The sequence below is a fragment of the Nuphar pumila genome, chromosome 3 (genome assembly GCF_984573655.1).
Source record: "Nuphar pumila chromosome 3, dmNupPumi1.hap1.1, whole genome shotgun sequence".
In the NCBI taxonomy this organism is placed as follows: Eukaryota; Viridiplantae; Streptophyta; class Magnoliopsida; order Nymphaeales; family Nymphaeaceae; genus Nuphar; species Nuphar pumila.
Window position 1 is genome coordinate 21,415,173 of NC_143251.1, and position 144,179 is coordinate 21,559,351.

The 144,179-nt window shown below is 37.9% G+C and overlaps 2 protein-coding genes and 1 long non-coding RNA gene across 4 annotated transcripts; 2 read left to right on the top strand and 1 right to left on the bottom strand.

Moving 5' to 3' along the window:
* Window positions 1-8,667: 8,667 nt before the first annotated feature.
* On the bottom strand, window positions 8,668-51,231 carry LOC149842245 (adenylyl-sulfate kinase 3-like). The gene is made up of 7 exons (XM_089999026.1): window positions 50,676-51,231; window positions 28,305-28,445; window positions 11,638-11,787; window positions 11,318-11,436; window positions 11,168-11,252; window positions 10,129-10,175; window positions 8,668-9,017 (listed from the first exon to the last, which is right to left on the bottom strand). Exons 1-7 carry the CDS (start codon window positions 51,010-51,012, stop codon window positions 8,919-8,921), a joined length of 978 nt encoding a protein of 325 aa, XP_089855152.1. The 5' UTR covers window positions 51,013-51,231; the 3' UTR covers window positions 8,668-8,918.
* Window positions 51,232-85,970: 34,739 nt separating this feature from the next.
* On the top strand, window positions 85,971-90,936 carry LOC149842246 (uncharacterized). The gene is made up of 3 exons (XR_016431044.1): window positions 85,971-86,155; window positions 87,752-88,102; window positions 90,490-90,936. It is a non-coding gene; the product is annotated as an uncharacterized LOC149842246 (long non-coding RNA).
* A 48,090-nt stretch (window positions 90,937-139,026) lies between these two features.
* On the top strand, window positions 139,027-142,300 carry LOC149842247 (CBL-interacting serine/threonine-protein kinase 21-like). 2 transcript variants are annotated; one of them, XM_089999028.1, is made up of 15 exons: window positions 139,027-139,326; window positions 139,410-139,472; window positions 139,660-139,731; window positions 139,819-139,926; window positions 140,021-140,092; window positions 140,160-140,225; window positions 140,405-140,530; window positions 140,606-140,695; window positions 140,805-140,930; window positions 141,019-141,123; window positions 141,207-141,323; window positions 141,408-141,470; window positions 141,559-141,633; window positions 141,859-141,968; window positions 142,045-142,300. In XM_089999028.1, the coding sequence occupies exons 1-15, from the start codon at window positions 139,057-139,059 to the stop codon at window positions 142,106-142,108; spliced, it is 1,527 nt and encodes a 508-aa protein (XP_089855154.1). In that variant the 5' UTR covers window positions 139,027-139,056; the 3' UTR covers window positions 142,109-142,300. The 2 variants fall into 2 exon arrangements, with proteins under 2 accessions (XP_089855154.1, XP_089855155.1); XM_089999029.1 differs by having other exon boundaries at window positions 140,172-140,225.
* Window positions 142,301-144,179: the final 1,879 nt, after the last annotated feature.

The following is a 144,179-nucleotide window of genomic DNA, read 5'->3' on the forward strand; positions in this document are numbered from 1 at the left end:
AGCGATGTACAAAAAAAATATCACAAAATCTGAGGTACAGAGAAATATATTTGCAGAACCACAGTGAAAGGCCAACATATTTTCCTACTTACAAGTGGAGGGCAAATAGGCCTGCAGAACTTACCAGTGCAGAAAAAGTATATTCGCAGACTACAGGTGCAGAAAAAAAAAGAAAAACTATATGTACAGCGCCTACACTGTATTAAACATTGAATTCTCTTGGTTCTTTCCAAACTTGCAGATGAAGTGTCACATAATCTTCTTTATGTGTGCTTTCGAGCTCCTTGTGTAATTATATCGCCCACTTATATAAGATGATTATCCTGCATACCTGTACCCATGAAAATGCAGTAGCTTTGTATGCATTCATGAAAAGAGTTACCTTAATTTCCGGGGTAAAAATGTCATGCTTGTTTTAGCCTTCTACCCATTTTTAACTTGCGTGTACTTAGTATAGGATCTTTTGATGCATCCTTTTGGTTAGGTGATGTATACTTCTTAGTAAGAGGTAATAGATTCTTAATGTTCAATTGATGGAAAGGATAACCATACTATATGGGAGTTAGATGTTCCAACCACCCTTGATCTTTTACAAAGTAAATTGATATATTTTAATGTAGTCAATCTATTAATGAGAAAATGATTGATAAATATACCACGTGTACCCCCACAAATGTGTGTGCATGTATATGCTAATACACTCGATCTGTTAATGGGAAAATAACTGTAAATTATTTCATGAGCTGATAAATTCACATGTTCACGCAAACATGTATGTGTGTGTGGATATTTTATTCCATAGTTTATGTACCTCATTTTTCCTTTGTCCTTTGATTTGTTGTTTAAATGGTAACATTTTCAGAAAATGTTTCTTTTGCAGCAAATACATTCACTTGTAATGTCTAAAATTTACGAAGTACTTGGCTTGCTAGGATTGACACTCCTCAATGGCCAGTCCTGCATATTCAGATTCTATGAGAGAGGACATCATACAGGTTGTAACAAGTTGTTTGATCTGTAAAATTCATGTTCAGGGCAAGAGGACTGAAATTCTTGTCTTGCTAGGTTTGGAAGAAAACATAGCATATCCAGCATAGGGAAACACAACATGACATACAATAAGTTAAAAAAGATTCATTTGTTGTCCTATAGCATCAACCACCTAAATCTATTAACCAACTGGGAGAAAATCGAAATGCATTCCTAGATTGTAGTACTGTGCTATGGTTTATGAGGTTGTGGGAAGTGAGGTGTTTGGGCTTTGGATAACTTAATTTGGTAGGTTAAGACTCTCTCTCTCTCTCTCTCTCTCTCTCTCTCTCTCTGTGGTCTTTGCTGTGGGTTCAGGTAGATATAATTTGTAAATGGTTCATCATCCTACAGCCATTTCTCTGGTTTTGGGAGGAGATTTTCTGTTTGTCAACCCATTTGCGGTGCATTAGTCCTATATGTAAGTAGAATGTATGTTGGTTTCCAATTATGCTAACACATAGTTTCCTACTTAGGAAGTGATTCTAAAGTTATTTGAGCTTCATGAGGCAACGCGGTGCTTTTGCCAAAACTCTTATCTAGTGATCTTGAGAAATTAAACATAATGCCTTCAAGGTTGTTGAACTAACCTGCCTATTGTACGTATGTGTCAATGGGAATTATTTTCAGTGTTGCCATGATGCTTTGAGAGAAGTCATAAAAACTGAAATTTTGTACAATTTGGAGTTGCTTGACTTGGTTTACTGTGGAACTTATTCCAACAGTGGTCTTGTCTGAAACTGCAGGTTGGCAGGCAGTGATGGAATAGTTATGAGTTCATGATGGAACCCTCATTATGACTTGGAGTGCATGAATATTTTATGTAGGTGTTGAGGCTCAATTCTACTAGACAGGCCCATATTTATAAGAACCCTCATTAATGAGAATACACTTTTACCATCAATTTCCCTCTTACTTAAATGCACCTTACATAAAATTCAAAAACAAACTGATATAAAGTTTCCAAAAAAATGCCAGCAATGGAAGATAAAATGATACACTGTTACCACTAAAAAAGAAATCTTCCACAACATTATCCAGATTGCTCCCTCTTAAGCAAAAGAACCAGGTCATCCAGATTGAAAATGGGGTTTAGATGCAAAACATATATATATATATATATATATATATATATATATATATATATATATATATATATATATATATATATACATGTGAGGCGGTTCGCCTAAGGACCGCCGGAGAAAGAGGTTCGCCAGAGAGAGCTAAGAGGGAGGTTCCCAGGAGGGACCGGACAGAGTCAAGGGTGAGAGAGGGAGGTTCCTAGGAGAAACCACTGGAGTTGAGGGTGAGAGAGGTTCGGGGTCGAGGGTGAGAGAGGCGAGATGGGAGTTGAGGTCGGGGGTGAGAGGAGAGAAAGACGGAGGGTGCCCCGTCGAGGTTTTTTTTTCTAAGGGTATACGTTCCCCCTATGTCTGTTCATTTTGTAACAGGGGTGGGGTGGGGTGAAACGTTAATTACATCAAAAGAGGATCAAACATGCTCTTAAGGACTCAAAAAACCATGATTTTCTGAGAAAAGTTAGTTTTTCTTTCTTGCTTGCAAATTTTTGAAAAAAAAATCCTCTTCCAAACGTGCCCTATGCTTCAAAACATTAGTCTCGTAAAAAAAAAGGATATTGGTAGAGTTAGATTGAGTGAGAGAGATGTTTTCTTCTGAGGTTGCACACATTACCCGGTGCAATCACCTACCAACTTCTTTGTATTTTATTAATTTACTTATTCAGCTGATAATTTATCGATAAAACTACAAGAAAACAATTTTTTTAAATTTCTCACAAGCTATTAGCTGCCGCTTTTTTGGTAGTTGGAAACTTTTTCTATCATGCCACCAGCGTTGTCATTTTAAGCTAATATCTCCAATAAAAAACAAAAAAAGCGTAAAAAAAGAAGATAAGAACGTATAAGAAACACAAAGAATTATTTAAACTATCAAAAAGGTATTAGTATCACGTTAATATCATCATATTTTTAAAATAAAGATGTATAAAAATAAGCTGACCTTTTGTGGATTATATATCTTTCTTTTCCCTGAGGGTCGATTATATATTATTGGCAGTTGAAATTATCACGGTATCTTTTTTGTGGGAAGTTGGGGCATTCCTTTCATGCCCTAGTGGAAAGATCCTCCTTTCAAAAAGAGTGCGCCTTTCTTTTTAAATTTTTTTTTTTTTGGGGGGGGGGGGGGGGTTAGGCAGACCCCACCAATTATTAGTCAACATACCACTGGGGTTTGAACCTGCAACGTCCCACCACAAAGAGACGTGCACTGACAGTAGGGCGCCTTTCATATAAAAGAGCTAAACAAACACCCCTGAAAGATCACATGAGATGGCAAGGACATGTCAAATTTGAATAAAGTTCCCACGCAAAAGAGACCAATTTTTCTTCCATCTGTGCAGATCCATCAATCAAAGTAATTGGGCCACACAAAACATGAAAAAGCGCTTCACGTAGCAATTTTCTGTGTTTTGTGTTTTACACGAAAAACCGCTGCATGCTTGTGATTTTTGTGTGTTTTACACAGAAAAGCACTGCACGTGCTAGAGATTATGTGTTTTGTGTGGCCCCAGTTCCAATTGCTTACTAATCTTCTCAGCTTGTCCAACTCAATTTTAACGGTACACAGATCAAAGGCCATCCAAAGAGAAGGGCAATTGTTAAAAAAAAAAGATTGGAATGGTTGAATTGAACACTCTAAAGGCTCCTGTGCTTATGCATTTTGAACCAGATGTGGATATGCTTAGCATATTCAATTGATTTAATAGCTTAAGGATGTAAATTAGTTAGATTCAGTTTGGATCTATGCATTACTTGGGCTATGTTTGGGAGCTTAATCGGAGGTTGTGTTGTGGTGCCATTGGTTAAACAATGTATTGGGTCTGGTATTGGCAGGCCCAATACCACATTTCAACACTTTTCACGAGAGGATGTTTTTTGGCAACTCTATCAGTCAACATCACATAGTAAAATGATATTTTGGCAGTGTTTCCATCCCATTGCAAGGCTCCCAAACATAGCCTTAATTCATAAATGCCCAACTTTCTTAAGACCATTTTTGTGATGCCTCAAAATTTAAAACCCAAAATTTTTATCAATTTTTTTTTTGAATATTGATAGCAAAAACGATTTTAACATTGAGTCTGATTTTGATAATTTTGAGCTAGCCACAGTGGTGAAGTAATACAAAGCTTTTATAAGAATACAACTAAAATATTATTTACATAATTCTTGACAAAATGTACAGAAAGTTCAAAACTTGAGAACACAAAATATTATGAACGAAAAAGTCTCAAGCTGGGCCCTAGATCCTCCAAAGAGTGCCAGTCATCGATGCCACTCCTGCTCCGTTACATTCATTGTCATGTACTTGAACAAAACCCATTAAAGGGTTAGACTTCTAACACTCTAGTAAGTCTATACAAATTATGGTAATTTTTATTATTAAACATATTCAGACATTTTAGATAGAGCATTTTCACTGAAAAAGTATGACAGAATACAAAATAAAACTATTTGCATAATTAGGATATATTTTTAATTCAAACTGTGATTCAAAAGGTTTTTATTTCGATAATTAACCATCTACCCTAGTACATGAGGGAAAACAATCGCTGACAGTCGCTGACAGTCGAAGCATTCTAGAGGTGTATTATTCTCATGAGATCGATTGCGGGCTTCATACCTTTGTTAGAGGCAATGCACTACTTGCACACCTATTTGTTGTGCCTTAAATCGATCTTAATATAACATAGTGATCCCCAATTAGCATTCATAAGATATTCAAATAAGCAGGAAGCATTTTGAAGGATTGTTCGAATGAACCATATAATGCATCATTAGTGTGTTCTCGTCCATGCCATGCTTGTTTATAAGTAACCTCCACATATTCCTCGCAACTAATGTCATTCATGATTTCTCTTAGAATTATCTTCGAGTTATCGTGCATGTGTTTGTGAATAACACATGAAATTCACTTGGAAGACATTTTTTCACTTCAAGGTTGCTCAGTGATCTACTACATGTATGCTCGCTATCACACATCTTCACTTGAAAGAAACACGCTTTGTGTACCTTTGTGCAATGAATCTTTCAGGAGTAATCAATTGTCATATAAGGGTTTTTTCTTGTGCATATGATAGTGACTTTGTTATTGTAGCTCTTTAAGCATTTTGTTTTATAGTTATTCCTAATCAAATGATTTTTAAAAAACTCACTGACAAAATCACAACTATTAAGGAAAATCACATATAATAAAAAATTTGCAAATGTGTAAGTAGCATATTTGTGATTTTGTTGGTTTCCTTTAAGTGGAGTTTCACACATAAATTTATGTGATTTCAAGATATATGAGAGAATATGTTATTTGTGAGAGATGTTTCATAAATATTTTTATATAAAAATATTTATTATATGCGAAAGAGTATGATATTTATGATTTTGGTGGTTTCAATTTCACCGAGATTTTGCAAATAAATTTATATGAGATCATGAGGTCTAAATTCATATAAAAAAACTTACAATTTTGGATTTAAGTGGGTGTTGGACATATTCGATCAGCGGTACAATTTTATCATAAAAATGCATAAATTCTCAGTTGTGAAGGGTAAAAGTGTCCTAACAATGTCAAACATTTGCGATTTTGGACTTTGAGAGAATATAAAAAATTGTAAGGTTTTTAAGAAATCACGTCAAATTAGCCATAAAATATAGTCATTTTTCATTTTTTTTCCAACAGAGAAAGCTGGGGATAGGCAGACCCCTACCAATTATACAACCATACCATGGGGTTCGAACTTGCAACATCCCAACACAAGGTGACGTGTACTAACTACCCCTGCCAGACAAGCAGAACCCCTCGTTGGTTAGGGCTTCAATGTTTTGCCATTATATTTTGCACATATTTGCTAGTAGATTTTCACTGCTCTTTTGGCCGTGGATGTAGGCTTGAGTGTCGAATCATGTAAATCAAGTGTTTTTTCTTGTTTTCTTCTTTTTGTCTTGTTTTTTTTTTTGGGTAATTGTTTACGAGTTTGCATAACAGTTAACACAAATATGATCTTCAAAAGTCAAAACTAATTTGTAGTCCATATTTGACATGTTCTAATGCTATTTTCATGTGTTGAAGACTCTGAAACGAGGGTATGTCTTCTGTGGTACAGAACTGCCAAACACTTAATTTCTAAGCATGAAAATACCTAATTTAGTGCATATTTTCTACTGCACTAACTATGACAAAAGAAACACCTGCAACTATGATTTTCGCCAAGTCTTAATGACAACGAGTCATAATAAATGTTTGTGTATTTGTTGTGATGCTGAACAACTAGAGTTTGGTCTTGCAATTTTTTGTTTTCACAATTAGCTTGTATAGCAAATCAATGTTCTCTGGCCCTGCTCCGCTTGCAAAAAGGCAAAGCTCGTTTGCTGGCTTAGAAGCAAGCGATTGAAAGCTTAGCTCCAAGGGGTTTGGTGTAGTGGGATGGTGCCTAGGCCGCTAGGTGGGTGGTGGTTTAGGTTCAAATCCCATGAGCATCACCCCCTTGGTGCGAGGGGCAAACCCTCGGAGTTTTAAGTTGCCAGGACAGCAACCATAAGTACGGCAGGTAGAGACAGCACGACTAGGTCCATGATCCTGTTTCTTCGTAAAAAAAAAGGCAGCTACTGAAAGCTTCTAGCGACTTGCTTCGATGCCCAGCCTGCCTCCTATCGTTGGAAGTCTCCCTATCCCCTATCTTACCTGAAACTTGAAAGTGAAGGGTTAGCCTTCACTTTTGGATCGTCTTCTGCCCAATGCGGTACCCTCCCATTTGTTTTTTGGTTCCCATCCCCAAAGGTAAAAATTGACCTTCAAATCATGCTTTGCATTTCTTATCCACTTTTCTCATATGTTGAAAGATCATGAATCCAACATGACATGGTAGGATGTTTTCTAAAGCACCCTATGAATTTGTGAGCTATTGATTTTTCTTCAGCATACTGAATTATATATATATATATATATATATATATATATATATATATATATATATATATATTAGCAACTATTAGCCTCTTAATATAATAAATAAGGAAAAAATTTCAAAAAGGCATTTAAAGTTTGGGCATTAATAAAAATGCACCTAAGTTTTGACTTTTTTTTAATGCACAAACTTTTTCACCGTTGATCAAAAACAAACTTCCGTGTATTTACCAACGGGGGCTCGGCTTGTCTGTTACGAGCAGCTAGTGCACGTCACCTTGTGTTGGGACGTTGCAAAGTTCAAATCCCAATGGTATCATTGTATAACTGCACCTGAAAAAGAGCATTGGCCGAATCATGGACTAGGCAATATTTTCTTGTTTCTTTGATGGGGGCTTTTTATTTATTTATTTTTACTCAGCCAAACCACCCCAGGATCATAGACCTAGTCGCACTGGCACTTTGATGTGTTTTTATAAATAATATTGCAATAATTGCCCTATTTTCTTGTTTCTTTAGGGTGCTCTTGCACATAAGATTGCAATAAATGTCCTTTTTACAACAAATTTTTTTGCTTCACAAGTCTAGTTGGAGGCCATTTGATTGCACTCAAAAACTGTCAAAAGAGAAAAAGTTTGTCTGAAAGTTGGTGGGGATACTCTTACTCGAGCACCAACAAACAGCGGACTAGTTTTCCTTGGGCTCTGATTGGGAGCTGGCACCTGAGACGAGAGTTGAGAATTTGGGTTGAAAGAATGATGATGAGAAGGTAGATTGTGAAATTGAGAAACATGAGACAGCTTCTCATTATTATTTGCACTTGAAACCGGAAGTAGTACCAACCACCTCATGAAAATTCATGGATTCCATTTTTCCAAATCTTATTTATCCAAAATTGATGTACCAGATTTAGAATTGATATCTGACCAAACTCAACTAGTTTGCACGCTTCACTTAAGTTGCTTAAACAACCTCAAAGGGGTTCGGCGTAGTGGGATGGGGCCTAAGCCACTAGGCAGGCGGTTTAGGATCAAATCCCATGGGCATCATCCCTTGCACAAGTCGAAGCATGACGACTCCCTGGGGGCAAAGGATAAGCCCATAGAGTTTTACACTGCCATGACAGTGATCGTACGGCAGGTAGAGCCGGCGCAGCTAGGTCTTTGATACTGAGGGCCGTTTCTCTGTGTAAATATAAAAAAAAAGTTGCTTAAACAAGCAACCTGAGTCTGAGTTGCTTTGCGTTTTTGTGCTGCACTTCTTTTGGGTGAGTTTGTTATATTGGACTTACCAACAGACGTTAAGCTGTATAACACGTAGCATGCACAAGGATATGCATCTGAAGAACGTTAGGATTTTGTTGAAAGGTGCTCCAAATCCAGTGAGTGCATAACCTTTAGTTCACATGCCAGTTTCAAAAGAGGCCACGGATACCTAGCTGTCACAAAGATGCGTTCGAGCAGACAGGTAATATAAAAGAAGACACGACCCACCAATGAAGTAGAGTATCCTTGTGAACATAGGTCACTGAGTATGTTTACAGGAAATAGCAAGTTACGAGAAAGTTACATGGGGAACCAGTCCAACATGAAATCTTGAGCTACAGAAAAGATGAGTGCTAAAAAGTAGCATGATCAACCTTGGGGCTACAAATATGACTTTAACTTCAATGAGAAAACTGCATTCAACGCATTATTTGATTAGCATTTGAATATAGACAACTATCCATAGATAAGACCATATATAATATATCAAAGAACTTTGAAACTAAAGAAAAAATAAATGAGGGGAACAATCAAAACATGCAGGCAAGGACATGGTTGACCCCCTGCTTATTCTACTTATTGGTGACAGAGATCAGCTTCAATGGTCATCACTGCAGATGGCACAAGCTGAGTCGTCAGTTGCTATGCATATAGGAATCCCTTTTCGTTCAGGTACACTACCACTTGTTTGGCCATGGTACTAGGAGAAGGACAAACCCCATCTTTCTGCTTTATCTCAATCTGGGAATACAATTTAAAAAGGATATATTGAGATTTTGAATCACTAAAGCATGTATTGCTGGCTGATACATTTATTTTACATGCATGCACAAGCATATGACAGGATGCACCACAATATATCATGCAGATTTCACCTTTGAATGACAAGTACAAAAGATATAGTTAACTGGAAACTAAGTGCACAACATTATATAATTTGCCCCACCATTTTCTTTAGGCTGTGTTTTGAAAACCAAGGTCTTCCTTCACACTCACGACCTTAGATCCTATCCTGTATCTCTGGCCTGACCCTGGGTTGGGCCAGAAAACTGGGATTTGCTATGGTACATGAGGATCTCAGATTGGGGGATCTGAGATCCCCGTTTGAGGGAATGTCAGACATGGCATGGGGCCCATAACAGCTTCGATATTGAACCCTGTGCTTGGGGTTTTCAAACACGCCCCTAGTGTAAAATTGTAAACCTGCAAGAAATTCATCCTGATTGCAAGCAAATAAAAAAATTAATGCAAAGAGGATATTTCTGTACAGTGATAATGATAATAGTCGGAGGAGCATCCACAAAACAACGAAAATAACCATGACAGCAAAATAAAACAAAAGTGCCTATTCTTTCAGGAAAAATCAAAGAATAAGACTGAGCAAAACTTAAGAGGCCTGAGAAGAAGAGGCAGATCCATAGGCTAAAGAATACAGTAAGGCTGCTCAAATGATTTGAGACCACAAGATATCAAGCAACAGTACTGAACGACAGATTTATTGGGAAGTATTTTGACACAATCGAGTTTTGGAGAAGACAATTTGTAGCCAGAAATCACTGAAGTTGCATCTCATTCTAATTACTGCAAGATAGCTAAGCAACTGAAATCATCAAGTGCCCAGAAAACAGGATGTGACCACTTTGCAATTAGTGAAGGTGATGGAGTTTCCTTATTGTTCAAAAGGCAGCTTCAAGCAACAAAGGAATAGAATGCAAAATAGGAAGCACGCAAAGTATTTGTCCAAGGGAGCGCACACCACCAGATGCCAAATTAATCTGACCAAATTCATATCCACCGCCATACTCATACATGCATGCACTCAAGGTAAGGTTTATTTCTATGTGAAACATACCTCACAATTCAAGGGTGGCTCATATGGATCATCTATACCAGTAAAGCCTGCATAAAGAATATAAAGCATATCTTTAGCAACCAATCAAGAGTCTCAGTGAACAATATTGTAATGAATCCTCAAGGATTCAAAGATACAATGCCTACAAAGGGCAATAGCACAAACACAAACCCACAAAGGGGCAAGAGCACAAACTCAATAAAAAAAAAATATTATTTTTAATTCATAAAATGCACAAAAGATGAATAATACAAATGGGGACCATAAGTCCCATATATATATATATATATATATATATATATATATATATATATATATACAAAGTAGAGGGAAGAGAGAGAGACCCGACCCCTAGCTGGCCAAAATGACCACAATACCCTTGGACATAAATAAAAATAGAAACATTTAAAAAACCTAAATACAACCTAATAATAAAAAATATACATATATACATATATATACATGTACATTAACATACATATCTTACAAATATTACATCTTCCAAAAAAGAAAGTTATAGTTCAAGGCCTGAAAATCCTCCAAAACTCTCTGGAAGGCGAAACTTTGAGCTAATCTAAAGATGACAATGAATTGGACATTAGCACTATAGTGAAAATTTGACAACAGTTTTACTACAAGGTGGAAAGAACTATCATGTTTTACTTTTTTCAGTTGATTGATATAGTGGGATACCTTTCTGATCATTTTCTGAAATCATTATGCCATCAGAAGAAAAAAAAAAACTAAATATTTTGTTTTGAAAAAAAAATATTTGTTTTTTTGAAAGAAAACTGACTAGATACAATAGCAGCATTAAGCTACTAGAATACACAAAAAAACTGACCGGATTCTAATAGTAGCATTAGGTGGGGCTGTTTAATGGTTACAGGTTCTAATGATAATAACTCTTTGTTTAAGCAAGCAGTTGAACTATACCTTCTGCAGTTCTTACAAGTTACTATCAACACCATCCTACATTTTGATGTGAATGTCCAATCATGGAGTTTTGTCTGCACATCATGCATATTCCATGACATACCTTTAATTTTTCCATCACGTGCAAGCTTGTAAAGGCCTTTTGAATCTCTTGCTTCACATACTTCCAAAGGGAAATTCATGTGCACCTGCAAAGAACTAAAGATCAATACCAGTTTTAGATTTCAATGTAAAATTAAGGTCAAGAATCAACCTCAATGAAATTTGCATCTGGTAGCAGTGCACGACATGCATCTCGGTCTCTTCTATATGGGGATATCAAACTTGCAATACAGATAATACCAGCATCAGCGAAGAGCTTAGCCACTTCCCCTGAAATAAGATAAATAGGAATCTAGAAACCATAAAAGCAAAAGAGAAGGTAAATATGGTGCAAGTACAAAATCCAGTGCAGTGTGTTTGGCTTGCACTTGAGCTCATACAAGAAACCACACTAACGTGTTGCTGAGTGCAGCCATTTCAAACATCAAAACCATCATATCAAATATAAGATGAATCTTCTAGAAACGTTACCAATTCTGCGTATGTTTTCAGCACGGTCTTCAGCATTAAAGCTAAGATCCTTGTTCAGGCCATGTCGAACATTGTCACCATCAAGTATATAAGTAAGCTTTCCTCTACCATGCAGTTCTCGGCTTAAAGAACACGCCAGGGTGCTCTTACCTGAAATTTTGTGACAGAAGCATTAAAAAAGAAAATTTGAAATGCTTGGTATGGTAATAAGGAGGCAAGGAGCAAAATAATAAAAGAACAAAATACAACCATCAAAACTTGGATGGTACAGGTGCAAATGATCCACAAGTGACATTCATTCAACAGCTCCCGGCGAGTGGAGCATAGTTGGAAAACTCGGCGAGTCAACTCATGACTTGGCCAAGTTGACTTGTATTGGCGGCAACAAACCGAGTCAAAAAATTAGGTGAACTCGATTTAAACCAAATTCAGCCGAGTCCTTTGACTCAGCTGAGTTGGCCAAAACTTGAACGAGTCAACAAGTTTTAGCATTGACTTGGCCGAGTCAGCCGAGTCATAGCCATAAAAAAAAATCAAAAGTATAAAGCAAAGCACCATTTACTTTTGAATGGGGAAAATGGTAAATTGAAGGCATAGCCTTCAAGGATACATTTAGGGCCCTTACCAAAAGTAGGATATGTAGAGTTGGGTGGATGGAAGGCCTATTTATAATACATGTTGGATGGGCATTCCACCCCTTCCCATCGACACGGGACTATTTTTTTGCACGCAGATGACAATAGTACTAATGTACTATCACCAAGGTACGGTGCACTAGACACCAACGATAGCTTCTTCTAACTAGGAAAAAATATTGAACTTATAAAATATAATGTAGCCATAAAAAGTTCTATTAACTAGAAAAAAATATAGAACCCATCAATCAAAATATATTATGATATTCGGATGATTAAATTGTTTGTTTATATTTAATAAAAAATAAAAATATCTAAAAATTGTATAAGATATTAAAAAAAATTAAAGTTTTTTTAATATATATATATATATATATATATATCTGTGTGTGTGTGAGAAATTCATATTTCAAATGAATATACTCTTTAAAAAACGTTTTTGTATTTATGAAACATGTTTGTTATTATTTTTGATAAAATTAAATAAAAACCATGACTCTGTTAAAATGTAATTTATATATATATATATATATATATAAAATTCTTGTAATACCCACTAGGGGTAAAACAGTCTTTTCCTTATTTCATGCATATTCTTTTTTAATATGCTTTATAATTTTTTTGTATTTCCTAATTTCTCTTTTATTTGTTTTTATTTTTTACTTTTTTGACTTTTAGTCCTTGAGGAGCCCACACCATATAAATCGTCTTCCCTCAAAAAATTTAAATAAAATCTCACCCTTTGAATTATAAATCAAAAAGAACCTGACTACAATAGGTTAAGATTTTTTTTATGCGAAGGTTTTGTTCTAAACGATAAAAATGATAAACTTTCACCAAAAGCTATTCCTTGTGCATTTCTTGGATATTTCGAAACACAAAAATGTTTTAGATGTTATGATGTTAAAAATGATAAATTATATGTTTCTATAAATGTAACCTTTTTAGAAAGTGATACTATTTTTAAAGAATATGAACCTCATAGAAATAATATGGATTATACTTTTTTGTTTGAATTGTTATCAAGAAATGATGATGTTTCTGTTAAATTGTATCAAATCATGTATATATATATATATATATATATATATATATATATATATATATATATATATATATATATATATATATATATTCTTTATGTAGCCCCAAGGGCATTTCTATCATTTCTCCTTTTACGCATATTCACTTGTGAATGTGCATGTAACTTTTCTTCTTTTTTCCTTTTCTTTCTTCCTTTTTCCTTTTCTTTTTTCTTTTTACCTTTTTGACTAAAAGTCAAAGGAGGGGGAGACGTTGGACCCCCTCCAACAGTTAGATTTCTAACCGTTGGAGGAGCTCCAATGTCTAGTAGGAGCCCCTCCTTTTGGTCTCCTCATGTATTATAAATAGGGGTGTATCCCCACTATTGTAACTCATTCTTTTGGGAGCCTTTGTGATCACCTTGTAAAAGTATCTCCAACAAGATACTAAGATCAAGACCTTAATATTCTTGATAATAAACTCGACACACATGCACAATAAGAACACTTTAGAACACTTGTGCACAAAAGCACAACTCACAAAATCTCACAAATCCACAACGGCATAAAAAATATTAGAATCACTTTATTGAGCACTTGGGCTTTGACTCAAAGCCATGAGAAAATACAAAGGGGAGAGCCCCTTATTTATAACAACCAAAAGGGGCCTGGGAGGGGCTCCACTCATAGACGTTGGAGCCCCTCCAACAGTCACATTCTCATAGACATTGGAGCCCCTCCAACGGTCACAAATGTGACCATTGGAGGGGCCCAACATCTATTTAAGTGGGCCCCTCAAGATACCTTTTGGTACTTGAAAGAAAAGAAAGAAAAAATAAAAAGAAAGAAAAAATAAAAAATAAAATTAAGTTACAATCACATTCATAAGAGTGAATGTGTGTAAAACAGTGGAAAAGACTAAACTACCCCTACAACTAAACAAATAGAAATATATATTATAAGTAGATACATATACATATATATTAATATATGTATATGTATTACCTTATATATATAAAATATATATATTACATTACATGATTAATTACAGAATTTAACACCCCCCACAAACTTAGGGCAGGATGACCGAGAGTTTGCTACGAAGGAAGTTGAAGCACAGAGCGCACAAAGCTTTAGTGAAGAAATCCGCCAACTGATATTCTGAGGTGACATATGAAAGGTCAATGACTCCTTTGAGGTACGCCTCCCGAACATAGTGACAATCCATCGCTATGTGTTTGGTCCGCTCATGAAAAGTGTGATTCTTAGCAATATAAATCGCACTTTTGTTGTCACAACATAGCTTGGTAGGCCCTTCAATTGTGATCCCCATATCTTTCAGCAACTGATGAATCCATACAATTTCCATGGTAGTAGTTGTCATGACACGATATTCGGCTTCAGTTGATGATAGGGACACTTTTTGCTGCTTCTTGCATCTCCATGAAATCAATGAGTCTCCTAAAAACACACAAAAACCAATGGTGGAATAACGATTATTTGGGTCACCTCACTAATCAGAGTCAGTATAAACAATTAATTTTAAAACAGACGAAGAGGATAGAAAAACTCCCTTATTTAGAGTTCCCTTAATGTATCTTACAACTCGTAACATAGCACTCATGTGGACGGATGTTGGTGCATGCTAGAACTGGCTTGCAGTATGCACTGCATGAGAGATATCTGGTCTGGTAATACTCAGACGCATCAACGATCCTACAAGTTGTCTGTAAGGAGTAGGATCGGAGAGAAGAACACCATCATCAATCTTCATTTTAGCTCCTACTATAGCAGGAGTTTCACAAACCTTATCATCTGTAATACCTGACCTGTCAATAATCTCAAATGCAAGCTTAGTTTGAGACAAAAAATACCTTCTATGAGAGTATGACACTTCAATACCAAAAAATTAAGTTAGAAATCCTAAGTCAGACATTTCAAACCTATCCTTTAAAATTGTTTTTATGCTTTTAATCCCTTTATAATCGCTTTCGGTTATAAGCATGTCATCCACATATAAAAGTAAAATAACAATCCCTGCATTGGATTTTCTAACAAACAAAGCAGTATCAGTAAAACAGGATGAAAAACCATTTTCTAACATTACGGAGTTAAACCTATGATACCAAGCCTTGGGGGCTTGTTTTAAACCATAAAGTGTTTTTCGAAGGCGAAGAACTTTTCCTTTAGGAGACTCTATTCCAGGAGGAGCATCCATATACACTTCTTCATTTAGATCTCCGTTTAGAAATGCATTCTTAATATCCATTTGATAGATGTTCTACTTGTTGATCGAGGCAACGGTTATAAGACATCTGACGGTGACCATTCGAGCTACCAGGGCAAAGGTTTCTTCATAATCAATCACATATTCTTGACTATATCATTTTGCAACTAAACGACCCTTGAATCTCTCAAGGGACCCATCACTCTTAGTCTTAACCTTAAACACCCATCTACACCCTATTGCTTTCTTACCTTTAGGAAGGTCTTGAAATTCTCATGTTTTGGCTCTTCTTAGAGCTTCGAGTTCATTATCCATTGCGACTATCCATTCAGGACATTTTCGTGCTTCCTCGAAGTTTCTAAGTTCTATGTAAGAATGAATGACGCTTAGACAGGCTCTATGTTTAGGTGAAAAAGACTCATATGAGATGAACATAAAAGGGAGTTTTCTATGTCTTTCGATCCTACGAAGGTTTTCCTCACTTTAAGGAGCAGTCCCATTAGCATCATCATATCTTTCGAGGGCACTTCTGAAAGTATTTCTATCTCTATGAGTGTAGGTTATGGGATCTCTATGAGGTTCCTCATTGACATGTTGATGAAATAAAGAGGACACAAGACTAGTTTCATTATCACTTTGAGTCATTCTGATTCGACTCATCATCACTAGTTTCATCACCTTCAGTTAATAGATCAAACAGAAAAGAATAGTCTACATTCTCGTCATTAGATTCAAATTTTTCGAAACCACTGAGATTTTCCAAAAAGCTTACATTTCTAGAAACATATAGTTTATCATTTTTAATATCATAACACCGAAAACCCTTTAGAGTTTCGGAATAACCAAGAAAGGCACAAGGAATGGCCTTGGGGGAGAGTTAATCATTTTTATCAGTAAGGACAAAACATTTGCATCCAAAAACCCTTAACCTGCTATAATCAAGTTCTTTTTCGTACAATCTTTCAAATGGGGAAACCTTGTTCAAAATTTTTGATGGGAGTCTATTTATGAGATAGACCGGTGTAAGGGCTGCCTCAGCCCAAAGTCTTTTCGGAATATTCTATGAAATAAGCAAGGTTCTAGTTGTTTCAATGATATGTCTATGTTTTCGTTCTGCCAACCCATTTTGTTGTGGGGTTTTTGGACAAGATTTTTTATGGAGAATGCAATGACTTTCAAGATAACTTTTGAATTCATTGGAAAGATATTCACCACCGGAGTCGGTTCTAAGAATTTTTTAACTTCTATTGAATTGAATTAAAATCATCATATGAAATGTTTTAAAAATCGAAAAAACTTCATGTTTATGTTCTATGTCACAGGGATTCGGCTAGCAGGGTGTCGCACCCACGTCGACGCGACTCGACGCGGGTGCGGGTGCGGCACCGGGTGAGGTCAACCCGATCCTGGGTGCGTTGACCGCACCCAGGATCATTTAGGTCCTTTTTTTATTTTTATTTTTTTAAAATTTGCCCTATGAAATGGGCTGCGATTTTTTAAAAAAAAAAAATTCTGCTGACAGCAGCTGTCTGTCAGGGCTGACATCTGCTCTCTGTCAAGGCTGACAGTTGCTGTCTGTCAGGGCTGACAGCTGCTGTCAGTTTGTTTTAAAAAAAATTCAGCTGTCAGCAGAGGGAAACAACGATTTTTTTTTTTTAAAAAAAGTCTGCTGACAGCAGCTGGCTGTCAGCAGCTATCAACTGGTGACATAGCTGCTGTCAGCAGAAAAACCTGGGGGGGGGGGGGGGGGGGGGACAGCGACCCCTTTATATATATATATATATATATATATATATATATATATATATATATATATATATATATATATATATATTTTTTTTTTTACATTTTTGCCCTTGCCGCACCCCCGCACCCGGGTTTTTTGGAAGTGCCGAATCCCTGCACCCGCACCCGCGCCCGCACCCGCACCCATGTGACATAGTTTATGTTTAAGAAAATATATCCAGCTAAATCTAGTGTAATCGTCCATAAAAATAACATAGTATGAGAAACCTCCTTTAGATATCACCGGAGCCGAACCCCATACATCGGAGTGAACAATTTCAAAAGATTTTGTTGAAAACATGGATCTTTAAGTAAAAGGTAGGCTTTTCATTTTCCCAAAAGTACATTCATTAGATACAAAATTTTCATTACAAAGATGCTTAATAAAAGGCAAATAAGAGATTTTAACAATGTTGGGATGCCCCAATCTCTTATGTCATACATGAATATCTTTGTTTTGAGTAACATTACAAAATTGGTTCTTGGGAATTTGGAGAAAATCAACATAGTAGAGGTCTCCTCTCCTAGAGCCTTCCCCAATCAACTTCCCGGACTGGCGATCCTGTATCCAACATTTATTAGAAGAGAATTTTATATCGCAACCATAGTCCGAGAGTTGAGAAACCGAAAGTAAATTTAAGTTTAGTTTTGGTATAAGACGAATTTTTGGAATAAAGAACTCTTGTTTTTCAAAATTGCTCATTCCTTTAATTTCAGGAGGTGTTCCATCCGCCATTGAGACAAAAGATGGAAGAGAATTTTTAGAAAAATCGGAAAGAGAACAAGCACTTGGAGTCATGTGAAATGATGCACCGGAATCTAGGAGCCAAGATGTCTTACCGAGAGATGAGGAGGATGACATAGCGGCTCCAGAAATGCCTCTTTTGAGAAGAGGTTGTAGAGCATCCACAATTTGTTGAAGGGAAAGAGGCTCATTTGATGAAGAAGGTCGTTCCTCTGGTTGGGATGCCATAGCCGCGGCAAGTATTTTCTTCCATTTGGGGCAAATGGGTTTGATATGCCCGGGTTCTTTACAAAAGTGGCAAGTTAATTTGCTATAATCTCTTTTGCCATATCAATCATTTTCTCCTTGACCTTGATTTTTGAAATGAGGAGGTTTGTAGGACTTCACATTATTTTCGGGTCTTGACACAACATTAACCCCTTCATAATCATTTTGAGAAGAAGGTATAGCAAGGATGCTAGGATTATTCTTACTAATCCCCATACGGGTTTCCTCACCACTTAGCTTAGTGATTACATCTTCGATAGAGAGAGATGTGAAGGCGGATAGAAGAGAGGACCGAATTTGCTCAAATTCGGGTCTAAGACCATTTAGAAAATTGAAGAATCGATCTTCCTCTAGTTGTTTGTGTCTTAACTCAATTGCTTCTCCGCTCCAGAGCATAGCAAGCTCGTCTCAAATAGATGATAGTTCGGCAAAATAATCTCGAATAGACAAATTGTTTTGTTGAAGGGTCAATGCCTTCTTTTGGAGGTAATACTTGTGTGATAAATCCCTTGAAGTATACATTTTTTCAAGGTACAACCAAGCTTCGGAGGCCTTTTTGAACTTAATGATGTTGGCGTTGATCTTGGTTTCTACGGGCGAAAAAATCCAAGACAAGATCTTGAAGTTCTTCATTTCCCACTCATCATGCTTTTTTGAATAATCTTCTAGGGCTTTTTGTCTATCTTCCCCCTCAAGAATCTTAATATCCCCTTTTTCAATGATTGTAAGTTTGGGTTCGGGTTCCGGTATTGAACCTTAAACGTACCCCCAAAGACCCTTTCCTTTGATATGGGCTTCCATATTGCCGGCCTAAACATGATAGTTTGAACCACTAAGTTTAAAACCAAGGGAGAAGTGAGAGTCTTTTTCACCCATTAGAGAGGATAGAAGATAAAAAATAACGCGTACCTCAAAAGATTTTCAAGTCTTTCTTGATAAAAGAGGCTTCTAAAATATTGCCCAAAGAAGATGATCCACTTCAAACTCCAATAGCTTGAAGGCACGTTTTTTGAGGCACTTCAAAAATGAAGAGATGCACGATTCCCTTTCTTCAACGAGGTTCTGATACCATGTAAAAGTATCTCCAACAAGATACTAAGATCAAGACCTTAATATTCTTGATAATAAACTCAGCACACGCACAATAAGAACACTTCAGAACACTTGTGCACAAAAGCACAACTCACAAATGCACAACGCAATGAAAACACTGGAATCACTTTATTGAGCACTTGGGCTTCGACTCAAAGCCATGAGAAAATACAAAGGGGAGAGCCCCTATTTATAACAACCAAAAGGGGCCTTGGAGGGGCTCCACTCATAGACGTTGGAGCCCCTCCAACGGTCACAAATGTGACCGTTGGAGGGGGCCAACGTCTATTTGAGTGGGCCCCCCAAGGTACCTTTTGGTACTTGAAAGAAAAGAAAGAAAAAATAAAATTAAGTTACAATCACATTCATAAAAGTGAATGTGCGTAAAACAGTGGAAAAGACTAAACTACCCCTACGGCTAAACAAACAGAAATATATTATATTATATTTTATATATATATATAATAAGTAGATACATATACATATATATTAATATACGTATATGTATTACCTTATATATATAAAATATATAATATTACATTACATGATTAATTACATAATTTAACACACCCTTGCTCAATAGATTCAATCTTTTGCATTTCAAGTGTTCTCTTTGTACCTTTGTGTACTTTATTCAAGTGTTCTTGGTGTGTCTTTGTACACGTATCCCTTTGTAGAGCTTGTGCTTGTAGTGCACATCTTTGAAGATATTTTTACATGGTATCAGACCAAGGTTGGGGAGAAAAGAAGATCGTGTATTTTGTTCTCTCTATTAGGTGCCTCGAAAAGTGCGCCATCATGTTTTGGTGACCAGGGTAAAGACTAGTTTCTTCATTCAATATTTTGGAAGCATCCTACATCGAGTAGGACCTTATATCTCCTTGTGGTACGCATCTCTTCTTTTTCTTCTTCCCTCTAATGGGCGAAAAGGACTCGCACTTTTCTCTTGACTTCAAATTAAATGGATTTAATTATCATATATGGGCCGAAAATATGGAGGCCCATATCAAAGGTAAGGGTCTTTGAGAAAGGGAGGATTAAGGTTCTTGACGGAGAAGAAAGAGAAAAAGCTTTTAAGGAATACAATAAAAGGCACGAAGAGTGGGAGATGAAAAACTACAAAATCCTTTTGTGGTTTTTCTCTTCGGCGGAAACAAAGATTAATGCCAATATATTAAAATTCAAAAAACCATATCAAGTATGGGAGTATCTTGAACGAATGTATACGTCAAGAGACTTGTCCCATAAATATTACCTTCAAAAGAAGGCTTTGACTCTTCATCAAAAAGAGATGTCGGTTAGAGAATATTTTGTCGAATTATCGGTTGTTTGGGATAAACTTGCTCTCCTTGAACCTAAATGGAGTGGAGAGGCAATCGAATTGAGGCAAAAACAACTTGAAGAAGATCACTTTTTTAATTTCTTAAATGGGCTTAGACCCGAGTTCGAACAATCTAGATCTTCTCTTTTATCTTCTTTTTCTTCTCCACCTTAAGAAGATGTTCTTACCAAATTAAGCGGAGAAGAAACTAGATTGGGAATGAATATAACCAATCAAAATGTGTAGGTCGTCCCCTCTAAAAACGAGGATGAGGGAGCTTACGTTGTATCTAGACCGAGCAATGTCAAAACTTATAAACCTCCCCATTTCAACAAGAATCAAGGAGGAAGAGAAAATAACAGACAATATAGAAGAAGAGACTATAGTAAAATCGTGTCATTTTTGTAAAGAACCCGGGCACATAAAATCCGTATCCCAAATGGAAAAAGATGATGGCCATGTTGACAACCTTCCAAGAGGAGATGTCGTCTACCTCCAACAATGCCAATCTATCTCTAAATCAAATTATTGAAGCTCTTCAACCACTCCTCAAAGGATCAATCTCTGGAGCCGTTGCGTCCTCCTTCTCTCCTCCAGGTAAAATTCTTTGGCTATTAGATTCGGGCGCATCCTTTCATATTGACTCCAAATGCATTTACACTAACCAATTATTCTAAAAACCTCTCGCCATCCTTTGTTTCTACTACGGATGGGGCTTCTCTTGAAATTAAAGGAATTGGAGACCTTGAAAAACAAGATTTTTTTGTTCCTAAAGTTAGATTTATTTCAAAATTAAATTTGAACTTGCTTTCTGTCTCACAACTTTCGGATCATAGATGTGATATAAAATTCTCATCAAATAAATGTTGGATACAGGATCGCTGATCTAGGAAGTTGATTGAGGAAGGCTCTAGGAAGGGTGACCCCTATTTCATGGAGTTTCTTCAAATTCCAAAAACCTCCTTTTGTAAGATTGCCCAACATAAAAATATAAATGTTTGGCATAAACGCCTTGGGCATCCAAATATTGACAAGCTTTCTCATATTCATTTTGCTAAAATATTATGTAAAGAAAATTTTAATTGTAATGATTGTATTCTGGGAAAAATGAAAAGCTTACATTTTGGTTCAAGATCTATGTTTTCAACTAAGCCTTTTGAAATTGTGCATTCGATTGTATGGGGACCCACACCTGTAGTATCTAAGGGAGGTTTTTCATATTATATTATTTATGTTGATGACTATTCGAGATACAGTTGGATATACTTTCTAAAGCATAAGCATGAAGTCTTTTCCACTTTTGAGAATTTTCATGTAATGATAGAAACCCTATTCAATACGAAGTTACAAATCTTTAGAAAAAATTCAGGGGGTGAATTTCTCTCAAATGATTTTAAAAGCTATATAGAGAGTAATGGAATCATTCATCAAAGGTCTTGCCCCCAAAACTCCTCAACAAAACGGCTTAGTTGAACGAAAACACAGACATATTATTGAAACTACAAGAACTCTACTTATTTCTCAAAAGATTCCAAAAAGATTTTGGGACGAAGTTGCCTTAGCCTCTGTCTATCTAATAAATTGTCTTTCATCTAAAAAATTAATCCAAATATCTCCTTTTGAAGTTTTATATAAAAAAGAACCCAATTATAATAGATTACATATTTTTTGTTGCAAATGTTTTGTTCTCACTGATAAAAATGATAAGTTATCCCCTAAAGTCATTCCCTGTGCTTTCCTTGGTTATTCAGAAACACAAAAAGGTTTTAGGTGTTATGACCTTCAAAATGATAAATTGTACGTCTCAAGAAATGTCACCTTTTTGGAAAATAAAAGTGGCTTTGAGAATGACACAACCCTCCCCGATAATGATGATTATTCCTTTTTATTTGAATTACTAAATATGAATGAAGATTTCTTTAGTGATGATTGAAACAAATAATGAGAACATTGATAATGAAGCTCCCTTATCTGTTCAACTGGTAGAAGAAGCAGTAAATGAACCAATTACATATTCACATAGAGATAGAAATACGTTTAGAAGTGCGATGAAAAGATATAGTGATTTTAGTGAGCCATCTGAAGATAGCAACTTACGAAGAACTGAAAGACCTAGGAGAAACCCTTCAAGATTTATATCCTATGAATCTTTTTCCCCAAAACATAGGGCCTGTCTTAGTGCCATTCACTCGTACGAAGAACCCAAAAAACTTCGAAGAAGCTAAAGAAAGATTAGAATAGAGAGATGCAATGGATAACGAACTTAGTTCCCTTTACAGAGCCAAAACTTGGGAATTTCAAAGTCTTCCAGAAGAGAAAAAGACAATAAGATGTAGATGGGTCTTTAAGGTTAAGACCAAGAGTAATGGGACTCTTGAGAAGCAAAAGGTTATAGCCAGGAATATGGTATTGATTACGAAGAAACCTTTGTTCCTGTGGCAAGAATGGTCACTGTGAGATGTTTAATCACTACTACATCAATTAAAAAATGAAACATATATCAAATGGACGTTAAAAATGCATTTTTGAATGGGGACCTAAACGAAGAAGTCTATATGGAGCCCCCCTGGCATGAATATACCAAAGGGTAAAGTTCTTCGGCTTAAAAAAGCCTTGTATGGTTTAAAACACGCCCCAAAGGCTTGGTACGATCGATTTAATGAAGTAATGGTTGAAACTGGATTCAATTCTTGTTATTCTGACACTGCTCTCTTTGTCAAAAAGTCTAATGCAGGAATTGTAATTTTGTTATTATATGTTGATGATATGCTAATAACAGGCAGTGATATTAAGGGAATCAGAAATATCAAATCTGCTCTAAAAGAAAGGTCTAAAATGTCAGAGTTGGAGTATCTGACATATTTTTTGGGTATTGAGGTTGCCTACTCTCAGAGGTTATTTTTTGTCTCAAACTAAACTGGCTTGCGAGATTCTTGATAGGTCCGACATTACAGATGAAAAAATTTGCGAGACCCCTGAAGTTGTGGGCTAAAAAATGAAAGGTGATTATGGGATTTCTTTGGAAAATCCTACTCCCTATCGGCAGCTTGTGGGATCACTTATGTATCTTAGTATCACACGGCCAGACATATCTCATGACGTACATACTGTAAGTCAATTTCAGCATGCCCCCACTTCAGTTCATATGAGTGTTGTACTTCGTATTGTAGGATATATAAAGGGCACAATAAACAAGGGAGTATTTTTTTCCTCGTCTTCTAATTTAGAATTGATTGCATATACTGAGTCTGATTAGGGAGGTGACCCAAATAATCGTCACTCCACCACTGGTTTTTGTATTTTTCTAGGTGAATAATTGATCTCATGAAGATACAAAAAACAACATAAGGTGTCACTTTCCTCAACAGAAGCAAAATATCGAGCCATGGCCTCCACGACTATGGAGATTGTGTGGATTCATTAATTGTTGCAGGATATGGGAGTACTGATACAAGGACCTACACGATTGTGTTGTGATAATAAAAGTGCAATCTATATTGCTAAAAATCACACTTTTCATGAGCGTACCTAGCACATTGAGATGGACTGTCACTATGTCAGAGAAGCCTACTTACAGAAAATCATAGACCTTCCTTATGTGACTTCAGAATACCAGTTGGCAGACTTTTTCACAAAGGCACTATGTTCCCCCAGATTTAACTTTCTTCTTGGCAAACTTTCGATCATCACGCCCTAAGTTTGACGGGGGGTGTTAAATTGTATCAAATCATGTATACATATATTTATATATAGAGAGAGGGATACATATGCACATGTATCTACTATTATATATATATTTCATTATGTAGCCCCAGGGCATTTCTGTCATTTCCCATTTTATGCATATTCACAGTTGTGAATGTGCATGTAACTTTTCTTCTTTTTCCTTTTCTTTCTTCCTTTTACCTTTTCTTTTTTCTTTTTACCTTTTTGACTAAAAGTCAAAGGAGGGGGAGACATTGGACCCCCCTCCAACGGTTAGATTTCTAACCGTTAGAGGGGCTCCAACGTCTAGTAGGAGCCCCTCCTTTTGGTCTACTCTGTATCCCCACTATTGTAACTCATTCTTTTGGGAGCCTTTGTGCTCACCCTTGCCCAATAGATTCAATCTTTTGCATTTCAAGTGTTCTCTTTGTACCTTTGTGTACTTTTATTCAAGTGTTCTTGGTGTGTCTTTGTACATGTATCCCCTTGTGGAACTTGTGCTTGTAGTGCACATATTTGAAGATACTTTTACAGTTTCTAGTGATGATGAAATGATATATGATGCTCAGAGTAATGATGAAAATATACAAGAGAGTAATGATCCTCATTTTCAAATTCTTGAACCTACCGAAATGGAAACATCCAATGAACCTATTACCAATACTCGTAGAGACAGAAACACTTATAAAAGTGCAATTGAGAAGTATAGTAAATCTAGTGAACCTACTTCCATAAATAATCTAAATTATCGTAAGACCGAAAGAGCTAGAAGAATTTTTTCTAAATTTATATCCTTCGAATCTTTTTCACCTAAACATAGAGCATGCCTTAGAGATATTTATTCATATATGGAACCTAAAAACTTTGAAGCTAAGAAATTTGTAGAATGGAGGGATGCAATGGATAGTGAACTTAGAGCTCTTAGAAAAGTTAAAACTTGAGAATTTCAAGAACTAGCTAAAAATAAGAAGACAATAGGATGTAGATGAATTTTTAAGGTCAAGACTAAGAGTGACAAGTCTCTTGAAAGATATAAAGCTCGATTCATTGCCAAAGGGTATAGTCAAGAATATGGAATAGATTACGATGAAACTTTTGCTCTCATTGCGCATATGGTCAATGTTAGGTGTCTTATTACTATTGCCTTCATTAAAAAATGAAACACATATCAAATGGACATTAAAAACGCATTTTTAAATGGAGACCTAAATAAAGAAGTCTATATGGATGTTCCTCCAGGTATGGATGTTCCTAAAGGTAAAGTTCTCCGCCTACGAAAAGCTCTCTATGGTTTGAAATAAGCAGCCAAGGCTTGGTATTATCGGTTTAATAATTTAATGATAGAAAATGGTTTTACTTCATGTTATACTGACACTGCCTTGTTTGTTAGAAAAATCTAATGTAGGAATTGCAATTTTATTATTATATGTTGATGATATGCTAATCACATGTGATGATACTAAAGAGATTAAGAGTATCAAGTCTACATTGACAGAAAGATTTGAAATGTCAAACTTAGGTTTTCTGACATATTTTTTAAACATAGAAGTTGTCTACCCTCACAGGGGTTATTTTTTGTCTCAAACTAAACTTGCTCTTGAGATTATTGATAGGTCAGGAATTACAGATGATAAAATTTGTGAAACTCCCGAAGTGGTAGGAACAAAGATAAAAATTGATGATGGGGTTCCTCTAGAAGATCCCACTCTTTACAGGCAACTTGTTGAATCTTTGATGTATCTTAGCATCACTAGACCTGATCTCTCATGTTGTGCATGTTGCAAGTCAATTTCAGCATGCTTCTATATCAGTTCATATGAGTGTCATTGTTCGAATTATCAAATATATGAAGGGGTCCATAAACAAGGGAGTATTTTTATCATCATCTTCTGAATTAAATTTAATTGCTTATACTGACTCTGATTGGGGAGGTGATCCAAATAATTGTCACTCCACCACTGATTTTTGTGTGTTCTTAGGTGAATCATTAATTTCTTAGAGATGTAAGAAGCAACAAAAAATATTGTTGTCATCTACTGAGGCCGAATACTGAGACATAGCAACTACAACCATGGAGATCGTTTGGATTCGGCGGCTGCTAAAAGATATGGGGGTTCATGTTCAAGGACCCACGAAATTGTGTTGCGATAATAAGAGTGCAATATATATTGTCAAGAATCACACTTTTCATGAGCGACAAAGCATATCGAGATGGACTGGCACTATGTTAGAGAAAAATATTTGAAGAAAGTCATAGATCTACCTTATGTGACATAAGCATATCAACTGGCAAATTTTTTTACAAAGGCGCTCTGCTCCCCTAGATTCAATTTTCTTCTTGGCAAACTTTCGGTTATTACACTGTAAGTTTGAGGGGGGATGTTAAATTGTAATTTATATATATCTATATATATAATTCTTATAATACCCACTAGGGGTAAAACAGTCTTTTCCTTATTTCACGCATATTCTTTTTTTAATATGATTTATTCTTTTTTGTATTCCTAATTTCTTTTTTTTTTAGACTTTTAGTCATTGAGGGGCCTACACCATATAGGCGTTGGGCCCCTCCAACGGTTAGGCCATAGTCTATATGAGGGAGCCCCTCCTTGGGTTCTCATATGTATATAAATAGAGGGTTACCCCCTTTGTAAATTCAAGCTTTTGTAAAGCTCTTTCATCAATCTAGTGCCTTTGTGCACATAGCCCCTTTGAAGACTTTTTCACAAACTCACTTGAGTCACCGAGTCAGGTTTGGCTAATCTGATACTGAGTTTCGAGAATGCCAACCAATGTTGTGAAAAGCGTTGAGGCGTAGCGAGGCACTCCACCAAAAACTGAGGCGAGGCATAAAGCGTAAGCCTAAAAAAAAAATTAAAACTTAAAAAAAAACTATAAACAAATATCTAAAAATACAAATAAATAAAAAAAATGTTTTATTGATAAAACAACCAATAAGAAATAGATAATCTAAAATAAATACTAAAAATATGAGACTAACATGTTTAAAAGTAACATGTAAGATAGAAAATCTTCTTCTTCTTCGCTCACGCCTTATGCTTGGGCACAGAAGGCCTTGCCTTAAGGCAAGGCGCGCTTTTAACAACACTGATGCCAACCATGCCAGAATGTGTCAAAAGGCAAGTTATCAATATCTTGTAAAGTTAAAAGAAAATTGAGATAAATAAATCATCAGCATCCAAAAGCAAGTTGATGATCTATGTTCTATAATAATCTTGTGGAAAGATCTTTTGCTGTAATTTGTATATGCATTTCCCACAGTTTACAAGACAGCAATCACAAGAATCTCTTTTCCAAATATAAAATAAGGCCAGGACAACCCACACGCTACACATATGGTGAAAGAAATGGATGTAGTTTGTATGTAAACAGACCTGACTAGGTCTGACGACCACCAGGTGTGAACCTGATCAGATCCACAAGCACCAAAATAGATACGTTGAGTCCTTGTGGTACCCATTTCATCACCAGCCTCACATGAACACTACTCTACCAGCTTAAGAAAATTAGAGTCATCATGTTTGATAAGAAACCAAAAGAAAGCAAGTCTAACTGAGTTATCCAGGAAAACCTGTCAAGCAAACTATCAGCCCTGTTCTATTCGCTACTTGTGCACAATCACAAACGATCCTCCACTTCAGAATTTAAGTCATCTAGATGGAGAATGAGTATCATCTTGCAAATTTGGACAAAAAATTATAAACACTACAAGCATCAAATACTAGGATATGAAGATTCACAGTGCAAATTATTTAATAGACAGATGACCTCCTGCAAACTTAATTATGGAGTACCTATGCCTATTTCAATGTTTCCCTGCACTTATACGAAAATCCAGCCAACCAACCTGAGCCACTGAGACCCGTAATCCATATCACACACCCTTTTTGGTTAAGTAATTGCTGCCTTTCAGTTTTGCCAACTGAACATTCTTGCCAGACAATGTTTGTTGACTTTCCAATTGTAGACACCAAAGGTCGACCATTCCCTGTTAAAGCAGAAAACAAATATGGTCAGAAATTAAGAGAGACAAATGCAGGGAACAAAGTACTAAATAGCTAAATAATGGCAGTAATTATGGTGACTGCAGCATCTACCTTACCAAATGAAACAAAATCAATCACTAGATGTAATGGACCACAACCACTTATAAATCCAGAAATTGCTGATCATACTTCAGTAGCTTAAGGTTTTTAAGACCCAGGCTTTCCCAAAAAAACAGGAGGCAAAGACTAAACTGATCCAACTAAGCATTGGCAAATTCTCTAATATCAGTGATACATGCATTTCACTACAGGAGAGTTTGTAGAATCCTGACTGAAACAAAGAACAAATTCTCAAGGCCTATGAGGCGCACGCCTCAGGGCTTTTATGCCTTATCCTTGCGCCTCAAGGCATAAAGCCCCTCGCCTTGAGGCGAGGCATGCTTTTTACGCCTTGAGGAGCGTTTTTAATAACACTGAGTACAGCCTTCCATCCCAAAACCGTTAGACAATCAGAACGTACAATACAGACTCTGGAGGACAAGCTTCGGGCATGGACGATGGACTGGAAGGGAGATTAGGATTCTCATACAAGTCTGGCAGAATTCACGTACAATAACAGTTACCACGCTTCGGGATGGCTCCATACGAAGCATTGTATAGAAGACCATGTCGATCGTCTGTTTATTGGAACGAGGTTAGCAAGCGGACGATGGATTCACCCATCATCTTATAGCACTATACTCAACAAGTCCGGTTGATTCGAGAAAGGCTTCGGATTGCTCAAAGTCGGCAAAAGAGTTACGCTAATCAGCGGCATCGAGAACTCAATTTTTTGACAGGAGAAAAGGTTTTTGTCAAGGTATCCCCGACCAAAACTGTATTTCGATTTGGAAAAAAGGGTAAGTTAAGTTCTAGATATGTCGGACATTTCAAGATCTTTGATCAAATCGGTGATGCAGCATATCATGTGGCGCTAGCTCCTCAATACGTGCAAATCCACAATGTCTTTCACGTATCTATGCTGAGGAGCTACGTCCACGACCTATCACACATCATTTAATATGATGACGTGGACATTCGTGAAGACTTGACCTTTGAAGAAAGACCTATGTAAATCATGGACAGACGTAACCAAGTACTAAGATTGAAAATTATCTCTCTAGTCAAGGTTCGTTGGCAGCATCATGGAATCGAGGAATGCACCTGAAAATCTGAAACTGACATTAAGGAGAAATACCCTGACTTGTACTTTAAGTTATAACTTTTGTAAAATTTCGTGAACGAAATTAATTTAAGAGGGGTAGGATGTAAGACCCGATATATATATATATATATATATATATATATATATATATATATATATATATATATATATATATATATATATATATATATATCGAATCCAGGTTGAATCCAAGCGGATCTGAATTCAATTCACAGCCCACGCGGTACGTGGGCTATTTAAACCCCTACAGGGGGGTTTCTCTTTACAAAAAAAAAAAGAGAAACCCCTGCACGCTCCCCCTGCGCCCTCGCTCTCCCTCCTTGACAACCTCACTCACTTCTCTTCTTCCCCCTCTCGCTCGCCAGAGGCGCCACCGCCCAGGTACGCACCTCCTACCTTCTTGTTAGCCCAGCAGAGGAGGGGGCCCGCCCCTCTCTACACCCTCTTCCCCTGTTAACTCAGCAGAGGAGGGGCGCCACCCCTCCTTGCTCCTTCTTTCCCCTTTTTCAACAGTGGAGGGGTGTCGCCCCTCCCTCTCTCTCTTTCCCTGTTAGCTCAGCAGAGGATGGACGTCGCCCCTCCCTACTCTCTCCCTTCTCCCTATTAACCCAACAGAGGAGGGGCACCACCCCTCCTTGCTCTCTCTCTTTTTGACAGGCGCAGGAGGGCAGATTTACGCAATTTTACGTACTCCTGCCTACCTTGCATTACGCTTGCTTTTAAATATGCAAATTTGCACATGCTCGTCAAGTCTTTAAAGAAAAATAAAATTTCATGCGAGATTCCAATGCTTGTAATATTCATCGCGTGAAAAAGCAAAAACAAGTATCTTGCGATTGATTATTCGCAACCAAGTCTTTCCCTCAACCCTGCATAGCCTTAAGAGGTACATACGGTCTTTTATTTTGATATCCAAAAATGACTTGGATATCCCGACCTAAAGCACGACACGTTGAGATTTTCTAAACAAAGTTGAGGTTTCTTTATGAGAAACCGATACTCCTTTCATCGTAGTGATACTATCAGACATGTGTGGCATATTAGTACTACGATAATTGAATGAGAGATTTATGGTAACCTCGTAGCGTGCAAATGTACAATGATAACATAGAAATCACATAAATAGTGATAATCGTCTTCACAGGCAAGATACTCGAGTTGGTTTGAAAGACCAGAGCATGTAGAATTGATCATCAATTAAAATAGAACCTGACATATTCATTCGCTTCTTTGATTCCGTCAAGGGAGAAGATAGGATGGTACAAAAACTCTGATGAAAAGGTTGTTAACAACTATTCTCCTCGAGTAGCAATTGACTCGATGTCCTCATTCATCGAAGTTAGGAGACGGAGCTATCAAATATTATCCTAGATGATAGACCCCATGAACTTCCACAGAAGTTGGATGCATTTCTTACCACGAATGTCTCTAAAGAATTCTCTCTTGGTCACTGGTCGTCCCCTTTGGAACAGACTCAGATAGCTATCTGGGGTATCAAAATACAAAAAATAACAAACCCTCGGGTAGTCTCAGTTGTTTCTACGTTTCTCCTGTGCATAGTCTCAAGATAGTTAATATCGAAACAAAGTTGTCATGTTCATTTTACTTATGTTAAATTGCATATCACAAATGGAACAAAGCATGTGTTAGTCTTGTTCTAAATTGTTATACATATGCACCAACCAGATTTTCATCAACCTGACCCTTTTCATGGGTACAGGTGATGATTAGGTCAGAACCACAAGCGATGGCATGATGACAAGATGATATCAAGATCCCACCGTTTCTTTGGCATTTTGTTCCTGAACACGTCCTTTTTATAAATTTTGTATAAGGGTTTCCTCAGAAAATTCTGTTTTTGTATAAACTCTAAATTATCAAAAACCTTATTTTTTTATCTATATGGTTTCAATGTTTGTACGGAAATTGTGAATTCATTGCGTAAAGGAAGGTTCGCCATATTTTTTATCTATCGGCTTGTTATTTTAAATACCATTTTCCACTGAACTGCTATTTTAAAACTCTGAAAAAGGAAGGATTACAAGGCTTTTCAAATTTTTCCTCAAAGTTACAAGTCCGGGATTTTGGGGCATTACACAATGAGTCCATTTTTTACCCTGATCAGCTAAGATAAGAAAGAAAAGCATAGCTGGTCCTAATAATTTAACTGCAGTTTAAATCTCGATACCAAGAGACAAAGTGTTCATGTTCATGACGCTCCAACTAGTAGCCTAGTACACATATGTCAATCGTTATAACCAGCACATATAGGTCCACAGGAAGGGAAATGCAGTTGATAGTCTCCAATTATGGCAAAAGTAGAGCACTGTATTGAGTGAAACAAGAAGGGAAGAAAGTAGACGAAAGACATACTAGGAAGGTTGACCAGAAGAACGGAAGGGGGAAGTAGAACCAAATATCTCTCTCACACAGGTATGAAGGCAGGTATGCAGAACAACATGGATATCACTGTTATGATACAAATTTTTTACAAAAGATGGACACATGGGTACGAGTGTTCAACATATGGTGCAATTAGTGGGAATTAACCCTTGGATCATGTTTTTTGACGAAAAAACATGTTTTTTTCTTAGTCGGAAAAAATCAGTACTTTTATAACTGTCAATTTTCGCATCACCAGAAAAAACTAGGTATATGCCCGATTCTGGTGATTCAACACCCAGCTCCTGCTAAAAAGAGTACGTAGATCACATCCATGGGTCAAATTTGCTAAAAATTGTCACATTACATGTATCAGTGCTACCCTCATAGCTGTGTATATATGTTTATTATTGAGGGGCATTTTTGTAACATAGCATTAGGGGCCATAGTCAAATATTTTTGTCCTCTTGTGTAGCAAAGGGGGGGTTGACCCCTTTATGTTGTATACTCTCATTCTTTTGAAGTAATGAAACCCTAACACTTTTGAGTGTTCTCTTCCTTCTTCTTCCTCCTCTCTAGTGGTTTGGGATCTCTTTAATCAATATGGTATCAGAGCCATATTGGGAAGAGAGAGGGGATACTGAGGGAGCATTTAGAAGGTAGCGGAGCAAAGCATTGAGGCGTAGCGTAGTGCTCCACCAAAAACTGAGAAAAGGCATAAGCCTCAAAGAGTAAAGCGTAAGCCTCAATTTTTTTGTTTGAAAACTTAAAAAAAACTTTAAAAAATATCTAAAAATACAAATAAATAAAAGAAATGCCAAAAATCCATTTATCTTCACTAAACACTATATCAAAAGGGTCAGGCAACACATTTTTGCATGTATATACGCAATAGGATGCCAAAAAATTAACAAACATGCAAAAGAATGCAAGAATATTAACAAACACACAAAAGCCCCTAATTTAAAGCCCTAAAAATCATTTATTTTCACCAAATACAATATCAAAATGGTCAGCCAACACATTTTTGCATGTATATATGCAATGAAATGCCAAAAACTTAACAAATACCCAAAAGAATGCAAAAATATTAACAAACACACAAAAGCCCCTAATTTAAAGCCCTAAAATCTATTACAATATCAAAAGAGTCAGCCAAACACTATAGAAAAATGAAGAAGAGGAAAAAGAAGAGAGAGGAAGAAGGGACGAGAGAGTGTGCAGCAAGAGAGGGAAAGAAGTACCTTATTATTATTCTCTTTCTTCTGCTTCTTCCTTCTTCTCTTCTGTTGTGTAAACGAGAGATGAGAAAGTGAGAGACGAGTCAGCAAGAGACAAGAGAGGGAGGATGGAGCAGCGAAAGAGGAAGGAGAGATGAGAAACGAGAGATAAGAGAGAGGGAGGATGGAGCAGCGAGAGATGAGGGAGAGACGAGAGAGAGGGAGGATAGAGCAGCGAGAGAGGAGGGAGAGATGAGAAAGAGGGAGGATGGAGCAACGAATGAGGGTCGGGCTCGCCCCAAATTTGGGTCAAATAGGAACTTTGACCCCCATTTGACCTAAATCAAATGAGGCGCACGCCTCAGGGTAAAACATGCCTTACCTTGAGTCGTACGCCTCATAGCGCATGAAGCGTGTGCTATGGGTAAGTTGCGCTATTTAAGTGTGCCTCAAGGCACAGAGGGCCGCACCTCAAGACGAGGTGCACCTTTAGGCACATGTTTAACAATACTACAGCGGAGGCTTTATTCTCGCCCCATCTGAGTATGACACGAAACCCAAGTGTTGACATCAGCACACCCAGGTGATGTTTTCAGTTTGGGCTGTTTGATGTAGTGATTTGGTAGTTGATCTTAGAAGCATTATGACTAAAAAATCACAGAGATTGGAGCAATATTGGATTTTCTGCTATGTCACATAGGTGTAGGTGTGGATACAGATGCGGCAATGCAGCACTTTAAAAAACTTCGGTGGGGGGGTGCAGGGATATATATGTATAATTTTTAGCAGTTTTAAGTTAACACTAAATGTATGTGAGTGCATTTATGTATTTATATATATAATGTAGATAAAACTGGACTTGGTTAGGGTTAACTGAATCTACTTTTGAACAGAAATGAGCCTCAGTGTCATGGACTTCACCATACACAAAGGAAGCCGTGTCCAAGTGTCGCACCCGCATGGGAGCGGGTGCGACGCAGGTGTGGTGCCCTGTTAGAAGAGTCTGTGTTACATAGATTTTCTGTGATTTTTTTTTATATTTTCTGATTTTGGGTACATAGTTGGTTTATAATTGCTTGTTCTGTTTATTGTGAGCTTATTGGCAGTTTTTAGGCTTGCATATGAGATGGTTGCTGGTCAGTTTTGTGTTGGATTCAGTTGGGTGTAGTTTTCAGCCCTAAAAATCAGATTTAACTGAGTTTTAAGGTGTTCTTGGGCACTCTATTGCTGGCGGTAAACTAGTTTTGGGATATTTGTTGTGTACCCACTGCTGTAACTGCTTTGTGTGGGCCTAATATTGTAGTGTGTGAACTCAGATATCTATTCGGTGCTGTTTGTGGGTTTGGGACACATTCATACACTAAGTTCGATGCTAATAGACTGGTCTTATAAGTGTTTTGGTGGAATAATTCTCATTGCAGTGCAGTCTTGATTTGTGCTTGCTGTAGTGAAAATTTATTCAGCTTGTTTTGCATTGCATTTGGCTGTGTTAGTGTATTTGTGTGCAGCTTTGTGAATCTGTAGTTTGGGGTTGAGGTAGCATGGAGAAGGGAGACCCTATTCAACTTACCCATGTGAAGTTAGATGGGGCAAACTATGGATTTTGGTATGACTTTAGGACAACAGTCATTGATGGAAAGAGTTTGCGAGGGTACTTGTGTAAGGCCTGAGGGAAATCATAATCATGATACATTATCAAAAGAGTGGAAAATGAATAATGCAAAACTAAAATCGTGGATTTTTGGGTCAAGCAGAAGATAGCAGAACATTTCAAAGTTTCAAAAATCCAAAGATGCATGGGCCTATTAAAACAAGTATACATGCAAGAAAACTGGGCAAGATAGTATCAACATATATAGGACCTGCGAGCTTTAAGGCAAGGAAAAAAGTTAGTTCAAGACTTTTACTCTGAAATGCAGCAATTGTGGGACTCTCTTGCCTTGATTAAAAGTGGTAAGAAGTGTGAAAAATGCAAAGACTGCAAGGCGTGTATGAAGGTAGGATTCAGAGAAAGATAAGGATAAAGGGTGGGTTACAGCAAGAGACCATTAGGTGTTCCTTCTTAGTCATTCCTCGAGCAGCATGACCAAGAAGGTGAATCTTCGCTAGAGCCAAGTTCAAATGCTGCCCAGGCCGATCTTGACAAGCAAGCACTTGAACCTTCCTCCATTCCTCAAGTGCGCAAAAATTCTCAACATTCCATTCCACCAACTTGTTTTGTTTCATATGATTCTTTTGATGTTACTCACCAAGATTTTTTAACCATGATTCAGTCTTATCATGAACCAAAATCTTATGCTAAAGTTATGTTAGAGCCTGAGTGGCAGAGGGATATATCTAAGGAATTGGAGGCATTGGAGAAAATGAAAGCTTGGGAGCCAGTCAGGTTGCCAAAAGGGAAGAATGTGGTCGGGCGCAAATCAGTGTATAAGATCAAAACCAAGTTTGATGGATCGATTGAAAGATATAAGGCACGACTTGTAGTGAATGGGGTATAGTTAACAGTATGGAATAGATTTGCTAAGACCTTTGCTCCAGTTGCACATATGACTACCATCTGGACTTTGTTAGCAGTGGCAGCTGGCAGGAGGTGGGATTTGTGGCAATTATAGATGCTAAAAAGTAAAAATGCCTTTTTGAATGGTGACTTAGAGGAGGTGTATACATGTAGTTGCCTCAAGGAATGGCAGATAAAGAGGATAAAATGTGTAAGCTGAAGAGAGTTTTGTACGGTTTAAAACAAGTTCCAAGGGCTTGGTTTGACAAATTTAGTACTGCATTTGTGAAGTTGGGGTTTAGGCAAAGTTTTTATGATCTTGCATTATTTGTTGCATCCTCCAAGCAAGGCGGTGTATACTTTTGTTGTATGTGGATGATATGATAATTGTAGGAGATTACGAGGTTATGATAAAAAAACGTGAAATCTAAACTGGCAGAAAACTTTGAAATAAAAGATTTGAGCAAGCCAAAGTATTTCTTGGGACTAAAAGTTACAAACTCTTAGAGAAGCTACTTGTTGACTCAACACAAGTATGTAGCTAATTTAATTAGCAAAGCAAGGCTAGTCGAAGATAAGAAACATGTGGATACTCCCATGGAAGCCAATTGCAAGCTAAGACATTCAGATGGGGAGCTTCTTGATGACCCTACTGTGTATAGGCAGTTGGTAGGGAGTTTGATTTACTTGACCATCTTGAGGCTGAATATTGCTTTTATTATGAATGTTGAGTCAAGTGCTCCCTGATCTTCGTACTTGGCAACTGTGTTGAGAATTATTAGACACATCAAAAGCACCATGCAGTATGCACTAGTCTTTTATGTGTCCTCTGTATTGGAGTTGAAAGCATATTGTGATGCAAACTTTGGAGGAGTGTCCCAGGACCGTCATTCTATAACTATTCAGATAGCTAAAAATCTAAAGTTCCATGAGAGCCAATCACATTGAGATAGATTGTCACTTTACTCATAAGGCGTACTTGGAAGAGATTATATCTATAACACCCCAAAATCGTGGACTTGAAACCTTTTATGAGAAAGGTTGAAAGCTTTAAAATCAATCATTTATCAGAGTTCGAAACAGAAGTTCAGCGGAAAATCATGTTTAAAATAGCAAGTCCTTAGACTTTGGGCGCATTACAATACAAATGCAATCTTCCCCTTATAAACCGATTTGCAACTCAAATATATATATTTTATTGAAATACAAAGAACCATATTTTGGTAATACAGTTTTAGTAATCCAGAGATCTAATCAGAATAAATACTTTCAAAGAAACTTTATACCACATTTACCAAAAGTGTCCTCAGGAGCGTAACGTCAGGAAAGAGGTCTCGCCTTAAACGCATCACGTCATCGTGCCAACGCAAGTTATATAACTTGTTCACCATCTGCCCATGGAATGGGTCAGTCTCACAACAGACTAGTAGGGGGTGCAAAAGACAAGAAAGGACAAAGGCTGCAATAAACAAGATAATCGCTAGGTCAAGCAGAAAAAACAAGACTAACAGATCTAACAAAAGTATTGTGAAGTAAGCAAAACTCTAGTAAAACAACCAGCTAAATAAAAGAGCAATAAAAACCACAGTGCTATACAAACAACAATCCAACTGATACTATAGGTGAAGAGTAACTAACTCTATCCACCAATCAAACAAAGCAACCGAATAAGACAAGCATTCATAACAATGCTCGCAATACATACAAGTACCATTGGATGACTCAGTCTATCGGCAAATAACTACATTAGTCGTAAGGCACAAGTTATTCATCACAAGCAATTCATAAGCTACGCATGATAAGCAATCATACGGTAGTGGTTATATTACAACATGTAATAACTAGCATAATGCTAGTATTATAAGCAATTGACTAGTATGAGAAGCCAGTTATTACCTAACAGCTATGTCACATGGGTGTGGGTGCGGGTGCGGGGATTCGGCACTTCCAAAAAATCCGGGTGCGGGGGTGCGGCAGGGGCAAAATTGTAAATATATATATATATATATATATATAAAGGGGAGAGAGAAAATCCTTTACGAAAAAAAGGATTTGAAAAGGCAGGAGCTGTCAGCAGCTGACAGGAGCAGTTAGCAGAGAAAATCCTTTACAAAAAAAGGATTTCAAAAGGCAGAAGCTGTCAGCAGATTTTTTTTTTAAATTTCGCAGCCCATCTGCAGCTGACAGCAGTTGTCTGCAAAATTTTTTGGAAAAAAAATTCGCAGCCCATTTCATAGGGCAAATTTTAAAAAAAAAATCCAAAAAAATGGACCTAAATGATCCTGGTTGCGGTCAACGCACCCAGGATCGGGTTGACCGCACCCGGTGCCGCACCCGCGTCGAGTCGCGTCGACGCGGGTGCGGCACCCTGCTAGCCGAATCCCTGTGACATAGCCTAACAGAGAACTGCGGAAGCAATTTAACCAACTAGAGTAACGCCTCGACAGGCGTGCATAGCTCAACGAGTAGCGTACCGAACTACCGAGCTAACAAGCAAGCAATCAATTCACGTCACAACACACATATCTCATAATCATGTGTGTGAGTTATATCTTATCTCATTATGAGCAGGCCATTGTGGGTACGCACAAGGCAAAAACGTAGAAACAGCCTAGATCGATTCGGGGGTCCATTATGCTATTATTTTATTATACCCTAAATGACTGCCTGAGTTCGCTCCTAAGGGGACGGCCAGTGACCAAGAGAGTAAATCTCCAAAGGCAAACAAAGGCCCATGGACGCGCATCCGAACTTCTGCATAAGTGGCCTGAAGTATTTCCCCTAACCTCCGATGACTGGAGAAGACGGATCTTTGCCCGTGATTGCCATTAATGATTGTCCATCGGAGTTTTGTACCATCCATCCTCTCTTTTGATGAACCGTCCTGAATGAGCACGACGGGGGTTTCTTAACCGCCGTCCTATTCTACATGTTCTTGTCTTTCGACCCACTCGAGCATCTTGCCTGTGAAGGCACATGATTATGATTTATGTGAATTACACGCGTCATTGCGCGTTCGAGGCAACCACACACCTCTCATCATACTCACCGCAGTATGCAACGTACCTGTTTAAAAATACAACCATGATGAGAGGGGTCAACTCATAGTGAAGATAGAAACATCTCTTGTGATCTTAAATACATGCCATTGCATGTTCGAGGTAGACATAGACCTTTCATCCTACTCATCGTAGTACGCAACATACATTTTCAAAAGTACAACCATGATGAGAGGGGGGGAGAGATCTCTCGCAGGAAATCTCTCAACACTTCTGCTTTACAGAAGTCCACAGTGAACTCATTCAATATCCAACTTATCATGCTCGGGTCCTTTAGACAATCGCAAGCATTCTGCCTATTAGGTGAATATCAACATAACAGGATTTAACTTAAAGTGTCAATAAACGTTTAGAGGTTACTATAGACCTCTCATCCTGCTCTTCGTAGTCCAAACATATCGTGCGTGACTAAAAGTACAACTGCAAGAGGAGGAGCATGGATTCCTCATAAGAAATCCAACAACAACACCTTCAAAAAGAAATGAAGGCACCAACTATCTAGGTTTGACTAAAAAGCCTAGAGACTAGGTCTGGCATCAGAAGTGATGTAACGCAGATCTATCGATGGCGTAAGTACCTCAATAGGATTTTCGCCTTACTCGTGCACATGCTCCTAAACAAGGTTATCTGAGTCGTATCGGATAGGCGAACTGAGGTTGTAACACACATTTCCCAAATACATCGATTTGGGAGATCCAGCTGCTATCTCTACTTTACAAAGCTACACATCTTTAAAAATAGGTTTGCACCTAAGACCATCATCTTTGGAGAACCAAAGTGCATAAGTGTGTGTTGTGACTCTTAAGACAAGTAAAACGATATACACTATACACTCGAAGCTGCACTCAAGGAGTGCAAGTTGACAAAGGGCAAACTCGTGCACAAACTAATACAATGACAAATCAAGGGGCAAGACTCGATGTGCGAAGCTGCATCGCGAAGGTAGAACGCTAGAGCTACACACGGGGTATGAAATTATACCTCGATCATCGAAACACACAAGCAGGCAACTACGTAAGCAACTCACGAGGTATGAGATCATATACTGACTAAGAAAGTGTAAATGACGACTCACGAGGCATGGGGTTGCACCTCGATTAAACGATAAGCGTAAGCAATGAGCATATAACAGAGATAAGAATACATGCATGAGCAAAGCATATACACGAAATGCGGCAGCAAGGTAAAGACGAACACATACAAAAGTAGGTGCAACAGCCAGCATCACAGCAATAGAAAAGTAAAGTACGAAGAATAAAGCAAGTAATAAGGCCATGGCGCATAAAGCGCGGGGCAACAAAGGCAAATGAAAGAAGTAAAGTGCGATAACGTAAATGAGGACTAGGATTGCATCCTAGAGTAAGAAGACGTATGAGTAAATGCCATGGCGCAAAGCGCGGGGCAGCAGAAAAGTAAAGTACGAAAAAGTAGAGAGGACAAGGATCGCGAAACCGCATCCTTGAGTTAAAAGACATAAAATGTAAGGACATGAATTAAAAGCCTAGGCACATATAGTGCAACGACAACAGAAAGGAAGGTGCGAGAAAGTAAAGAGGACAAGGATCGCGAAACTGCGTCCTTGAAGGTAAAGACATACGTATATATATTATATGTATACATATATCATCATCTTTTAGTTATCTTTCCTTATTTTAACATTTATCCGTTCATTGTCCTTTCACGCAAGAATCCCCTACCTTAAGGGGTTGCGAGTCCACGTACGCCAGCGGCGTAGGTAAGCGCAAGTTCGAGCCACAAAGGCGAGCCGGATCCACCGTTCAACCTAGAAAGCTTAGAACGTTAGTATATGCCGTAATATAAACGAGAAGCGGGTCCGATAAGACTTGCAGTGGTACCGGACCCTAAACACGAGAGTAGGCAGGGAGCTCAGCTCCCTGCAGAAGAGGGACAGAGGCAGCAAGGCCTCCTGCCTGCAGCAGGCAGAGGCAGGAACTCTGCATCCTGCAGACAAGGGTACCAGAGGCAGGGGCCTCAACCCTGCTTGGCAACAGCAGAAGAGGCAGGGAGTTGGAGCTCCCTGTCTGCCAGAACAGAGAAAGGCAAGGGAGGGAGCAAAGGCTCCCTACCACACCTGCCATAACAAGACAGGGGGGAACACCCCCTGTCAGAACATGATCTAGGACAGGGGCGCAGACCCCCTGCTGGGAAGGCGACAGGGCCCCTGCCGGCAGCAAGAACAAGGCAAGGGGGCAAAGCCCCTTGCCAGAGAACAACCGAGGTGCAGGGGGCTTTGCCCCCTGCCGGCAAAACGCAGGAAACAGGGGGCAGAACCCCCTGCCGAGGAACAACAGGAGAGCGGGGGGCTTCAGCCCCTGCTGAGGAAAAATAGAAGGTAGGGCGGTGCTTCTCCCCCTACCAAGTAACGACAAGAGAGCAAGGGGACTCGCCCCTTGCCAGGAAACGAATACAGGGGGAGTGTCGCCCCCTGCAGGCCAACATAAGAAAGCAGGATGGGGGCAAGGGGGCAGAGCCCCCTGACAGACGACCACAGGAGGCAGGGGGAGCAGAACCCCCTGCCAAAAACAACAAAAGGCAGAGGGCTTTGTCCCCTGCCGAAAAACCTACTAGAGGCAGGGGAGCGGAGCCCCCTGCCAGAAAGCCGAGCCGACACAGGGAGCGAAGCTCCCTGTCAACGATAGGAAAGAAAAAGGAGAAGAGGAGAAGGGGTTTTTACCTCGAAAGACCGCAGCAACAGGGCAGTCGTCGGTGGCTGGAAGGTCGTCAACGGAGATCACAAGGGAGAGGGAGAAGGGGGGACGGCGACGTCATCGCCGATCACGAGGTCGCAGGTGGCCACCGAGAAAACGAGGTCACAGGTGGCGACGATCGTCGGGTTGCTCGCATGGGGTTGTCAGACTGCGATGGTTGCTGACGAAGGAGAGGAGGCGAAGAGGTGGTGGCGTTGTCGTTTGGCGGCAGTGCTCGCCAACGACGGCGAGCCGAAAAAAGCGACAAGGAGACTCTGGCGCAGCCGACGGTCGGACGGGAAGAGGCAGTGGGTTGCTGAAGCTCGAAGGTCGCCGACGGCTGTCGTCGATGTCTGCAGCAGCCGGGACAAAGGCGGTGGCCGACGACGAGTCGCCGACGTCGGCAAGGAAGGGACTGAGACAGAAGAGTCGTCGACGCTCAGAGGTCGTTGTCGGCTTCGATCGTCAGCGTCCTGCGACGCAGGGGACGAAGAGGGGGTGCCAGACTCAAAGAGGAGGAGCAGTGGTGGCGGCGAAGGATGGGGGTCATCGGAGCTCGAAGGTTGCCGTCAGCGTCGGTCGCCGGTTGTTGAAGGTCGCTGACGGCTGCCATCGATGTCTGCAGCAGCCAGGACAAAGGCGGTGGTCGGCAACGAGTCGTCGACGTCGGTGGCCGCAGGGAGGGACAGAGACGGGAGAAAACGAGAGAGGCCACGATCGGGGGCTCACCGAAGTTGCAGAAAAATAAGGGGAAGATGGTGGCCGATGGCGGGTTGCCGACGCCAGCTTGAAGGGGGGAAATAGCCGACAGATACGATCGCCGACGACGGGGAGGTCGTCGATGCATGGAAGTCGTCGGTGGCTCCGATCGCCGGCGTCTACCAGGAGGCTGCCGAAGACGGGAGAGGAGAGAGAAGGGGTGAGGGTTTCTAACCCTCGCCCGAGACTTTTTAAAGTCACGGCTTCTCGATCGTTTGAGAAGCCGGGTCCGGGTTCGGGCTCGGATCCAGGTCCGACACAACAGACCAACCTTGACATGTGTCTGACGCGTGCAGGGCACGTGTCTGTAAAGAAACGGCTTTAAATACATTAGGTTCAATAATGAACCAATACACATGCACATGGAGTGCGAATATACCCACTAAAGGGAAAAACACAAGCACGTAATGTGCTAACACATAAACCCATAAAAGGGGCAAAAATGCCTATAAGGCATAAGTTAATATTATTGAAGAGAAGGGTGTAACACCCATTACAATGGAGCAAAAGCTCCTCCAAGAAGTAACAAATACAAGGGGGAAAGCCCCTATTTATAAGCCTTTGAGGAGCCACATAGAGGGCTCCCAAAGGAGTCGTTGGGAGCCCCCAACGGTCACATTTGTGACCGTTGGGGGCTCCCCAACGACTCTTTGGGGAGTCCTCCAATGTAGCGCAAACCACAAAAAATAAATTTAGAAAAAATAAAAAGAAAAATAAAAATAAAAATAAAAAAGAAAATACAATCATATTCCAAAATGGAATATGCGTAAAATGACTAAACTACCCCTACGGCTAATATAGGAAAATATATATTTTATATATATAATTAGGAAGATATATATAAATATATATCATATATGTATATGTATATGTATCATCTTTTATATATATAAAACATATCTAATTACAATAATTGATGAGTACATTTTAACACCCCCTCAAACTTTGCGTGGGGAAACGAAAAGATTGAAAAAAGACGCAAGACTCCAAGAGGCTTCGGTAAGGATGCCATTGAAATTTGCAAATGCCTTCCTCCAATTGTCTTCTAATGGTGAACACATTTTCCGATCTATCCAGGGTACTTCTTTTTATCCCATCTCCAAGATCCTGTGGAATAACAACCAAGAACAAGTAAAAAATATCTTTGCACTTTACTCAAATGGAACATTCCTAACAATATTAATCAAAACCATATCGGATGACTCACCCACAAAACAATGGTGCAAAAATATAACTTATGCATAGAAATTTGAAGCACATGATAGGATAATTACTTAAGTATGAAAAGAAAATTTAGAAAACCAAAATTTCAAAATCATATATCATGTCAAAGAGGAAACGAATTACAAAATGCATAATGATTTCACAAGCTCTAAAATTGGACAAAACACAACCCCACAATGGGGAATAAAGCAATGGTCCGCCATGGGACCCCATAAGAGGCTTATATTGAAGTGTCGAACAAGAGAAACGAAGTCTTCAAGAGCAAACAAGAGAGCACGCGCATACCCAAATAGCCACTAATGAGCAAGAGAACAACAAAACCACAAAAAGTGGCAAAACACCCAAAAGAAGAAGAAAATATATATTTCACTCAAGAAGGCTTCAAAGAAGCATATAAAGAGGTATGAATTAATGGGTGTTATTCATTTTACAATGCATAATCTACACATTTCTTTATTTTAGTAGGGAACCTTACATATTTAGGAACATTTCACTCAAATGATTGCAATTATAAAAATTCATTTTGCATATTAAATACAAAGGTAGCCAAAACCATAAGCACTTAATATGTAGATTAGATGCCAAAAAATTTTGCTCTTAAAATATGCATATTAATGATATGATTCTCTTGTATCTTTAAAGGGCAAAATATGAATGAAATTTCACAAATTTCAACAATAGTTCATCTACTACAAGCAATTACCTCATTAGCCCTCCAAAACCCACAAATCAAGTGTATAAGCTACTAGAACAAGAACATAACCATAATGCCATTAAAGGCCAAAAGACACACACAAAGGTGTGTAAAAATACCTCTTGTCTACATATAATAATACTTGAAATGAGTGTATCAACGACAAGAACAAGAGAATACACGCCAACATGGACCAAAAGCATCTCTTGTCTACGTAAAAAGACACTAAAAAACAAGTATGTTCAGCTACTAGTGCAAGAGTATCAAGACAACCATGGGCTAAAACACAATACATCTCTTGTCTACATAAAATGACACTTGAAATGAGTGAAAGAAGCCAACCATGGGCATACATTTCAGCGACTAGAACAAGGACACAACTGCCAACATGGATTAAAATCGCACACCATGGTGTGAATCAACGTGCCTTATCTACATATAAAAACACTCAAGACAAGTGTGTTCAGCTACTAGACCAAGAGAACAAAGCCACCAAAGGGCTACCAATACACAAAGGTGTAATAAAAAATCTTGTCTACATATGATGACACTTAGATAAGAGGTATAAAAGGAGAGGACTTTTGAGGCAATAAAACTTGTAATGACAAACATATAAATAAAACCTTGAATATAACTAATAGAACAATATTCGTGAAAGTATCTTTAACAAGATACTACAACCAATAGAACAATATTTTTGAAAAATAAATATGTGCACATACGCACAACAAGAACACTTGTGCACAAAAAGCACAAAACACGAACTCACAAATGTGCAAATGCACTCATAAGATTCATAAACAACAAAAGGTTGGGCAATAGTCCCAAAACCCTTGATTTTAATATACCTTAAAACATTTAAGGTTTCAAACACCATATATCCATCACATTTATAAATAAGAGCATCCATAAGATCAATGGCCAAAAAGAAAAAAACGAGTGACACTCATAATTAGAGATCATATAACAAATCATCTTTAGAGTCCCAAGGTGCCCATAACTCACCTCAACATTCATCTTTAATATGGCAAGTGGACAATCTAAAATGACATAACACAAGGTGCCCATAACTCACATCAACACTCATCTCTAATATAACAATAAAGTCATAAAAAAAAGATTGATGCATCATATAATTTGTGATGGATAAAAATAAATGCTATAAAAAGGCAATGAACACTTAGGAAAATCATTTTTCAAATATGTGATTTTACAAAGAGGGCGGATTCAAAAGGTCCAACATAATTAATCACAACAATATGCCTTATAACAATAATTTTGCATAAACACGAAATTATGTTCAATCATGATCATTATCAAAAAAGACTTAATAAACACAACATGAAATATTTAAGCAATGTTATGTGTGAGAACGGATTTGAAATAATCCAAGAATCAAATCAAGCCTTTATAAATTGCAATTATATGCATACCAAGATGTAGAATAGCAATAATCTTAAATGAGCAAATTTAGGACAACATGTAACAAAATATTGAGGAAGCACTTATAACGATAAAAGAAACAATCTCACAAGTCCCCTAAGGGACAAAACAAGCCCTAAAGAAGGCAATATAAACATCTCTTTATTGAAAAGAGAGTACCATGTGAAAATGTCTACGAAGAGACAATATGCATACAAGCACAAATATTTTATAAAAGATGTGCACGAAGGCATTCTCACAACACTTGAACAAAATACGCAAAAAGCATAAAAGTAGCAAACATGCAATAATGCATGAATTTCATAAAAGGAGCAAATGCTTGAGACTCTCAAGCTTTCATAAAGATGGTAATATTTAAAAAAGTCTCATAAAAACCAATATTGTTATTTAAAAAGAAGCTTATAGCAATCATAAAATCTTCTCAAAGAGTATATACTCATAAGAAGATTCACAAGGATCAAAAGGCCTCGCAAAGAGAGATCCAACACAAAAAAAAATCCCCAAATGAGGGTACATACGAAAGGAAGAGGGAAAACTTTATTAAAGTGGAGAAAATCCCAAAAAGAATAATAGGATTGCGTTATGACATAAATCTATAAACAAAAATTCATAATATTATATGACTTAATAGATTATAACCAACTCCTAATGTAATAAGTATGCAACATTAATGAAGACCATAAATTTTATAATAAAACATATTCTTGAAATTGAATTGAAGAATTAAGAGAATAACCATATTTCATGAGATCATTTTTAAAACTTAATTCAACCGGTATTATCAAATGCATTCTTAATCAAATATTGCTCATATGAAAAAGAACTCATTAGGTAGGAAAATAAAAATCATTTTTCAAAGACACATGATATTATGAAAAACCTCATATAGGACATTTTAGAGGGTAAACACATACCTTTAATATGAACCAACAATTATGATGAGAGTATGTGAGCAATGCTACATATCTCACAAACACTTTACTTCTAACATAACTTTCTTAAAAGACTTATTTTTCAAGAAAAGACATACGAAAGAGAATAATATACGAAAAAAAGTTCAATGGAATGTTAAGAATCCAAACTCATAATGACAAGGAGAACACATATGCAAAAACATATCTAATTCTTCATAATGCACAATACTTAAAGAAATATAATGCATACCAAATAATTTTTAAGAAACAAAAAAGAGAAATGAGAACTTCACCATTTTTCTTTGAAATTTCTTAAATAGCACGCTTCCCAATGCAACAAAGAGCAACTCGATCCCAACCTTGCTCTGATACCATGTAAAGAAACGGCTTTGAATACATTAGGTTCAATAATGAACCAATACACATGCACATGGAGTGCAAATATACCCACTAAAGGGGAAAACACAAGCACGTAATGTGCTAACACATAAACCCATAAAAGGGGCAAAAATGCCTATAAGGCATAAGTTAATATTATTGAAGAGAAGAAGGGTGTAACACCCATTACAATGGAGCAAAAGCTCCTCCAAGAAGTAACAAATACAAGGGGGAAAGCCCCTATTTATAAGCCTTTGAGGAGCCACATAGGGAGCTCCCAAAGTTGTCGTTGGGAGCCCCCAACGGTCACATTTGTGACCGTTGGGGGCTCCCCAACGACTCTTTGGGGAGTCCTCCAATGTGGCGCAAACCACAAAAAATAAAAAGAAAAATAAAAATAAAAGAGAAAATACAATCATATTCCAAAATGGAATATGCGTAAAATGACTAAACTATCCCTACGACTAATATAGGAAAATATATATTTTATATATATAATTAGGAAGATATATATACATATATACCATATATGTATATGTATTATCTTTTATATATATAAAATATATCTAATTACAATAATTGATGAGTACATTTTAACAGTGTCCGACACGGATTTTTTTTTTTTAACGGGCTTTACAATATCATTGCGATACATTGGACTGCTAGTCAAATAGAAGATTGTTTTATCAAGAGCTTACCCTTGAAGGCATTTTAACTATTTCTTTACAAACTTGGAATGATTGTGTTTTCATTATCCCAAGTTTGAGGGAGAGTATAAAAGAATGTCATATTACATGTACTTGTGCTACCCTCATAATTGTGTATATATGTTTATTATTGAGGGGCATTTTTGTAACATAGCATTAGGGGCCTTAGTCAAATATTTTTGTCCTCTTGTGTAACAAACAGGGGGTCGACCCCTTTATGTTATATACTCTCATTCTTTTGAAGTAATGAAACCCTAACACTTTTGAGTGTTCTCTTCCTGCTTCTTCCTCTTGTCTAGTGGCTTGGGATCTCTTTGCTCAATACGTTTGAGCAAAAAAAATTTAAAAATACAATTGATTGTAGCAAACTTTAATCTATATATATCATGGTGTGAGAAACTTTTTCTTTACTTCTATGTCAATGGATACTCCATTTTGGCCTGAGTATCATGTCCCTTTATATACTAGTCATTAAAAACTTAACATAAAAATGACCTTGTTACCATATCCGCAGTTTTATCCATGTGACATAGTTTTACTTTTTTATTTTTTCACATTTGACCTTCCAGATATGATCAATATGTTGTTTAGTAGAAACTGACCCTTGGATCATGTTTTCTTGACATGTAGATTAGATTTTCTAGGCTTTGAAAAATCAAAGACCTACAATGTGCCCAACTTTCACACCTCAAAAAATCATATTTTTATGTTGAAAAAGTGTTACCAATAAATGATTCCTACTATTTTGACCATGACGAACTATTCCATGGGGTTAGATTTGGTGAACATGACCTGCTCCCATGAGTTCCAACTAAGGGGATTGGAACCCATGAGTGCAGCGAATATTTTCCCATATACATGTCTCCATGTGTACAAAAACAAGAAAATATGCACAATTATGCTACATTTTACAAAATGCTTTAGAAATGAAGTTATAACTGTCAACTACAAATTAAAAAACTAAAGCATGCCAATCGTATATAGTTAACTAACAAATAACGGCAACAAATATATAATTAACAGTAGACACTTTTGAAGTTGAGCATAGGCTACAGATTGATTGGATGATAACATGGATAAAAAAGGCCAATTTAAGTCAAAAACTTAGTTGACATGTACCCAACACCAGTACAGATACTGCACCACTATAGAGGCCTAGCAAAAGTACCCACATCACATAGGAACCAATAGATTACAAAAGAAAAGGACTATAGGATTAAAAATGAAGACAAATAGGGTTGATGGAAGGGTTCCAATCATTAAACAAATGCTAATAGTTGTCAAAGATCGTGACCTAGAGAAAAACAAGTATCAGAAGTTAACTTTTTTTGTTGTCACCATGGCTAGCATCTCCAACATCCAAAAGGCTGCATTAAAACAACATGACAAAACAATGCACTTCACCATAAAAAACATGAGGATCAGCATATTTGCTAACAACCATTGCTCCACAAAATATATTCTGTTCATGCTCTATGACATCGTCTCTGGATCTTCCAACAACAATGATGTCTCTCTAGATCAATTAATGAATGTATTAGAAATGGGTTCTTGTTTGGAATGGTGATGTTTTCTAGATGCAATGATGTCCTCCTTTAATGAAAACTTGATTTCTTTAAAGGCAAAAAAAAAACTTGCATCAAGTGTAAGCTTGTTTTCTCACAGCTGTTACCATTGACATTTGCTATATTGAATTGTTATAGCCATTCTAGACCTCCACCTCTTAGATGACCAATTGAATAGAAATTGATGAACAAACTAGCATTATTTCTTGCTCTTTTAGCACCAACAAGTCTTTTTCCCCCTTCATAGAACAGTCAACAACCTAACGCCATTAAACTTATCACAAAACCATGGCAATTTCTTGATGACAATCAGGTCTGGTTCAATCCAAGTATATAAAGGCACAGCTTATGCAATGGACATGATTTCACAATTCAAGAATCCTGCTAGATGAAGAATAAACAGTGACCATGATCAAAATGCTTTAGGATTCTTTAATACTTCTTTGACCAAATCCATCACCCACCCGTCGCTGCCAACACTTGGAAGGATAAATGGCTTTCACATTTTATAAATCACACGAAGCTTCCAAGAGAGACAGTGTAAGCTCAACAACAAAGACAAGAGAGAAAAAACGTTCAATGAAGATTGGGAGAAATAGCTTAGAGGGGAGAAGAAAAAATCAAAAAAGAAGGTTAGTTTGCAAATGGACGAGGAGAGACGTAGAGAGAGATGATGGCAAAGTAAAAAGAAGAAAATGGGAATTAGGGGTGCCGGGATCTATAATCCAAAAGAGGATGGGTGAATGCAACTAACGCAAATGTTGGATTCTTCGATCAATGATCAACATAACGAAATTATCTTGCAGTACAAATAAAGATATTTAGATGTTTTACATGTGTTCTTAAATTATTGGTCTCAAAATTTCAGCTAGCTAACCACATGTAGCCATGAATTTGCGAAGAAGTAAAGAAGGAAGCATAGAGAAAGATGCATCAAAAGAACATGGATAAAACGTGTGCTGCATCGTGTGCTTATGATCCGATTCATATGCTTTACAAGTTGCACATCCAAAAAATACATCAAAACAACATAAAGAACTGCAGAGTTTCCTTCCCCAAATGATAAGTAGCGTGAAACCATGAGTTGAGGACCTGCAGTTACCGTTTCGCTCAATGGTTAGCTAAAAAAAATGAAAAGAAAGAAACTATCTTCAGTAGGACAAAGAATCCTATAGGCGCCAATATCTGTAGAAATAAAAAGGGAGTAATCATCATTCAGAAACAAGACTGAAAAACACAATTCAGAAAAGATCTAGAATTACCCCGCAAAAGAGTACATAAAATTTGCATTCAGTATCCCGCATTTCCATCCATCACAAAGAAAAGCAACAGCATTAATCAACAGAACAACGAAATGCATAAGAAGACTTATATACAATCTTCAGCAATGCAAAATCATATCGGAAAAACAAAAATCGACAAGAAACCCAAAAAAAATTTAAACAAGGACCCATCACCATCTTCATACGCATCTGAATTCGACCCAGCGATCCCCGAGCTCCCGATCCTATTCATTAGATCCTGACCCCCACAACACGCCTCGTCACCTTCCCCATTCACATTCATCATCTTTGACGCCGACCACGGGCGCCGCGTCCCGCCGACGCAGAAGTACCCGATCTGAATCTCCGCCGAAGCCCCCAATCTGAACCTCAAAGGAATCCCCTTCCCCAGGAAACCCCTTACAGCAGACACCAACGCAACAGAAGAAAGCTTAATCCCGGAGCAACAACTCTTCCCAGATGCGCATTCGCAGCCCGAAACACTAACACATCCTCCCGAAAACGCAATCATCTCCGCTCATGAAACCACATGAGAACCGCTCTCAGAGACTCCGACCACCATGATGGAAACGCATCCCTGCTGAATCCCTCGCTATTTAAAGACAGAAAGGACGAAGAAGATGGTAGAGAAGGGGACGGGCTCTCTTTTGAGAAGAAGGAAGAGAGAACATATTTGTTTTAAAGAGAGAAAAAAACGAAAAAAAAAGGAAGAAGAGGTTGAATGGAATGATCCAAAAGTAGATTCCCACAAGATCAAGCATTTAGATCACATATGTATGGTTAAATTTTAAAGAAATAGAAACATTCATTTCAAAGCTCGATACACAGGATAAGCACAAAAAAGAGTCAGGCACCTACCAATCACTCATACATATATATATTTATTACTATTACGTAGTTTAAAATTTCTAAATTAATATAAAAAATAAGGGTTTACGGAATTTTTTAAATTAAAAGTACCAGTAACTAAACTTTTTTTAAATAGTTAATGTTCTAAAAAAAATGTCATGATTTTTCACAATCTAGATTACAACCCAACTTCATGTAGCTGAAGTGAACACGTCGTCTTAAGTCATATAAATATGTAATATACTGTGATAAAATTAAGATGCTTTTAAAATATGGCACTTGTTTGTCGCGATATATAAATCACATATCACACATATCTCTTGTCTTTGAGTTTTGTTTTTTTTATTTTACTAAATAAACCAGAAGAGGTAAGATTCTCGTGAGGTATGTCACAGGGACACGTCAGTTTGCCTGTGTATCCTTGGTGACACAAGCGAATACCCTGACATGGACACTTGCACTTACATCATTATTTTAATATTTTTAAATATTATTTTGTTATATTTTAATATTTCAATAAAAAAGTTATTTTTGATGCTAAATTATTTAAAAAACAGTTTTTGATTGATTACAATTTAAAAAAAAATGTCCTTGTACCCATTTTTAAAGAATTTTTGAACTTTCAGTCGAATCTGAATCCCGCTTCCTCGAGACCACAAATCGTTGCCACACAAAAAGTATAGACAGCCATCAATTCTAAACATGGAGGGGTCCATGTTTAGTACGTTTGGATAATCATACATGAGCTGTCCAAGCATGCTCCGACTGTGTGTTCAAAGATAGCTTTTATATACCAAGGATGGCAGTGAACCGGGGGACAACGGGGCTCCCCCGCCTTGGACCGGGGATGAAGGGCATGAAACGGGGATGAAGGTTAAAATCTATCCCCGTGTGGGGATGGAGGTGGGAATGGACTTAAACTTTTCCCCACCCCATCACCATCCCAATCTCTGCCTAGCCCCGCCCCGTCCCCAATCCTTTAAGGGATAACTATAGACTAAGGGAAAATAGGTCCCCGCCTCACCCCCGTTTGGACCGGGGATGGAGGCGGGGGTGGAAATTGAAATCCATCCCGATGCAGGGATGAAGGTTTGGATTTTGAAAAGGGGCGGAGGTGGAGACCTTGTACCCCACCCCCAGCACCCGTCCACTGCCATCCCTATATACCAATGGTTGGTAGGAGCTGTCAGTGCACGTCTCCTTGTGGTGGGACGATGCAGGTTCAAAACCCAGTGGTGTGGTGTGGTATGTTGAATAATAAAACCCCAGCTTGGCTTTAGAAAAAAAGAGTTACATAACTAGAATCTCAAATCGTTGTGTGTTAAAAAATAGTTTTCATATCACTGGAATCTCAAAATCATGCACGTTCTTAAAAGTAGTAATCACATGGCATGTTGTCTGGCTAGTTTATCATCAACTTTTGGTGATCGTGACGTGAGTGGGTAGACCAACCTTCAGTTTTGGCATCCACTTAGTGTTCCTTTGTAATTTCCCTCCCTTTTGTACATTATTTTTGTTTAATATTACCTGTTGGGGTCTGCCTAACCTCAGCTTGACTGTTAAAAAAAGCTAGAATCTCAAAGATTCAGCTATCTTTTGGCTGGTGTAATTAGAAAAGAAAAGATGGACAAAGACGATTTAGTAGGCTTTCATGAAGGGCATAGGGGCCAATTCAAGCAGTGTGTTTTGCTGCTTGGAGGGACATCTCATTGCCTATTTGTCAAGATGGATTGGAAGCAAACAACTTGGTATAATAAGATATGCTCTCATTTGCAAAGTTGTGATGGGACCTACTTTGTCAAGATGGCGTAGGGGTCACTTTCTAGAGAGGTAGATAGACATGGACAAAGAGAGATGAAGAATATGAGAGAGGTTCCTTTACATTGGATGTGAGAGAGAAGGATACACGATTTATTTATTTATTTATTTACCACCAAAAGAGCACAGAGGAGAGTTCTTGTACTCAACTTGACGTTGAAGACATCCCTGCTTCGGGTCATCAGCTTGCCCCCCCCCAGCTCATCAATTTCAGGCAGGGAGGATGTTACCTCTGACCACCCACTTTCTAGCTTTCCAGTGTTGGGAAGGGGAGGCCAGTAGGAGCCCTTACCTCTTGGTGGGAACCACCAACAATGAGCCATGGCTCATTGCCCCGTTCTTTCCTTTCCAACCCTACCAGGTGGAGGGAGGGCACCCCACTGGGTGGCAATGGTCCAACAGTCATCCATTGGGCAGTAGGATCCCTATACGTCGTCAATGAGGGAAGCCTCGCCTCCTACCCAAGCGGGTGGGGTGCTCCTCTCATGGGCTCCCAACATGGGTAGAGACCCACCCGATCAAAGGCGTAGCTAGGGGAGGCAGGACTGGGCTCCCGAAACAGTTAAATATATATATATATATATATATATATATATATATATATATATATATATATATATATATATATATATATATATATATATATATATATATATTTTAAAAGCCCAGACCTGATTCCATGTGAAATAGATTTTTATCCATTTTTGTAGCCCAGCCCAAGCCCTGACTGCAGCAAATAGTTTGATTTGTCCATATAAAATAGATTTTTATTAATAATTGTAGCCATTTTTTATTTTATCTCAAAAAAAAAAATTGGGGGGCGCTGCCCCCAAACCCCACTATCACACAAATATCTTTTTTGCTGCACCCCTGTTTGCCCCCACACCCCCTGTTTGTCACTGCACCCGATGGCTCAAGGGGCATAACTAGTTCAACCCCCAAACTGGGTTTGAGGTTGGTTCTCAAGCCCATAACCTAGTTTCAGAAGTTCTAGACCCAAATCTGGCCCACAACTCAAGCCGTGTGGATTCAGTGTAATACCCAGATCTACTAGTTTGGGCTCCACCACCTGTTTTAGGTCTAAATATGAGTACCCAAACCCAAAATATACCTAATCAAACCTAGAAGGAGCTCCAATTCCAATTTGGATTGGGTCAAAACCAAATCCAACACAAATTTGGTTATGGATTGGGTCTTAGCCCAACGTTTTATCCTCAAAGCTTGATCCAGTATTCATCCTATACCAATATGGGTTTGATGACTCAATATCCTCTTGATCCAGTCGCAATCCAACTAAATCCTTACCAAGCCCAATATTCTGGCCACCCAAACTTGAATTCGATCCATGAACCGAATCTCACCCAAACCCAAAATCAGCTTTATCCAACCCCAAACCTACCCACAACCACTCATGTGTCCTAGACATCCCATTCTGAGGCCTACCGAATACAACAACAAACCCCATTATTGGACCTTATCAGAACTCGAGTCCACTTCAATGCCCAAATCTGCAACCAGTTTCATTGGACACTCAGTTTGGGCAGCATGCACAACCAGTGTTGTGAGAGGCGTACGCCTCAGTACCTGAAGCGTACACCTCAGAGGCGAAGCGCACACTCAAGGTACTAAGGTGTTGTATCAAGGCATTTGAGTCTTGAAGTGCACGCCTCTCATCGAGGTGCGCTTCGCCTCTAAGGCGTACGCATCATGTAAAGCAAAAAAAAAACCGACTCCCATCTTCTCCCCTTTCTCTGCAGCCGATGACCTTCACCCGCAGCATCCTTATGGTAGAAATACGACCAGAAGGCTGTGAAGCATAGCCCCTTCTCGAGGTATACTCTCTCTCTCATAGGAACATATAACCTGTTTGCCAGACCACAGGGTGTTGCGTGTTCGGGGGGGTTGCAACTTGCACATATAACCTGCCCCAAGATTTAAGTCGTTAAAAGAGAAAGAACAAGAAGAGCGACGTCTCTGGAAGCTCTCGCGGTGCGCATCATCATCTTCCCCTTTTTTCTATCGAGAACCAGAGACGATCTCTGACTCTTGGGCCATTTGAAACCCTAATCTCGTCATCCATGGCCTCCTTCATCGCCTGCAGACTCTCACCGTCGTTCTCGTGTGGCTTCTGCTTCCCTTTCGGTCCGCCTCTCCACGGTCGGAGTTGTATGATGATTGTCTACTCGAGGCGATTCTTCTCGAGATATCCTTCGTTGTACGCGAGTTCTAGGCTGTAGAGTGAAGTCTTATGCTTCTTCTTTCGAAAGGAACCCGACCGGACGAAGGATTCCCGTGAATGTGCGGAGAGGGAGGAGGATCGCGTCCTGTTTGATCTCAACATCACTGTCCTGCTCGCTGGGTTTGCCTTCAGAATGTAAACAAGGTCGCCTGTGAGTTTTGTAGCGTCCCTCCCTTCCTTCTTTTGTTCCGTGTAAACTGTAGAGCCCCCTTTTATTACTGGTTGTATTTTCATCGGCGATCAAAATATTTTATTTTATTATTTTGATCATGAAGCTTACGCTTCAACGCCTCGAGGCGTACGCCTCGCTTCATAACAGGCTTAACGCCTCGCTTCGCCTTATCGCATTTAACAACCCTGTGCACAACTACCAGGGGCAACACAATATGATTAGAGGCCACTTGATGCACCTCTTGTCCGTTCACCGTGGAGGACTCCACCTAGACACGTAGTTGAAGGCAATCTAGTGGATTTTTTTTAATCCAAATTACATTGCATGTTTTGATGTCATTATCCATCAAGGTCAGTTGTTCCTCTTCAAGAGTGACAGACAAAGCATGCAAAGACCTATGGTGTGAAAGCTGGACTTTCTAGAATTTGAAGGACAACTGGACGTTGATGTCTTCTTGGATTGGAGGTTGGTGATGGACACGTACTTCACTTTTCCACAGGTTGCACTTGCCATGACCCACCTAAGAGGATTAGCATTATTATTGTGGATTGATTTGAGGCAGGTTTATGAGGGCCAGGGACTCAAACCCATAGAGACATGGGTCGAGAAGCAGCGAGTTATGGAAGCCAAGTTCGTACCTCTCAGATTGGTTCAATAGGCCTATCATCAGTGCCTTTTGCTTTAGCAGAGTTCGAAGTCCTTGTTGATTTTTTTTTTTGCACCATTGTGTCCTGCATATGCTTCATTAATTGGGTCAACAAGTTCCATGAAAATTCATGTCCTCCTAATCACTAAAAGTGGTAGCATCTTCTTCTGTATTACCATCCTCATATAGACACACTCGTTTGATATATGTCATGCTACCTTAATCACGTATCTCGAGATGAAGACTTTCACTTGTATCGTTTATATTTGGTGTTATAGCCTATGAAAACACATGGGGGCATATGCATGCAAATATGGAAAACACTGACAACCAAAAACTTGAATAATCTAGAAATTTTTTAAAAATTTTGTAATAAGGCAATCTGTTTATCAAAAATATCGTTGAAGTAAAAGCACCAACCAAAAAACATATGGGAAGGTCAGCATGGAACATCATTGTGAGGCCAAGTTTTGTAATGTTTCTTGGATTAACCACCATGATTGACGTAGTGGTTATCCACGATGTGGATACATCCCCACATCAGGGATGATTCATCCGATAAATGAGCATACGATAAGGGGGAACAGTTACACAAACTGTTCCCACCATATGCTTTATAAAGACTGGGTATCATATGCGACCCAAGCCAAGTGTGCGAAAGGGAAATACGGGTCTACTCAGCGACTGCATCCGGAAGCCTGGGCTCGTGGAGGGCAGCAGTCCGGCTGAGCAGAGAATTTTACGGCGACCTCCCTTTTTTCCGGTAACCACCGCAGCTCAACAATGGCCGCCTCAGGTATGTTGTGTGTTTTTTTTTCTGCAAGGGTTGTATGCCATGAGATGGCAGAGTCGTCGGCGCACCGGACCGACGGTAGAAACCCCCGGACGACCCAACATTGGGTTATGGGCCCACCACGCTTCCGCTGCGAGGTATGCTCTAGGTCATCCAGCAAAGCAGATCACCATGGGGTGTCGCTGCTGCTGGTCACCGGCGCGTGTCGCCGACACTGACGACTGTTGTCGTTGGACGACAGACAGACAGATTAAAAAAAAACTATCTTACCTCTATTTTGGGGGGTTTTCTGTCGGCGAGGACACCGCCAACGTTTCCCTTCTTCATCCGCCATTAAAAAATTGCAAGAATCGTCGCCGACGACTATTAAGTCGTCAGATTTTTTGAAAAGGTTTATGCGTTTTTGGCCGGCGAATGGCTGCTTTCGCCGGTGAAAAGGTGCCATCCGCGCCGGGGTTGATCGCCGGCTGACAGGCGGCGACGTTGGTCTCGGGCAGGCGACGACGGCCATCGCCCTCTGCAATGCTGTGAGTGAAACTACGAAATAAGGTTTTTGAAAAACCTATTTCGTGTTTCACAGTTTAATATCGGGATCCGTTTTCGGATCTAGGATATGTCGGGTTAGACCCGGATCCGGTATATACCGGGTCAGACCCGGATTCGGTAGCAACCGGGTCTGACCCGGATCTGGATATTACTCGGGTCCGACCCAGATAAGGTAAACCTCGGGTCAGACCCAGATCAGGTATGTATCGGGTCCGACCCGGATCTAGTAGCAACTAGGTCAGACCCAGATCTGGTATGTACTGGGTCCGACCCGGATCCAGTCCATACCGGATCCGACCTGGATCCAGATTATACCGGGTCTGACCCAGATTCGGATATAGCTGGGTCCGATCTGGATACAGTTGGGTCCGACCCAGATCCAGATCATACCGAGTTTGACCCGGATCCAGTTTAAGTCGGGTCTGACCCGGATCCAAAAGGGTCCAGGCACTATTTGGCCTGAAGTGGATCAGGGTCTGATTCGGCCCCCTTCCGGAACCGGTTTGGAGCCGTTTTTGACTGGTTCCTTCCAGTTTCTTACCGGTTTCGAGATGCTAAGACCCGTTTTCTTAAATATAAAAAAATACTGAGATTTTGGCATACGGTTATAGGTTTTTATGACTTTTGTCCATACTTGACCCGGTTCATTAGGTTCAGAACCGGTTCAGACCCTTAGATGATCAGTTCAGCGTCGTTTCATACCGATTCAGAGTGTTTTAAGACCGGTTCATGATACATATGACTGGTTCATTTAGTTTTAGAACTATTTCGAGAGTCATATGTCTGGTTCATTCGGTTTACGGACTACTTTAAGATATTATTTTGTATATCATATTGACATTAAGGATAGTTAGATAACTTAGTGTATTCATGTCACCAAAGTGACTGAATACACATATGTTGTCAAAATGTTGTACTATCATATGGTTTTAGTCAATATTATTGTTGTACTTATATTCATGAAACGATAAACGACCCAAAGATAGCTTTATCGTGTTTGGAATTTAAGTAGGGTAGAATAAGGTAAATGTGTCGAGATACATCACACATGAGTATCCAAAGATACCTTATGTTGATGGTCTATCTTTATAAGAACCTTAGTTTTACAAAATATGGTCAGTAGGCAAAGTGGTTTCGCGTGTTAGAGCTCTTACCAAAGTAGGACTTCGATGACCCCCTACACTCGCATGGAAAAAAGCATATGAAGGGCCTTTTATTATTTTTTGTTTTTTCCATTAAAGTTTAAGTCTCGTACGAATGCTTTCTGATACGTGTCTTTTGTCATGCAGTTTCTAGTTCTGTGATTTTAGATGGCTCTAGCTCTATACTTTTTCTAGATGGATCTAATTTTAGTTATTGGAAAGAAATTATTCTTTTTGCATTAAGGTATATGGATCTAGATTAGACCCTAAGGATAGATGAACCTGCTGCCCTTACTGATTAGAGCATTGTTGATCAAAAGATTGCTTTTGAGAAGTAAGAGCGCTCGAACAGGCTTAGCTTGTTGCTTTTGTAATCTAAAGTAGCTAAGAACATTCGAAGTGCTATCACACAATGCAGAACAGTGAGAGAATTCATGAATGCCATTGAGGCACAGTTTGTGAGTTCAAACATGGCCAGAGTCAGTACCCTGATGTCAAAACTCATGTACCCTGATGTCAAAACTCATATCTATGAAATATACTGGAGGGGAAAACATTCGTCAGCATATTTTGGAGATGAGGAACATAGCATCTCAACTGAATGACATGAAGCTCACCATCTTTGATTCTTTCTTAGTGCATTTAGTCCTAACATCCTTACCTTTGGAATACAAACCTTTCAAAATCTCGTACAACACACATAATGATGAATGGACATTTAATGAATTTATGTCCAAGTGTGTTGAAGAAGAAGATAGGATGAAAGGTGAGAAGGTACAAAGTGCACATATGGCTTCTCATACGTCCAAGGTAGGACCAAGAAAAAATGTATTTAAGAAAAATGCTAGGAAGAAGTCAACTAGGGATAAGTCATCCCAAGACAAACAATTCAATATTGCTCCCATAAAGTGCTTCTTTTGCAAGAAGAAGGGACACATAAAGGCAGATTGCATAAAGTACAAAAAATGGTTGAAAAAGAGAGGTAATTTGTCATTTGTTTCTCATGAATGTAATTTATTACAAATTCTTTAAAATAGCTGGTGGAATGATTCTGGTGCTAGTGTTCAAATTTTCAAATGTCTACAGTTGTTTCTGAGCAGAAGGGAACCAACAATGCATGAGAAAAGCATCTATTCGGGAAACAAGATGCGTTCACATGTGAAGAGTATTGGAACCTGCAGGATTACTCTAGATACGGGCGTAGTTTTAGATCTTCATGATGTCTTTTATATTCCATCGTATCGTAGAAACTTAATTTCAATTTCAAAGTTGGATAAATTTGGATATTGTTTTAAGTTTGAAAATTCCAAATTGTTCATATTCAGAAATTCAATTGAAATTGGTTATGCATTAGTTTATGATGGTTTATATAGATTGAATGTGAAGATCCAAACTCAGGAGTCTTTGACTTCTGAATACGCATTGGTTGGAAATAATCGTGGCATGAGAGATGATAAATCTTACATGCTTTGGCATCGAAGGTTGGGTTATATCTCTGAAAATAGAATAAAGAGTCTGGTTAATGAAGGGATCTTGCAATCTCTAGATTTTACTAACAATGATCCATGTGTTGATTACATAAAGGCTAAACATACAAACACATACAAAAAGGGTGCTAAACGCAGTAGTGAGATATTAGAAATAGTTCATACGGATGTATGTGGACCGTTTAGTCGTGTTATGATTGATATTGGTTTTCAATTATGTTTAACTGACACTGCTTTGTTTATTAAGAATTCTGATGCAGGGATCATTGTGCTTCTTCTCTATGTGGATGATATGATCTTCACCGGAAGCGATAAACAGGGAGTTGAAACAATCAAAACACTTCTTAAATCTCATTTTGAAATGACTGATTTGGGCTTGTTGAGATATTTTTTAGGCATTGAAGTTGCTTATTCTCCTAGAGGATATTTATTATCTCAGACTAAATTTGCTTTTGATATTGTTTTCAGGTCTGGTATTACTGATGATAAGAAAGTTGACACTCCAGAAGTTGTTAATGTTAAAATGAAGATTGATGATGGAGAACTTCTTGCAGACCCTACTCCTTACAGACAACTTGTCGGGGCACTTTCCTATCTATCCATTATCAGACCAGATATAGCACATGCTGTTCATACAGCAAGTCAATTTCAACATGCTCCTACTTCTGTTCATATGGGAGCAGTCATGCGTATTATCAGATACATCAAGTCCTCTCTTTCACGAGGACTTTTCTTATCTTCCTCCTCTTCTCTTGATTTAATTGCATATACTGATGCTGATTGGGGAGGTGATCCCAATAACAGACACTCAACCACTGGCTTTTGTGTCTTTTTAGGGGAATCATTAATCTCGTGGAGGTGTAAAAAGCAACAGAAGGTATCTCTCTCATCCACCGAAGCTGAATACAGAGCCATGGCAACCACGACCATGGAAGTAGTTTGGCTCCGACGACTGCTTGCTGACATGGGAGTTGAAGCAACAAAGGCTTCACAAATGTGTTGTGACAACAAAAGTGCGATCTACATTGCCAGTAACAGAACATTCCACGAACGCACCAAACACATCGAAATGGATTGTCACTACGTCAGAGAGGAATATCTACACGGGATAATTGATCTGCCATATGTCACTTCAGAATATCAGTTAGCAGACCTCTTTACAAAGCCTCTCGCTGCTCCCCGATTTCACTTTCTCTTAGACAAACTTTCGCTCATTGTACCGTAAGTTTGAGGGGGAGTGTTAAAATATAAAACTGTACATATATGTATATATAATAATATTATATTATTATATATATATATATAAATACATTTTTTAATTTCTTTCTTTTCTGTATTTTTTTTCCTTTATTTTTATTTTTTGTCTTTATGTCATCTAGTTCAGTTTGAACTAGAATGACTGTTGCTAGTCAAGTCCTGTCCAGACTTGACTAGCAATAGAGCTGTTGGACTGACACGGTCCAACAGCTCTTAATAGAGCTGTTGGACTGACACATTCCAACAGCTCTAAATAGAGCTGTTGGACTGTGCCCAACAGCTCTATTGAGTCCTCTTTCAGCTGTGTATATAAAGGGGTGCAGCCCCTCTTGTATTTTACTCCAATGCTTCTTAAGCAATTGGTTTTTCATATCAACAAAGAATACATTTTTATTTTTATTTTGTTTCCAATTATACCCTTTTTAAGGGTTATGCTTTAGTGTCATTCTTGACACTTGCTCTTGTTAATCAAAGCTCGTGTTTCGAAGATCCCCATTTCATTTCAAAGCGCACACTCAAGGTACTAAGGTGTTGTATCAAGGCATTTGAGTCTTGAAGCGTACGCTTCACATGGGTGAAGTGCACGCCTCTCATCGAGGTGCGCTTCGCCTCTAAGGCGTACGCATCATGTAAAGCAAAAAAAAACCCGACTCCCGTCTTCTCCCCTTTCTCTGCAGCCGATGACCTTCACCCGCAGCATCCTTATGGTAGAAATACGACCAGAAGGCTGTGAAGCATAGCCCCTTCTCGAGGTATACTCTCTCTCTCATAGGAACATATAACCTGTTTGCCAGACCACAGGGTGTTGCGTGTTCGGGGGGGTTGCAACTTGCACATATAACCTGCCCCAAGATTTAAGTCGTTAAAAGAGAAAGAACAAGAAGAGCGACGTCTCTGGAAGCTCTCGCGGTGCGCATCATCATCTTCCCCTTTTTTCTATCGAAAACCAGAGACGATCTCTGACTCTTGGGCCATTTGAAACCCTAATCTCGTCATCCATGGCCTCCTTCATCGCCTGCAGACTCTCACCGTCGTTCCCGTGTGGCTTCTGCTTCCCTTTCGCTCCGCCTCTCCACGGTCGGAGCTGTATGATGATTGTCTACTCGAGGCGATTCTTCTCGAGATATCCTTCGTTGTACGCGAGTTCTAGGCTGTAGAGTGAAGTCTTATGCTTCTTCTTTCGAAAGGAACCCGATCGGACGGAGGATTCCCGTGAATGTGCGGAGAGGGAGGAGGATCGCGTCCTGTTTGATCTCAACATCACTGTCCTGCTCGCTGGGTTTGCCTTCAGAATGTAAACAAGGTCGCCTGTGAGTTTTGTAGCGTCCCTCCCTTCCTTCTTTTGTTCCGTGTAAACTGTAGAGCCCCCTTTTATTACTGGCTGTATTTTCATCGGCGATCAAAATATTTTATTTTATTATTTTGATCATGAAGCTTACGCTTCAATGCCTCGAGGCGTACGCCTCGCTTCATAACAGGCTTAACGCCTCGCTTCGCCTTATCGCATTTAACAACCCTGTGCACAACTACCAGGGGCAGCACAATATGATTAGATGCCACTTGATGCACCTCTTGTCCGTTCACCGTGGAGGACTCCACCTAGACACGTAGTTGAAGGCAATCTAGTGGATTTTTTTTAATCCAAATTACACTGCATGTTTTGATGTCATTATCCATCAAGGTCAGTTGTTCCTCTTCAAGAGTGACAGACAAAGCATGCAAAGACCTATGGTGTGAAAGCTGGACTTTCTAGAATTTGAAGGACAACTGGACGTTGATGTCTTCTTGGATTGGAGGTTGGTGATGGACACATACTTCACTTTTCCACAGGTTGCACTTGCCATGACCCACCTAAGAGGATTAGGATTATTATTGTGGATTGATTTGAGGCAGGTTTATGAGGGCCAGGGACTCAAACCCATAGAGACATGGGTCGAGAAGCAGCGAGTTATGGAAGCCAAGTTCGTACCTCTCAGATTGGTTCAATAGGCCTATCATCAGTGCCTTTTGCTTTAGCAGAGTTCGAAGTCCTTGTTGATTTTTTTTTTTGCACCATTGTGTCCTGCATATGCTTCATTAATTGGGTCAACAAGTTCCATGAAAATTCATGTCCTCCTAATCACTAAAAGTGGTAGCATCTTCTTCTGTATTACCATCCTCATATAGACACACTCGTTTGACATATGTCATGCTACCTTAATCACGTATCTCGAGATGAAGATTTTCACTTGTATCGTTTATATTTGGTGTTATAGCCTATGAAAACACATGGGGGCATATGCATGCAAATATGGAAAACACTGTCAACCAAAAACTTGAATAATCTAGAAATTTTGTAATAAGGCAATCTGTTTATCAAAAATATCGTTGAAGTAAAAGCACCAACCAAAAAACATATGGAAAGGTCAGCATGGAACATCATTGTGAGGCCAAGTTTTGTAATGTTTGTTGGATTAACCACCATGATTGACGTGGTGGTTATCCACGATGTGGATACATCCCCACATCAGGGATGATTCATCCGATAAATGAGCATACGATAAGGGGGAACAGTTACACAAACTGTTCCCACCGTATGCTTTATAAAGACTGGGTATTATATGCGACCCAAGCCAAGTGTGCGAAAGGGAAATACGGGTCTACTCAGCGACTGCATCCGGAAGCCTGGGCTCGTGGAGGGCAGCAGTCCGGCTGAGCAGAGAATTTTACGGCGACCTCCCTTTTTTCCGGTAACCACCGCAGCTCAACAATGGCCGCCTCAGGTATGTTGTGTGTTTTTTTTTTTCTGCAAGGGTTGTATGCCATGAGATGGCAGAGTCGTCGCCGCACCGGACCGACGGTAGAAACCCCCGGACGACCCAACATTGGGTTATGGGCCCACCACGCTTCCGCTGCGAGGTGTGCTCTAGGTCGTCCAGCAAAGCAGATCACCATGGGGTGTCGCTGCTGCTGGTCACCGGCGCGTGTCGCCGACACTGACGACTGTTGTCGTTGGACGACAGACAGACAGATTAAAAAAAAACTATCTTACCTCTATTTTGGGGGGTTTTCTGTCGGCGAGGACACCGCCAACGTTTCCCTTCTTCATCCGCCATTAAAAAATTGCAAGAATCGTCGCCGGCGACTATTAAGTCGTCAGATTTTTTGAAAAGGTTTATGCGTTTTTGGCCGGCGGATGGCTGCTTTCGCCGGTGAAAAGGCGCCATCCGCACCGGGGTTGATCGCCGGCTGACAGGCGGCGACGTTGGTCTCGGGCAGGCGACGGCGGCCATCGCCCTCTGCAATGCTGTGAGTGAAACTACGAAATAGGGTTTTTGAAAAACCTATTTCGTGTTTCACAGTTTAATATCGGGATCCGTTTTCGGATGTAGGATATGTCGGGTTAGACCCGGATCCGGTATGTACCGGGTCATACCCGGATTCGGTAGCAACCGGGTCCGACCCGGATCTGGATATTACTCGGGTCCGACCCAGATAAGGTAAACCTCGGGTCAGACCCAGATCAGGTATGTATCGGGTCCGACCCGGATCTAGTAGCAACTAGGTCAGACCCGGATCTGGTATGTACTGGGTCCGACCCGGATCCAGTCCATACCGGATCCGACCTGGATCCAGATTATACCGGGTCTGACCCGGATTCAGATACAGCTGGGTCCGATCTGGATACAGTTGGGTCCGACCCAGATCCAGATCATACCGAGTTTGACCCGGATCCAGTTTAAGTCGGGTCTGACCCGGATCCAAAAGGGTCCAGGCACTATTTGGCCTGAACTGGATCAGGGTCTGATTCGGCCCCCTTCCGGAACCGGTTTGGAGCCGTTTTTGACCGGTTCCTTCCAGTTTCTCACCGGTTTCGAGATGCTAAGACCCGTTTTCTTAAATATAAAAAAATACTGAGATTTTGGCATACGGTTATAGGGTTTTTATGACTTTTGTCCATACTTGACCCGGTTCATTAGGTTCAGAACCGGTTCAGACCCTTAGATGATCAGTTCAGCGTCGTTTCAGACCGATTCAGAGTGTTTTAAGACCGGTTCATGATACATATGACTAGTTCATTTAGTTTTAGAACTATTTCGAGAGTCATATGTCTGGTTCATTCGGTTTACGGATTACTTTAACATATTATTTTGTATATCATATTGACATTAAGGATAGTTAGATAACTTAGTGTATTCATGTCATCAAAGTGACTGAATACACATATGTTGTCAAAATGTTGTACTATCATATGGTTTTAGTCAATATTATTGTTGTACTTATATTCATGAAACGATAAACGACCCAAAGATAGCTTTATCGTGTTTGGAATTTAAGTAGGGTAGAATAAGGTAAATGTGTCGAGATACATCACACATGAGTATCCAAAGATACCTTGTGTTGATGGTCTATGTTTATAAGAACCTTAGTTTTACAAAATATGGTCAGTAAGCAAAGTGGTTTCGCGTGTTAGAGCTCTTACCAAAGTAGAACTTCGATGACCCCCTACACTCGCATGGAAAAAAGCATATCAAGGGCCTTTTATTATTTTTTGTTTTTTCCATTAAAGTTTAAGTCTCGTACGAATGCTTTCTGATACGTGTCTTTTGTCATGCAGTTTCTAGTTCTGTGATTTTAGATGGCTCTAGCTCTATACTTTTTCTAGATGGATCTAATTTTAGTTATTGGAAAGAAATTGTTCTTTTTGCATTAAGGTATATGGATCTAGATTAGACCCTAAGGATAGATGAACCCGCTGCCCTTACTGATTAGAGCACTGCTGATCAAAAGATTGCTTTTGAGAAGTAAGAGCGCTCGAACAGGCTTAGCTTATTGCTTTTGTAATCTAAAGTAGCTAAGAACACTCGAAGTGCTATCCCACAATGCAGAACAGTGAGAGAATTCATGAATGCCATTGAGGCACAATTTGTGAGTTCAAACATGGCCAGAGTCAGTACCCTGATGTCAAAACTCATATCTATGAAATATACTGGAGGGGAAAACATTCGTCAGCATATTTTGGAGATGAGGAACATAGCATCTCAACTGAATGACATGAAGCTCACCATCTCTGATTCTTTCCTAGTGCATTTAGTCCTAACATCCTTACCTTTGGAATACAAACCTTTCAAAATCTTATACAACATACATAATGATGAATGGACATTTAATGAATTTATGTCCAAGTGTGTTGAAGAAGAAGATAAGATGAAAGGTGAGAAGGTGCAAAGTGCACATATGGCTTCTCATACGTCCAAGGTAGGACCAAGAAAAAATGTATTTAAGAGAAATGCTAGGAAGAAGTCAACTAGGGATAAGTCATCCCAAGATAAATAATTCAATATTGCTCCTATAAAGTGCTTCTTTTGCAAGAAGAAGGGAGACATAAAGGCAGATTGCATAAAGTATAAAAAGTTGAAAAAGAGAGGTAATTTGTCATTTGTTTCTCATGAATGTAATTTATTACAAATTCTTTAAAATAGCTGGTGGAATGATTCTGGTGCTAGTGTTCAAATTTTCAAATGTCTACAGTTGTTTCTGAGCAGAAGGGAACCAACAATGCCTGAGAAAAGCATCTATTCGGGAAACAAGATGCGTTCACATGTGAAGAGTATTGGAACCTGCAGGATTACTCTAGATACGGGCGTAGTTTTAGATCTTCATGATGTCTTTTATATTCCATCGTATCGTAGAAACTTAATTTCAATTTCAAAGTTGGATAAATTTGGATATTGTTTTAAGTTTGAAAATTCCAAATTGTTCATATTCAGAAATTCAATTGAAATTGGTTATGCATTAGTTTATGATGGTTTATATAGATTGAATGTGAAGATCCAAACTCAGGAGTCTTTGACTTCTGAATACGCATTGGTTGGAAATAATCGTGGCATGAGAGATGATAAATCTTACATGCTTTGGCATCGAAGGTTGGGTTATATCTTTGAAAATAGAATAAAGAGTCTGATTAATGAAGGGATCTTGCAATCTCTAGATTTTACTAACAATGATCCATGTGTTGATTACATAAAGGCTAAACATACAAATACATACAAAGAGGGTGCTAAACGCAGTAGTGAGATATTAGAAATAGTTCATACGGATGTATGTGGACCGTTTTCCCCCTGTTACACAGGCGAAAAATATTTCGTCACCTTTATTGATGACTATTCTCGGTATATGTATCTCTACTTGATTTTCGAAAAATCTGATGTTTTTCAGATGTTTAAAGAATTTAAGAAAGAAGTAAAGAAACAAACCGATAAAGTTATTAAGATAGTCAGGTTTGATAGATGTGGCAAATATTATGGTAGGTTTACTGAGATGGGGCAAAGGGAAGGACCATTAGCGCAATTTCTTAAAGAGGAAGGCATTGTGCCTCAATATACCATGCCTGGTAGTGCCTATTAGAATGGTGTAGCTGAAAAGAGAAATCGTACGCTTAAAAAAATAGTCAGAGCCATGTTGAATTATTCAACACTTCTCATAAAGTTGTGGGGTGAAGCCTTAAAGACTGCGGTGCATATTTTGAATAAGGTTCCTACGAAATCTGTGCCTAAAACTCCTTACGAGCTGTAGACAGGTAGAAAGTCATCACTGTCTTATATGCACATATGGGGATGTCCTGCAGAGGCTAAACTGTATAACCCCCACATTAAAGTCTTTGATCCAAGAACAATCAGTGGATATTTCATTGGTTATCCAAAAAGATTAAAAGGGTACAGGTTTTATTACACATCTCACTCACCACAGATTGTTGAAACAGATAAGGCAAAATTTCTAGAAGATGATTCAGTAGAATTAAGTGCACTTCAAAGCCTTGGTTTTGAGGAAGTACAGGATCCAGTTTCGTCACCTGTTAAGGAAAACATCGAAAGATACCACATTGTTATTCCTAATGATTGTGTGGTTGATCATTCGATTGTTAATGCACAAATCCAAAGTGAACCTATTGTGGATAATGCGAAAGAGCATGAACAAGATGATTAGGTTCAATCTGAGCATAAGGAACGACCTGTTTGGAGATCCACAAGGATTAGGAGATCTGCCATACATTCTGATTGTGTGGTGTACCTTCAGGAGCCTGGTGATTTCATAGATATGGATGATGACCCGTTGACTTTTATGGAAGCTGTTGAAAGCAAACAATCTTTGCACTGGATAGAAGCCATGAAAGAAGAGTTAGACTCTATGGCTAAAAATCAAGTGTGAGATCTTGTCACGTTACCTAAAGAAGTAAAGCCCGTAGGGTGTAAATGAGTTTTTAAGACCAAGAAGGACTCCAAAGGTAACATAAAGAGACATAAAGTAAGATTGGTTGATAAAGGATTCACCCAAATGGAGTGCATTGACTATAATGAGACATTTTCTCTTGTCTCAACTAATGAGTCAATGAGGATAATTTTGGCCCTCGTAGCTCATTATGACTTAGAGCTACATCAGATGGATGTGAAAACAACATTCCTCAACGAGGATCTGAATGAAGAGGTATATATGGAACAACCTCTTGGTTTATTTGAAAATGATCGTTTGGTTTGCAAGCTTAACAAATCAATATATGGACTTAAACAGGCCTCCCGACAATGGTATATTAAATTTTCCCAAGTTATTGTGACTTTCGGGTTTAAAGAAAACATTATTGATCAATGTATATACCTTAAGGAAAGTGGGAGTAAGTTCATTATATTGATGTTGTATGTGGATGGCATCTTACTTGCAACCAACAATATAAAGTTACTTTCAGAGACTAAACAATTTCTTGCATCACATTTTGATATGAAAGATATGGGTGATGCTGCTTATGTTTTTGGCATAGAAATTCATCGAGATAGAGCAAAAGGTATTCTAGGCCTCTCCCAGAGATCTTATGTAGATAAGGTATTAAAGCGATATGGGATGGAGAATTGTTCTCCTAGTTCTACACCCATATCAAAAGGTGATAAGCTGAACCTAAAAGATTGTCCACAGAACGATATTGACAAAGCACAGATGAGTGCTTATCCATATGCATCAGTTGTTGGCAGCTTGCAGTACGCGCAGACATGTTCTCGACCAGATATTTCTTTTGCAGTAGGGGTACTTGGCAGATTTCAGTCTAATTCAAATTTACCCCATTGGAAGGCTGCCAAGAAAGTATTGTGGTATTTGCAAAGAACAAAAGACTATATGTTAACGTATCATAAAGTTGATCACCTCGAGGTCATTGGCTACTCAGATGGGGATTTAGGAGGATGCCTTGATAGTAGAAAGTCTACTACTGGGTACGTCTTCTTACTTGCTGGGGGCACGATCTCTTAGAGGAGTGGAAAGCAGACGACCACTGTTGCCCACACCATGGAGGCAGAATTCATAGCATTGTACGAGACTACTTCACAGACTATATGGTTAAAAAACTTCATATCACAGTTAAAGGTGGTTGATTCCATTGAGAAGCCACTAAAGGTCTACTGTGATAATGAAGCTGCAGTGTTCTTTTCGAACAACAACAAAAGTACTATGTCATGCAAGCATATGGAATTGAAGTATTTTGTTGTTAAAGAAAGGACGAAGAATCATTTAGTGCATACTGTCAATATTGGTACCAAAGAGATGATCGTTGATCCTCTTACTAAAGGGTTAGCACCGAGATTATATTCCGAACATGTAATGAGAATGAGATTGTTAAACTCTTTTTGACATATGCATATAAATGAAGTGATCACTTTCAGTTTTTGATTCTCATTATGGTTGTTGTAAATCTCCTAAGGATTAGAGATTCAACTAAGGACCTTTAGAATAGATTATAAAGGCCATTCTATTCATCAAGTTATTCCCATAAGGTTTTCTGGTTAAAAGATTTATCGGCGAATCAAGTGGGAGAATGTTGGATTAACCACCACGATTGACGTGGTGGTTATCCACGATGTGGATACATCCCCACATCAGGGATGATCCATCCTATAAATGAGCATACGATAAGGGGGAACGATTATGCAAACCGTTCCCACCGTATGCTTTATAAAGACTGGGTATCATGAGCGACCCAAGCCAAGTGTGCGAAAGGGAAATACGGGTCTACTCACCGACTGCATCCGGAAGTCTGGGCTCGTGGAGGGCAACAGTCCGGCTGAGCAAAGAATTTTCCGGCGACCTCCCTTTTTTCCGATAACCATCGCAGCTCAACAATGGCCGCCTCAGGTACGCTGTGTGTTTTCTTTTTCTGCAGGGGCTGTATGCCATGAGATGGCAGAGTCGCCGACGCACCGGACCGACAGTAGAAACCCCCGAACGACCCAACAATGTTTTGATTAGGGGTGTGGCAAAATCTGACACGACCCGCCAACCCACTTCTTAGCCGGATTCGGGTTTGGCTTAAACAGGTTCATGTCGTAAACAAGTTGACCCGCCTAACCCGTTTATTAAATGGATCGGGTTCGTGTTAGGGGTACAAATTCCACCGAACAACGGGGCATGATATCGAACATTGTTTCGTCTTCAAGAACATCATCCAAGACTATATCGATAAGAACTTCTTCGTTGAGGATGAGAAAGAATGCCAACCAGCTATCTCGGCCATGTCTCAGCATAACTCAAGCGCTCGACAAGAGGTACAACATGACAATCGAAACCAGAACCGCAAGATGTCCCCATTGGATCAAATGCTTGAGAGTTTCTTGGAATACATGCTCACAAAAGATATGGTCAGACCTCCGAAGGCATGCTTCACTCTTTCTGTCAACAATAGCAAGGGTAACCAGAAAAATCATGATGACCATTCAGAAGGATATGAGGACAAAAAAGAAAAGATCTCCAACAATGATAAGCTTCTTCAATCTAGTCCTCAGCATAAAGAGAAAGATCAGGAGAAACCAAAACATAAAGACTGGAGCACTGATCGAAAGTTCAGCCCTCTGGATCAGAAGCTCGAGACTATTTTAGAAAATCTGCTCGCAAAAGGCATGGTTCATTTACCAAAAGTCATCGATCCTCCGACAATCATGGGCAGATTCAAAGAACAATTTTGCAAGTTTCACCGTGCAATAGTTCACGATACAGAAAATTGTTTTGTCCTCAAGAATATCGTTCAGGATTATGTTGATAAGAATATTCTAGGGGAAAGCAAAATGGCGGATCAACCGACTGTCCTAACCAAACCCCTTCAATCCCGCTCCCAGCAGAAAGCAAGCAGTCAAAAGAAGCCAAAACATGAAGGTTGGAGATGTTATCGCCAATTCATCCCATTAGATCAGACACTCGAGAGCATGCTCGAGTATATGTTAGCCAAAAATATGGTCAGACTTCCAAAGGCTGTCGATCCTACTGTTACTTTGGGGAAATGAAAGAATAAATTCTACAAATATCATCAAGCATTGGGGCATGACATAGAACATTGCTTTGACTTCAAGAACATCGTGCAAGATTGCATCGACAAAGAATTGCTTATAAGGGCTGAGTCAAAAGATCAATCAGCTATCTTACCTGAACATAAAGAAGAATGCCGATACTAATGCTCTCATTCTTTCCATCTTATTCTTGTCATTTTGAAAATAAGATATAGCCCCAATTCTTCTATCGGTTTATTTTTCCAGTACATCAATAAAACATCAATTTGTCTTATTTCTCTTGCAAGACATCTCTCACAAGGAATGATCTCTTCAAAGTCCCTCCAGAATCAATCAAAAGTCAGAAAGCATTCTTCAAATATCAATTACTTATCCTTTCATCCAACTTCTCACTCCTCAGTTATAATGGGGCATTATTTTAAGAAAAAAATGTCTTCAAAACATCCGGTATGCAGGTAGGATCAAACAAATCTCTTATTTTGTATGCACGTGCATTCATTTACATCATTTTGCATACATTTGCATTTACATGCATTCATTTGCATCCATTTACATTAATTTGCATCAAATTCATTTCCCCTTCAGGTTAAGGGATAAACCTGAACTATCCATTGAGGGTAAGGGATAAATCTTGAGACCCCGATAGTTGTCTAAGTCATCGTGAGGATGAAGATTGAAAATCTCTCATTAGAATCAGTTGGGTAAAATTTTCTAAATCCAGTATTCGTGCTGGTAAAATTTTCTAAATCCAGTGTTCGTGCTGGTAAATTTTCAAAAAATCAAGTGTTCGTGCTGGTAAGATTTTCAAAATCCAGTGTTCGTGCTGGTAAAATTTTCTAAATCCAGTGTTCATGCCGGTAAAATTTTTAAAATCCCTTGTTCGTATTGGTAAATTTTCTAAATCCAGTGTTTGTGTTGGTAAAATTTCGAAATCCAGTGTTTGTACTGGTAATCCTTCAAAATCCAATGTTCGTGCTGGTAATTCTTCCAAAAACAATATTCATACTGATCCATTTTCAAAATCCAGTACTTATACTGGTTCATTTCCAAAATTTGGTATTCACACTAGTACATCTTTCAAAATCCAATTTTTATTGGTCAAACTTTCTAAATCTGGTTTTACTGGTTAAATGCTTTCAAACCTAATCTATGCTGGTCTAGTCTTCTTGTGGGATTCAAGTTTTGACTCAAATTTTCTTTCCTCCGCGATTCGAGTTTCTACTCGAATTTCTTTCCCTTCTGAATTGGTCTAGAAAATTAGAGTTTCGACTCGAATTTTCTTCCAAATCCAATTCAAATGTCCTAGAATTGGTCTAGAAGATTAGAGTTCCGACTCAAATTTTCTTCCAAATCCAATTCAAATGTCCTAGAATTGGTCTAGAAGATTAGAGTTCCGACTCGAATTTTCTTCCAAATCCAATTCAAATGTCCTAGAATTGGTCTAGAAGATTAGAGTTCCGACTCGAATTTTCTTTTAAATCCAATTCAAATGTCCTAGAATTGGTCTAGAAGATTAGAGTTCCGACTCAAATTTTCTTCCAAATCCAATTCAAATGTCCTAGAATTGGTCTAGAAGATTAGAGATCCGACTCAAATTTTCTTCCAAATTCAATTCAAATGTCCTAGAATTGGTCTAGAAAATTAGAGTTTTGACTCAAATTTTCTTCCAAATCCAATTCAAATGACTGAAATCGGTCTAGAAAATTAGAGTTCCGACTCAAATTTTCTTCCAAATCCAATTTGCTTGGCTTTCCTTCAAAGGTTTGAACTCGTACTCAAACTTTTCTACAATTTAGTAATTGGTCTAGAAGATCCAAGTTCTGACTCGAATTTTCTTTCAAAACCCAATTCATTTAGTTTTTCCTTGAAGATTTGAATTCCGATTCGAATCTTCCCCCAAAACCCAGTTTAGCACCTGGTCCATTCAAAGCTCACAAGTTGAATCCTTCCTTCGTAAACTATGGTCCTTAGGTTAAATTCCTATGGAATTAATCGTTTGTAGGCTGAATCCCTGCTGAACCGATGTGATCCCTAGGTTAAATTCCTATGGAATTGATAGTTCTTAGGCTGAATTCCTATTGAACCCATATTGTTTCTAGTAAACCAATTCTCAATTTCGATCTCCAGGTCGGCGAGTAATTTCAAAATTAAGGTCAAGTGAGACCTTTGAAAAAGAGTTTCTCTCTCTTCTTTCTCTTCTTTCTCTTCTTTTCTCTCTTCTTTTCTAGCTTTTATTCCCCTTCAAAAAGGGAATAGAGGTTAGAAAGGAAAAGAGAGAATATAAGATGATTTTTTTTTTCAATGATCACATCTCCCCAAAGTTTCATACCAAATTTTATTTTTCAATTGTTTTACTCTTTAATAAACAACACAATGGCCACAATTCTAATGACGACCTCATCCCTGATAATTTGACATTTTCTCCAAATGTCAAATACTTTCCTATTTTTCTTCAAATACCTTTTATCATGGTTGACGACCTCGCCTAGGTAATAAGGCACATTTTTCAGTTATTATGAAAATAATAACGCAATTTTCACAATTCTTGTGACGAACCAATCTGTGGTAATGGGATAATCTCTCTGAATTGTCTACCAAAATCTCTAATTTTTCCTTTACTCAATAAATTCATCCTAAAAACTTCTTTCACGTTCTAACCATTCCTTTATCTCTGCAGAAAATATTGGCATTCAATATGGTTCAGACAAGGACAGGAAAGAAAACCATTCAGCAACACAGTGACAGTGAGGCAGAAGAAATGAATTCCCCCAAATCATCCAGGGGATAGGGCCAACAAGTAGAAGATGACATTGATCCATCCATGTATAAACTGTTTCAGAAAAATGATGACAAAGATGATATTCGAACAGGCTGGGGTAAGTCCAAAGAAAGTATCTTCCAAGAGCAAGATCAAGAGAAAACCCGTGAAAAAGCATGTCAGAATCAGTAAGAAGAAAGTCTGACACAACAACACTTCTGAAAATACAGAATCAGCTGAATAGGATTCAGAGGAAGAACAACCTGTGTTTATCCAAAAACCTTTGCGATAGTCTAAGAAGATGGCAGAAGAGCCTAAGTCAGTAAACAGACCCAAATACAGAATCCCAATGGAAGATCCAATCTAGGCACAGTTAAAGGAAATGACCAAGACGGTCAAGGACTTACAAGTTTGCGACAAAGGGAAGAAAGTATATACCTGGGAAGACTTCTATGTTGGATTGGATGGGGATAATAGCTTAGAAAACCTCCCCAGAAAATTCATTAAATTTGACGGATCAGGCAATCCTAAGGCCCATCTCGCAATATTTTTCGCAGAATATGCCGGATTCAAGGAGGACAACCGTGCTCTCTTCTTATGCTTTTTGCGCAGTTTGGAGGTGTGATCATTGCAAATTTTTTCCTCTGGTTTCCTCTCTTTTACTTCTCTTTGCCTTTTTAGTCTCTATTCCCTTTTTAAAGGGGAATAAAAGATAGAAAAGAAGAGAGAAAAGAAAAGAAAGAAGAGAGAGAAACTCTTTTGCAAAGGTCTCACTTGACCTTAATTTTGAAAATGTTTTGAAATTACTCACCTCTATTTTTTAAAAATTTGCAGGAAAATGGAGAGACGGGATTCGCTCGTGGGTACGAGGTTCGACCGTTCTTGGCGCCTTTACCAGGGGTAATCGAACCAAGAACCGAATTTATGCCTTTTGCTTTGCCTAAATATTGTCTAAGAATTTATTCTAAGTCTAAAAATGCACAAAGAATCATGCTTGTACAATGCAAATGCTGCGTATTAGCGACGGATGCTATCCGTCTGTCACCAATTCCGTCACTAACATGTTTAGCGACGAATAGCGTCTATCGCATAATCCTAGTCGCTAAAATGCGACAGAATATATCTATCGCTAATCCGTCGCTACGTAGCGACGAATTATATCCGAATATAATATGTCGCTAAAGTTTGGTCACCAATTTAGCGATGGATTAAATTCCGTCGCAAAACATTGAGCGATGGATATTAGCAACGGATAATATCCGTCGCTAATTCGTTGTAAATTTAAAAAAAATAAAAAAATTTGAAATATGAATATCGAGAAAAATTTCTCGTTATACAATTTATATAACCTGTGTATAAAAAACAAAGCACACATAAAAAAAATACATATACATACCTACAAGAAACAAGTTCATAATATATCTTAATTTCAGAAGAAAAAAAAAAACAATTGCAGTGTTAGTCCAAATAGCAAGAAAATTAGAAATCAAAATTATAGTGCATAACCTAAATATAGCTTGAAATTTTCCCAAAAAACAGCATGAAAGCACACCTGTATTTCAGTCCTCAAACCATCATCAAATTCAGAAGTAAGACTCTGCAAAACAGCTAGACATGGCTTTGTAATGGCAAGGTCTTTGGAAGTGTTGCCTACCTGTAGGCTGCCACAGGCTTGAAAACCAAAATAGCTGCAAAGCTGGTATACAAGGAACAAACAAGTGAATTAAAGCAAACTCACTTGTAAGGCTTTAAAAATATTGTCACTAATAAAATCTCCATCAGAAGGGGAGGATGCCAAACGCTGGTACCACCAAGAGGAGGAGAACAATACATTATGTTAAATTAGCAAGTTGCCGAGACCCACAATCAAAACTAAAAAGGTACTGAAAGAAAAGAAAAGAAAACAAATAAAAGGAAAGCAATACCTCCAGCAATACACACAAGATCTCAGTTTCAGTTTCTGACAGCTTATGCTCATGACTAAGAAGATCAGATAACAATTGTTTTGTCTCCTCAACAAACAACAAACTGTTACCCACTGCCTTAAGCATTGACAGTAATACAAGCTGAAATAACATGTAAATTTTACTCATTCAAAAATATGTATTAACATAATAGGGCAAGATTTATAACAGTATCCTAACAGCAGCATTTGTTGCAATTAAGATGAAAGAGAGGGGTGATGAATGCAAAATCATTTATAACCACTTATTAAAGCTAACATAAAGTTTACAGGAGCTGGGGCCACAACCTTTCCATGATGTGGCAATCTTAATGCAAAACTCAAGATGAAAAGTATGATCTCTGCCTTCTTATCCTGATCAAACCTGGGGAACAAAAAAGATTATACTTCTCCAAATAAACATACTTCAGTATAAGTACTAAGACATGTTTGAATGCCAATAACTTTAAACATTAGACAGTCAATACATTTTTGCAAGTACCTCAAAACTTTGAAAATGTGTGTGGTGTAACAAGTAACCCAAAGGCCAAATATAAAAAATTTCAAAAAGTGGAGATGTACATCGTGATAATACAGTCAGACCCCCCATGAAATAAATCATGGTTCTCAGGCTCTTGGAAGCATGCTTCCTGTGGCTGTGAAATGGGTAAACATAGATTCAAATCAACAAATAGGTTTAAGATAAGCTCCAACCTTACACTGTAAATCCTTCATCATCCAGACATCTACCCATTAAATGCAGAAAAAGCAATCATATCATTGAAAGGCAAACTATGAATTCATAGCATGTACTAGAAATTGTTGCACAGTTACCAGGGGTTACTAGCCATCATGTTACAAACTTGAAAAGCAAGAACGTGTAGATGCTAGTGAAATATACCTATTGCTTCTTGCCTTTCAAATTCCAAGAGTTTATTTACCTGGAAGTCATTTTGCATTAGAAGCTATATTACATCACAAATCAATACTAAAAAATATTCTTAAACATGCAGGAGATTGCTGGCATTCTCAAAATCAACAAAAGATTGCTTCATCAGCCAACATGGCTTCTGTTCCTGTAATATGAGCAATATGATTGCTTCATCAGCCACAGCCACCACCACCACTGGTCTAATACTATTGCATTTTCATTATTGTCAATAGCATGTGAATGCTTTTCTTATATATGCTATCAGTCTATCATATGGCTTGAAAAAAAGACTGACAAAAACAAGTTTCAAAACAACTCAAAACACAAGTTAATGCAATTATCATTTGAATATAAACAAGGTATACAAGCACAAATCATGAAATATTTGGTCTAGAATTTGAGGCACATCGCAGACTGAATAATTTAAAGATAATGTGCCTCTTATATTTCTTGAATCAAGTTCAGGAAAAAAAAGGATCAGAGACTAACAAGAATAAATAAGGCCTACAAGTATAATCTTTTCTTTGTATTGGTTAGAAAAACACAAGTAATATATAGTATGAATATAAAGCACATGACTTCTGCAGTTTATACCCTTCAGCCTGAGTTAGATGGAAATGATCAGCAGCATCTCAAGGATGGTAGGATGCAGCAAGGCATAGTTAAAAATTGTTTGCCCACATGATTTCAGACAATAGCATAAAGGTGAAAGGTAATAGAAAAGAAAGCAGCTACTACCCCATGAGATATGTTGCATTAAATGAGAGTAGTGGAGATACAACTTCATTTGCTAAGTTGTTGGTCTACTTTGTTGTTTTTGAGGCATATAAATACATGGCCTTGTAACTCTTGAAGTGTATTGAATAAACGCCTTTCCTCTCGTCTCGTGGATGTAGGCTCTCATAGCCAAACCACGTAAACCTTGCTCCATTTTTTTCTTTATAACTTCAATAACATAAACCTTGATTCATTTTCTCTTTTACGGTTCTTTTTTTGCTTTATGGTATAGGAACTCTATTGAGTGCAAGGATTATCTTTACTCACCAGCTCTCATGGCTGGCTCAAACACTAACACTTCTTCATCCATCACCATGTCCTCATACTCGTATCCCTCTACCTTGAATGTTTCAAACTTCATCTCTTTGAAGTTGAACCATTCAAACTTTATGTTATGAAGGACGCAGATAATGGTTCTTGTCGAGAGCCAAGATATGTAGGGATTTCTCACTAGTGACACTCCCATGCTGAGTGTCACCGAGATAATTTTCAATGGCACAGGAGCTGCAAAGGAGGTGCCAAACCCGATCTATGTTGCTTGGAGACGAGTAAACAGATTCTTAAGGGCTCGATTATGAGCACCCTCTATGAGAGTGCTTGGCATCATTGTCTGATGTAAACGCCTAAAGAAATTTGGGCTGCCATTGTGAATTCTTTTGCTTAAGATTCCCAAGAAAGGGAATTTCACCTAATCCAATAGATGATTGCCCTAAAGAAAATATCATATTCATATGGTGTATATTCGAAAGTTCAAAGGAATTTGCAATGACCTTGCTGCTATAGGCGAGCCGATAAATGATAAGGCGAAGGTGTTTTGGTTATTACAAGTCCTTGGACAAGGCTATGAACCATTCATCTCTTTAACGCTTAGGCCGCTCATTCCATCCTGTAATGGTGTCATTCACTCACTACAAGAAAAAACGCTAACTAGCGACGGAAATTTGCGATGAATTAGCAAGAGAAAATTACCCATCGCTAACATTCAAAATATTTGCGAACTTAGCGACGAATTCACGACAGAATGTTTCCGCCGCCAAATCTCAATACAAGAAAACGTTAATTAGCAACGGATCAGACCCTATTTGGTTAGGGTTAGGGTTGTCACCCTTGCCTTGTTTATATTCTCACTTTTCTTTCCCCATCCTGTAACTGTTGGATAAGAGTAATAAAATTTTTCTCTGGGCTGCCGTGGTTTTTTTACTCTCTCTCGGATTTGAGGAGAGGCTTTTCCACGTAAATGTTCTTCTTGTGTTTTGTTTGATCGTTCTTGTTCTTTGTTTCCTTTTGGTTGTTTCTTGCTCGTGGTTTTCCTAACACCAATCCGCTGAATTCTCCATGAAAAGCGCATGGAATTTGCTACGAGGCAGAGGGAACACAATCCTATAGATGGCTTAATTTGGCAAAATAAGTCATTCCCAAGAGCAGCCATTACACTTAGATTTGCGATGGGATGGTAAGCTTTGGACTCGTGACCGCTTAAGAAAAATGGAAATAAGTATACCGAGCTGGTGTATCATGTGTGTGTAGGAATGCATGAGAGACAACAAAGCATTTGTTTATTGAATGCAAGGTGGTTCGTGAAGATTGGTAAAGAATGCAAGGCCTATTGAAAGGAAATGTCAAATAAATGGCAGTGCAGAAAGGACCATTAAAGTGTGGATGACCACAAATTTCGTACTTAAGAAAGATCTGGGCAGTCTGGACGCTGAGGAATGAACTTACCTTTGGAAAACCACATACAAATGAAGCAAGAGCTGCTACTCGATAAGAGATCATGTCATGCTCATATTAAGGAATAAAAAACATCATGTAGCATGCAAATGGAGGGATTTGGATAACTGGAATGAATGGCTGAAGCTAAACATCCATGGCATGCTCCGTAGGGGATGGCACGTTAGATTTACAATCCGGGATCACCAGGGAAATTTTAAGGAGGCTAGATGCTACTCACATATATGAAATTTGGAATATCATGAATGTTGTAGCTGGGCAGAGGCTATTCAAGTGATTCCTTTAGGTGCAAAGGTTGAGGTGGAGAATGGAAGACGAGATATTGTGAAAAGAATAAACAACATACTAGAAGAGTGTAGAGACACTGACAACTTAATCCCACAGAATATTATCATTTTTTTATACATATATAGGACTTGTATCTACAAAACCACAGAAAATTCCAATTTTTTGTCTAAACGCATATAGCTAAGCTAGCTAAGTCAGGGATGCATAGGTTTTGGAAGGACCATCTCCTTGACTGAGGGAGAAGTAAAAGGACTCTATACAACTTTTTGACAATTATACTAGTAAACCTATAGGGGTCTGCTACAAGGATGAGGGTCCATAGCGGTGACTCTTTAACGACGACAAAATAAGTTGCCGCTATTAAATAGCATTAACAGCGACTTTAGATATCCCCGTGAATGCCTTGGCCCACACAAATGTCATAGTTAAAGACAGCAATTTATAATGGCGCCTTTATATATTGCCGTTATAGGTAGTTTATAACGGCTACATTATATTGGCGTTAAATATGTCACTGTTATAAACATACCTATAACGACGACTTTAGGTATCACCATTACATGTATGTTTTTGGCAAACATTATATCGCTGTTACTTATTGTCTTTAAAAAACTTGTACGGCAATATTTAACGGCCATATATTATAGCCGCTTTTGATATATAATGGCGAGATATATGGCCGTTAATTATTGCCGTTAAAAACTTTCATGGCAATATTTAACGGGTATATATTATTGCTAATTTTGATATATAACCATGAGTTAAAAAGGTCGTCGTTATAGCCTTTCTTTATAACAATGACATTTATGTGGATGTTATAGCCTAGTATTTTAATAATACAAGGATTTAGGATCAATAGCGGTGACTCTTTAATGGCGATAACAAAGGTCACTGCTAGAGAGTGCTGCAATAATGGTGCATTTTTTGTACCCGCTAAAAGCTAGATATTAACGACGACATACATATATCGCCATTAAAGATATATCTTAAATGATGACATTATCGATATATCTGTTATAGATCAATAACAGTCACATTCTCATATCGCCATTATGTGGTATACTTATAAACTTTATAATGGCGATATTTATGTCACCGTTATAGATTACTTTGTAACGACGACATTTGTGTCACTGTTATAGAGTCCACAATTAGGGCCCGACGGGCCCTTTTAAATTTTTTTTTCTTTCTTTCTCTCTCCAAGCCTCATCCCACCTCTCCCGAGCCCTCCTCAACTCCACCTAACCATCCTTCCCATCTATTTCTCGCTCTCGCCTTCCTTCCTCTTCTTCCTCGCACCCTTGTTAGAAGCACCATTGAAGATGTCTTTTGGAGTTGCAGCTGTGATTAGGTGTTGTTGATAGGAGGTGGATCAATGTGTACCGGTCCAACGTCTAGCATGTCATAATCTTTTGAAGATCCAAAGATTTCAACGTGCTCATCAGTCCAACGTTAAGGTAGGGTAAACTTTGCAGTTCATAGGAACATTTATTTATTTTTTGTTAGTATTTTTCTTGTAATCTATGATCTGTTATATTTCAATCGCCTCACCTTTTCACTCAAGGAAAATAAATACCTATTTCACAATCATCTGATGAGTTCGGCCTTGACTTTTTTTAATGCCATTAAAAAAACAGAAATTTGAAGTATATATGTCTGTTGTTGGCTGGTGGCCTCTCAATCCGTCTTAACCAGACGTGGTTTTGAGTTCATTCCCATGCTAATCTGCCAAAAAAACCCAACGCAATAGTTGTTTTTTTTTTTTACGGTTACTACCTTTAGATTTGATGTTTGTATGTAGACATCATGGGTCTGTTGATGATTCCTTAACACTGAAATTTTTTGTTAGGGTTTCCTAAATTTGAAATCTCTCTATGGGAGTGAATGTGAACAGAGGTCACACACACAAAATTCTCTATGTGCATACGTGTGGGTATATTTTTAAATTAGTCACGTGGAGATCTAATTGACTTAAAATTTTGAAGTTGATAGTGGTTGTCTAGATTGTATTTTTCTTGTATCTATGATATTTCCTCTAATGATTTCTTCAATGCAGCATTGTTGATGCATGACAATCGAGATCATTATCATGGGTACTATTTCTTTTATTCTTTTCATCTAAGTACAAATTTTTTCATGAAGAGCATAAGAAGACTTATCATCCCAACTTTCTAGACCTGCAACACTAAGAAAGAACCAACACAATCAAAATAAGCAACACAAACTGACCTTTATATTGTTTTTGGTTTGTCCTAAACAATCTTGATTTGTTTGAAAAACATGTTTAAGTGACTGTTCTTACCATCTCTATATAATGTGATCTTTAGGGATCTTTCTTCAAAACAAAAAGAAATATGCCAAACTTATTGCCAATCAATGCATTTTCAACAGAGTAAGAATCTTTGATATGGATTTATATTCTTAAACAATATAAACCATCACACATAAATGTAGAATCAACATAAATTGATTTTTTAACAATAATAACTCTAGAGTTTTCAAAATTAAAGGCAAAACAAACTTATCAAGTTTTGAAATCAAAATAAGGTTTTGAGTGTAAGATGAGACATAAAATGCATCAACAAAATTCAAAATGAATCCTTACTCCAAAACAGCTCTACAAGTCCAACGTTCTTTACATGTAAACACATTGTTTTCTGAAAAGATGCTTCTTTCATTCTTCGTTGGTTTTTTTTGTTCAAAAATGCCTACAAAGAGTTAATAATATGTATAGTGACACCATAATCAATCTACCAACTATTCAATGAAATATGAATTAAATTATATTTATGAGAAGCAAATGATGTGTTACTTTTATTCTCGAGCTATTTTTTATACTTCATGCACTCCACCTTCTTATGTTACTTCTTCTTACAAAAGAAGCACTTTATAAAAGAACTTTTAGACTGAGATTTGGCATTCGCTTGAGAGTTAAAACTCTCTCCAGAGGTTTTTTTATTGAAAGAACTTTTTTTTGCCCTAGGCCTATATTTTCTCTGATAAGAAACTATATGTGCACACTACACCTTTTCACCCTTCATTTTTTCTTTTTTTTTTAACACACTTGATGAAAAGGTCATTGAATGACCACTCATCATTATGTGTGTTGTAAGAGATCTTGAAGGGTTCGTATTCTATAAGCAATGAAGTCAAAATAAGATGGACTAAGAAGGAATTAAAAATGAAGAACTTCATGTTATTTAGTTGAGATGTAATGTTTCTCATTTTCAAAATGTCTTGTCAGATGTTATCGTCACTAGAATATTTTATAGACACTAATTTGGATATTAGGGTACTGACCCTAGCCTTATTAGAACTGACAAACTAAGCCTTAATGGCTTCTAAAAATTCTTTCACCGTCCTGCAGTGAGGAGCGACTCCTCGAATATTCTTAGTCACTCTTGATTGTAAAAGCAACAAGATAAGCCTATTACAACGCTCCCACTTCTCAAAGTTTTTTAATTCTTAATGATAAATTTACTTCCATGTATTCCAAAGTGAATAACACAGTTTATTTCCAATCTAAAAAATTAGATTCGTCTATGATGATGATATTACTAGAACTGTCAATGATCAAGGAACCTGGTATTGCAAGAACAAAGAAAAATCACTAAATTATTGCTCATACAAAATTCATATTGAAAAGGTAAATGTGAGACCCTTTATCATTCATCTTTTTTAAGACAAATATAATAAAGTCATTATCGTTCTACTTTGGTGAAAACAATAATACTCAAAGTTGCTTCGCCTCCTCAATTCTCAAGAAATTGACTTCAACTGGTAAAACTAGTAGATCATATCACTAGAGGCAAGTCGGCATTATACCTTTGGGTATGAACATGACTCATGGGGCGTACCCAACTATTATTACACCCTTTGTGACTTTGGAACACAATGACATGCCTTTGGGTAGAATCATTGCTTCATAAAGTTATAAACAATTACAATACCAAAACTTAACACGGTCCAAAGAACCCTCAATAAATACAACTCAGATCACTTTGGTGATTACATAAGTTGGTTGATCGAGATCTTTTACCGTAATTATATTAAATATGCAAAGCATGTACATGTAATCATGATAATGCATGTATATTGATTTTAAACTATGTATAATAGCATCAAAAACATAAATTCAAGTTATATCTCTTATGCATAAATGTAGTTTTGATGAAACATATCACATATATCATGCATCAAGTCATATTTTTATGCTTAAATATCATGGATAACTGAAAATAATAACAAGACATGCTTTTATTGGTAATACCCAAGGTCCTAGAGTTAGAAACGACCATAGAATATCCAGAACCTGTCTAAAATGGCCTTGAACTGGTCAAGAAATATCCAGAACTGGTTCTAAAATAGTTGAACCGGTCCAAAACATGCACAAAGCCTCTAAACCCCTAAAACCGAATGAGAAAACCCCTGTTCTTTCTCATATAAAAGAAAACATTGTCTCTTCTTGTAGAAACAGGTGAAAAACCATTTGGAACTGGTTAGAAAAGGCTCTCAACCGGTCCCCAAATCCATCAAATTGGTTCTGCTTCTTAAAAGGGGTAAACAATGCATGGATCCTATTTTGAACCTAATTCAACCCAAAATAGTACATGGGTCAGATTCCTCGATCCATACCCGGTCTAAATGGATTTCAAGTCTGATCTCATAGATCCAGACTCGAACCAGCAGAATCTCGGGTTCGAAACAGGGTCTCAACAGGTCAGGCATATACTCGGTCCACCCATAACCCCCAACAGGTCTAGGTCCTAGACTAGGTCCAACCGGGTCAGGCACAAACCCTATCCACCCGGTCCAACCAATGAGTCTGGGTCTGGATTGGGTCTCATAGGGTCGGGGTGCAGACCCGATCCTGCTAAATGGGTTCGGGTCCCCCAGGTCAGGTACATACCCAATCCACCTGGAACCCCATAATGGGTCCGGGTCCGGATTGGGTATCCCGAGGACTCATACTTGATCCACCCGGAGCCACGAAAATAATTTTGGGTTCGGATCGGGTCCCCGCCCTGGTCTGGATCCACTGTAAATGCTACAGTGGAAACTTGACCCCTGACCACCCGAAACAATTTTTGTTTTGTAGAGGGTTACGCCCTCTTCCCCCAGCGACGTCTGCCGCCTACGATCGCCACCGTCGGCCTCAGCCATTCTCCAGCGACTGCAACGGCACAAAGCTACCATTAGGGAAGAGGGAATGTTCCCTGTTCCCTCAACCCTCTCCTGCCATTGGGATCGACCACATGCACCGTCAGCGATGGCCGGCCTTAGGTGGCCAGCCGCCGTCGACTTCGGCCATCTGCCGACAATAGCAACTAGGTTGTGGCCGGGTGGATGAAAATAGTACCCTAAGAAACCGAAGGGGTAGGGGGTGTTCTTCCTCTGCCACCTACAGCGGCCATCGACGGTCGGGCTCTGGTGCCAACCGCCGCCGACCACTGCAGTGTCAAACCTGACCATCCTGCGGCTGCAACCTCCTCGGCTGATGGTGGCGGGGGCCCTTATCGCCCAGATGAGAAAGAGATCCTGGCAACCCTGCTCACCGGCAGCGATCTGGCTCCCGGTGCCTACGCTCGCTAGCGGCAACTTTCGCCAGCTTTGACAGAGCCATCGCCTAGCCCCGCCCCATCCCCAGTCGGTGCCATACTAAATATCTGATAAGGTGTGTGGCATTTTGCAATTACACCAAAAGGAAAGGGGGACCTCCGAAAGTATTTTTTTTCCTAGAGTGTAAGAAGAGGGCTCATAAGAGGAAATCCCACAAAGGGCTCGAATTTGAGAGCCTTCTAGCGCCTTCCTCTTGCTTCACCGCCCCAATTCTTCCACATCTCGCTTCAAGGGTTTCTTTTTCTTTCCATCATTGTATCTTCCATGCCTCCACCAGTTTTCGACACTCCTTGCCCTAAAGGATGACACCCATCTTCTCGTTTCCTTCCCAACTGCCTCTTCAACGCTTGCTTCTCATGAGGTAATGTGGTTTTCTCATCACCACCCTTTGTTTTCCCACTCCTCTTTACGATGGTTGTTTTCCTTTCAGTTCTTTTTGGTTTCTTGTGCTTTGAAGAAGATGGGTGTTGCTTGTTATGATTATTTCTTGTTTTTGTATATTGCATTTGATTGTTTTGGACTTGTTTTGATGTTTTCCTCCTGATTGGAAGCCAACTCTCAGTTGGTTTTTGTTCAGTTTTGTGTTTTTTGAAGTAATTGTAGAGTTTTCTGTTTTTCTCTTGTGGGATTTGTTTTCCCGGAGCAGACTGAAGATGGGAGAAGAGGGATGTGGCGGGGGCGGTGGCAAGGTGGGGGCGAGGCGGGGGTGGGGCGGGGACGAGGCGGGGGTGGAGGTCCAAAGTCTGCCCCGCCACGGGGGTGGACCGGGGATGAAGGTTACATTTTAGAGATGGGGCGGGGGTGGAGACCTTGTCCCCCGCCCCGCCCGGGTCCACTGCCATCCCTAAGTGCTAAGGTTTTTGTGTGACTGAGACCAGATGACATCAGCACAAAATTGAACATGAAGGGAAGGTGAATTGGGCTTGCTAGATGTATTATGTGCTTTAGAGAACAAATGAATATAAGCAATTTATTGTGTTTTTGCTGGATATTTCATCAAGAATTAAACTATGTTGAGATTTTGGTGAGGAACAACTCTTGTATAGGAACCTATTACTAGGCGGTTAGGTTAAACCAGCAGGCCAAAAGTGCAAATTTGTTTAGTATTTAGATGTTTCAAGATGAGCCTTAAACATTAGGACAGTTCATGAGAATGTTCAATGAGGCATTCAAAAAAGTTCAAAAATAAAGTTTAATCAAATGTTGTTTACCTCAATTAACACAATCATCACTGTTATCATTATCACCAGTTATCGTTATATCCAGGGGTGCAAATGGATTGGATTTAGTTGAACCACCAATGCAAGTAGGCGACTTATTAAGATTGAAACGTATATGCAAATCAGATTTAAACTTGAACAATGACACTTTTGGGTTTAAATTCAGATTTGGATTGGTACCTTCTGACAGACATGCATGCATCCAAATCCAAACCTATGAATTTACAATTGTTACATGCAAAAACCTTGTCTTTTAGTGGGGGTTCAATTCCACCATATAGGTCTATCTATAGATAGACCTATAGATAGACCTATATTTAAACTAAAAACCTGCAGGCAATTTTCGGATTTGGTTCAATATCTACCGCGATCTGGCCTATATCAAACTTGTCTGTACCACTTGTTGGATATACCCAGGGCTTGGCTCATTTTAGAAGCTGAGTTATGAAATTAGATCTCATCTTGCTCCACTATACTGAATCTTAATTAAGCTAGGATTCCAACAAGCAATGCCATTATCAAATCACGCTACTCAATTCAATGCCTAATTCATTTGCTTTATTCTGTTTACTTTAAGGTCGTTATTTGTGGTTTCAAATTCAAAAGTGAAAAGCAGAAGTTTACCAAACTGTTGAATATTCTTGACCATAAGCTTCTTTTGCGCAATATATTTTCTTTTCAACATTTACATTTAAGCTTTTTATTTTCAAGGAATTGATGGTGCTACGTTTTCATAGGATTACGCATGTCACACTTCAATGATGAATCAAGTATTGGAGATCCTATGCAGAAAACACTTTCTAGCTTTATCATCTCACATAATACATCTGACAAAGGTGCTTCATGTGACTGATAATTGCTTTGACAAAGATATCATTGATGATTGTTCCAAGGATGACACATGAATTGCTCTTCCTCTCAAAAGTCAAGATGTTTCCCTCTCAGATATTGATATGAATGAAGTGGAGAGTATATCTGATCTTGGTATCCTATCTGATCTGGATCCATCATCTGGGCCTCTCACCCTATGCAATGCTGGAGAAACACAGGAAAATGTTTGATCCATGCATTCTGTGGAGCAGCTAAAGGTGTGCCCTTGAACTCGAAGTTTAATTTTTGATGTCACAAGTATTTGATATAGTTATGATCTATTTGGATGTACATAACCTAACCCACTTATGCATAGTTGTTATTGATAAGTTTCTATAGCATATCTCGTCATTGTCTATTGGGTGGGCGATGTAGCCAAGCCGGAGGATTACCTTTGGTGAGACAGTGAGGCAGATAAAATTGTCACTCTAGCCGGTACACCTATCTTATTCAACCCTATTGCATAATGTGTTTATTATGTGAACATTTGCTACAAATGCATAATGAGAGTTAAATATTTGTAAGATACAAAAATATCTACATTAATAGCATGCCAAAATGCAGAGTGCTCTCCCAAGAAAGTGAGAGTCGTAACTTGGGCAGGCAGATTAGAATACTTGATGAAAAGCTGCCAATACTGTGATATGCCATTGGAAACACTGAATTTAGGCTGTGAATGGCCCTGTAAGGATTTCTTGGCTTAAGCTTATGAGATAGCTATCTAATTGCAACGAACATTCTCAGTTGAAGGGAGTTGGCAGCATGTTTTCCTGCAGCTATATGATGTTTGGACAACCCCAAATGTGAAGGTTCTTTTTCAAATTGTAATGCAGTTAAAGACGTGACATTAGGGTTACCATTATGTGATTTGGTGGAGTTTTTGTCTTGGACCACAGACTGCAGTGGGCTTGGAAGAACTCACATGCATACCACAGAAAAAGAAAAAGATTACAAGTGACAAGATTGACTTCTACGAAGCCTGACTATATTTCAGATATTGCTGAATCTTACTGGATTGGAAGATTGCTAGCATGGAGTATAAGATCTCAAACTAATAAAACCAGCCATATAATGTAACTCACAAATATGACATGGAACTGTACTGCCATAATAAAGTTTTTATACTTCTCAAGTTCTACATCTCTTTTGAATATTCAAGGTCTATGGACTCATTTATCTCTTGCCAAAATGTTCATGTAAAGAACAGTTGGATCCTGATCAAATTGTTTGTTGGCCAGGATGAGTTTTGTGCAATAGTGACTGAATTTGCACTTTACAGCATTTGAGGATGCTTGAAAATGTTCTTAATTTTCATTGATGGCTTTAATTTGTCCATATTTGAATTTGTTTCTCCTGCTATTTGTTCTATGTTCATCATCATCATCACTATTAATAGTAGTAGTAGCAGTAATAATAATTGTTATTATTGTTATGGTCTATCTTTGCACTCTCATATTGGTGTAACTTGTATAATTTTCATTCCTTAAAAACTTCTGCTCTATCTGAAACATGTGAGGTACTAGATATTGTGGGCAATTAATTATCACATCCTATGGATCCATCTATGTTTGAATAGTGAGACTTTGTATTTACTACAGGATATCAGATATGCCAGTTTACTTGAGTATATTAATTCAGTATCCTTATCATTGGGAAAATATTTTGGTATACATAACGTATTTGAACCATTTTGACAGATATAGCTAGTATCTTTTAATATATTGTGACATTATAAGGATCCCTTCGTATTCAAGTATCAGCACAATAATTGTGTTTGATAATTAGCATGATGATAGCATGATATGATCACAACTTTCCAGTGTTTTGTACATTTTTATATGATCTATTTCTCAATCCTTACATGTTATATCTTAAAAACTGCTTTACCTTAAAAAAACCTACTGAGCTATTCCTTTCTCAATTTTGTATTGCGTTTTTTTTTCATTGTTGACATTTTCCTGAGGTTTATAACACATTCTTTGATATCCTGAGAAATTGATCATCGAGATATAAAAAAAAACCGTTGTAGGTGTCTTAACATATATGGCATATCCAATGAAATACAGAACAGTGTTGTCATTCATAAGTAGGTTGGATCTCTAGGTTTAATTGTACTGATCCATGTAGTATGAACATCCTCTGGATTGAGCAATTTGAAAGTTTCATATTATTGATGATGTCTGGATCAGCCATTTTCTTTTTCGTTTTTTATTATAATTTTTTAAATTATCTTTTTGAAGACTATTTGTGTTTTGAGCGGCTTGATTCAAAAAAATTTAGGTGGTAAATGGTATGGTGCTGTCATATTCAATGCATCCAAAATAGAACCTTCTCTTTTTATGCCCTGATTTTCCCTGTTGTTTTGCTTGTTACTTCTCACTATTCCAAGAAGGGAATATCTTCCTGTGAAGTTTTAAGAAAGTAAAAGACGTCTATAATAATGATTGTTTTTTCTCCAAAATTATAAAGCAAGGTCCGGTAGCTTGCGGACAGTTTGAGGGGAAACTTGACAAAGTGGTGCTTCTTTGGCTCTTTTGAATTTGACATCTCAATTTTTCAGTGTAGTGGAATTGAAGTGACATGAATGATTTTGCTTCTTCCACAGTATGAGACTGGCAAGCTGGGTCCAGCAAGTGATGGAATCAACCTTCTGGATGGTAAAGGTGCCCCTTCCTCTGGAGTGAAAGAACTACCTTGCTGGATTGATGATTCTAGATGTTCACTCTGTGGGCTTGAACTGCCTCCAAGTTTCTCCATTGAGAGGCAAGAGCTGACTACCATCTATCAGAGATGATTCAAAGGAAGAATCTCAACATACCCCTGCTGAAAAGATTGTGCAAGCGCATGGGTATTTTGCTCTCTCTCTCTCTCCATTTAATTCTGTGGTGTGTCTTCCATTATAACAGGCCTGGATATATTAAGAAAAGTGGGAGGAAGAAGCACAAGTCATCTCCGAAAGAAAATCATATTCCTATTGACCTGTTTTTTGTAAAGAGTTGTAACTTTGTAAGTTTTTTCCCTTTTGTATGGTTATATATATATATATATATATATATATATATATATATGTGTGTGTGTGTGTGTGTGTGTGTGTGTGTGTGTGTGTGTGTGTGTGTGTGTGTGTTTCCCCACTCACCCATTGGTTGATACACTAATATTGCAAGCTGGTGACAATCTGGCTGGGACTAAACATATTTGTACAAGTTGCAAAATGTGTTTAATACAAAATTAGGGAATCATTGGATCTGCCCAAGGTTTTGGTGATAATAATCTTAGTTTCTGAAGATGATCACCACAAGCAAATTCATTTATCTTTATGAAGTGAAAGTCTTTGAAAGTACGTTTGTATATGTCAAAACTTTAGTTAAATCTTTACCAAAAATTTGTAGCTTCTGCAGCTTGGTTTAGGTTCTATTTCCATTTTTTACTACACAGATCAAGATGGTTACATATGGTCTGGAGAGAGTTATCAATGTAGATTTAAAACTATGAAATTAGTGCTTGAAGTTGATGGGTTAAATCAAATACTGAAAGGTATAGGCTTGGGATTTTGTATGATGTCCTAAGTTGCCAAAGTTTTCCCTTGTTGTAAGAGGCATGATGGAAAATAGCATTGACAAAGGCTACTCGGTCCACTCGAGCATTAAACTATCATTGTCATATAAGGCATCATGTAAGTATGTTTCAACTAAAACGAATGTTTAGATCTTTAAGTGAATCAGCTCCACATTTCAACTAGATGGTCATGCTAGCTTATTCCATTTGAATTAGGAAAAAATTATTGTTTAACGGTATATTTGTGTGGGGAAAGTATTATAATCATTGGGGTCGTATTTTTTCAGTATAAAAGAACAATTTTTGAACAATGAAATTTTCATATATTTTGGGCCATTGGTTTTTCAAGCGCTTGAAAGACCTTACATATGGAAAATGCATGATCAAAAACTCATTTTCTAATAAGCAAACCATGTAAATCACATCTACAAGGTTTGATTAAAAAATGACCAAAAAGATATGAAAAATGGTGATTCTACTCAGGTACGATACTTCTAATAGTACACACACATGCGCACGCTTGTGCAGTCCATTGGAAACACTTCCTAATAAAATCTGTTGGATCGGAACTTAATTAATGTTTCTGATAAATAAAAAAAAATTGCATTGAGTTTAATATTGGGTCACTAAAGCTGTGGAAGGTTCTAGAACTATGTCACATGGATATGAATGCCAGAGTGGGATACCATACAGATATGTTTGGTATGATAAGATAATTCTAAAAGATTAAGACATAGGGAACAGAAAAACGTGTGTGTGTAACACAACAATTTTAAAAGTACTTTAATAACGAAACTCAAATAATGAAACTAAGTTGAGAATTGAAATGTAATGTTATTAATGACATTAAAAAAAATTCAAGTAAAATAAGATTGTAAAATGAAATTGATAACTGTAATGATACAATGCTGATTGTGTGTGAAACTGATGTGATGGTGTTCATTGTGTCCTAGATTGTCTTCTCTCTCAAAAAAAAGAAAAAACGTGTCCTAGAGTGTCTGTGTCGTGTGTTAAGATGAGATATACATGCTAAGTGAAGCGTCTATGCGACAGGTTCAGACCTCTCTCTCTCTCTCAATGTATTATTACTACTATGTTAAATGCAATACCAAAATTGGTTCAAATTAAATTTAACAGGCTTGATTAGGGATTTGGTACTCAGTGCACCGTATCATTATTAATATATATATTTATTAATTTATATAATTGTTTATTTTATAAGATTTGGTGCATTGTGAGCCATTGGACTTTAAATTCATTTTTTAATCCTGTCTAAACATAAAAAACTCCTAACATAATACGTGTTCTCCATTAAACTATCATGAACACATTTATATGGGAATATTCAAAAAACACAAACACAAACATTAGACCAAGGAGGTACTAGCTAGATAGTGTAGTACCATCTACAGTATCAAAGATAAACTGTGTGTGTGTGTGCGCCATGTCTGTTTGCATATGTGTTTAGTGCTAACTTAGTCGATAAAATAGTATATCATATGTAAGTATACTCCTTTCCAGTTGATTCTTCCATTAAAGAAGGATAGCCAACATTCATTCTAAACATCAAATCTCCCAATTTTGATACATGTTTTGAACTAAAACAATCATGAAGAACCCATTGATATGTTTTGAACACACACATTTAATGCGCATGTGTTTGTGCGTCGATTACATTAACAAAACTATCTCTACTGAAATCTTTAGATGCATGTTGGGAAATCTGTTAATGAAATATGAAATCATTTTCAATACTTGGGGAGAACTTGCGAAAAATACATGGGAAACACGTTTTTCATCAAGTAAAAAACCTCATTTAACATCATATGTGAAACTTATTTATTCTGCATGGGAAATGTACTTATCTTATTAGGAAATGCATTTTCCACACATTATCTTTAGATATGAAACTTTTTTCTCTGTTGAAAATGTCAAAGACTCATTTTATTAAAGTCTTTAATTCCTTGTTTTTTAGAAAAATATTTAGCTCTAGATAGACAAGAACGGAGAAATGGGACTAGAAAAGCCAATCCCATGTAGTTGGGTTAAGGCTTGATGATGATGAGAAAAATATTATATTTATTACATATTTTAATATTAAGAAGAGTGTAATGTGCTAAACAAAGTGAAAAATATCATAGTTTTGCTACTTGGAGAATCTGCGAAAGTGGGAACCACATAACCATGATTGTTGATTGCCAACGGTGAAATTCCGACGCTTTTTTTTGCAACTTAAATCACCTTTTTCAAAGGTTTATAAAACTTTAGTCACTCTCCCAATTGGTGTGATCCTTGTCCCATCTGTTTGTGCAGAATCTAAGGGTGGGAAACAAACCAAATACTTTGCAAACTAATTGCTAAAGCTTGACTTGACAAAACTTAAAACAAACTAAGCTGAACCTTAGAGTGAATATATATTTGCTACAGTCGATTGTACCTACAATCTAGTTGGGATCTTACAATGCAAGTCGTTTTAACTCAATCTAACATTGTAAATGTGTTTAGCATGGTTGATTTAGTGTGAATCAACCTCAGAATCATGTTTTTTTTTTAACGAAAAAAGCAAACAATTTTTTTTTGATTGAAAATAATTGGCGCATTACAACCATTGATTTTTAAGTCACCGGAAAAAAACTGTACACGTTAAATTTAGGTGATCTAATAGTTGGTTCCTACTAAAAACTGCAAGTCACATCTATAAAGTTAGATTTGATGTGAATTTTCAGGTGATGAAACCAAAACATATAACATCTATCAAGTTAGATTTGATTTGAATTTTCTGGTGATGAAAAAACAACATTATATTAAAAAGAGCTTTTTAGGTTTAATGTATCATACATTAACCCGTTTAAAATTGAGCTTGTTCTTTTTTAAATGATCAGAACTTTTAGGTACATCTAAAAGTGAGAAAAAAGTAGGCAAATTTTGTACGAAATGTGAAAAATAGAATTTTCCCATGCTATATTAAGTGAGTGAAATTCCTTCACATGAAGATTTTTTATCACTTTTTTATGCATTTTTTTTCCATCTGCATATATGGAAAATTTCTCCACCTAAAGAAATGGAGAAATGACGGTGAACTTTCAAAAATCTCGTATTGTGCCGTTTCTTTATCGTGAAAAAGAAAAAAGCAAAAATATTTTCTTAAAAATCTGAATTCAACCAAACTTGAGCTTGGCTATTCCAACTTGAGTTGACCTCAAGTCAGACTCGAGTTTGGATCAACAAGTTCAAGCCAAACTAGAGTCCAAGCTTAAAGTGGACAAGCTGAACTTGAACAATCATATTCTGGTCCGAGCTTGGGTCATGTGTGGACCTTACTAAAACCCGATAGTCGCTTTGTCAGGCTTGGGTCCAAGTTAGGAAAACCGTCACCAGTACTACCTATGGAAGAGTCACATCATCCGAAACCGTTACAACCAAACTAATTGGACCCACTAAATTGCCTGGCTAGTTCATATAGCTGGGTTCATTGGTAGCCCTACCAGATGGTTGTGAGTTGACCAATTGAGACCATTCAAAAGTGACGGGGTGGCGTGGCTACATTGATCAACTTGGGTTCTCAAAGTTTTGCAGGTCTCAATTTCGTTCCACGTATTCAAAGGCAATGTGGACAGGAGAGGTGTGTCTATATGGTCCAAATGTTGTATCAGTGTAACCTTGTGAGTCTCATATCTAGTGCTCATAAAGTTAAAAACGGCAAAATACAGGCAGTCAAAAACTCAGGAGATTTTGAAAATTTTCATAAATCTTGCATTTTTTGGGCAAAATCTCGGCAATAAAAATAAATTAAAAAATATAAAAAATAGTTTTTATAAGAAAATATAAATAAAATACATTTAAAAATAAAAATCTCATCAAGGGTTTTTACGATAAATATTTATTAAAAATGTAAATCTTGCGATATTTGTCACTCTTTGAGAAATTGCCATTTTAAACTTTCAAGCAATTTCTCACGATATTATCGATATATTTTTTATAAATCTCGCAATATTTGTCAAAGAGCTAAAGAGCTAGTGCTTTATCAGATGACAATGAATGTGTATGCCCATGAAAGACACCTTTTTTAATACCAAAACGATGACAGAGACACTAGAATTAGAATGGAATCTTAATTGGCCCACGAGAGCGCTTATTGACAAATTGTATAGTACAATATGAGGTTATATTCAATCCCTACCACCCATCACACTTGAAAACCTTGGGATATGTGAGAGTGGGAGGGGGGGGGGGCACGATGGCACTGATAGAATATAAGGTGGTCATGATGGATGAGGGGCATTGGTGCAGAGAAATATAAATATGGTTTGCTTTAGAAACTTTTGCAAAATGACAGGTTTTTGTTGAGTTTAGATGTCTTTTTCAGAAATATTTGAAAATTTTCTTGTAATGCCCTCGTCATGAGAGAGAGAGAGACCAAGTTGGCTAGTACAATATGACAAATATGACCAAGACTTGACCCAAACAAATTGCACCAATGAGATTCTAGGTTGGGCATGAAAATAGGGGATGATTAGGAATGATTATGTGTGGTTTTTGTTGTTTGGATACTTATATTTGGACCAAAAACAGGTGGTGAGTCCAGCCTGCTGGATTTGGGCATTGCACTGTATCCATTGGGCTTGAAACCAGTGGCTTTTGGATCAGAATCGAGCACAAGGAGAAAAAAATTGAGCTAAAAGAAAAGACTGATCTCATTAAATCATAGAGAAAACATAAAGATGGCTTAAGTTGTTTCTCCATCCTGATCTTATCCAACATATATATTTAGGCGGGATTTAGACTCTTCTCTACCAGATCCAATAGGAGGCATCCTCCCCTAACTGAATTTGATGAGAGGAGGGAGGGGTCGAAGCAGTGTTCCAAAGTTCACCATTCTTCCAGATGGCATGCAAGCTTGTTCTGTCTCCTCTTCGATCATGCAAGTCCATCATGAAGTCGATGATGGCATCGTCGAGGGTGGTAATGGTGGTTGAGTGCTACTAATTAAAGGTCGGTACACCATCAACTCGGCCTCAGTGATGGGTATCCTCCTGCAGACCTCTCGAACTCGCATCTTTATTCATCTGAGTGCTCTATATATATGAATGCCTCAAACATCTGTTCAAGCTTAAAAACTCTTTGTTCAAGCATCACAAGTCTTTATTTTGTATTTGTTATTGTCATTCTCATACTTTGCATATCTGATCACTTGTGTTGTTGGTAGATCCTTCACTGAATTCTTGTCTAACCCTACGATGGATCTTGGATAAAATTTTGAATATGAAAGTAAATTGAAGAATTAAACCCAAATCCTGAATATTAACTAGGGATCCAATTAGGTTAAGAATTCCAATTCAATCACCCTTTATTATTCTCTTATCAAGAATTCAACCCACTCATTGAAAGTCGGATCTAGTTTTGGGTCAAACCATACCCCAACCACTTGTAAAATGCTTTAAATTATCTCCCTGTACTCTCTTCAACTCCAAATATAATTTGTCTTTATATGGACGTCTGCATGAGATGATTGAGGGTTGACAATTTGAAACTTGCTTTAGGATACGTTTGGGCAAGAGACAAGTTGGTGATAAAAAAAAGGGATTTCTTAAAATGGTAAGATCGCCACGCAATATTTTTGAAAAATTCAAATTAGGCAAGTAACATCTCTGCACTATTCCTACCATTCAATCAAGCAAGTGAACGTGGGTTATACCTACTTACTTCCCTGAAACTCCGGTTATACCTACTCCCCCAGGGGGACCTCAAAGTCTAGGGTTTTACCAATCCAACGTCAGCCAATGAGAAGTTGGTGGTTCTCCTTTGAACTATAAAAAAATAAAAAGTGAAATTAACGTGGGCTACAAGTTTTTCTAGTTCTGACCTTGGATACTGAGGCCCTGTTTGGAATCAAGTAGCTGGAATGGAATCGTGTGATCATGCATTTGAAGAGGTGGTATTTGCCAAATCCATTCTTTAGTTTAAGTACAAAAGACAAAGGGCCTCACTTCCCATCCCAAATGCATAAATGCCCCATCCCATCTACTACCACAAGGTAGTTTGATCAAGATTTTACCTGGGGAACACCAAATGCATCAACGCCCATCCCAGCTACCAGATTCCAAACAGGCCCCAAATAGAGTTTGGATCAGCCATATGATGGCACAAAATTTTGTGCCTTAAGCATCTGATAGCCATCCATAAGGTCTTGCGCCCCACAACTGACAGGGCCCTATCAGAGCCGGACCTGTAAAGAGGCTTGGGCCTCAGCGCCCCTAGCCAAAAAAAAATTAGGGGCCCCTTTTTAAGGCCCGAGCTCCCCCATTTGTTTAGAAAAGGTTCGGGTAAAAGATCAGACTCGAATCCTTTATCCGACCCAAATTCGATTAAACATTAAAAACCCATGCGCCCCCTCGTCTTCTTCAATCTAAAACCCCTGCGCCCTCTCATATTCTTCAATCTAAAACCCCTGCGCTGGCCTCTCTTCTTATTCAATCTAATTCTCCTGCGCTAGCCTCTCTTCTTCTTCAATCTAATTCAGATTCAACCAACCCCACACTGATTCAGAGCTCACCCGATCAAAATTGACATTGGAGTTTCGGCTTCCAGTGCTGTCTGGATTTGATCTGAAATTTAGAACTTCTCTCTTGCTCGATTTCTCACCAGAGTAGTGCCAGCAGAGGTTGCTAGATCGACTTAGGTATTAATTTTTGTTAGTTAATTACTATTAATTATTGTTAGTTAATTTTTGTTAATTGATGTTATTGCTAGTTAAATCTAAAAATAATATAAATATTTGTATTAGTTAATCTCTGTTAATTAATGTTGAACAACTTGATTAAACTGATTTGATAACTATTTTTGCCTCTAAAACAATTAGACGAGTATTGTGTAGGTAGTTTATATAAATATTTTATACATTTTTATTTAATATAGTATAAATATTTGGAATATTATATTTGTTTAATGTGAATGCAAATTTTATTGTTATTTTGATTCTTTAAAAAAAAAATCAGAGGCGCTGCCCCCTAACTCCTACTATTAATACGGGGGCCCCATAAAACACAGGTACAGCTCTGGGCCCTATCCCCAAGATGGAGGGCGATCAGATCAGGTGAGTAAGACACATTTTTGTGTGCCATCATATGGCACCTGATCGGGACTCCCCCAAATGGATCCATACGATACTCTTGTGCTAAATACACTCAATTACTACGTCACATGGATACGAATGGTAGGACACCATACGTTGTTTTTCCTAGTCTTTCATGCAAGGGTCCATGTTATGGGCATGAATTAAAATATTTGTGTCACAGTGCTTAATTAGTGTAATAATTTATCCGTAAGAATATTAACCATGACTTTATCGCAACAAGTTAATTATGTCTTTCATTCTTCCAGGGATCAGACCTGCAACAGGTTTGAGCAACAAAAAGACGCTGGTTTACTTTCTTGGGGTTCACCACTATAAGTTGGGGACAATTAGAGCTCCATCCTGGTTTGGTATCTTGCAGACCAAGCTTAGGTGTGGTGACTAGATCCAGGTATGGGCTTGGAAGCTAGAGCCAGACCCGGTAAAATATCTATTCTTGAAACTTTTATTTATAAACCATGGATCTTGATCAGATCCAAGGGTGAAATCAGGTTTAGGTTTATTGACATCCAAACCAGGTTTCAATCAATCTAAGATTAGCTGACTAGACCAACTTCAGTAGGTTTAGGCCACAGTTGCAAAGAAACTATATTTTTCTCTAGGTATCCTGTTTCAAGCATACCAATACATGGTACTAGTACGAAACTAGTTTCAAGAACATTAAAACCAGTTTCAGAAACGCAAAGAGACTCATTTTTAAATGCATATGAAACTCATTGATAAGAATATTGGAAACCAGTCCCTTGTACTTGTAAAACCAGCACCAAACCGATTGAAATTTGATAAGACACACAAGCTATCATGCTCATAGTTGTATGTACTTTTTACAAATTCTTGAAAGAGGCAGTATGTGCGTCATCGACTGTATCAACTTGAGATTGTTGTATTTTTTTATTTGGTTATTGTTTTAAAATATTTTGTTTTCAATATTTTACTTTTACATGCAGCTTCAAACATTGACCCATTGTTATAGCTATATATGGTAAAATTATGTGATATTTTGATTTTTAGTGATTTTGCTTTTCTTAGCATTTCTTTTATCATAATATATATCAAGGGTGGAGCAAGAAATTTAAGCTAGGGTGGGTACAAATGCACAGTAAAAAAACAAATTCTATGACAATAAACTATACTAGTAAGTGCAAAAAAATTGAGAAACTACATAGTGTCATATTCATAATTAGAAACCTTGGTTGAAACTAAACATGTTTTTAATAATAATAAAAAACGATTTAAGAACTGCAGAGTACCATACTCTCATCTAATTGAAACAAAGAAAAATCTAAAATTCTCATCTATGCTAATTAAAACAAAAAAAGCCTAAAATTTTAAGTTCTATCCAAAGTCAAGTATTAAAAAGGACCATAAAATTCATGTCATCTAAACAAATACAAAATCAAAACCCAAATTCTTACATCATTAATTATGCATTTATGCTATTCAAGCATGTAGAATCATGTTTAATGTTAATTAAACAATACAAGAATACCTAAATTAAATATTTATCTTATTTAAAAACAAAAAAATCTAAATTCTATTTTAAAAAAGTACAAAAACTATAAAACCTATTTAAATATTCATGCTATATAAAAAAAAACTAAATGAAAACATCAATCCAAGCAAACATCATTCATAGTTTTCATACATAAGCTAATTAAAACAAAACATAACAAAACCCTCAAATTTCTAACTAAAATCAAATATATGAATCTTGTATAATGTTGATTAAAGAATATAGAAATAACTAATTAATATTCATCTCATTAAAAACTTAAATGCTATTTGAAAAAAACATAAAAAAATCATAAACATACATGTCATTCTAAACCATGATTCTTACATCATCAATTATGCATTTATACACTAAACACAAGAGAGAGAAAGTGTGTGGACCTCATTCTGTGCGTGTAGTGGTACGAGTGTGTGTGATGCATCAGGCAATCAGAGGATGCCTTGGTACCTCCAGACAGTGGTCAATGGCGATGCGCCTGTGTTGTGCCCTATGGTTGTGCCACTGGTCCACACAAAAAGTTGAGAGAGAGAGAGAGTAGGGTTAGGGTAAGGAATTTAAGGTAGGGGAGGGTGGATTTCGATTTGGGAATGAAAGAGGAGGGTCACACTACAAGAAAATTGTTAATTAGCGACGGAAATTAGCGACGGATTTTTCCCGTCGCTACTTAGCGACAGATTAGCTAGAGATAGAATCTGTCGCTAATTTGCGACGGATTAGCGAAGAAACGACTTTTATCGCTAATCTGTCGCTACTTAGCGACGGATTAGCGACTGCATGTTTTTGTCGCTACTTTTGATTACAAGAACACCATTTTAGCGACGGATTTAGAGAGGGAACTCTGTCGTCGCTAATCCGTCGCTAATTAGCGACGGCTTAGCGACAGAATATATTCCGTCGCTTTTTTGGTATTTGGGTTTCGCGACGGCTTAGCGACGGAATTTTTCCGTCGCTAAGCCATCGCTAAATGTCGCGTAAATCCCTAATCCCATCCCTCTTTCTCTTTTCCCTGTTTCGCTGTATTGCTCCCTCCCGCCGCCCGTCGGCTCTCGCCACCGTCCGGCCACCGCCGCTCGCCAGCCGCCGCTCCCCGTCCACCGCTCGCCAGCCGGCGCTCGCCAGCTGCCGCTCCCCGTCAACCTCCCGCCACCGTCCGGCGAAGCGCATGTAATATTCTTCTTCTTCTTCTTCTTCTTCTTCTTCTTCTTCTAAACGCAGGGGGTACGCCCCTTCTCTGCCGGAAACGGAGGGGGTTTAACCCCCTGCCGTGCTTTCCGGCAGGGGGGGTCGACCCCCTGCGTTTCCGGCAAGGGGGGTCGACCCCCTGTCGGAAAGGCATGGGGGGTCGACCCCCTGCCGGAAACGCATGGGGGGTCGACCCCCTGCCGGAAACGCATGGGGGGTCGACCCCCCTGCCGTAAAGGCACGGCAGGGGGTCAACCCCCCATGCCGGAACTGCCTTTCCGGCAGGGGGTTTAACCCCCTTCCCTGCCGGAAAGGCAGGGGGTTTAACCCCCTGCCGTGCTTTCCGGCAGGGGGGGTCGACCCCCTGCGTTATGCTGCCTAAGTGACTTGTCAAAAAAAAATTTCTGTTTTTGAATGCCTATGCTGCCTATATGAATCGTTTGAAAAATAAAATCTGTAGTAGGAATAACATGCTGCCGATGTGTATTGCTTTTGAAAAAAACAATCTGTTATGAGATATATTATGCTGTCTATGTGAATTGATTTCAAAAAAATCTGTTTTTTAATGCATATGCTGCCTATGTAAATCAGTTTGAAAAAAAAATCTTTAGTAGGAATACTATGTTGCCTATGTGTTTGTTTTTAGAAAAAAAATTTGTTATGAGATACCTACGTTGCCTATGTGATCTGTTTTGAAAAGAATTTTTGTTATGGATACCTATGCTGCCCATGTGATCTCTTTTTAAAAAAAAAAAAAGTTATTATGTGATCCTTATGTTGTCCATGTGATTAGCTTGAAAAAAAATTTGTAATATGTGTATATAAGATGTCCATATGGTTTTAAGTGTAGTTTGCATATATGTTGTCCATATGGATTTTAAGTTGAATTTTTTTTTGTAATGTATATATACAAGTTGTCCATGTTGTTTAATTTGTTAGTTTGTTAATGTCTACTGGTAGTTAGTTTTACTTCAATTTGTTTTCTTGAAATCTGGTTAGTTAGAGTATTTCAATCTATTAGTCTTTTATAATTATATTTTTCTTAGATAGATTGGTATTTAATGTTCTCACAATCAGTTAGTTAGATTAGGGCTATTTGAATTCTTTATGATAGTGGTGGTTAAACGGAGTTCACATCTTTTCTAGTAAACTAATTGATTGATTTACTATTCCTTTGCTAAGTAGTTCAGATTAGAAATTGTCTATGACTTTATGTTAGTCGACTGGTTCAACATGTTATAGCTGGTTTGTTAAATTAGCATCTTCTAGTTAGATTTGGCTTAACATATATACTATTTTTCTTTTCTCTTCTTTCAATTAGTTAGAGTTGTTTTAATTTGTTTTAATTTTTTTAGTTAGTGTTTCATCTTGTTTCATGATTAGTTAGTTTGTTACTTAATTTGTTTTGTTTTTGTGCAGATTTTTCAACGGAACCAACTCGTGCTCGGCCACCTGTGGTAAGTAAATGACAAAAACAATGCAAATCGGGTAAATACCCGTGGTGAGTAAGTGATGCAAACGTATCACATGTTATTTAATTTATTGAATGCAGCACTTTATTGTTCACACACTTACTTAGTTGTTGATATCTAGGACTGCTTTGTTGGAGTTCGAAGATCATGCTGAGCATGATTTTAATGTAGAAATATGGAAGTGTTCTTATTTTTGGAGTACGGAGTCCATGCTAAGCATGGTAGTAGTTAGTGAGATATTGAAGTGTGTTTGCTGCAGGTACATGTTTGCCATTTATTTGATATGAATGATTATGATGTATTGCAATGTTTGATGTAATTGTATCAATGTTTGCATGTAGTTACTTTCAATTTGATTTTGACTTCCATGTGAAATTTTATAATAAAAGCATGCTTCAAATGATTGTATCATGTCATTAATAGTTTGCACATTTAGGAGCCACCTAAAGAAAATGGTAACTCATTAATATATAATATTAATTTTATAAGTATAGTTGCAAATTTGTGTACTAAATCTTTTGTCATTTAACTTCGCAGGAAGCAGAAAAAGGAGGCAGTGTACCATATAAGGATGTGTTTGTAGAAACACATAAACGGAAGACCACGGGAGTCTTCGTATCAGAGAAGGCGAGAACGACAACGGTATGTATTAATTCTATTAATAATCATTGCAATATATATGCAAGTCATCATAATGTTATCATTAATTATTAATGAATACTTTAAACATTATTTTGTAGGAGGCATATGAGCAACAAATGGTAGAGCGATATGGTGAAGACGCTACTCAGCATCCATCATTTGATCCTACAGCATGGGTGACTGCAGCAGGTGAACCCAAAAAAGGTCGCGTGTTCGGGTTTGGGAGTAATATGAACACTTCACCAGTTATTGGTTCTTCCAGTTACGGCTCACCAACTTCTTGCGCCGACATAAGCTCCAAGCAGCCGACTATTCTTTCCGGTGATGATGTACGCGAGATCATTAATGAATCACTGAATAACTACTTCCAATACACCGTCGCCCCCTTTCTCCGAAATGAGATCAAGGCCGCTGTTCAGGATAGGGGATCTTCGATTCCAGGTCCCTCTCAGGTATAATCACATATATAGTTTTTTTGACTATCTTAAAGCACATCTGAGCATGGTAGAATCACATATAGAGTTTTTCTAGATGCCTTAGAACACATATGAACATGCTATAATCACATATTCAATTTTTTTACTGCCTTAGCACACATATGAGCATGATAGAATCACATATAAAGTTGCTTTGCCTGCCTTAGAGCACATATGAGCATGCTATATTCACATATTCAATTTTTTTACTGCCTTAGCACACATACGAGCATGATCGAATCACATATATAGTTTTTTGCCTGCCTTAAAGCACATCTGAGCATGGTAGAATCACATATAGAGTTTTTTTATATGCCTTAGAACACATATGAACATGCTATAATCACATATTCAATTTTTTGACTGCCTTAGCACACATATGAGCATGATAGAATCACATATATATATTTAACTTTTTGTCTGTCTTAGAGCACATATGAGCATGATAGAATCACATATAAAGTTTTTTTGATTGCATTAGAACACATATGAGCATGCTATAATCACATATTCAGTTTTTTGACTGCCTAAGAACACATATGAGCATATTATAATCACATATTCTGTTTTTTGACTGCCTTAGCACACATATGAGCATGCTATAATAACATATAGAGTTTTTTAACTGCCTTAGAACACATATGAATATGTTATATATCATTTATGATAGAATCACATATAAAATTTTTGGCTTTGCCTGCCTTAGAGCACATATGAGCATGCTATATTCACATATTCAATTTTTTTACTGCCTTAGCACACATACGAGCATGATCGAATCACATATATAGTTTTTTGCCTGCCTTAAAGCACATCTGAGCATGGTAGAATCACATATAGAGTTTTTTTAGATGCCTTAGAACACATATGAACATGCTATAATCACATATTCAATTTTTTGACTGCCTTAGCACACATATGAGCATGATAGAATCACATATAGAGTTTTTTTATTGCCTTAGATCACACATGAGCACATGATAGAATCACATATAGTGTGTAATTTATTTCATTATATTTTGTTTATCAATACTGACTGTTCTTTTCTTGTGTAGGCTGCTAGCGATAATCAGGGTAGTGGAGCTGAAGGGACAGATAAAGACAATGAACAAGAAGACGCACAAAATCTTGGCGATGATTAGAGGACTTTGTTGAAGAAGTTCTATTTTTTTTATTTTTCCTAATTGTAATTGTTGAATTGTAAATAATTAAACTTCTTAGTTTTAAGGTGGAACGATTAATTATTATAGATACTTGTTATATGAATTTTTTTGTGTGGTTTGTTTTTTATTTACAGGAAATATAAATTGTACAGGAAATATAAATTGTACAGTTCTCCGTAATTAATTTTTAAATAATTTTTTTTTGATTTTTTTTCGTTTTTGCGACGGATGATTCCGTCGCTATTCATATTAATCTAGCGACGGCTTAGCAACGGAATTAAATCCGTCGCCACGCCGTGGTCGCCGTTTAGTACCGGCGGATTGGCGACGGAATATAGCGCTCGTTATTCCGTCGCAATTAGCGACGGACTTGGCGACGGAATTATTCCGTCGCCAGTTAGCGTCGAAATATTCGCGACGTAAGCATACTGTCGCCGCGTTGTCGCTAATCCGTCGCTAACATGGTTAGCGACGGATTAGCGACGGATTAGCGACGGAAGGTGGTCGTCGCTAATCTACTGCTTTGTTGTAGTGTCAAGGCCATCACCCGTTAGACCCCTTTAGGTTGAGCACCAATGCCCACCCTGACCGGGGTTAGGGTGGGCACTGCACATATTCTATTATGAGTTGGAGATGTGCATGATAGTGCATGCAAAGATTGGAGGCACTATTGGAAAGCTCGAGAAGGCGACAATGAGTAGTTTTAGATCTAGGTCAAGCTGAACTATTATAAGCGATTTATTAAAACCATTGAATTCAGAATATGGAAAGGCATGAGAGTTCCAGTGAAGGCTCAAGAGTAGACAATGACCAGATATATTATCTTCCATATTGGAATTCATAAATTAGTATCAAGGTGATTCTGTTTCCGTTCTGGTGATTCATGCCATGTCGGATGAGCAAGATATACAGAATTCTTAAGGTTATAGTCACCCTTCTCTCGGTACCATGGCACTTCTTTTATAGGTCAGCAGATGGCCTTCTTGCATCAAGCTTCATGGAAGTTCATCTATTTGACTTTCGACGTCATCTTTGGCATTTTCTTGTTGAATGCTGCTACTATAGTCTTCTAAAACTCACTTAGTATCTTGGATGCCAGGCCCTGTGCATGGTTCCACTCCACCTCTTTTGCAAGCGATGCAATTTAGAGACGGAATTAGAGAGTGGAGCACGAGGGAGTGACAGGATGTAAAAACTTTGGAGAGGGGATCCCCACATTGATTGGCTGGTGCAGAGTGAGTGGAATAAGGAGTACAACAACAAACTAGAGATTGGTGTGCAAGAAGAAAACAAGGAAAGAAAATAACAACAATTTAGTTGCTTACTTTTATTGCTCGGTAACCGAAAAGACCTGGTTCCACACACACGAGACAGACAGAAGGGCTTAAATCCCTCATTCACTTTTCTTTATCTGTTGCTTGCTTATTTTAGGCTCAGGTTTGTAATCCTAGATAAGGGAAAAAATCAACATGCTTTCAATAAGAAATCCTAGAAAAAGAAAGACATTCAGTTCCTAGTTTGAACCTTTGCATGTTGGTATAAAAAACTAAGCAAAAAATGACAAAGAGGCTAAGAGACGTGAGGAGTGAGGGTGGGCAATGAATGGTAGCTAAATGTGAGCGAGCGTGCTAAACTGAAATAGTAAGCTAATTCAAGTATTCAAAGTGGTGAAGTGACTTATAGGGAATAATACATATGAAGTCGATGAAGCTTTACCTGAGATCGTATCCTTTAAATCCCATTTTACCTAAATAGCTAATGGGTTAGGGCACCACAAGAAATTCAAGTTTTACTGGTGCACACCAGTAGTAGCGCCAACGTAAATCTATTTTTGTTGGCGCAGAAATGGGCAGTGCCAAAGATTTTTTTTTATTGGTGCATAAATTACAGAGCCAATAAAAACTATTTTTGTAATCTCAACCTAACATTGCACCAACAAAAACATAGTTTATGTGGCACAACAAACGACTGTACCAATAAACAAAAAGATAGGTATATCTCCTGCCTGCGCCTATAAAGACTACAAGACATAAGGCGGGAGGGGAAATAGGTTTCCTTCCTCCCTTTTTCTTGTGAGGGTTTTTCGCAGTTTTCTCTCTTGCAGAAGTATTCTCTCTCCTCATCTCTTCTAGGGTTTTTAACTTCTCTACCTTTCTCTCTCTATGTATTGACGGTGGTGAAACCCTCACGTTCTTCTTGTCACAGACACCATCTTCTTCTTCATCGAAGGCACCCTCATTGTTCACTGTTATGGAGGTGGAGATGATTGATGGGCCAAAACCTCTCTCGTTGTTCTTGTGGAGCTAATTGACGTGAAATTCCTTTCGCTCTACCTTTCTTTCGAGGATGGCAGAAGCCCTGCTGTCCCTGTCCCCATAGTTAGCTGCGATTTGATCAAATTGAAAGGGTATTTCTTGTTTTGTTTTTCAGTTATAGGTTCACTATTTTGTTTTATCCTCTACTAGAAATTTCTTTATTGAATTACAGGTGTAATGCACCCTTTATGCCTCTTTTTTAGTTTTTTAGATGATGGTTCATGTGGTGTTCATATGTTTGTACATTTTATATTCTCTGCATATTTATACATATTTTTAGATTATTATGTCATCTTAACTTTGTTTCTTATCAATGGAAATGCCCATTTACACGAGTTCTTCAATTGTCAAAATTTAGATTCTCTGCATATGCAATCTACTTTATGGTTCTACAAGATATTTTGGTTATCATCGATCTAATAGATCAATTTTGTACACTTGGGAAATCTTGAGATAACATATTTGAAGTATGCAAAGGCCTATTAGATTATTGTCACCTTCTGCAAATAGTTGTCTAACTAAAGTTTAGTTTATTGTTTTGGACTTTGATTTGGTTTTTCAGTTTCATGGAAGTTATATAAAGTTCAACAACAAAGACAATTTTTGTTGCATGATAGGAGTTAGATAATATCCTATCCACTCCAATTCCAACACTGAGGTACCAGCTACGTAGAAAAAGCTCGGCAATGTTTAAACCAACAGTTGTATATTCTCTTGTAAATACACTTTTCTATGAAGCTTGTTCACACATTGGTCATATATCTTTAAAAGGATCCATTTCAGAAAGTCTACATTGACTCATCGTATTGTGTATCTTTATTTTGGCTTGCATTGTTTGTTCTTGTTGTAGGAAGTAGTGTCCTCATCATGCTTTCTCCTATTGGATGTTTTTAGCAAATTAATTGATTATAGAAGATGGTCTATGTCCACTTTGAGCCCACATTCAGTTTGTCATTGTTTCTATTATAGTTTCATTCTAGCATAATAACTTATTTATTTTTATCTTAAAAAGTACATTGTTGCAAATGATTGATGCCATTGCAGCTTCTTTTGAAACGCATTGCAGCTATCTTGACTAAGTATCTAAATCATATGAATCTGAATCACAATCACTCACAAGGGGCTCCTTGTGTTCTAAGCAAATGAGAAAATGAGAGTCAATTTTTATTCTCCATTCTCTCACATTTGTTTTAGCTCATGAGAATTGAGCAAACATGCCTCAAGTGTGTATAGCTTTATAAATCACATTTTATTTTCTCCTTATGATTAGACTATGCAAACTCTAATTGCACCTATGAGGATCCATTTTTTTCTCTAATTATGTCATCTTTACTTAAAATCTATAAATATATAGAGAATCTAAAATGTATAAATATGCAGAGAATCTAAAATGTACTAACATATGAACACCACATGAGCCATCATCTAAAAAGCTAAAAAAAGGCATAAAAATGTATAAATAGTCCTTATGCTTGTATTTCTTGACCAAAAGCCTATTTAAAGGCAAGAATCTAAGCCTCTTGATGTTCTTTAGATCACCATGCATGTTGAAAAAAACCATGGACCATGGCCCACCAACCATTTAATGATCAAGAATGACTTTAGGCTTTAAATCTTTAATATATTTGGTAAGAAATGTAAAGTCTTACCCTCCAAGAATTTTTTTTGAGAAGTTCAATCATCAGAGTCACATGGTTTTGAAAATCATTTCAATTAGTAAAGAAAAAACAAACACACAAGCCACAATTGTATCATATGATAATATAAAGTAGCATCATGGCAAGGCACATATTTGGCATTCCAAACACCAACAAAGATGAGCATCCAAAAATATAAGGCTGTTGTTGGTCTATGAAATTTGAAAGATTATGGCATAAAACATCGACCAATGGATTTTGATATACATATATCTCCTTAAAAAGGGAAATATAACTGGATGGAGTTAAATAGAATTCTAGTGGTCAGCAGCAACAACATTAATGTTGATGCATATGAAATATATATTATACATATCAATATATTATATTTCTGTATGTTAAGTTTTTTTTTAACTTCTATATTGATTGTTCTTTGTATATTTTGTAACCTAGTGATCAAAAGAAGTAAGCAACTAGTCACCATGGATGATAGTAGTTGAATTCAAAGGAATAGGTATTTATACCAACAAATAAGATATTATTATTTTGTAATAAAAAATATAACACATGTTCATATATACAAATAATTTGGATTATGTTTTGCATTTGATAGGAGTGGTGGTGACTATTTGAATGGAGTTATTAGCTTTATAAACTTTGTTTGTGTGAACAATGCAGTTAATGAGGAAAAGATATGGTGCCCGTGCATAAGATGCAACAATTACTTATTGTAATAAGTTGGAATTGTTGTTGATCACATGGTATGTTTTGGTTTTGTTCCAAGCTACACATGGTGGCATTTTCATGGTGAATTAGTGATTCCATCTACAAGAGAGCATGTTGATGCATGTGAAGATAATAGATGATATGGATGAATTAATACATGATGTATTTTGAATACATTATTCTCATGGTGATGGAATATGTGAGCCTATTGAAAGTCAGAGCTCAAAAGCTAATGCATACTTCAAATTGCAGAGTGATGTTGAACAAGAACTATATCCCGGATGTGCTAGATTTACAAAGTTGTCATTCATTGTTCGCATGTTTCATATAAAATGTCTTAATGGTTGGAGTAATAAATCATTTAATATACTGCTCGACTTATTGAAAGAGGCATTCCTCGAAGGTGTACAATTATCAAGGCCATATCGTAACACAAAGGCAATAATTGAAAATTTTGGTCTCAGTTATGAAAAAATTAATGTATGTCCTCACGATTGCATGCTATATCATAAAAACACTGCTAAAAAAGAGGTATGTGATGTTTGTAAGGCATCAAGATGGAAAGGAGTTGAAGGTCAATCAAATTGTGTGTCATCTTTGTCTTGTAAGAAACTCAAGAAAATTTGATGCAAAACTCTACGTCACTTTCCCTTGATACCAAGATTGAAGAGGTTGTTTATGTCATTTGACATTGCTGCTCAAATGAGATGGCATGTCGCACTGAAGATGGTATTCTAAGGCATCCTGCAAATTATTAACTTAGAATATTTTAATACATTGCATCTATCTTTTGCTACATATTATCACAATGTGAGACTCAGGTTAGCCAGTGATGGTTTTAATCCTTTTCAAACTTTGAGTACATCATATAGCATATGACCAGTTGTTATAGTTGCATATAATCTGTCGTCATGAATGTGTATGAAGCAACCATATACCATGCTTTCACTGCTTATATTTGGACCAACCTCTCCTGAGATAATTAAAATAGATATTTATCTTTAGGCGCTTATTAAAGAATTGAAGACATTATGAAATGATGGTGTAGAAACCTACGATGCATCAAGGAAAGAGTATTTTCAATTGAGGGCAACCTTATTGTGGAATATAAAAGGTTTTCCTGCATATGCCGACCTATCAGAAATAGAGCACAAAAAAAAAATTAGCATGTCCTGTATGTCATAAAGATACACATTCTTGTCAGCTAAAACATAGAATTTTTTTTTGTTATATGTGATACCGTAGATTTTTTCTATTACCCACAGATTTTGAAGTAACAAACACTATTTCAATGTCAATATTGAAATGAGAAGTGCTTCTACCAGAATGGTAGGCATTGAAGTGCTACATCAATTGAAAAACATGACTAGTTTCATTGAAAATGAGTTAGGATGCGAAGACATGAACTTACTATATCTATGAAAGAAAAAAATTATTTTTTTCAAATATTGGAAGCATAATTTATTACACCGCAATTTGAATACAATGCATACTGAGAAGAATGTGGGTAACAAGATAGTTATGAGACTATTGAATTTAGGCAAGAAGTCAAAAGATCATTTAAATGCTCATCTAGATTTGAAGGCAATGAATATAAGACATGCATTTCATCTACAATACAATAGAGTTGGATTTTTTTTGCTAGATGCAAGTTTTTCAACGAGTAAGGGCAAAATGTCCATATTTTGCAGAGTGTTGAAGCATTTGAAGGTTCCATACGATTATTCAGCAAATATCTCTTAACGTGTGTAAGTAAAAGAATGTAAGATTTCAGCCCTAAAAAGTCATGATTGTAACATGCTTATGAATCAATTCCTTCCATCGGCTATACAAAATGCTTTACTAAAAGAGATAAGTGCAGTGTTGATTGAGTTGTGTGGATTTTTCAAAGAATTATGTTCTAAAGTTGCAAAAGATGATGCATTAAGTAAATTAGAGAAATGGATAGTATTGATATTATGCCATATGGAAAAAATCTTTCAAACTTCTTTCTTTGATATAATGGTGTATCTACCCATTCACATAACAAAGGTGGTTAGATGGGTGGGGGGGGGGGGGGGGGGCAGGGGCGGTGGATGTATCGCTTTGAATATATGTAACTTATTTTAGTAAGGAACTCATTTGGGTTTTAGAATTGAAAGTGTATGAGCATACCATAGCATTACCTTGTAAGATCCAATCCTAGGGTGAAAGGTGATGGAGTGGAAGGTCTTGGAGTTGGAAAAGATGCATGTGCAGGAAAATGCAGACTGAGATGTCTAAGATCACAAAGAATAAAGTAGGAAGCCATGGCAATGCAAGACTAGTGTCTTCATGATATTTGTAAAATTTGTTTTCTATTACTTTCTTTATAATTTGTATGATAAGTACATTTTTGTTTAATGTTTATGTATTAGATACGTGTTGGAAAACATGTACATTTTTGTTTAATGCTTATGTATTGGATATATGTACATTTTTTAAAGTGTAAAACAATTCAAAAATAAACTTTTAAATGTTTCACTTGCGCAAAATGTGCGCTAGTGATAATATTTTTCCTGGCACAATTGTTGTGCCAGCGATAAACTTTCATTGGCATAGCAATTGCGCCAGTAATATTCATAGTAAAAAAGAACTTCACTAGCGCAATCTTTGCACCAATGATGAACTTTTGCTAGCGTGGGGTTTGCGCCGGTAAAAAAAAAATCACTGGCAAATGTAAATTGCGCCAGCAAAGCCTTTAGCTATGAGGCTTTTGATGGTGTGACTACTAGCGCAATCGTTGCGCCAGTAAAACTCGCATTTCTTGTAGTGGTGGACACGTGCTCGGCTTGGTTCAAAATCACCTTGTAAGGCGTTGTCCAAACTCGGCTCGGTTTCGAGCTGAACCTAAACAAGATTTATTAAATTTTTTTTTGCCGAGGAGGGTTTTGATCCCTCGACCTCTTTAACATTAACCAAGGGACCTACTATTAAGCCTAAACATGTCTTTTAATTATTCTTATTACTGAAAAATTTCTATACATAGTAAAAATTTTCAGCGAAAAAAGGCACAAGAGGCAAGAATTGAACGCAACACATTAGTAAAAAAGATTAACGGCCTACCCATTACAATAACAACGCAGTTCTGAATTTTTTTTGCAAAGATATTATATATATATATATATATGAGGTTTGCAATAAACCGAGCCTTATCGGGCTGGACATGACACCGGTTCAAGCTCAGCTCATTTATGAAATGAACAAGCCCGAGCTGAGCTTTAACCGTGCAGAGCCCGAGCCAGCTCGGTTTGGTGTGCATCCCTAGTGCCCACCTTACCCACAACGTGGCTCCACCCTTGATATATATGTTGTCATTATTCTTATAAATGCAATACATGTTGTTTGGTACCAGTACTGAATCAGGTTAAGTCCAGATGGATCTACGACTGGATCCTACTCATGCCAACCAGTCTATCGGTTCACATCTACTAATCACATGGTCCTACATGACTGGCTTGTCTAGAGCTGGTCTTTAATGACAACTATCATAATATTTTTCAAAAATCTCAAACAAATGCAATATTCTGCTAATATGATTACAGTGTCGAAAGCATCTCTCGATTTTCTGATTAAATTGAATATATAACGATTTTGTCACAACATAGTATTTTATTTAGAGAGAAAGCTATGATTTAAGTTATTTATTTATTTTTTACTATTATTATTTTTGAAATCTCTAACTTGCTCATTTATTCATCGAGAAAAACACTTGCTTGTTTTCACCAGGATCTTTTTGTGAAAAATAAAAACTTTTTTCTTTATGACGAAGTTCTCCGCCGAAGCAGGTAATCTCGGGTGCGGCCACCAACACCGTTTAAAATGTCAAAAAAAGTTGCCGGCCGAATGTATTGCCAGAATGATTGGATCGAATCACACCCAACCCTATTCTTATGCTTTTTGACTCCTTGCGGCCTTTATCTTCTGCATACATTATTGAGCACGATCAAAGCATTGTGACCCACTGAAGCAGATACAAAGTTTGGCTAACACCAAACATGGACGTGTTAGGCTGCCACTTCTATAATTCTTAAAGTAAGAATGAAGAGAAGAAGAGGGAAACTTGTCGGCGTAAAACTCCGGGGGGGGGGGGGGCTTACCCCTCGACCCCAGGGAGTCGCCAAGCTTCGGCTTACGCAGGGGGTTGACACCCATGGGATTTGAACCTAGACTGCCCTTCAACCGGTCTAGGCCCCATCCCACTACGCCAAATCCCTTGGGTCTAGGTGCCTCTCGTTCGTTTTACTCCCATGTTTAGAAATGAATTGGCACGCCACCTTCACCTTGTGACCACCAGACTGGTATCTTGCCATATTTGATGTGTAAATTTTGTATCTACAATCACAGTATTATTTTTGTGTCTACACTCACAGTCTGAGTGTAAATTGTGCAATCTGCTCACTCAGCATATTTTTGTACTAATTCATTTATTAATAATACAGTCTGCCCAATCCCAGCTTTCTTATGAAAAAAAAAACACTTTAGATGTGATACACAAGGTTTTTAATTTTTTCGACAGGGAAAGCTGGGGTTAGTCATTTATCCCTACCAATTATACAATCATACCATTGGGATTCGAACTTGCAACGATGTGCACTAACTGCTCCTGCTAGACAAGCCGGTTGGTGTGATATACAAGGTGTTGGATCATATTTCGGATCACATAGTCTTTGGGTAAAAAGGTACTTTGACTTCATTGGACATGACCCTAAAGGGCCAATTACCCGGCCCAGCACGGCGGGCGTGTGTGGTGGTGGTCATCCCACTCTCTTGTTCTCACATACAAGTATATGAGTTCACAAGTGGCTTATAAACCCCACAAAAAACTCAAGCACAAACAATATGGAACTATTTCACCTCATCAAGAACACCTTCTCCAAAACAACCCAGTTTCTCCTTTGAATTCTCTTTCCAAGAAGGAATTCTAGATTTAGGATTGTGCTATTACAATGTCTAAATAGGTTTTTGGATGACATGAAAAATCAACGGCTCCACAATGTTCAAACATTTCAAGGCTCAAGAAAATGTTTTCATGCAGATTGCAGACAAAGCACGATAGAAGAACCCAAATCATGTTGACCGCATATGAAATCCACATCACACGTACTGGTGGCTCATCATAGATGGATAAATTTTTGTAAAAGACCACCTCTTCCAACATGGAATACACCTAGCGGGTCTTATTTGGAGGCTGGGCCTATGAGGTTCCCCACACGTATTGCATAACTATGCACACAAGATCTGTCTTTTTTTCTTTTTTTTGAGAGAGAGAGAGAAATGCACACAAGATCTGTAAAGGGTTTCTAATGGTTGACAATTATCCCATAGGAAATGCACACATGTTTTCATAGGAAAGTGATGATCTCACAAGAATGCTGAGCTGACAGGATTTTTTAGAAATCCATGAATCTCCCATGAAAGGCAAATAGGCTGATAGTTAGGGTAAGTTTGGTTTGATCACATGATATTTACTTTTTTAATATACTTTAGAAAGTGATTCTCATTTGAATAGTATCCAAAAACAACCAAACATAAAAAAAAAAATTTGCATTTGTGTGAGATTCACTTTTTCTCACGAAATCTCATGAGATTTTGAAAGTGAACCTCTTTTTTTTTTTACATATTTTCACTTTTCTCAAACACAACTAAAAGCACCCTTAAAGTTGAAATGGGGATAATGCAAAGTTGATTTTCTTCCAAAACTCTCTCTCACAACAGAATTTTTTTTGAACCACAAAGCTCAATTTACAAGATTGACTTGCCTTATTGCACCCTCTCTTCCTCTAATTTTTAACAAATGAATCTTGTTACTCGTGCATCTAATGTCACAAGGATTTATGGACGCAAGGACACATGATGCAAGTTTGACTCAAAAGTTTTAAAAAAATGAATCTTGAAAGTTACGACACAAGAACACGGAATTTGTAATCAATAACAATTACTTTTAATATTTTAATAATAAAAATAAAAATTTTTAATATAAAAAATTTAAATATTATTTAAATTATTAAAATAATAATTATACATGTCGGTGTTCGTGTCATCCTGACCGGGGCATGCTGCTCGTGTTACCAGGGAAGTTCTGCATGGCTTTGTTGTATTGAAAACAATGTCTTGAACAACGTGGACTTGACTCTACCAGCCTGCCGGATTGCTTGATGCTAGGGGTGTCAACGGGTCGGATTTATTTAGACCCGACCCATACCAAACTTTATAAGGTCCGGTAATAAATAATAAGACTCGATTAAGACATGGGTCCGGACTTAAAAGTTTGTTTCATACATGGATCTGGATAATTTTGTAAAATTTGATGTCAGACTCGGGCTTGACCCAAGCTTTGATTAAGACCTACAATTTTTCAATGTAAAAAAAAAAAAAATTATTTTATCAGGTATGGCCCGAGTCTGATTCATGTAGTTATTAGTATGATTTTTTCTTATGGTGGTCGAATTAGACTTCAAAAATCAGGACCAGGTCTGGCTCCACCTGGGTCCGAACCAAACCCGACCCGTTGACACTCCTACTTGATGCAGATCAGAAGCAAGACACGTCCGAGTCCTTGGGGATCTTTCAAAACTCATTTTGCTGTACATTTTTTTTGCGGTATTTTGTATTTGAATCTATGTAACTGACATCGATCTACGTATAGAATTAAGTTGCTTGCCTCAGTCTAATTAAAAAGATCATTGAGATTATGAAGTTTATGTCCATTGGAGTTGAATTTCTCGTCTATAAATAGATGGAGTGAGTGGGTTCTTGAGAAAGCTGGTAATATGAGATATTTTTTAGTTCATGTAGTTTTCAAGTTTCTTAGGTAACTTTTCTCAGTAATTTCTAATTATTTTGATTTTTTTCTATATAACTTTGTTTGCAGTTGGTTTTGGTATCATCGGTAATCAAATCATTAGCGTGAAGCTGTAGTATGAGTAAAATGGCAAAATTAAAGATCAGGTGCAATATCAAAGAATCAACATGTTAGAATATTCCTTATTACAATGACTTGACTATTGCAATCTACAGTCTCAGTCTTTGTCATTCTTCAACATCATATTATCAACCACTTATAATCCTTTATTTGGATATGGGCCATTTGGAATGAAAAACTAGAAACCGATCACGACCTATGCGCCAATCTGTTCTCAAGCAATGGAACAATGTATAATAAAAGTTAATGAGAAAATTGTAATGATTTTTTTACTCTGTAATCATATATATTAGCAGAATATTGCATTGGGGCCTCAGCTTGTTTGGTAGCAGCTGTCAGTGCACGTCACCATGTGTTGGGAGGTTACAAGTTCAAAACCCAATGGTATGTTGTGTAACTGATGGGGTCTGTTTGCCTATAAAAAAAACAAATTATTATTACAGTTGTCACTGGACACCAATGACTGCATAAAGTAAAACTCTGTTTTTTCTACCAAAACCGTATCAGGTGGGAGGTGCCTTGAATGCCGCGGCAACCCAAACACCATCATTTTTTCTTGTTTTTCAACTGTTCATTTTCTGTGCTTTAGATGTCGTTCTTCTACCAGATGAATGGCTCTAAAGTTTTTTTGTGGGACCCATAGGAGAGGTAAACTATCGGACCATGGTGCATGTTTGGGTAATTGCTTTTCTACCAGCTTTATTCAATCCAGATCCAGTCATGGCCCCAAAGGAGTTAGGGTAGTTGCAGCGTGCTTCAACTGTCATACGGACGGCTGGGGTTCGATTCCTATGGGCGCTACGCCTTGCATAAGCCAAAGCCCAGCATAAACCCTTGGGGGGCGAAGGTCCTAGAGACACGGAGTTTTATGCACTGGGAGGAAGACCTAATAATATCAAAACAAAGTGGTTGGCGTTGAGTATCCATAAAGACGTAGCTCAATTCAACACCCTTATAAATAGCAAACTAAAATATATTTCTTATCAAAATTAATGAAAACTGGGAGGACCAAAACGTCTTGTCACGAAGAAAGATGGGGTTGAGGAGGGGAAACTACTCGGCTGATACCCATTCTCAAGTGAATCGTCCTGGTGAAAAAATAATTAAAAAATATTATGTGTCAATACGTGACACGTGTTAAAGTCATTAAAATACTATTAAAAATATTTTTAAACTATTTTAATATTTTTTTAAAAACAACCTATTCAGGTCGGTATCGTATCCATATTCTGGCGATACGATAAGCACCTGTACTGACAACACTTGTCGGTTGTATCTACCCCAGCCAATAATTCTCGTCTTATATATATATATATATATATATATATATATATATATATATATATATATATATATATATATATATATATATATATATATATATAGAGAGAGAGAGAGAGAGAGAGAGCAAAAAACTAAAAAACGTGTGGGTCCCAGTCAAGGCAAAAATGCATGAAAAAAAACGTGGATGGAAGGAATTTTCCCACGTCTTGGGATTATTTGAAGCTTGGATATGGAATACGCATCAGTGCATACACTTGGATCCCTGTGTAAGAATTAGACCCTTAGAAGCTGGATCTGGACTTCCACCACTTGGTTCGTATCAAGGACTTAATTGGGTGATGGATTCAGAGCAGGGTCTTCAAGAATTTAGTCCTTATCAGAATGATGCAAGACCAGTATTTCTAGCTGGCCCTTGTGGGCGGCGGAATGTAAATAGGCACTGTCTGGATCCTGCTTTCTTCTCTTAATTTGTGAATTTTTGTTTCTCAACTCCTCTATGTTTTTATGTTCACTGTTGTGTATCTATGTTATCTTGTCCTTTGCCTTCAGAAAAAAAAAGGGTTCGGTTGCAAGCCTAATAAAGAGCTGGTCTGAAGATGATTTTGCACATCCCACATAGAATCAACAATAATACTATTCAGAATTGTTTAAGTAGGAAATGATAAAGCAATTAAAAGATCAAAGGATAGAGGAGAATAAAAGGAAAAGAACAAAACCAATGGCTAATATTACATACCTTGCCAAAGAAAATCAAATGAATTTACATATAGCCAGAATGTTTATTGCCTTCACACATTCTACAAGAATGGATATGTTTGAAATAAAAGATTCAGCTGATTTATGATAATAATAAAAAAAAATCACACGAACAACAACCGGAACAATAGCAGGTGTTTCGTGGATTGCCTTTTAAAATTATACAAGCCTAACCATGCTTGTGGTGGACTATATATCTTGCTGGTGGCAAATATGAAGATTCCATCTAAGAGAAAGAATTTTCATATGAAGATGTTGATGAAGGTGCAACCTGTTCGGATGAGATATCAGTCCTCTGTTGATAAGTCTCCAGCTCGATGGCCTCCATCAATTGGTTCACCACACCATTCATGGTAGGCCTCGGATTGGAAGTTCGGGAGGTACATGACATTGCTATATCTGCAACTTTCCACAGAGAGTTGACATTGTATTGCCCCCTCAGCTTAGGGTCAGTCACACTGTGGGTATCCCCTCGTGTTAATCTTGGTGTTGCCCATTGAACAACATTCAAACGCTCGTCAGATATAGTGAACAAAGGAGGATATCCAGGGATCCAAGTGTATACACGTTCCAATTTCGTTGACAATAACACATTTAAAAAAAAAAAAGGATTTCTTGAAATGGTAAGATCGCCACGCAATATTTTGAAAAATTCAAATTAGGCAAGTAACATCTCTGCACTATTCCTACCATTCAATCAAGCAAGTGAACGTGGGTTATACCTACTTACTTCCCTGAAACTCCGGTTATACCTACTCCCCCAGGGGGACCTCAAAGTCTAGGGTTTTACCAATCCAACGTCAGCCAATGAGAAGTTGGTGGTTCTCCTTTGAACTATAAAAAAATAAAAAGTGAAATTAACGTGGGCTACAAGTTTTTCTAGTTCTGACCTTGGATACCGAGGCCCTGTTTGGAATCAAGTAGCTGGAATGGAATCGTGTGATCATGCATTTGAAGAGGTGGCATTTGCCAAATCCATTCTTTGGTTTAAGTACAAAAGACAAAGGGACTCACTTCCCATCCCAAATCCATAAATGCCCCATCCCATCTACTACTACAAGGTAGTTTGATCAAGATTTTACCTCGGGAACACCAAATACATAAACGCCCATCCCAGCTACCAGATTCCAAACAGGCCCCAAATAGAGTTCGGATCAGCCATATGATGGCACAAAATTTTGTGCCTTATGCACCTGATAGCCATCCATCAGGTTTTGGGCCTCACAACTGACAGGCCCTATATATCCCCAAGATGGAGGGCGATCATGTGCGTAAGGCGCATTCTTTTGTGCCATCATATGGCACCTGATCCGGACTCCCCCAAATGGATCCATATACGATACTCTTGTGCTAAATACACTCAATTACTGTCACATGGATACGAATGGTAGGACACCATACGTTGTTTTTCCTAGTCTTTCATGCAAGGAAGGGTCCATGTTATCGGCATGCATTAAAATATTTGTGTCACAGTGCTTAATTAGTGTAATAATTCGTCCGTAAGAATAACCATGCATGACTTTATCGCAACAAGTTAATTATGTCTTTCATTCTTCCAGGGATCAAACCTGCAACAGGTTTGAGCAACAAAGCCACGCTGGTTTACTTTCTTGGGGTTCACCACTATAAGTTGGGGACAATTAGAGCTCCATCCTGGTTTGGTATCTTGCAGACCAAGCTTAGGTGTGGTGACTAGATCCAGGATGGGCTTGGAAGCTAGAGCCAGACCTTGACTGTATCAACTTGAGATTGTTGTATTTTTTTATTTGGTTATTGTTTTAAAATATTTTGTTTTCAATATTTTAGTTTTACATGTAGCTTCAAACATTGGCCCATTGTTATAGCTATATATGGTAAAAATTATGTGATATTTTGATTTTTAGTGATTTTGCTTTTCTTAGCATTTCTTTTATCATAATATATATCAAAGGGTGTAGCAAGAAATTTAAGCTAGGGTGGGTACAAATGCACAGTAAAAAAACAAATCCTATGACAATAAACAATACTAGTAAGTGCAAAAAAATTGAGAAACTACATAGTGTCATATTCATAATTAGAAACCTTTGTTGTAACTAAACATGTTTTCAATGATAAAAAAAAATTTATTTAAGAACTGCGGAGTACCATACTCTCATCTAATTGAAACAAAAAAAAATCTAAAATTCTCATCTATGATTTTTGAAACAAAAGAAATCCTAAAATTTTAAGTTCTAACCAAAGTCAAGTATTAAAAATGACCATAAAATTCAAGTCATCTAAACAAATACAAAATCAAAACCCGAATTCTTACACCATTAATTATGCATTTATGCTATTCAAGCATGTACAATCATGTTTAATGTTAATTAAAAAATACAAGAATACCTAAATTAAATTGTATCTTATTTAAAAACAAAATAAAAATCTAAATGCTATTTGAAAAAAATATAAAAATTGTAAAGCCTATTTAAATATTCATACTATTTTTAAAAAAACTAAAAGAAAACATCAATCCTGGCAAACATCATTCATAGTTTTCACACATAATCTAATTAAAACAAAACATAACAAAACCCTCAAATTTCTAACTAAAATCAAACATGTGGATCATGTATAATGTTGATTAAAAAAATACAAAAATATCTAATTAATATTCATCTCATTAAAAACCTAAATGCTAATTGAAAAAAACACAAAAAATCCCTAAACCTAAATGTCATTCTAAACCCTGATTCTTATATCAACAGTTATGCATTTATATACTAAACACAAGAGAGAGAAAGTGTGTGGATCTCATCTTCTACACATAGCGGTAGTGGTGTGTGTGATGCATCAAATAGTCAAAGGATGCCTTGGTACCTCCAGACAGTGGTTGATGGCGATGGGTCTGTGTTGTGCCCTATGGCAGTGCCGGTGGTCTACATGGAAAGTTGAGAGAGAGAGAGAGAGAGAGTTGGGCTAGGGTAGGGGAGGGGGGATTTCGATTTGGGAATGAAAGAGGAGGGTTGGGGCCATCACCCATCGGACCCCTTTAGGTTGGGCACCAATGCCCACCCTGACCGAGGTTAGGGTGGGCACTGCCCATATTCTATTACAAGTTGGAGATGTGCATGATAGTCCATGAAAAGATTGGAGGCACTATTGGAAAGCTCAGGAAGGAGACAATGGGTAGTTCCAGATCTAGGTCAAGCCAAACTATTATATGCCATTTATTAAAACCATTGAATTCAGAATATGGAAAGCCACGTGAGTTCTAGTGAAGGCTCAAGAGTAGACAACAAGCATATATATTATCTACCATATTGGAATTCATAAATTAGTATCAAGGTGATTCTGTTTTCGTTATGGTGATTCGTGCCTTGTCGGATGAGCAAGATATGCAAAATTCTTAAGGGTAGTCACCCTACTCTCGGTATCATGGAGCTTCTTTTGTAGGCCAACGGATGGCCTTCTTGCATCAAGCTTCATGGCAGTTCATCTATTTGACTTCCGATGACATCTTTGGCATTTTCTTGTTGAATACTGCTACTATAGTCTTTTGAAACTCACTTTGCATCTTGGATGATAGGGCCCTGTGCATGGTGCAACTCCACCTATTTTGCAAGAGATGAAATTTAGAGATGGGATCAGAGAGTGGAGCGCGAGGGAGTGACTGGATGTAAAAACTTTGGAGGGGGGGTCCCCACATTGATTGGCTAGTGTGGTGTGAGTGGAATAAGGAGTACTTCAATGAACTAGAGATTGGTGTGGAAGAAGAAAACAAGGAAAGAAAACAATAACAATTCAGTTGCTTAATTATGTTGCTCGGTAATTGAAAAGACCTGGTTCCACACACATGAGATAGGTAGAAGGGCTTAAATCCCTTGCTCGCTTTGCTCTAGTTGTTCCTTGCTTTTTTTAGGCTCATGTTTGTAATCCTAGATAAGGAAAAAAATTAGCATGCTTTCAATGAGAAATCCTGAGAAAAGAAAGACATTTTGTTCCTAGTTTGAACCTTTGCATGTTGGTATAAAAAACTAAGCGAAAAATGACAAAGAGGCTAAGAGACATAAGAAGTGAGGGTGGGCAATGAATGGTAGCTAAATGTGAGCGAGCTTGCTAAACTTAAATAGTATGCTTATTCAGGTATTCAAAGTGGTGAAGTAACTTATAGGGAATAATACATATGAAGCCGGTGAAGCTCTACCTGAGATCGTGTCCTCCAAACCCCATTTTACCTAAAGGCTAATGGGCCAGGGCACCACAAGAAATTCAAGTTTTACTGGTGCACACCAGTACTGGCAGCACCAATGTAAAGCTATTTTTGTTGGCGCAGAAATGAGCAATGCCAAAGAAAAAGTTTTTATTGGCGTATAAATTACAGAGCCAGTAAAAACTATTTTTGTTGGCAGAACCAAACATTGCGCCAACAAAAACATAGTTTATGTGGTGCAACAAGCGACTGCACCAATAAACAAAAAGATAGGTAGCACAGCTCTTGCTTGCGCCTGTAAAGACTACAAGACATAAGGCGGGAGGGGAAATAGGTTTCCTCCCTCCCCTTTTTGTGAGGGTTTTCTGCGATTTTCTCTCTCGCAGAAGTGCTCTCTCTCCTCATCTCTTCTAGGGTTTTTAGCGTCTCTACCTCCATTCACTAGAATCTTTCTCTCTGTGTGTTGACGGTGGCGAAACCCTCTCGTTCTCTCTGTTGAGGACATCATCTTCTTCTTCACCGAAGGCACCTTCGTTGTTCCCTGCTGTGGAGGTGGAGACGATCGATGGGCCAAAACCACTCTCGTTGTTTCCATGGAGCCAATTGAAGTAAAATCTCTTTCGCTCTATCTTTCTTTCGAGGATGCCAGAAGCCCCCTTGTTGCCTCTGTCCCCACAGCCAGTTGTGATCTGATCGAATTGAAAGGGGATTTCTTGTTTTGTTTTTCAGTTATAGATTCACTAGTTTGTTTTATCCTCTAGTACAAATTTTTTTATTGGGTTGCAAGTGTAATGCACTCTTTATGCCCCTTTTTTAGTTTTTTAGATGATGGCTCATGTGTTGTTCATATGTTTGTACATTTTAGATTCTCTGCATATTTATACATTTTTTTAGATTATTATGTTATCTTAGCTTTGCTTCTTATCGATGAAAATTCCCATTTACATGAATTGTTCACTTGTAAAAATTTAGATTCTTTGCATATGCCATCTACTTTCTGGTTCTACAGGATATTGTGGTCATCATCGATCTAATAGATCAATTTTGTACACTTTGGGAATCCTGAGCCAACATATTTGAAGTATACAAAGGCCTATTAGATTATTGTCGCCTTCTGAGATGTTTTGAGCTACACGTCTGCAAATAGTTGTCTAACTAAATTTTAGTTTATTGTTTTGGACTTTGATTTGGTTTTTCAGTTTCATGAAAGTTATATAAAGTTTAGCAACTAAGACAATTTTTGCTGCATGATAGGAGTTAGATGATATCCTATCCACTCCAATTCCAACACTGAGGTACCAGCTACGTAGAACAAGCTCTGCAATGTTTAAACCAACAGTTGTATATTCTCTTGTAAATACACTTTTCTATGAAGCTTGTTCACACGTTGGTCATGTATCGTTAAAAGGATCCATTTCATAAAGTTTGCATTGACTCGTCATATTGTGTATCTTTATTGTGGCTTACATTGTTTGTTCTTGTTGTAGGAAGTTGTGTCCTCACCATGTTTTCTCCTATTTGATGTTTTTAGCAAATTAATTGATTATAGAAGATGGCCCGTGTCCATTTTGAGCCCACATTCAGTCTGTCATTGTTTCTATTACAGTTTCATTCTAACATAATAGCTCATTTATTTCTATCTTAAAAAGTACATTGTTGCAAATGATTGATGCCATTGCAGCTTGTTTTAAAATGCATTGCAGCTATCTTGACAAAATATCTGAATCATATGAATCTGAATCACAATCAGTCACAAGGGGCCCCTTGTGTTCTAATTCTCGCAGCAAGTGAGAAAATGAGTCATTTTTCATTCTCCATTCTCTCACATTTGTTTTGGCTCATGGGAGTTGAACAAACTTGCCTCAAGTGTGTATAGCTTTATAAATCACATTTTATTTTCTCCTTATGATTAGACTAAGCAAACTCTAATTGCACTTGTGTGGACCCAATTTTTTCTCTAATTATGCCATCTTTACTTGAAATGTATAGAATATATAGAGAATCTAAATTGTATAAATATGCAGAGAAACTAAATTGTACTAACATATGAACACCACATGAGCCATCATCTAAAAAGCTAAAAAAGAGGCAAAAAGATGTATAAATAGTCCTTATGCTTGTATTTCTTGACCAAAAGCTTATTTAAAGGCAATAATCTAAGTCTCTTGATGTTCTTTACATCACCATTCCTGTCGAAAAAATCCATGGACCGTGTCCTACCAACCATTTAATGATTAAGAATGACTTTAGGCTTTAAATCTTTAATATATTCGGTAAGAAATGTAAAGTCTTACCCTCCAATAAAATTTGCGATGGATTTATGATGGATTTGCGATGGATAACGTCTGTCGCTAATCAACATTTTTCTTGTAGTGGACCGCATATGAAATCCACATCACATGTATTGGTGACTCATCATAGATGGAGAAATTTTTGTGAAAGACCACCTCTTCCAACATGGAATACAACTCTAACTACCAACAAGAGGGGGATAAAGCGGGTCTTATTTGGAAGTTGGGCCTATGAGGTTCCCCACACGTATTTCTCTTTTTTTTAGAGAGAGAAATGCACACAAGATCTGTAAAGGGTTTCTAATGGTTGACAATCTATCCCATATAGTTTCATTCCATTTTCATAGGAAAGTGCTGATCTCACAAGAATGCTGAGCTGACAGGATTTTTTAGAAATCCATGCCTCTCCCATGAAAGGCCTTGCACTTTCATGGGAATGAAATAAACATATAGTTAGGGTACGTTTGGTTTGATCACATGATATTTACTTTTTATTATACTTTAGAAAGTAAATCTCATTTGAACAGTACCCAAAAACAACCAAACATAAAAAATTTACGTTTGCGTGAGATTCACTTTCTCACGAAGTCTTGTCATGAACCTCTTTTTAACATATTTTCACTTTTCAAAAATACAACCAAAAGCACCCTTAAAGTTGAAATGGGGATAGTGCAAAATTGATTTTCTTCCACAACTCTCTCTCTCTCTCACAACAGTTTTTTTTTGAACCACAATGCTCAATTTACAAGTTTGACTTGCCTTATTGCACCCTCTCTTCCTCTGACTTTAACAAACCTAACCACTTTGATTTGGACCCGTCACCAAAGAGGAGCAATTTTAATAGTAGGATAGATAAAAAAAAAATATGCCAACTCCTTTCAAGATATTATTAGAAAGACGTGTGGGATGTTGCTCGTGATGATGAAAATGCATTTTAGGCTCTGATTGGGACCTTTGAATTGAAGGGTATGTTGGTTTTCTCTAGTGCACTCAAGTTTCTTTTTCTTTTTTTTTAAAGGCAAGCTGAGGTTAAGCAGAAACTCCAACCAGTTATTATTATTCGAACGTACCACTGGTTTAAAAACCAGTAACATCCCACCACAAGGAGACGGGTACTGACAGCTCCTACAAACCACGCGGAGCACCGTTGGTTCTAGTGCTCTCAAGTTGAGAATAGCGTCCCAGCCACCTCTCAAAAGGCACGGTAACTTTATATGGATTAATTAAAAAACGTGTTACTCGTGCATTTAATGTACGCAAGGACACATGACGTAAGTTTGACTCGAAAGTTTAAAAAAACGAATCTTGAAAGTTACGACACGAGAACACGGAATTTGTAATCAATAACAATTACTTTTAATAATAAAAATATATTTTAATATAAAAAATAAAATATTATTTATACATGTCGGTGTTCGTGTCATCATGACCGGGTCGTGCTGATCGTGTCACCAGGGAAGCTCTGCATGCCATGTTGTACTGAAAACAATGTTTATGATGAGCTGTCTTGAACAACGTGGACTTGACGCTACCAGACTACCGGATTGATTGATGCCCGGGGTGTCAATGGGTCGGATTTACTCAGACCCGACCCGTACCAAACTTTATAAGGTCCGGTAATAAATAAATAATAAGACTTGATTAAGATATGGGTCCGGACTTAAAAGTTCGTTTAATACATGGATCTGGATAATTTTGTAAAATTTTAAGTCAGAATCGAGCTCGACCCGAGTTTTGATTATGATCCATATCCGACTCCAAACACATGGTAGAATTTTAGAGATCGATATAATCTGATCCTGAGGGCATGTTTGATGTCCAGTAAAAAAAAGGTGCCCCAGTTACTTCTCATCAAAAGACCCGCTCCAATATAAAAGGCTACGGAGTTTTTCCCCTCATTTGAATGTGTGTAAAAAATTGTGGTTTTTGTCCTCGCCTGATTTTTTTTAACCCGTCATTAAACACGCCCTAATTGATTCTACATTCATAGGAAAAGAGTCAAGTATATTGGTTTCCATGCAAAATTGATCGAGTCGGGTCAAGCCCTGCCCTAACCCAGCTCTCAACCTATTTATTTATCCAATTCCAACCCAGATCTGACTAAACCTAACATTAATTGTTTTAAATCCGACCTGGATTCACATATGAGTTAGCTGGATTCCATATATGGATTGAATCCGGTTCGAAACCTGGTCCGATCCCTGACACATTTGTACCCCTAGTTTCAAGATATCATTTTCCCATACAATACTTCTCTTTTTCTTAAGAGAGAGAAGGCAAACCCATACTTCTCTAATTTGATCTTTATCCATACTTTTGATTATATTTTTTTTTTTTGGGAGCCTTCACATGTCCAAATCTTTTGCATTAAATATTGAGTGCAGTTGGGCCCAAATTTAGTTTTCAAACCATGCACATGTCTCAGATAAGAACCCACGCAACATTGTGGATCATTCGTATAAAAGATAAGTGTCAACGAGTCAGCAGCTCAGGAACAGTGTTTGTGTATATCCTATCATATTCACAAAAAATATATATATATCCTATCAGGAACAGTGTGTTTGTGTATAACCATGTGTTGGGAGGTTACAAGTTCAAAACCCAAGGGGATATTGTGTAATTGATGGGGTCTGTTTGCCTATAAAAAAAACAAATTATTATTACAGTTGTCACTGGACAACATTCACAGCATAAAGTACTCGGAGGTGCTTTGAATGCAGCGGCAACCCAAACACCATCATTTTTTCTTGTTTTTCAACTGTTCATTTTCTGTGCTATAGATGCCGTTCTTCTACCAGATGAATGGCTCTAAAGATTTTTTTTGGGACCCATCCGAGAGGTAAACTATCGGACCATGGTGCATGTTTGTGTTGCTTTTCTACCAGCTTTATTCAATCCAGATCCAGTCATGTGATCGGTACGGATTAAGTGGTTGGGGTTGGCCCCAAAGGAGTTAGGATAGTTGCAGCGTGCTTCATCTGTCATACGGACGGCTGGGGTTCGATTCCTCTGGGCCCTACGCCTTGCATAAGCCAAAGCCAAAGCCAAAGCCAAAGCCAAAGCCCAGCATAAACCCTTGGGGGGCGAAGGTCCTAGAGACACGGAGTTTTATGCACTGGGAGGAAGACCTAATAATATCAAAACAAAGTGGTTGGCGTTGAGTATCCATAAAGACGTAGCTCAATTCAACACCCTTATAAATAGCAAACTAAAATATATTTCTTATCAAAATTAATGAAAACTGGGAGGACCAAAACGTCTTGTCACGAAGAAAGATGGGGTTGAGGAGGGGAAACTACTCGGCTGATACCCATTCTCAAGTGAATCGTCCTGGTGAAAAAATAATTAAAAAATATTATGTGTCAATACGTGACACGTGTTAAAGCTACTAAAATACTATTAAAAATTAATTTTAAACTATTTTAATATTTTTTAAAAATAACCTATTCAGGTCGGTATCGTATGGATATTCTGGCGACACGATGAGCACCTGTGCTGACAACACTTGTCGGTTGTATCTACCCCAGCCAATAATTCTCGTCTTATATATATATAAGATAGAGAGAGAGAGAGCAAAAACGTGTGGCTCCCAATCAACGCAAAAATGCATGAAAAAAAACGTGGATGGAAGGAATTTTCCCACATTTTGAGATTATTTGAGGCGTCCATGTATACACGTTCCAATTTCGTTGACAATAACACATTTAATATATATTGGATCGCATATATATATATATAGGGTTTATGTACAAAGGATTGTACCTAGAATCTAGTTTAAATCTCACAATGCTAGTTGCAATCTAACCTCATAGATGTGTTTAGCATGATCAATTTAGGAGGGAATAGACTCTTGGGTCATGTTTTTGGACAAAAAAATATGTTTTTATGAGTGAAAAAATTTAATGCCTTCATAACCATTGATTTTTGGATCACCATAAAATGTTATGTACATGTCAGAATCCGATGATGCAAAAGCCAGTTCTCTCTAAACAAAACTTGTAGATCACATCTATGCCATTAGATGTGGAAAAAAAATCACATCTATAGTGTTAGAAGTAAAAAAACAAACAAACAAACAAAGGGTTCTGCCCTTTGCACATGTTTTACTGGAGCAAACAAAGACCTATATATATGGGATATCATTTACTACCCTCATGGTAAGGAACCCTCTAATCGAAACTTATAGGGGGAGCTTGTTTTAACCCAATCTAACCTCATGGAAGTATTCAACATGGTCAACAAAGTAGGAATCGACCTTTGGATCTAGTTTTTTTTATGTAAAAATATGCTTTTTTGAGTTTTAGAATTTTGATACATTGTAAGCCGTTGATTTTTCAACCCTCATAAAATTTGACATACATGTCAAAAAAACATGATCCAATGGTTAGTATTTGCAAAACTTAATATGCACATCACATTTGGAGCCTCGGATGTGCAAAAAAACTAGAAAAGTAAATATTATATTTTTTCACTGGGAGTTGCTTACCCATATATATATATATATATATATATATATATATATATATAGAGAGAGAGAGAGAGAGAGAGAGAGAGAGAGAGAGAGAGTAATGTGCAAGTTCCTGACCATTTATTTCGGAGCTCAAACCCTTTTAAAAAATGTACTTCGTGTATTTAATGCTTCATCCAAACCTATAGATGTGTAAAAACCATGCTTTGGATTAATTTTTTTTATTTTTTGAAAGAATAGTATTCATTAAGAGTTTAAGATTTTAGCATTACAGGTAAGGAGCGTGATGAGGTATCACACTCGAAAACAGATCAGAAAGAACACGGGAAAATCCATGGTGCAACGCTAACTCAGCTGGACCCAAAAAAATAGACAAAGATATGTTGCACTCCCGTGATTCAGCAGAGAATTCTGTTGTGGCCAATCCAACTCATCGGGCGATCAGTCCACTTCCTGCAAGCCCGATAAGTAAGTTTCCGGCGCAGTTGGTGAAGCAATAGTTGTAAGTTGTTATGTTGGGAAAATAATGTCCCAATCCATCCCCAAATCACCCCAAACCCGTGTCAACAAGAACCTCATGAACTCGTACCCCCAAAACAGGTGCCGACTCATTTCTTCGTTGTGTTGGCAAAGTGAACACCTGCTGCATAGCAGGAAACCTAAGTTTTTAAGCCTGCATTCTGTTTCGATTCTTCCCTGCAAAATAACCCACCTTGTGAATGAGCCTCTCAACGGTAACCCACCTCTCCAAATTGCTTTCACAGCCAGCCATTACATCTATGGTGCAACAAACACCTTTTACATCGAAGAAGTAGAATAGGCTCCATCACTAGTCAATACTTTAGAAAAAAAACGTCCCTTAGAGGGCTGTCCCAAAGTCATACAGCATGTCAAAAGAGGGTTCGGGTCCCCTCTCCCACATCAATCTTTGAGAAGCGACAAAATTCAACAATAGTAATTACCTAACCCTTCCATATACCAGAGTCTCTTTTTCCATTTATATGATTTCATCAAATTCCATGGCCAACCATCTAGACCATATTTTTTAGAAAAGATTATATTCAGTTTGCCTTAGAGCAAATTTTTCAAACCCATTTTGCAAGAAGTGCCATGCATGTTGAAGCATCGAATGAGGTGCAGCCCAAGATCTCCCATATCGACTTCTTGAGAAATCACCTTCCAACGCACCAATGGTTTAGACATTCTTTCCTCACCACCATTCCAAATGAAATTTTGAAAGATGGTAATCAACATTTTTTTTTTCACTTTTTTTGGTATGACAAATATTTGCAAAAAATGATTAACCGAAATAGAAGTATTACCAATCGAATCACCCTGCCTTTGATAAAACCTGGGCAACACATGATTAGATCTTTGCTGATCCTCGACTCTTCCCTAATGCAACTCATGGGAGACACCCGAGTATAGTGGCAGGCCCAAGTAATCAAATGGTAAGAAGCCAATTCCACATTAATCAAAAATATGTGAAGCCTTAGTTTGCACAACCCCCTAGGGTCGGTCATTCATGACAGGCACATGGCTCTTCGCCTCATTCATACGCAGCTCCAAAATTTTCTTAAAACACCACAATATAGTCCACAAGCTCCACATGTTTTAGTTTGTAGCTTTACCAAATAACAATAAGTCATCCACAAACAAGAGGTGGGAAATGCTCACACTACTATATACACAACAACCACAAAAAATACCAGCCCCCTCAGCCAAATCAATCATAACTGAAAGTGCCTCCATGGCCAAAATAAATAGATAAAGGGGAAAGAGAATCCCCTTAGCGGAGGCCCCTCCATGGTTTGAAAAATTTACCTCTTTCACCATTCATAGAAACCTCAATCGAAGTAGCTTGTAGCAAGCCTTCCATGCAAAAAATACATCTATCACCAAAGCCCATGTTTTGCATGCAACCATCCAAGAATGTTCAATCTAAAGAATCAAATGCTATTTCAAGATTGATCTTCAAAATGAATGATGACTTATCCGAAAGCTTTATATAATGAAGTACCTTGTGTGTCAAAACACATGCCTCATGCAACCTCCTTCTCAGAATGAAGGCATTTTGTGAAGGTGACACCAAGTACCCACCAAGAAGATGTGTCAAAATCTACTAATCTCCTTGGCATTTGGTTCCTTGGGTAAGAGAATAAAAGTTGATCTACTTATAATACCCGACACCCTTTCATTAAAATAAAACTCATGCAACGTAAGAACTAGGTCATCCTTCATGCATTCTCAATTTATTCAAAAAAATCAATTGGAAAACCATCTAATTCCAATGCCTTGCCATTAAGAAGTGACCACACCACCTTCTTGAGCTCCTCTAAGCTGAAAACAACTTACAAACCATTCCGACCAGCCTCACTAAGTTGGGTAAAACCCATGTCTCAGCCAATCATATGGGGCAACCACTACACCAAATCGATCTTTATAATATTCTGATGCCTTTGGGAGGATCGGCGGTCCCTCATATCACTGCTCTTCAATAATAAAAAAATAAGATGTGGTTTTTCCTTTGCCTTGTTGACGCACACGTGAAAAAATTTGGTGTTGAGCTCTTCCGATTGCAGCCAATGTGCTAACAAGAATTCTTGTTTTTTAGTTAATTAAGTTTTGGGTATAATATGAACTGTTGATTTTTTTTGTTTAGTTAAAAGACATCTAAATATGAAAAATGTTTAAATCAATGTATATTTTCCACTAAATAAAGTATAGAGATCACATCTGCACATTTAGATTAAATAAAAACACATGTGACTACATTTTTTAAACAAAAAATGATCATATTATGCAGGTAATTTGTCATATTTTCCTAAAATCCCTACAATATTTAATATTCTTCAGATGTCCAAAATCATAAATATTTATATTTAAAAAGACCTTTTTACCTTTCACACATGTGAACTTTCTCCTAAACATGTAACTATTTTTTGCAGAATAATCTATGTTCTCATATATGTATCTAGGGGTGGCAAAATCTGACACGACCCGCCAACCCGCTTCTTAGGCGGGTTCAGGTTTGGCTTAAACGGGTTCGTGTCGTAAACGAGTCGACTCGCCTAACCCGTTTATTAAACGGGTCAGGTTTGTGTTAGGGGTGTGCCAACCCGGCTGACTCGTTTAATAAACGGGTTAGGCGGGCAGGTCAACCCATTTACCCGAACCCGACCCGCCAACCCGCCCGCCAATCCGTTTACCTGACCCGACCCATTTATTAAACGGGTTAACTGTGTCGTGTCGGGTTACCCGTTTAATAAATGGGTCGGGTTCATGTTTGCCACAGCCGACCCGTTTAATAAACGGGTTGGGTTCATGTTGACGTATGCTGACCCGCCAACCTGCCGACACGACCCGCCAACCCGACCCGATTGCCACCCCTATATGTATTACTCTGATTTGATGTAAAAAACTTATACTTTTATAGTTATTGGAAAGCTGAAACATAGGCCTATAACTTTCATGTTTTAAGTCAGAACCAAAAATCCATCAAGGGTTCCCATTTTTGAGTTTCAAAACTAGAATAAAAATATGCTATCACATTTTTCATCTGTTCTATGCTATTTTATAACTACCTGCACCAAAAATCTGAAAAAAATAAAAAAAAGGAAAGAGACAGATAGAGACGTTTGCTTTTTACTGCCATCAAGATTATCTTGATCTAATGAGCGATTGAAGAAAAACATCATCTGAAAGATAGAATGTTCTTCCTAAACATATAGACAACAAATATAGGCGAGGATGATGAAGTCCACATAAAATACAGGCAAACTTAAGAAAGTTCGTATAAAATATAGTCAGACTGTCTTAAATTCTCATAAAATATTATCCAAGAGGAAACCTCCCGCCCTAAAAAATGTATAGGGCGGTTGGAAAGAAATAGGGATAAGCCAAATGACTTATCTCTGCATTCAACACAATGGATGACAAAGCAACAATGTTATCTCATAGCGGATGACACTCCTTTTTGCCATCCCCAATATCGGACGATAGTCCGTTATGCCATCTCGTAATGAACGGTAGTTCGGTGAGCCATCCTCGAAATAGACAACCAAATCTCCTTCATCGTCCAAGTTTGAGAGATACCTGATTCCTTCTAACACTTATTTCAAAAGATGTCAATAATCAAGCACCATAAAAAATTTGGTGTCTATAGGGGCATTCCAACAATGGCTATTTGCAATTTTGGGCATGGGGAGAATATAAAAAATTGTTGGGTTTTAGGAAAACACATCAAATTACCCATAGAGTACAATTATGTTCTATTTTTTAAAGAAGTTTGGGACGATCTACGAGATAAACTGTCTGAAACTTACACATTACTCTATGCACACACATGCATGCACACATGTTGGCAAACCAAGAGAATACACTACCATCATCGCATCGCAGTTCAGATCCATAATAAAACTTTGTTTGGGAGCCTTGCATTGAGATAGGAACATGGGTTTAGAGTTGTCAACTCCACAAGTTGTTTGGGAGTTTCCCTACATTTTAGATGGTTTTGGTATTCCCATGGATTGGTGTAGCTCCCAAACAATTAGTCTTTGGGAGCCAAAACCAGTCAAAAGTTTTAGCATTTGGGTTTTAAGAGAGAAAAAACAATGAAAAATGATCATACTATACAACAAATATGTTGTATTTCTTGAAATGCCTTATAATTTTTGCCATTATCCCCATGTTCAAAATCACAAATATCTGATTTAAAAAAAATCTTTTTACCCTTCACACATGATTTTTTAAATATATGTAATTTTTCTCTCAAATTTGTGACTGTTTTTTGCAAAATAATCTATGTTCTCATATATGTATCTCTCTGATCTGATATCGAAAACATATATTTTTATAGTGGTTGGAAAGCTAAGATATAGGTCAACAACTTTTTTGTTTTGGGTCAGAATCGAAAACCCCCATAGGGTTTCTGTTTTTGCATTCCAGAACTAGAATAGAAGCATCCATTGCAGAATAGAATAGGGGTGGCTGTATGGTTTCTGTATGATCTATGCTATTTTTCAACTATATACACTAAAAATCGAGAAAAAAAACAAAGATAGATCAGGATGTTAGCTTTTCAACACACCAAAATCGCCTTGATCTGATAAGCGATTGGGGAGAAACATTATCTAGAAGATAGACTGTTTGTTTGCTCTAATCTACAGAGCATGCTTCTATTTCGGTTTTGGAGATAAAAAATGAAAACCCTAGATTGTTTTTTGGTTCTGACTCAAAATAGAAATATAGGCCTATGTCATAGCTTTCTAACAACTATAAAAATGCATTTTTTTCATGTCAGAGCAGAGAGATGCAGGTCTGAGAATAGAGACTATTTTGCAAAAAACATATGTGATTTCTGTATGTATTTTCTACGATTTTCTCTTAAATATATGTGGAGTTCCTCTTATATATGCAATTTTCTCCTAAATATATACAAAGTTTGTCCTATATATGCGATTTTTCTCATAAACATGTGATTTTCTCTTAAATATATGTGGTTTTTCTTCTATATATGCGATTTTTTTAAAAATATGTGATTTTTCTACTAAATATATATGAATTTCATGAATAAAAAATCACATATGTAGGACGAACTCTGCATATATTTAGGAGAAAATTATATATATTTAGGAGAAAATCATATATATTTATAAAAAAATCACATACATAGGAGGAACTATGCATAAGAAAAAATCACATGTTTAGGAAAAAAATAACTTATATAAGAGGAAAATCACATATATAGGAGGAACTCCACATATATTTAGAAGAAAATCACATATATAGGAGAAAAATCATATATATAGGAGAAACTCTACATATATAGGAGAAAATCACATGATTAAGAAGAAAATTGCATATATAGAAGGAAAATTTTATATATAGGATGAACTCTGCATATATTAAGAGAAAATCACATATATTTAGGTGAAAATCACATATAAAAAAATATATATTTATATATAAAAGAAACATAACATATATAAAAGAAAATCACATGTTTAGGAGGAAAATGACATATAAAAAAATTTGCATATATAGGAGGAACTCTGCATATACTTAAGGGAAAATTGCAAAAGATATATGCGAAAATTGCATATATATATTTTTTTACAGAAACAACATATGTTATTAGGTTTGTATCTCTCTGCTCAGAAGTCAAAAACTTGCATTTTTATAGTCGTTAGAAAGATGAAACATAGACCTATAACTTTCTCGTTTTGAATAAGAGCCGAAAACCCCTCCCAATTTTTTTGTTTTTAGCTTCAAAATAGGAATATAAGCATACTCTATAGACTGAAACAACCAAATTCAGATTATGTTTCTCCTTAATTGTTTATCAAATCTAGGTGATCTTGGTGATGTTAGAAAGCTAACATTTTGATGTATCTTTGTCTTTTTTTTTTTCTTGATTTTTAGTTATGTGGCTGAAAAATAGTATAGAACAGTTAGAAAAAGTGCAATCACACTTGTTCCAATCTACAAATCATGATTCTATTCCGACTTTGAAATGCAAAAACGAAAGCCCTAGAGGGTTTTTAATTTTAACTCAAAACAAAAAAGTTATAGGACTATATCTCAACTTTATAATGACTAAAAAATATAAGTTTTTGACGTCAAATCAAAGAGATATAGATCTAAGAATAAAGATTATTCTGCAAAAAATAGTCACATATTTGAGAAAAAAATTGTATATATTTAAGAAATTGCATGTGCAAAGGATAAAAAGGTCTTTATAAAACCAAATATTTGTGAATTTGCACATGGAGAGAATAGCAAAAATTGTAGGGCATTTTGAAAAATGCATCATATTTATCATATAGTATAATCATTTTTTGAAAAAACAATATGAAATTTGGACCCATTTGACCATATTTCTAGTTTTTTTTTTGTTGAGCCGCTCCTTGAGCTTGTTTTTGAGTGAACTGGTCCATGCAACTCTCAACTAAGTTTATCAAGTCTTCACCATCATGAAGATTTTGGTTCAAGACCAAGCAATTCTTGATTGATTTTTACTCTAGATGCCTAAGAAAACTCGTCCCCACTCTGCACCCACTAAAAGGTACTTGATTCATTCTCAGTTTCACTAAGAGGAGTTTGACCATCTGGACATAGTAACAATCAAGTTCCACTAACCTCTTCCACACCTGGGTCAACCCCAAACTGTAAAAAACATTGGGTCCATTGACACAACAAAGTCTTTGACTAGAGCCAAGTCAAGGTCTGGACTCTGGAATTTGTTGTTGTACCATCTCTAAAGCATTTCATCGGCTTGGCTTGGTCAAGCAAAACATAGTCGGACCAGGACTGCACACTATAAGAAAAATGTGGATTAGCGACGGACGCTATCCGTCACTAATCTGTTTCTAAACAATTTAGCAACAAATTGGCGACAGATTAATGATGGATAGCGTCCGTCGCATAATCTTGGTCGCTAATTAGCGATAGAACTTATCTGTCGCTACTTTCGTCGCTAAGTTGCGATAGATTAGCGACGAACATGATCCATCGCGAGTACATCGATATTTTAAATTAGCGACGGATAATATCCATCGCGAGTCCGTCGCTATTTTAAATTAGCGATGAATATTATCCGTCGCTAAATTTAAAAAAAAAATAAAAAAAAAATTGTTCCCTGCCGCGCGGTATTCCGGCAGCAATAGACCGGACTTGTACCACACCACACATGCGTTGCACCCGAGCGGCCCGGCCTGCCACTGCGGGGTCTTTTGCACAGAACCGGCATGCTCTCCGATGTGCTCTTCGACACACTCTCCAGCGCCCTCCCAACCTTGTTCCCTGCTTTTTCGTCCCAGCCCGCCATTGCGGGGTCTTCTGCATAATGCAAGAGAGTGCACCTTCGAATCGATGCACTCTCATGCACGCTCTCCAGCGCCCTCTCGACCTCCAGCCTGGCCCACCAATGCAAGGTGTTCTGCACAACGCAGTGGTTGCACCTCTGAACCGGTGCATTCTCCGGCTCCCTCCCGACCTGGTTCCCTCGCTTGTTCGTCGACCTCAAACCATAACCCCCAACAGAATCGTTAGGCCAGGAACGGAAAGCCACACTCGGAAAAGAAAACAACTTACCGGACCGGAGAGGTTGGGTCGGCCTGGTCCTCCAGCGCCGACAGGCGACTCCGACTCCTCTTCTTCCTCGCGTTCCTCTGCCACAAAGTCGTCATCGTTCGAGAAGTCATCGGCTTAAATTTTGAATGGAGAGAGGGGGAAAATTTCGTGCCTTAGATGAGACGGTTTAAATAAAAAATTAGCAACGGAATTAGCGAGAGATTTTTTCTATCGCTAATCCGTCCCTAATTAGCGAGAAAAAAATTTCCTCGCTAATTCCGTCGCTAATTAGCGACAGATTAGCTACAAAATAATTTCCTCGCTAATTCCATTGCTAATTAGCATTTTTCTTGTAGTGTTTGGCGATAGAAAAATTACGTCGCTAATCCGTCGCTCATTAGCGATGGAATTACGAGGGAGATATTTCCATCACTAATTTTGCAAATATTTTGAATGTTAGCGACATATAGTTTTCTCTCATTAATCCGTCGCACATTTGCGACCAAAAAAAATCCGTCGCAAATGTCTGTCGCTAATCCATGTTTTTCTTGTAGTGTCATCACCAGAAACACATGCACACACGTGCACACATCCCGAGAAAACATTTCCTTGATCCCAGTCAGCTAATATCTTTATGGATTTGGACCCAAGGGGGTTGACGTAGTGGGATTGGGCCTAAACCGTTTGACGGGCAGTCTATAGGTTCAAATCCCATGGGTGTCACCCCCGGAATAAAACAAAGCTGGGCGACTCTTTGGGGTTGAGATGTAAGCCCTCAGAGTTTTAGGCTGACATGGACAAAGACAGTAAGTAATGCAGGCTGAGCCAGCCCAGTTAGGTCTCTGCGCCTGGAGCAGTTTCTCCCAGTAAAAATAAAAATATATATATCTCTATGGATTCCTTAACAACATTCTGACGTGATGCCTAATTCTTTTCATCTTGATTTAGCTCTAATATTTAAAAAGCAAAACTAACCAACAGTAACTGTTTATTGACTGTGTTTGTCAAGATGACCAAGGAAAACCCTCACCGAGAACCTGATCACTTAATGGGTCCACTTCCCTAAACTCCAGATTAAGGATACAACCACCCAGCCTTTTGTGCCCCGACTGTTCCATTTTAACCATCTTCATGAATTATAAGACATTTATTTTTCGCTGTCTTTGAGAATTGGATCCCATGGTATTTGAGAGAAAGAGAGACGGTAATAAAAATAACATTGCAATATTTAGTTGGAGGGAGAGTCTGTTCAAACCCACCATTCAAATCACGTTACCTAGACATCTACCGGTCAGACCGCATTCATGCTAAACCATCTTTCCCACAAGTTAAATACATGATGCAGTCACCAACTTGGCATCTCTCATCGCATCATGGCGGTTAGCATGTGTTCAGACCTGTGCAACAAAATATGTGTATATAAAGATGGCGGTTGCTTTGCACCAGGGCTCCCAGACGGCAATCATCTTTCTGCAAAGACGATGGGTTTCGCCACCATTATCGGGAAATACCAGCTGGGCAAGACCATTGGAGAAGGAAGCTTTGCCAAGGTTAAAGTTGCTGTTAACACGCAGACGGGCCAGAAAGTTGCCATCAAAATCATCAATAAGCAGATGATAATGGAGAACAAACTCATGCATCAGGTCTTCCATGTTCTGATCCTTGTCTTCCATTAGATTTCACTTAATTTCCATACTTCAACTCAAATGTTGACATTGATTTGTAGGTGAAGAGAGAGATAAAGACAATGAAGCTCCTGCACCATCCTAACATTGTCAGGATTTATGAGGTTGGTCGTCCTGTTTTGCTCTCTCTCTCTCTCTCTCATAAGTAAATTAGGTAGACCAAGTGCCGCTATTGGTGATGCAGTAAGACTGAAAGGGTTGCAATCCAAAGTTTAACAGATCTTGATCAGCATTCTCTCTTTTTTTTTCGAGGGAAATCTTGATCATCATTCTTGAGACTGTTTTAAGCAGGTTATAGCAACAAAGACAAGGATCTATCTCGTAATGGAATATGTCAGTGGCGGGCAACTCTCTGATAAGATTGTGAGCTTCATGACTGCTTTGCTTTGAATCTCCAAATTGAGCACAGAAATTTCCCCTCTAACAAAATTGTATCTGCTATTTCCTCAGGCTTACATGAAGAAGCTATCTGAGGAAGAGGCCAGGAAATATTTCCAGCAGTTGATGGATGCTGTAGATTATTGCCACCGCAGAGGTGTGTATCACAGAGATCTCAAGGTACAAAAGAACCGTTCATGACGGTTCTCTACCCAATTAGCCATCATGGGACTTGCATAAATTTCTACTGTCTAACCTGTTTTTTCATTTATAGCCAGAAAACTTGCTATTGAATTGGAAAGGAGACCTCAAGGTTTGCGATTTTGGATTCAGTGCACTAAAAAAGGTAATCAAAGAGTAAATTATCATGCTTTTATATTATCACTTGCATCAGGAAGCCTTCTTATCATCAGGTAAACTTGCAGCAAAATGGCCTACTCTCCACTTCTTGTGGATCTCCAAGCTATGTTGCCCCTGAGGTACAACTAGAAACTTTCTCCACTGATTCAGGTTTTCAATTTCTTCTATATCCTACAATATCAAACAGTTCTATAGAATCATAAACCAAGCACAAGCTCAGAAAAGACATTTAAAAAAAAGGCATTCTTAATCAAAATATTCATATGATAAAATGACTAACATGGAATCTGATTCTCAGGTACTTACATATAAAAATTACGATGGAGCAGCAACAGACGTTTGGTCATGTGGTGTGATTCTCTATGAACTACTAGCTGGCTATCTTCCTTTTGAAGATTCTAACATGCTGAATCTTTATAGGAAGGTATGAATAAAATAAGTGGGCTACAGTGAGGATGATCATAATTTTAATCTGACAAGTTCTGTATTTCATTTACAGATAGGCAGAGGACAGTATGTGTGTCCCGATTGGTTTTCTGCTGGTCAGAGGAGGCTGATTTTCAAGATACTAGATCCAAATCCAACACGGGTACCTAATCATATTCCTGGCTGACTTAAATTTTTCAATAAAATAAGCATGCAACTTCACTACGCAGAATCAACATTTTCAAGAAATAACTTCCTACTCCTCACTATAGCGAATGACAGTAGCAGAGATCATGGAAGACGAATGGTTTCAAATAGATTACGAGCCCTCAGTGGGAGCAACAGATGAAGAAATCATAAGTTTGGATGATGTAGACGCTGCATTTGACAACATAACAGTAAGAAACTACATGAACTCAGCATTTCATCTTGATTAATTATTTCTGCTGAAAGTACACTAAGTCATACATGTACATCACAATATAGCAAACCTCCAACGAGCTGAATATGAAGCACTCAAAATTCATCAATGCCTTCCAATTGATAGCAATGTCCACTGACCTTGATTTATCTGGCCTTTTCAAAGAAGAGGTAATAAAATGTTAAATTCTTGGCTTCCCACTTAAAAATGCCCATGAGTGCCAGGCCTCAAGTGATTTCCTTCTCTTGTTCAGGATGATGAAAAATGTGAAAGATTTGGGTCTAGGCATCCCATCAGTGAGACAATAAAAAAAATTGAGGCTGCTGCAAAGGATGCAAGTCTCTCTGTTGAACGGATAAATCGATCCAAGGTAGCATTTCCTTCATCTCATGCATCCTATTCTTTAGCTGTGGCCCATAATCTTACAGACTAGTTTCTTTTATGAAAATTTCAGATCAAACTTCGTGAGCCCAAAAAGATGACAAAGAGCAGATCTTATGTTACATTATCAGCAGAGGTAACAAAATTGAATGCTGTTTGTGCAACTTTGCTACTTGTAAGCTTTGTTCTTTCATAATTTAAGAGCAAACACACATCATGGTCAGGTCATTGAGGTGACCCCAACTTACTGCATGGTAGAAATATCAAAATCAGCTGGGAATACAATGGAGTATAAAGAGGTACACATTAGTTTTTTGTACATTTTTGTTGCAGGCATCATCGAGATCAGAAAGCAGAGTTAACCCAATGCAACTCAGCCTTCCTGACATTCAATTGCAGAGGCTCAAGCAACTTGGATGTGAGAGTAGGCTGAGTGTAAAAGTTGACTGGAATGCCTACTTGAGACTATATCTAAGTTTTTCCCAATTATGCAAAAAGTGCTTACATCATCATTACATGCTCAGTTCTGCAGAAGGTTGTCCACTGTGCTTAAAGATAAACCCAGCACTTCATCAGATATGGCACTATTTCCCACAGGATGCAACAATGCAGAAAATACACCAAAGTCTGAAAGGTGAAGTCCATATATTTTTAACAAGATTTTTCAAACAAAAATATATACCATATACTGATATTCTTAACTCTTACAGTTTAGAGTATGCAGTTGGCAGTAAGGAAACAAGAGAATTCCATCGGGGGTATTCTTCTTCTTGACAAGCGGTATTCTGTTCATATCAATGTTATGTCCAAGTCACAAGTTTTTTGGTAGTTCACAGAAGAGTAAACTTACAGAGCTTGATTCTTGTATCTTGACATTGTGAATAAAACTACAGATCAATTGATGTCCTGCTTGATTTCAATCTTGTAATAAAACTACAGATCAATTGATGTCCTGTTTGATTTCAATCTTGTAATTTGATGCTGACATAAAAATAACAAATGTCATTACCTCTTCTGCTTTCTCAAAGTAATGCATGGAAATCCTTCCTGCACCACTCCAGTATGCAAGACATAAAATTTTTACCAATTCTATGCAGTAGCGACTTGAACAACTTAAAGTAAACTACAATCCACAGTTATCGTTTTAGTTGCCATCTTCTCACCACAATAAGAAAGGGAAGTTTAAATAGTTTTGGCAGCAAAAAAGAAGGGGAAAAAACAAAAGCAGCTGCCTTCAGAGACTAACAGTTCTGGCTTAAAGTCCATGCAGATGTATCAGTATTTAGATACAGTTATTAGTCAACTCTGAATTCAGCAGTGAGGTCGACAATTTCTATGAGACCACAATGCTGGATGAAGACATTAAAGTGCATGCAGGGTGAGAAGACAGGTGCTTATTCTGCTCACTTCTCAAGGCATTGAAGTCACCGATTACCAGAAGGAGACTCGATACATCTCCGAATTGGCATTGGAGCTGGTGGAGGGGCTCAGCTCTCAGTCGAGGATCTGGTGGTAGGTAAACTTCTGATGCAATAAATTCCTGCTGACTAATACGTTGGATATAAGTTAAGCTGGTATAGATCGGGCCCTTAGACACCTGTCTTACCTCAATTGTTTTGGGGTTCCAAAATGCCAACACCCCAACGATCTCCCAATCCTCATCAGTATTAAGAATTGCATGGAAGTCCTTGTATCGCTAGAGAATCTTCAAGACTCTTCTCCTTGGAATCTGGGTGTCAACCACAAAAACCAAGTCCAGCTCATGTGTGAGCATAAGATGGTGCAATTCTCGTTGAGCTGGCCCATCGCCAAGCCCCCTGATGATCCACATCAGAGTCTTCATGATGAACCACTCAGAGAATAAGCGTTTAGACGATGAACGTCCTCTCCTGAGGCCTCAGTTTGATGGGAAAATTGACCTTCAAGGAATGTCCCTTGTGTTGGGCGAAACCCTGAAAAGAACATGACAGGGAGCGTACCTGAATTCGCCATTGTCCGTGTAGGTATTTCGGCGTTCTCTTCAGCCGGTCGACGCCCACAATGAGCCCAGGCCTTATGTCGACGGTGAGCAAGACCCTATTATGCTAAATCTGAATGCAGAACTGAATTTGGGCAGGGAAGTGTTACAAATTCTCATCATCTTCGTAACCCCTAACCCCTTATATAATGGAGGAATTGGGCAGTTACGTGAATATGGTCTCTCCACATTCACGTAACTCCCACCCACTATCTCCATTACTCAGCCACTTACGTGACCCACTAAGAGGGTGTCAAACTGGGTCAAACTGTGGGTTGGACCCGTAACCCAAAATGTCCAACATTCTCCCACTTGACCCATTGACACCAAAAGTGTACTTAATCGAGGTGTAGACCGTTATCTCGATTTAATTCTTCATGTGGGTTCACATGCCACCCTTTATCACAAGAATGAATCGTATGAGTCAAGGATATGAACACCCCTTTATGAAATGTCATATTTCCTTGTACTACATTACAATTCACCTTCAGTGCTTAGGCATGTAAAGAAATTACCTTTATGAATAGGTTGGTCTCTCACCTATTCTATTGGTCCTTTAATATTGTTATTCTGCTATTCTCTCTAACCCATATGAGAGATTCTTTATGCAAAATCAACAATAACACAAAACCTTAGAGAATCAAAACATAAACACAAATGTGATTACATAATGTATTGTCATACATAAGAAGGAATCAAAAAGACCCATCCCCTTTACATGTTGGGAATACAATCCCGGTGTTAGCCCTTTAGTAAGGGGATCCAGAGTCATTTCCTTCGTCCCAATTGTATCAATACATACCAGATGATTCTCAGTCCTTTCTTTAA

Excerpts from the sequence above, each read along its gene's own strand:
- LOC149842245 (XM_089999026.1), bottom strand. The coding sequence starts at position 51,012 with ATGATTGCGTTTTCGGGAGGATGTGTTAGTGTTTCGGGCTGCGAATGC. Across the intron at positions 11,253-11,317 it reads CAGATGCAAATTTCATTGAG|GTGCACATGAATTTCCCTTT; the intron begins GTTGATTCTTGA and ends AGTTCTTTGCAG. Across the intron at positions 10,176-11,167 it reads ACGTGATGGAAAAATTAAAG|GCTTTACTGGTATAGATGAT; the intron begins GTATGTCATGGA and ends TTCTTTATGCAG.
- LOC149842247 (XM_089999028.1), top strand. The coding sequence starts at position 139,057 with ATGGCGGTTAGCATGTGTTCAGACCTGTGCAACAAAATATGTGTATAT. Across the intron at positions 140,531-140,605 it reads TGCTGAATCTTTATAGGAAG|ATAGGCAGAGGACAGTATGT; the intron begins GTATGAATAAAA and ends TTTCATTTACAG. Across the intron at positions 140,696-140,804 it reads TAGATCCAAATCCAACACGG|CGAATGACAGTAGCAGAGAT; the intron begins GTACCTAATCAT and ends TCCTCACTATAG.